This window comes from Pezoporus wallicus, unplaced genomic scaffold (assembly GCF_028554395.1).
Source record: "Pezoporus wallicus isolate ANWC-B61680 ecotype Strahan unplaced genomic scaffold, APGP_CSIRO_Pwel_v1 contig_360, whole genome shotgun sequence".
Lineage (NCBI taxonomy): Eukaryota > Metazoa > Chordata > Aves > Psittaciformes > Psittacidae > Pezoporus > Pezoporus wallicus.
The window spans coordinates 2,376,790-2,520,968 of NW_026640059.1; the positions used below are offsets into that span (position 1 = coordinate 2,376,790).

The 144,179-nt window shown below is 42.9% G+C and overlaps 3 protein-coding genes across 6 annotated transcripts; 2 read left to right on the plus strand and 1 right to left on the minus strand.

The window, feature by feature from the left end:
• The first annotated feature begins 2,227 nt into the window (after positions 1–2,227).
• SGPP2 (sphingosine-1-phosphate phosphatase 2) lies at positions 2,228–39,127 on the plus strand. 4 transcript variants are annotated; one of them, XM_057417187.1, is made up of 6 exons: positions 2,228–2,385; positions 2,419–2,462; positions 17,437–17,595; positions 28,905–29,084; positions 31,653–31,742; positions 38,247–39,127. In XM_057417187.1, exons 1-6 carry the CDS (start codon positions 2,250–2,252, stop codon positions 38,790–38,792), a joined length of 1,155 nt encoding a protein of 384 aa, XP_057273170.1. In that variant the 5' UTR covers positions 2,228–2,249; the 3' UTR covers positions 38,793–39,127. The 4 variants fall into 4 exon arrangements, with proteins under 4 accessions (XP_057273170.1, XP_057273168.1, XP_057273171.1 ...); XM_057417185.1 differs by having other exon boundaries at positions 2,228–2,462; XM_057417188.1 differs by lacking the exon at positions 31,653–31,742.
• Positions 39,128–46,667: 7,540 nt separating this feature from the next.
• Positions 46,668–95,467, minus strand: FARSB (phenylalanyl-tRNA synthetase subunit beta). The gene is made up of 17 exons (XM_057417086.1): positions 95,350–95,467; positions 94,199–94,254; positions 93,148–93,302; positions 92,543–92,615; positions 91,960–92,075; positions 91,361–91,511; positions 90,053–90,161; positions 87,637–87,707; positions 86,282–86,343; positions 86,144–86,195; positions 84,599–84,660; positions 84,019–84,226; positions 83,516–83,596; positions 80,293–80,385; positions 74,784–74,901; positions 68,111–68,263; positions 46,668–46,941 (listed from the first exon to the last, which is right to left on the minus strand). Exons 1-17 carry the CDS (start codon positions 95,405–95,407, stop codon positions 46,790–46,792), a joined length of 1,770 nt encoding a protein of 589 aa, XP_057273069.1. The 5' UTR covers positions 95,408–95,467; the 3' UTR covers positions 46,668–46,789.
• Positions 95,468–95,982: 515 nt separating this feature from the next.
• On the plus strand, positions 95,983–117,334 carry MOGAT1 (monoacylglycerol O-acyltransferase 1). The gene is made up of 6 exons (XM_057417172.1): positions 95,983–96,534; positions 106,597–106,775; positions 107,185–107,386; positions 109,976–110,150; positions 114,301–114,500; positions 117,125–117,334. Exons 1-6 carry the CDS (start codon positions 96,441–96,443, stop codon positions 117,277–117,279), a joined length of 1,005 nt encoding a protein of 334 aa, XP_057273155.1. The 5' UTR covers positions 95,983–96,440; the 3' UTR covers positions 117,280–117,334.
• The last annotated feature ends 26,845 nt before the right edge of the window (positions 117,335–144,179 follow it).

Genomic DNA, 144,179 nt, shown 5'->3' on the forward strand with positions numbered 1-144,179 from the left:
ATATTTTGCTTATATTTCAATTATTAAACTGTTCTTATCTCAACCCAAAGCTTTTACCTTTTTTTCAGTTCTCCTCCCCATCCCATTAGAGGGGAGGACACAGCAAGTGTCTGGTGGTACTTAGTTGCCGGCTGGGGTTAAATCATGACATTCACATGTCTGAGACAGAGGAAAAAGAATAGAAAAGCTTCCCAGATACTTAGGAGTGCACATAATTAAGTTATACAGGTATTAAAAAAAAAACAAACCAAAGGAAACAATGCATAATTCATTCAGGTAAACAACATAAACATACAACCAAGCTGGGACGGGCAGCCTCCCTCCTCAGCCCATGTGAACTGGTTCTGCCAAAAAGTGAGTGGCAACCCTATCATCACAGCCACTGATGAGTGTGTGTGTACACAAGCAATGAGGAAAGCACTTGAAACAAGATGTCACCTGGAGTTGTGGTTGGGCAAACCTCAGATGATATAAGATTGCAGAGAAGAGAAATGAATCACACAAAACAATTAAATGAGATATATGGAGTCTGCCCTGGAGTCTGTATAGGAGTGAAAAGAAAATGAGAAAGCCAACCATATGCTGGGCTGCATCAGAAGTGTGACCAGCAGGTCAGGGGAGGGGATTCTATCCCTCTACACTGCTCTCGTGAGACCTCACCTGCAGTACTGCATCCAGCTCTGGAGCCCCCAACACAAGAGGGACATGGATCTGCTTGAGCAAGTCCAGAGGAGACCATGAAAATGATCAGAGGGCTGGAGCACCTCTACTGTGAAGACAGACTGAGAGAGTTGTGGTTGTTCAGCCTGGAGAAGAGAAGGCTACAGGGAGACCTTAAAACAGTCTTGCAATACCTAAAGGGGTCCTACAAGAAATATGGAGAGGGACTTTTTACGAGAGTATGTAGGGACAGGAAAAGGAGGAATGGCTTTGAACTGAAAGAGAATAGATTTAGATTAGATATTAGGAAGAAGTTCTTTACTGTGAGGGTGGCAAGGCACTGGAACAGGTTGGCCAGAGAAGCTGTGGCTGCACCATCCCTGGAAATGTTCAAGGCCACGTTGGGCTTAGAGCAACCTGGTCTAGTGGAAGGTGTCCATGGGCAGGGGGTTGGAACTAGCTCTTTAAGGTCCTTTCCAACCCAAACCATTCTATGATATGATTCTATGAGTGAAGAAGATCCATCCTTGCAGATCCTCACAGAGGCTACAGAGCTGGTCCAGGCTGGGCTCTGGACAGGTGATGAGATGACCCTGCCATCGCGAGAGTGTCTGAGTAAGCATCTCCTGCAGTCAGACCAAGCAACAGCATGGGGACATGGAACTCGGCTTTGGTTTTCAAGGGCTCTGGAAAGAAAAGCTTTGATGCAATCCTGGATAATTTGGATTATTTGAGAGGGAAAAAATGTAACAAATTTGCAATGAGCCTACATTAAGCAAATGATGATTCTGCAATCCTTGCACAAAATATATTCCTGAGGGTAGAACTGGGCTGTTCTAAAAAACCCAAATGCACCAATAAAACTAAGGTCCTTAATGTTTCAAGAGCAGGAATCAGTAATCACCATCTGTGGCAAATTTCACAGCCCAAGGAGCTTGAGGGGTATCTTCGAAGTGAGAACATCGCTCTTCTTTGGGAAAGTCCATGGCTGTGTTTAAGAGAGATGCATGCATATCCATACTTGCATATGTGTACAAGACATACATATACATATTCAAGAGAAAAAATAAATGCTGACTCCAAGATGGGACAAACTGAAACCGGGGGCAGCCCAGGAAACACCTTACATCGGAGAGGGAGCTGATGGGAGAAAAGACCGAACAGCCCTTCCACCCAGTGGAGTGGTGACGAACGGCAGGCCCTGGGAGGGGAAGAGGCTCCCCGCTGCAGCCTCCTTGCCTGCCTGTTCTTTCTTAGAGAGTTTTCCAAGGGTTCCTGATGAGATCCAGGGCAGTTTATCTTTACGTTAAGAAGCCAGTGGCGTTTATCTCAAGGCAGATTACATCCAGGTTTTTACCAGGGTAGCAAACCGACAAAACCAGGTGGAACGGCTGAATTTCTCGGGGCGGTGGGGACCGCCGCGCTCCTCACACTCTCCCGCGGGGCTGGGGGCTGCCGCGGCCCGGCCGGCAGGGGGCGCTCCCGGGCGGGGCACCGCACCTGCTGGACGGGGCGGGGCGGGGCGCGGCGCGGCGCACCTGCCGCGGCCCCGCGGGGCGCAGCGCGGTCCGGGTCGTGGCTGCGGCAGGATGGCCCGCCTGCTGCGCGCTTTGCGCAGTTCACAGCCCGTGGCGCGCTTCCAGCGTTGCTGCGGGCTCTTCCCCGCCGCCGAGGAGGGCGGCAGCGGCGGCGACCCCGCGGAGGGGGCACGGGAACGCGGCGTCTGTAACGGCGCGGGCGCGCCGAGCCGCCCGGCAGCCGCTGGCCGCGGCCCTCCCAGCAGGGTGCGGAGCGGCCCGCAGGTGAGTGCCGCGGGGGGCGGCCGGGCTCGGCCGTGACTCAGCAGAGCCGCCTCCAGCGGATGTGCGCGCCGGGGCTCCCGGGGGGGGTCTCAAGCATACTGCCGTCTGCCCGGGCGGGAGCCGGGACGGAGGGGCCCCGTTGTGAGTGACAGCGCCCTGCGGTGCCGCACGCCGGCTTCATCTCGACCCCGCTGAGGAGGCAGTTCCGAGGTTGTCCGGTTGCTCCCCCGACACGAGATAACCGGTGCGAGTGGGTCTGCCTGCGGAGGTACCCGGGGCACCTCAGCAGCAGCGCAGCCTCACCCCGGCTGCAAGTTTTCCCGCGGGCACGGCTGCGGAGCCGGTTCCGTTCACCGCGGATCCCCCTGCAGTGGGGTGCACCTGCTGTGTGCTTCCCCGGGCCACGGCTCTGCCCCGCACTGCAAGGGGCTCGGCGCAGGAGAGGAGCGCAGCAGGCAGCCGTGCCCGCGCCTGCGGTGGGTCATGTCTGCGCCTTCACTGCAACTGAGTCCCGCTGGAGACGGGCTGAGCTCCCCCCGCTTCCCTGAGTCCGGGCAGGGCACGGCGTCCCCCACGGTGTGTAGTGCGGTTGTGTAACGGAAGGGAGCAGGGAAGAGCGTGACGCAACCGATGCGTGCAGGTTGGATGACCTGCTTTTTCTCTTACTGTAATGACATGAATTCGTTAGCAGGTCACATTGTGCTGTCTTTTGGAAAGGAAGTGTGATAATGGTCGTCCAAACAACCCGCAAAATAAACACGGGCCAGGCTCAGACACTGCAACTCTGCCAGTACAACCCTTTGTACTGTTTTACCCTTCTGTGTTCTACATCTCTGGACTCCCGTTTCAAGCATCTAAAATTCTTCATCAGCCACTTGACTCTTTCTCAATTAGAAGATAAGGGAAATTGGGGTAGTCCTTCAGTGTGGTTACTTATGAGCTACAGTAAACTCTAGTTTTGGTAAACTGTGCAGGTAATTCGCTTAAAAGACTTATTTTTATGATTTGCTTTTGAACAGCGATGCAGTTAATGTAACAAGGTTGATACTAAAATACTGTCCAAGCTAATGCTCCATGAACAGAGCTGTTCACCTTGAGCAATTGTTTTGTGATTCACAAAATAAGGCATGACTACCTTCGTGTGAAGGGTGAGTATGTCCTGGGTGAGGCTCCCTGAGACCTGGAGGTAAAAGCAGAAGAGTTTGTTTTCACATGATAGGGATGCTCACTTCTGAAACATGTGAAAGTTAGGTTTAAACCCAAAGAAGATGGAGATGGGAGTAACAGCTTGAATGGTGTTTCAATGGTGTGCTGGAATTGTAAAGACAAACTCTCTCTGCTCCTGTTAAAAATCCGTTTTTACAAAGAGGCTTTTCTGTAACCTGCAGGAGGTGCAAAAAGTGTATAAGGATCATCCTTATGCCAAAAACCGCACTTGCTCCTCTGTTGCTGAATGAGCCAGGTTGCCCTGATGTATCTGCAGAGAAGTGGGGTTAGGAGTCTGATATGAATAGCAGACTCCTCAGCCATAAACTTTCTATGTACAGTGGAATATCCTTTTGCTCTTAGCTACAGGTGTTTGCAGAAAGGGGCCTAAGCATTGCCCCTGCATCTCAGTCCTGGTGACCTTGGGCAGCTCTGTGCTCAGCTTAAACATCCCCTCCTGAAGCTTGGGAGTTTCAAGGTCTGTGTTATCAGGACAGAATCTTTCTATGAGGTAGTAACTTTAACAATACTTTGTCTTTATTGCCACAATGCAGTAGTCTTCAAGGGTTTTGGGTTCTCCTATGTAAGTTCTTGGACAATCCATAGGTTATACCTGTGAAAACAGTATATTGCATGCTTGAGTGAAGAAGCTGTGAATGTCTGGCCAGATGCTGGGGCTGCCACAGCTCCATTTCTCCAGGGTATTATCCCTTTTCTTCTGTACCAGCTCTTGGGCCCCTGCATCTGACATTGCTAGATTGTGTGCCAAGGTGGAGGGTCTCTGAGGAAAGGGCTGTGAGGGCTGGCAGCTGGTGGTGATTTGGGAGGGGATGAACACAGCTAGTAGGATGGATGCCATACTGCATGGAGAGGGGGGAGATCCTTGATGAGACAAGACAGCTCTTTCTCTGAGAGAAGGAACACTTTTAATTACCTGCATACATTTGTTTTGCGGTTGTCAGCAGTACTGCTTGTGAGGCATCAGTGTTGTTTTTCACATATAACCTGCAGATTATATGTGTTTAAACAAAAATAAACATCAAGACCTCATTTTTACAGTGGTCAGCAATGCAATGAGTGGCTGTATTCCTGAATCTTTGTAATTCAGTCCTGTCTTCCCAACAGGAACTGCCCCAACATGACAAGGCAAGGAGTGAAATGCTTAGATGTGACAGCAAGGGCTGCATGTGTTTCTTAAGTATTGAATCAATTGCCTAGCCTATGTTCTTGCTGTTCATTTGGTTATTACATCAGTTAGGAACACTGTATAATACCTCAAGTGAAAACTCGGGTATCTGAGGATTTTACAGAATGGCGCTAGTTCAATATGCTGACTGGGTTTATGCCCTGGCTTGGACTGAGTATTGAACCCATGAGCCTTTAGAGAAGGAACTGTTTCCTTAGCAGAAGGAAAGACAGTAACTTTTTGCAATTATCCTGTCTCTAGCTGATACTTGTTTTCTGTACTCCTTTCTGGTATTGGTTTGATTTGCAGGGAATTTATTTCTGAAACTGATTGAAAGATGTCTTTTCCTGAAGCTCTGTATGAAGTCCTCAAGTTGTACGCCTAGATACTGCCTGACTTTCTGAAGACTTTTCTGGTGATCAAGTGAGTGGCCAGATAAGCATTACATATATTTAAAAAGTGGAGCTCTGCTTATCTCTAACCTCCCAATGGACTTTTGCTCCTGAAATCGATAGCCTGAATTAAAAAGAGCAAAGATAAAAGAAAATAATCTCTTATTCAGAGTTCTGCATAGGGATTTGTTTTTCTCCACTTCCTTTTCCCAGATGCTTTATCATCTCTGGAGATCTCTCTTACTACCTTTGAGGGTGTACAGTTCATATTTACTTTGTAGTTATACCTTAACTGTCAGAACTGCTCTGAACTGGTGCAATGTTTACAAACATTTAGTGATTGTATAGTTCTTGCTTGTGCCTTAGGTGGGGAAGCTAATAACCGGGATAACAGCAAGGTGATGGTAACAAAAATGAATGAAAAAGGTAAAAACTGCACATCCATCTCAGATGTTGCAATCCCCCAGAATATAGTTGATTACTGGCAAGACATAGAAGACAGCACTACTTTTGCTGTGATGGGATGTCTGGAAATCTGAAGTAGACTTGCTTTGGAGCTTGAGTCAAGGTCTCTTTTCTGTGGCTCTTTCTTGCAACAGATTCTTTCATCAGCCCCACAGTCTTGCTTTTCCTTTTTCAGTCATACTACTGGCTTACTCAGTTTCATGGTGTTTCCCTTTCCATGCAGCACTAAGTTGGTAGTAGCTGACATAGGTTCAGCAGGCAAGGCAAACTCTTGTGAGGAAAGCCCTTGGGCACCATTAGGATAGCTGGCAGCAAGGCATTTCTGCTTCAACTGCTTTGTCCTCCTAGAGAATATACTTGAACTTTTGGAAGTTCCTTGGTTTGGGCTGCAGCTGGAGAGATGTGAAATCTAGTTTCTTATTTTGATGGGCTGAGCACAAGGCTTGCATCCCTCAGCATCACTTCTGCTGCTGTGGTACTTAGTGTTCATTTCTCCTGTACCAAGTGTGGCTGCTGAGGGAGCTTGCTTGCCTTGCACATGCCTGAGTTTTGGTTTAAGGTTCCCATGGAAAGTGACTGGTAAAGGATATATGAATGAGACTTCTGTCAGATGGATTTGGCCAGCCATATGAGTGCTAGTCCTTTGGTTTTCCAAAGGAAAGCATAGTTGCATCCAATATTCAAGCAGTGTGTGGCAACCCTATGTAGATCTGTTAGCAGTGGATTTGCTGCTCCTCAACAAGAAGACCAGTGTCCTCTCAGGACAACAGGCAGCAGCAAAGCTAGGTATGTGCTGCTTGTTACCAGTGACTAGTCATCTTCTAGATCTTGCTGCAGAACCACCTGATGCTAACAGAGGTTTGTGAAACTTCTCTCACTGATTGTAAGGGGTGTCCTGCTTGGCTGGGTGGTGGGTGGTGGTGTGGGGAGCATGTGAGGGGCTGTGCTGGGAGCCCAAGTTGGGATGTGCTGATGACGATGTGCTTTGTGACTCAGCACTTCCTGGCTCATCTTTTGGATCTGCTGGACCTCAGAATGAGGGGCCATCAGAATCCTAGGATTAATTCCACTGCTTGGAGGGGAGCCACTTACTGTTTTATAGTTCTGCTGAATATCTTATGCCATTAGTTCAGATATCAACCAGAAGAATAAAAGCTTGTCTGTGGTCATTTTTCTCCTTACTGTCTCTGGAGAACCAGAGTAGGTTTAATGGGTGAGAGCCAGAGAACATCTGTTCTTCCTGGAAAATTTCCTTAAACAGCCAGTTCTTTTATTTTACTTTGTGTGTATGCTCTGCAGGGAGTATTTATGGGTCATCTGGGCAATGTAAGGTGACTATTGACTGCTATGGCAAGTGAATCTACTGTCTAGAATGTACAGGTAGCGTTGTCTAAACCATGAGATTTTAATTTAAAATGGCCAGTCAAGCTCTTGCTTTATAGGGCTTCAGATCAGCTCAGTAGAGTTATCACTTGTAACTTAATTTTTTCCAAGGTAAACTGCTGTTGGTCTAGATTTAGAGGTATGTGAATAATATATAGTTACATTGCTGATTTATTACTATTTTATAGTATTGCTGTATTTGTGAGTATTTATTACTAGGTGTAAAAATAGAAAATGTGTTTAGTTCTTCCTTTTGGAGACAATTGGTTGTTGCAAGCTACTGCTAATAGAGTTCCCTGAACCTGCTGGATCTGGTATGCACACAGCTGAGTGGTAATTCTGTCACATCAGACCAGGTCAGCGTTATTCCCTTTGCAGCCAGACTGACTTCATGTAATTATAGCTGCTTACTTATGCTAACCAGTTTAATCAGGTGTATTGCCTTCAGTGTTCCCCATTGCCATTTCTCTGTGCAAAGGGAGAGTGTTGAGGTAGTTCATTTTGCAGGAGAAGATGGTGTCAGACACCTCAGTCATGCCACAAGAGCAAAGACCAAATGTTTGCATGGGAAAGGGCTCAGAGGTGTTGGTAGCGAGAAACCTGTCCCTTGACCAGTATAAGGCCCATAGATGTTAGGGGACAGAATAAGCAAAAGGCTGTAGCAGGGGTTTAGGGAGGAGAAGGGGGTATGTATGGCAGGGTGGCATGCACTAATTGCAACTACTAGTGAGGCAGTAGGTGAATTGAGAGCATCTTGTCTATGGCTCTTGTCCCCAGGGGCAGGCTGACTGCTGAGGTGTTCTCCAGCATGCCTCTCTACAGTCATGGCTGCAATTTAAATATCGGGTCCTTTCTTATTTACAGTGGTCTTTGCATGACTGTCTGGACTTGCATATTTACAATGATACTTATGCAGCACTACCTTGGAAACCTGCTGTTTGATTTGAATCCTGGAACTATCTGCTAAGGAAACAGTCACTTTCCCCCTGTGCTAGTGCCTGATTAGAACAGATTAATAATTAAGTTGTCTGAAAATGGTGTGGTGTTACTCTGCCCACTTATCTTCCAGAAGTCTTGCTGTTCTGTACCTCTCAGAATAGACCTCCACTGTGGAACTCATCTTTGTGCAAAAGCAAACTGACTGAATTCATGATGCTGCTACTGGATAGAAATATGTGACTAATCTGTGGTGCAGATTTTCAGGCTATAGTTAATTTCTAAAACCAAGTCTTAAGATGAGAACAAGCTTTTTGCTCTGAAAAGAAACAAAACAGTGAAGTTCTGGTTCTCCATGGTCATTTGGCCATTCCCACATGCTTCTGTTGAGAAGCTCCCAACAGCTGGGAGCTACTCAAACTTGGTGCACTGGAGAAAAAATGAGTTGAGGGGCTTCCCACTCCTCCTCCTCTGGACCTCTGGAGAGCAGCCTGGGTATCTATCAGCCATGCAGGTCCTAGTAATGCTCTGACTCATGTGTTTTGGCAGGAAGTCAAGATTAAGAGGTGGTGGTGCTTGCAGGGAGCTGCTGTGTGGGCAGGGTGGCTGTCTAATGCTGTGCAGTTTGAAAACTGTTATTGTGTGACGCATCCTTCTTCTATCAAAAAACACTTTCAGTAACACTCAACCTTTGGGGACATGTTGAGTTTCAGATAAATTTGATCTCTATTTCTAAGCTGGAGTTCCTGTCCCTCTGAACGGGCTGTAATTTATGTTTTCTGGTTCTTAACTCATGTATTTTCTTCCCTCTGTCCACAGACATTGCAGCTACCTAACTCTTAACGTGACTTCCTCGGACACTTTCAGGTGTAGGCTCCATGGTGCACCCTGCAAAATTGCAATCTAATTATCTCAAATTAAAATGCAATTAAACCTGTTCTTCCAGTGTAAAACTGGAAGAGCCCTTCCCTCTCCTGCCTCTCTCTTGCCCTGTTGTTTCCTTATTGTAATAATTGGCCGGTCCTTCCTGGAATGTAGGAGGATGCTGAAGCACACAGGAAGCTCACCCGTCGCTTCTGTCAGGGGACCTGAAACAGCAGTATCCAACCTACCTATCCTCTGGCTGGCAAAACAGGGCTGAGAGGATGAAGGAGGTGAACTGCCTTCACAGTGCTCATCAAGAAGGAGATGCACGCAGCCCTACTTATCATAGAATCGTAGAACAGGGTTGGAAAGGACCTCAAGATTATCTAGTTCCAACCCCCCTGCCATAGACAGGGACACCTCACACTAAACCATCTCACCCAAGGCTCTGTCCAACCTGGCCTTGAATACTGCCAGGGACGAAGCATTCACAACTTCCTTGGGCAGCCCATTCCAGTGCCTCTCCACCAAGAACTTCCTCCTTATATCCAATCTAAACTTCTCTTGTTTAAGATTTAGCCCGTTACCCCTTGTCTTTTCACAACAGTCCCTAATGAAGAGTCCCTCCCCAGCATCCCTATAGGCCCCCTTCAGATACTGGAAGGCTGCTATGAGGTCTCCATGCAGCCTTCTCTTCTCCAGACTGAACAGCCCCAACTTTCTCAGCCTGTCTTCATACGGGAGGTGCTCCAGTCCCCTGATCATCCTCGTGGTCCTCCTCTGGACTTGTTCCAACAGTTCCATGTCCTTTTTATGTTGAGGACACCAGAACTGCACACAATACTCCAGGTGAGGTCTCACAAGAGCAGAGTAGAGGGGCAGGATCACCTCCTTCAACCTGCGGGTCATGCTCCTTTTGATGCAGCCCAGGATACGGTTGGCTTTCTGGGCTGTGAGTGCATACTGCCGGCTCATGTTCATTTTCTCATCGACCAGCACCCCCAAGTCCTTCTCCACAGGGCTGCTCTGAATCTCTTCTCTCCCAACCTGTAGCTGTGCCTGGGATTGCTCCGACCCAGGTGTAGGACCTTGCACTTGGCATGGTTAAACTTCATGAGGTTGGCATCAGCCCACCTCACAAGCGTGTCAAGGTCCCTCTGGATGGCATTCCTTCCCTCCAGGATATCAACTGAACCACACAGCTTGGTGTCGTCGGCAAACTTGCTGAGGGCTCACTCAATCCCACTGTCCATGTCAGCGATGAAGATGTTGAACAAGACCGGTCCCAAGACCGGTCCCAACACCAGTCCCTGAGGGCTGCCACTCATTACTGGTCTCCAGCCGGACATTGAGCCATTGACCACAACTCTTTGTGTGTGGCCATGCAGCCAGTTTTTTATCCACTGAGTGGTCCATCCATCAAATTGATGTCGCTCCAATTTAGAGACAAGGATGTCGTGTGGGACAGTGTCGAACACTTTACACAAGTCCAGGTAGATGACATCAACTGCTCTGCCCCTGTCCATCAGTTCTGTAGCCCCATCATAGAAGGCCATCAGATTGGTCAGGCAGGATTTCCCCTTAGTGAAGCCATGCTGGCTGTCACCAAGCACCTTGTTTTTCATGTGCCTTAGCATGCCTTCCAGGAGAATCTGCTCCAAGTTTTTCCAGATTAGGAAGATTTTGCTCCAAGATTATGCAGGTTTTGTGTGGCTTTCTTGGTGGGAAAATGCTGTTGACACACATCAGTGGTTTAAAAACAAAGAAATGGATGTGTGAGGAGTTACTTGGGCAATTGGAATGGCCATGAGAGGGGCAACTTTCCATAAAGAGCATGCAAGAAAATAAAGATGAGGACATTACCTTCTGTCAGGGATGTGTGTATAGATTTTTTGCTTGCAAGTCTGAAGACCATGGTGGCAGGTAAATCTCTTTGTTCCTCCAAATTATATTGGAGAAAAAGGGCTGAAAGATAATTCTGATACCATGAGACCACTTTGTGGAGATGATCAGACAGTCTTGCCTCTTTACTGGCAACTTGCAAAAGCTCCAAAGTGTATGAGCTGATAGGTTGGGGGTTGGACTAGAAGACCTTTAAAGGTCCTTTCCAACCCAGACTATTCTGATTGTCTGAATCATGGATAGATTCCAGGCATCTGCTAAGAAAGGAGTATTCGAAATTGAGTGATGTGCAAGCTTGAGTGCCATGAAGAACACCTTCTGATGGGAAGCAATGAGTACAGAGGTTCTTCAGAATAGGTTTCGTAGCCATGTGGAAGTAACAAGCTGTAAATGCAGGTGAGATGAATTTAGGAGGAGCTGCAGGTAGCCTGGAGGATGAGAACAGAAATCAAAGAGTCTTGTGAAGCTGAAGGTGTGGTTGAAAATTGACTTCTACTCAGTAGGTACAGATACCTATTGGACAAGCAGGTGTAATAAATACTGAACTGCAGAATGAGAAACAATAGACTTGGTAGTGCTACCCATGGAGGTTAGAAGAGATCGCAGGTTGTGCATGGTTCACCGGTGGCATAGTATTCTAAAACCAGCCTGCAAAACAAATGAAATTGTGCAGGACTATTCCTTCAGCATTACTGTGTTGTGTCTGATCTTTGGGCACTGTTATTCAAGACAGGCATGTTGAGTGCTGTGTCTGGAAAATGCTAAATATTTCTGTAACAAATAGCAGGTGATTAAGCACGGGAAGAGAGGACAGTTATGTCCTTTCGGAATGCTTGTAACAAGCTTCTCCTGTGTCAGCCTTCAGAGGAAGGAAACAATTTGTCCCTCTGCAGTAGGTAAGAAAATAGTCATAAATTCCACTAAGAAAGTTCCAGGCTAGGTGGCAGGAAAGCAAAGCACTTGGAGATAGCCAGGAGCAAGCAGCGGAGCCTCCACCATTGATGTTGGCAATGACAGGTTAGACAAACTTCTGTCAGAGTGATGGGACTGTAAAGTGTCTGCCCTTGGTGGACAAGCTGGACTAGGGGACTAGGCTTTTGTTAGGCTGTCTTTCAGGAAACACTAAGCTGTCCTTCCAACTGGCTGCAGGCATAGTTCTTAAGAAGCAATCGCAGTCACTTTAGCAGCCATTTGCTATGTCTCTGAGATACATGTATGGCCTTTTCTTTTTTTAATTAAGATGACTTTTTATTTAGAAAGATGACATAATCAATTTTTTCTTCATTGATTCTTCTTATTAATTGCCTGAACAAGTGTTCTGTCTACTCTAGTCTTATTTTACCCCACTTTTATCCCATTTTATATTTAAACAACTTGACAGGTTCTGTTACATCTACCTGTGTTCTTCAACAGAAGGAAGGAGGGCTAATTATGTTACTTTCAGAGCAATATACAGAAACGCAACCTATAATTTAGCCTACTTCCCAAGTGCTAATCAGAGTGGAAGTGAAAATAATCTGAACATTAAAAAATGAAATCTTAAGGAACAAACTGAGGTGTCTTACCTGCATCCTGGACTTGTCTTAGCTGTGGCTTGCCAGGTGTGTGATGGTTGTGCAGGTGTGTGTATCTGCCTTGGCTGACCATCTTTTACAGCCTGAAGGGGAAAGTTTGAATAAAGACATGAATGGTGTGAGAGAGGTTAACTGGGTGAGTATTGCACCCGGTTTGGCACTGCTGGTGGGAGTTCTGGGCACACTTTTGTTTCCTACTTGAATGGTCTCAGGCTTTGGTACTGCAAAGGTTGGACCCCTTTCAGCCACCAGCCATCTGTGGTGCCTCTGGCTGTGTGGCACTGCTTTGCTGGAGTACCTTGCTGAAAGCGTTACATGATGGCCTTTTTTGGTGCTTTGAATGAACTGAGAAACTGCTGAAATGCTACTAGAAGTCTGACTGGTTTCTAGACTCCCCACTTATTCTTTGCCTGAGACAATTGAACTAAAAATACTATGGTTGTCTGGTTTGAAGCTCACATATTGTTACTTTTCATGCAGTGATTGTCTTGCTGCTTCATCAAGTGATGATTCAAGGCCATGTCCCTACTCGTTATGCCATTAGTGCAAGCCACTGTAAATACTTGTACAACAGCTGTGAGTTGCTGATTTGTATGCTAGTCAACAAGCACTTTCTGCTAATAGCAGAGCTGGCCAGAACTTTATGGTGTTTCAGGAGGGCTTTCTTGTGATGTGTTTGTCTCCATCCCCATGTTTCTCAGGTTTCAGTTAGCTCAGGGTGTCTGCAACAACAAAGACATTATGTAAACATGGACAACCCTTGTTAAGTGGCTGCATCACACTCTGGGGAGGGTGAAAAAGAATAAATTGATATTAAAAGTGCTTGAACAGAGTGGAAAAGCTGCACGCATATATGAGCTTGGTTCTCCATGATTTCTCCATACCTTGGGGTTCCTTGTGTGCATTTTGTGGGCTCCATGTGCTGCTGCCCTCCTCTCTGCTGTCTTAGGTATCTCTGCAATTTCTCCTATGTGTGTGTATCCCTCCTTTTCCTCCTCCCTCACCTCATCACCAGCCCTGTACCCGCCACCCCTCCCTGTGAGCAGTTCATGACCACACCAGCATCCGTCACTGGGGCACCCTGTTCTTTCCTCTTGGAGTGATGAGTTTCCAGTGTTGCTTCTTTCTGGAAAGGTGAACTCATAGGGGCTGGAGATGTTCCTGGCTGCTCTCAGCTGCCTGTTGGATCTTCAGAAACCTCTGTAATTGTCTGACATTCCACTGTGCAGATGGATGGAAGAGCTGAAGCCTTTGATATTGTGGTTTTTGCTTTTCTTTTTTTTGTTTTCCAAAATCTGATCACCTATCTCTAATTTTTTGTTGTGACCTGATGGATTCTTTTGTTGACTGGATACAGTTAATAAGCATAGAAGGTGGCATAAAACTGGTTGCTTATTCAGAATACTGCAGTACAGAAGGCTTTTTTCCCCCACTGGTAATACTCCACACAGCAGTGCCCTGCAGGAGTCAGTTGTCTGATTTATATTGTCTCTCTGCACAGCAGCATCTAGATGGGAATTTTTGGCTTTTTTCCTTGTGCCTGGTCCTTGGTGGCTTCTCTAAATGTTGTGCCTTTTTTTTCAGTGTTAAAATTCTTTACAGGAGTATTGCAGTGCATTAACCAGCAGCTTTGGGAGGGAAATGCCTGATCTTCTGCAAGGCAATTCTGTTGGTAGGGAAGCAAGGGACTTAAAGAACTTTAATTAAACATTCACGTCTTCCGTAAGATCTGAAGTAATTGAGAGCCGAGAACAAAAAGTTGGTTAATGTTATCTCTGGGTCAGGAGCTGAGCCTTAGAAGTCTGATGCTGCAAAGCTTGTCTCAAGAGACGGGGCAGGGAAAGCCGGTCCCTGTTTAGCTCTCTGACGAGAGATCCTACAGGAATTGGAAGGAGTGGTATCTTTACACAGCTTCTCGCCCACCTCTGTCTTTTAGGGGGTATACCTCTGCCTAAAGATGCATTTTTAAATCAATTATATTAGTGGTTCAGCTGCTGTTCCTTCACTTCAGCTACAGAATATTCCTCATGTAGGTACTTTCTAAGATTATGGATTGCTGCTGTGCTGTGTCATCGTGTGTTAGTGTGTCCCAAGAGTCACCATGGTGGTGGTTTGATCTGCTCTGCTTGCCCTGTCATTACTGCTCCATAGGGAGGTTTTGGGGATGCTCTTGCAGCACCTGCTGTGTGTGATCCATGCAGGACTAGTGTGCAGAGACTGTGAAATTAGGATGACCTGCACTGGCCATTTTCTGTGCCCGTACTTCAGGGGAGGAGTTAATTTATGGAGACTCACACATTCATATGAATCTGTTGTAACTGGAGTAGCTAAGGTTTTTCAAAAGAACTATTTTACAGTTGATGAGGAGGGCTGTTTTTGTGAAATTACCTCTCTTCTGTGTCTGCGAATGACGTGGGTCATTGCACCTTGCTTCTGAAATGTTCTGCAAATTCTCATTTTCTCTACAGCCCTAATTACTGACCATTAAAACCTCTCTGATCCAGACTGAGTAGTAATGGAGATGGATGGAGGGGCTAACTCTCACTGGAAGTGCTTCAGAGACTGTGGAAGGCATCAGGTTGCTTCAGTACATTAAGACTAACCAAGAATGAAGATCAGAGTTGTTTAAAAGAAAAGATTGAATAAACTTCTGAGTGTTAGAAGGAGCTAAACATAAACATAAGCAGAGGGGGCTTTCTGTGTTACAATGCTTTAGTATTGCAGTGATTGAAAACATTGGATTTTTATTACTGGACACTACCTAAAATTAAGTGGACAGATTCTGTGACACCTTGAGTGCCTAGCATGTGGCTGTCATCATCGCGTGTCACAGGTATGATCACTGCGTCCCCTGCCTCACATGCTGGGCTGTCCACAACTGCTGGTGTAGTGCTTAAAAAAAAGTTTTGAAACCAAAACAATCAACTAAAAAAAACCCCAAAACCGAACAAGTGAGGGGTGATTTCTGACACAAAGACAAAGAAAGGTTTTGAGAATGGTGTGGAAGGACTTGGCTCTGCCTTCCGCTGGCAGAATATTTGTGAACTCCAGGGTTTTTTAAAATCCTGAAAAATTATTTTTTTCCCCCACTGAAGAGATTACTGGAATTAGAAAGTTTTATCCCTCATCCCATGAGGTTCTAAGTATAAAAGCGTTACCTTAGGGATACGTGTGACCATCTGTGATCAAAAGCACCAGAGCACATAATTCCTAATACATTGGAGACTGATGCTTAATTGAGGAATTAGCGATGCTAGAAGAGGGCTTTCTCTGGGGCCATGTTAAGTGTGACCAAATACAGTTTCAGGATCTCAGACAGAAGCATCAGAGTTGCTAATTGCACTTAGGCTGATTGCTCTGTCATTCAGCCAGCCATAGCAAACTTCTGCATTATTTTAGAGGGATGCCAGTAACTCACTGGTGACCTTTATTATTAATACATGGGGGAACACTCCTATGACTCATCTTTTCTGTTTGTTGATGCAAAAGTCAATTTAAGTTGTGGTGTTTTTCCTACAACAGGTGAATGGATGCAGCTTCTTTCCATCTTGCTTTTGTTGTCTTCATGCAGTTTGCCTCATCTCCATATTGAAAACGGATTAAGAGACTGGAACTTCTAATGGCTTTTACAATGAGTCATAATTGCATGTCTAGACTCCTTAGACAGTTTTTACATTTTCTCACTAGCATGTAGGATGAGTTTCTCTCTGGTATACTAGTCAATCCAAGCATAATATTTTTTCTCTTAGAAGAGTTTTAGAAGCTTGTGTTAAAGCTACATCTTAACTTAATGTGTCTGTACTGAAACCTTCATGATCCTTTCTCAGGTCCCATCTTTAGAAAGCTCTTTCATCACATATTTACATAGCCAACTTCAATATTTATTTTTTACTTTATTTTGGGGGGGATGGAGAGAGACTAGATTATCTCCCTTGCCTCTGCCCCCCAAATCAAAAGTCTTATTCATATGTATATCAATATCTCCTTTTTCTTCTGAAGTGTACAGATATTTATATAAAATGCGATTGACTTGCATGTTGCTCTTGCTAACAGGCGGAAGGCTTCTTAGTGGTGTACTAGCAGCTACAAACCCTTCCACAAGTAACCAGCATCATGGACTTACTAATATAAACTGCTGTGTGGCTTCCCATCTCTGGTGGGCTGGCTACAGCTTTTTAGAAAAGAGAAAATGAGTGTGTTAGGTGGGGTACATCTAGTGAAATCATCTAGCTGCCAGATACAGAGAAAAGTGAAATCTCTAGCTTGATAAAGTCCTGAACAGTGCCACCTGATGCCACTTGCAATATATCTGCTGGTAATGTGTAGAGACACAACCTGGTGGTGGTTACTTCAAGTGCAAATTTGGTGGTGATGGGGGCAGCATTTCTCTCTGCCCACTCACAGCCTTGTTTACCCCCAGATCTGCTCATGAGCTGCAATTGCTCAGCCACCTCCCATGTAGCTTGCAGCTAAGGTATCTCTCTGCAGGGTGACCCTGTGAGCATCCCGCTGTGGGGAAGCATGAGGTCAGGACCGTGTTGAAGAGGCCTGTGTTGACAGCAGTGCAGGGGATGCTGTTGCAGCAGCACCTGACAGTGGATTTCGGGGACTATCAGGGTAAATTTGCCTGCTATAATGAGGCAAATTTTAAATGAAATGGTTCAGTAACTGCAGTTTATTATTTTTCATCTCAGAACTAATTTCCAGTGAATGCAATGGTAGCTCCCTTTAACTGCAGTTGTAGAAAAATCAAAATTGGTGCATTGTTGCCCTTTAGTGAAATATACTTGATTTCCCTGGAGGAAAAACTGATCCAGTCTCTTGAAAAATCTTTGTCAGTGTGACTGCTCCCCTTATTAGTTTGAGTAAATTTCTGATCTGCAGCAAATGTAGTTGAGCTATCATTATAGCTTTCATCTTAGTAAAAAAGTTAAACTTCATTTCTTGATACTTGTTCCAACAAATTGTTTGGTTTAAGGGCTGGGTACTGTAACAGTTAAAAAGTCTGAAATATTTGCTATGATTGGCTAATTCACAAAGACTTTCTAAAATCTTCTCATTTCCAGGCTTGCGGACAGAAGTATGTTGTGAAGAACTACTTCTACTACTACCTGTTCAAGTTTTCAGCTGCTTTGGGTGAAGAGATTTTTTATATCACTTTCCTTCCATTTACTTACTGGAACATAGATCACTCTGTGTCTAGAAGGATGATAATTATTTGGTCGGTAAGTATTTATATGGCTTATTTAAATGTACAGTTGTTAGTTCTGTTAACAGTAGCCAGTGACTATGTAAGAATAACAGCTCTTTAAACAACAAAAAACACAGCCCAACACTATTTATACGTGTAACTTGCATGTCCAGGAAGTGGAGGCATTGCAACACAGAGAGGAGGTGAGAGGCATTAGCTAGTAGAGGGTGTCTGTTTATCTCTGTTACATCTCAAACTGACTTACTTTTTCAGCCCAGCAACCGATTGAGATGCTTTTGCTAGGGCTTGCACGGAACACTTGAGAAAACACCTCCTTCCCAATGTGTCATGGTGTTTTAAAAAACATGTTTCATCACTTCAGGGAATCTTTCTTTTACACCAGTTCCTTCTGCATAACCTTTTCATATAGTTCTGGCTTTATTGAAATTAGTATAAAACGAATAGGAAGGCTGCAGTGGAATAAGGGGATGCATAGGCTGCAGTCACTAGAGGGGAAGAAAAGTATCAGATTCTCTGTTGAAGGCTAAGACTTAAAAGCATTGATTTTAGTTACTGTGAAAACATTCTCAAATTAACTGGCTTCAGCAGTGCTTCAGCCTTCAGAGATGTGGTTTGGGGTATCAGGAATAATGTATTTCCATTCTGCCACTGAAAACCGGTAGATAATCAGGCATTTCAGCCTGGGAATGGGTGTTGTTTTGTCACTGCCATTGCTCATCTTGGTATTGATCAGATCTTTGCTGCCCAAGTAAGGCAGTTTTGGAACAAAGACGGATGTATGGAGCATTTCTGGCAGATGGCAGACCCTGGAGGTTTAGCTGTCAATCTGCATTGATTTAAGAAATTGAAGCTTGGTAAAAACTTGGATGTGATACATAGCTTTGTTTCTTTACAGTGAAGCTTCTCCTTGACTTAGTCAATTCTGGTTAATAATATACTGTCTTTTGTCCAAATAATATGATGAGAAATAATAAAAGCAACTTGGTTTGGGTCATACATTTCAAATGCACCGGGTCTTGGACAGGAGGCATCAGTTGTTCTGTGCCAGTAACCCTAGTCAATACATTTTATAAAGAGAACATGAAAAATAACTTGCAGTTGAAATTCTGAAGTGGGTGGACACTGTATAATTAGAGCTGGGTTTTGGCCAGGAATACACCTACTGCTTCTGGAAATGTGCCACAGAAGATGATAATTGGTAGTCACTGCCTTCTGGATTTGCATATTGCTCAGATCCTGACTCTTTAGAGCTCCTTGCCATGCCTTTCTTCAGACTTGTCTTGCCTTTGCCTTGCAAGGAGTCCATCCGAGTACTGGTTAGATCTAGTCTGATTTAATTAGAGTATTCAGCCATGTGATATGACGATTATTAATTTTCCAGTTACTGAGGGAGTTGTGGAGTTGCATTTTATATTGAAAAGGAGGGAAAGGAGACGCTGATTTGAATACACAGACTTGTCACAATCTGTAGTTTTAAAAATGTTTTAATCATACGTAATTGCAAAATGGCTAAAAATGTCTATGCAGGCTATGTGTTAATGTTATGGCAAGCTCAGCTGGGTGGCTTATTTGCTGGCAAGAAGGCTGTGAACAGGAATCAGCCTTCATGGTGCTGTGAGTGGTGTCGGTCTGTCTTAGACACCTTGGTCATGTATGCAACAGCAGAATCGGCTTAGCTGCATGGGAAATGCCAGCAATTCAATGTGCAAGGTTGTGCTTTTATCTAACTGGAAGGTATTTGGCAGTAGCACTGTAAGGATGCCTGTCTGGTGACATGGTGGTGAGCAGAGGTCTGCCATTCGGAGAAGAAATGCTGCTGCTTCTGAATAGAAGATGATGTGGGGCTGTGTTAGCTAAAAGTAAAAATCCAGGTAGCCTGATAGTCTCCAAGAAAAAGCTGCCAGTAGAAGGCTGGAAAGAGCATTAAGGAGCAAGTGCAGTACCTAGGACTGGTCTGCAGAAGGCCCTTACCCAACTGGGGAAAGGAGTTGGTATCAAGTGGAGGACCTTAAGGAGAAGGTAGTAGTACTTCCCTTTTAGCACTGTTTGGGCTGAGGAGAGGTTGTTAGTGAAGCTTTTCAGGGAGAGAGATGGTGGACCAGCAATGGCCTTTTTGTGAGCCTGGCGCAAAGCACATGGGTACATCAGGAACGTGTGCTGGTAAAACGCAGTTGGCAGGGATGGTTGTGACAAAGGGGGTTAGACCATGGGAGAACTGGGATTAGCCTTGAGCAGTGGAGAAACAGAAGCGGTACTGAGTGTGGTACTTTGTGCCACTGGGGATTTAAACCTGTGAGTTTCTGCTGCAAGTTGGGAATGAAAGAGTCAGTGTTCCAGGATGAATCAGGAGAGTTTCTTCCCTTAAAAATTAAAGCAGTATTAATGCTGTTTACATCCTGCCATCTTATCTGTAATAGTTTATGCAGAGCCAGTCACCCACATTTGAGAAAGATAAACTTGAACTGGAGCAGGGCCAGGAATGATTAGGGAACAGGTTATTTTCTGAGCAGAGACTGAAAGCTTAAGTAAGTCCCTGGCAAAATGAAGTTGGAGAGAGAATGGGGCTGGCTGTAAACACCACGAGAAGGAAGGAGCTTCTTAAAATAAAAACACAGTCACAAGAAGAAACATGCAAGGCAGTCATAAATAAGCTAAGTTAAACCCAAAGGTTGTGAAATAGCTCCAGCATGGTGAAAGGCAGCAAGAAAGATTATGAGGAGAGTTTATTTCAGTGGCAGCAACAGAAGGGTGGACTTGGTGTCCTGGGATGTCTTGTTCAGTCCCAGGTTTCCAAAATCAGCTGCTCATGCATTTCTGTTTAGCTGCCTGGCTCTGGCAAATGCTGGCTGCGGTCACATCCAGGTGCTTCGGAAGTTTAAAGCACCATGCTGTGATTCCACAGCGCCTTTCCTCTGAGGGTTCACAGTTTATATGTAGGCTTTACTTTCCCTTTGTGGATAGATGAGGGAAATAACTGCCTGAAACCTCTGAGCAAGATGCTGGGTCAGTGCTGTAGGTACCCTGCTGTCTTTGCTTCCCTTCTCCAGCAATTTGAAGTAAACACTTGTGAATCTGTTCTGGCGAGGCTTTGATGCCTCTGACTCTTGTTGCTTCAACCAGGAAGTGCAGAGATGGAAATCATTTCACATGAACCAGCCCTCCGATATACTTTAAATGTGCTGCACATCTCTGCTTGAGAGGTGAAAGCTCAGTTTGTTTTTGATTCCTTAGGGTTGAAAGCTTTATTTTGGTGTGTAATTTCAGAGGTAATGCAGAGACCTGGAAAAAAACAGTTACAGTTTCTGCTTGCTTTTCAGCACGCTTGGAAATGTTTTTTCTGGTTGTATTTTTCAGGGTATGTGGATGTAAAATGTATCCACGCCTCTTTTGACTATAAAACTTTAATTTACACAACATAAGTAAGAGCTGGCCAGCACGGACTTTGTCAAGGCAGGTGTGGAAGCTGTCAGTGTTTGACTACTAAGTAAGCTGCTGACTGGGTTGAAGGAGGCGTCTCTGAAGGGAAACAGAGATTTGGTTGCTGGTGGTGCCAGGCAGGTACCCACTGGGCTGCGTGTGCCCCTGTGGGCACCTCAAGTGGCTCTGGATGCAGACATCTTCAAGTCCTGGGTCTAAATCCACGGTTATGATTCCCCTTCCTGCCTTTTAGAGGAATGGTTTTCCAAATGCTGCTGGCATTTAATTACTTGGGAATGTTGAGCTCTGAGCTCTTGCTTTCAGAATAACTGGGAGTTTACCAGCATGAATATATCTGTAATCATGATGCCACTGACAGTAGTGTGTGGTGATTGGATCCCTGGGTGCTGCTTTGGAAAGCACAAATCTACAGCAAACTTTCGGTTTAGTGATTCTTCAGAGTTTGTTAATTCTCATCTTTGTGTTAGTTTTTTGAGCTTTTGCAGCGTTTTACCAATGTGTTTTTGTGCTTTTCTTGGCAACATTTCACCAAAACAGGCTTGGAACAGCTGATAAACACAGTCACTCAAAAGCCCAGCTCTTTAAAGTGCCATATATCGCACTGTGTAAGAACAGGTAAGACTATATTCAGGCATGTAAGTAAGTATAAAATTGTCAGAATAGAAGAATAATTGGTCCATAAGAGAAAATGCTGATAAAGTGTTGATTGAAAGAGGATCTTGTATGTGCTGGTGGCTGTATTCTGCCCTTGAAGAAAAAGTGCCAGTGGGGCTTTCATAACTGAGTGGGGTGGGTTTTTATTTGTAAACCTTCGTGTTTCACTAGAACCACCAGGTGCAACAGTTTCCCGTTTTTAGGTGTTAAATGTGTAGTCTGGATGTGGGTCTGAGCAACCTGATCCAGCTGAAGATGTCCCTGCTCATTGCAGAGGGCTTGGACTAGATGAGCTTTGAAGGTCTCTTCCAACCCAAACTATTCTATGATAAATGAGACCAATGTGATGCTAGTTTTTCCTGCTACCAGGAGACTGGGCCCAACTTTCTCTTATTTAAAGACACATTTAAATACAGTTTTTGTTTGAAGTCTTCCTTTAAAGACAGAGTGAATATCCTAGGACATTGGTTGGCTGTATTTCTAGATGTTCTTTTGATCTTGTTGTAGTTTTGTGTTTCTGAAGTCTGACTTGAGAGAACCGAAGTCCTCTGTGCTGGTTTTGGTTGAGGTAGACTTTACTTTCTCCATAGTAGTTAGTATAGGAGTATGGTCTGGATCTGTGCTGGAAACTGTGTTGATAATACAGGGATGTTTTAGTTATTGCTGAGCAGCACTTACACGAAGCAAAGGCCTTTTCTGCTGCTCAAACCACCCCTCCAGTAAGAAGGCTGGGGGTGCACAAGGAGTTGGGAGGGGACACAACCAGGACAGCTGACCCCAGCTGACCAAAGGGGTATTCCATACCATATGATGTCTTAGTGTATAAAGCTGGAGGAAGAAGAAGGAAGGGGGATGCTGGAGTGATGGTGTTTGTCCTCCCAGGTCACTATTATGTGTGATGGAGCCCTGTTTTCCTGGAGATGGCTGAACAGCATGCACAAGATTGATGTATTTTCTGGAAAACAACAACTGCACTGCAGATGGCAGATCCCTGAGCCCTCCTAGCCAGCCACCCTCTCCCGTAAGGCCTGTGCGCCTCAAGGAGGTGCCCAGCCTCATGGCTGCCATTGGCATCCCTCCATGCAGGAAGGCAATGGGGAGCAGCTGGGGCTCTGCTGCTCTGCAGGGCTTGACTCTACTGCTGCTGGTGTGAAAGGCCTGCAGTGCTGCTCAGTGGCTTTCATGGTGTTTTTTCCTGAGACCAAACCTTAGTTCTTGGCATTGACTTGGAAGTGAGGCGTATCTCCATGAGAACATTCTCTTCCTTGTCCTGGTACTCTTTGTGAACCAGCTGATGCTCGAGGGACACAGTCACAGCTACTATCTGTTGCAGTGTGTATCTACTCATTTAAGACTTAGCTGGGGAATGCTGAGAATAGAAACTCTGAACAGTGCTGACTGGATGCTTGGCTTAATTTCTATATGGTGAATTAGTCACACCTGCCTTGGTAACCACGAATAGTCTTTGCTTCTTCTGGCCTAATTTCCTGCAAATGCCAGTTTATTAATAGTGTGTCTTTACTTTTTTCCCCTCTTGCCAGTGTTCCTGATATTCTCTGTCACTCCTATCAGCACACAGTGGTTATGATAAAAACAAAAGCGGCATCATTTTCAAACTGTAAATTTCCTCTCTGGGAAGATGACAAATGCAATTGCAGGTCAGGATTTCTAGAGCCAGGTTATAGAATTTCTATTTGAGAGCCAAACCAACAGAGTCAAAGTCAGGCTGCCACACCGTGTCTCAGGGAAGATGTCACCAATGCTGTTTGACCCTGTGTCTTCTCTAGAATTTCATCTTGTCCTTTTAATGGATCAATAGCACAAACGGGAGAGCTGTGAAATCAGAAGTTGAAAATAAATACGTTCTGGTTCACCTTTGTTAACCAAAATATTACAAAGTACAAAAAGAATTGCTTCTCCTGACCTTCGCATGCCTGTGGGATGGTCCAGTGTGTCCCTCCCTGTGTGGAGATTGTAGCAGAGAAGGACTTATGTGCGATGTGCCACACAGCACATTTGCAGCACTGGTCCTGTTTCCTAAATCCTGCCAGATGTGGGGTCCAGGCAGCTGTCATGGAAATGTTCCATGGGGAAAATTGTGCTTTGATGCACGGGTCCTGTGCCTCTGCATATGAAACTGGCTTGGCTGTGTTTATCTGTCCGCCTTCGTACATGCCCACACCATGGTGGCGCATCTGCATGCAGTGCTCTCGCTTCCTGCTGCAGAAGTGCTGCCCACAGTGACTGCAAGAGTGGTGAGGGGAAGCCACTGAAAAATGCTAGGCAACACCTGCAGGTGAGCAAACCCAGTTCTTCGGTCGTTGAAGCAATACCAGAGTTATACAAGTGTCAAGGAGCCAGGTCACTTGATGGGACTCTGATGCTCACAGGGAGGGGAAGAGCCGCTCACCCCACAACACTTTCATGGATAGGGCAGCCACACCTTGTCCAGGCAACCTGTTGGATGGGGCTTGGAGAAGCCTGGTCTAGTGGAAGGTGTCCCTGCCCATGGCAGGGGGTTTGGAACTGGATGAGCTTTAAGGTCCCTTCCAACCCAAACCATCCTATGAGTATATGATTTCCACATCTCCAGCTGGTGCTGCCATGTCACTGTCAAGTGACACTACAAATACTACGGAGCTGACATAACTTCCTGAGGGTACCCCTCGGGCAGCAGTATGTGAGCAACTTTTCCCTGTGTGTACATGCACACATGTCAGTACAGAAGGGAAAGCAGTATTTCCCTGCGTTATGCATGTGCATGGTTGTTGCCAGTGACTCCTACACCACACTCTGCTCCAATACCGTGGTCCACCTTACCTTTGCTATCATTTATTTAGTAAGGGCTCACACTGTGGCATTTATCCCAACTGTAGCTTGTAGGACTTGCTAATACAGAGGTAGAGCAGAGCCCTTTAACCTCCCCTAAGAGGAGAAAGAGTGGTGGGGGTCTTGGGACAGAGGCTCCCTGTATGGTCCTCTGTGATGCCAAAGAGCATCGCTTTGCTTCTACTCAGGTTTGGACCCCACTTGTGGGTGCCCAGTCATCTGAGATGGCTGCAGTGCTGGGCTGTGGCACTTTTCCCTTTCCCATCCTTGAACCCCAGCTTCCCTCCCTCCCTGCCAGCCCAAGCAACACCCCTTGTTCCCTAGCACATCTTCGTAATTCAGGTGTGAAATGGTAAAGTTTCATTTTGGAAAGTTTGAACAGTCTGAGCTACAGGGTAGTTAGAGCTGCTGCTGTCAGCTTCCAGGGGAAAGGGACATGCCCGTCCCATCCCATCCACTTTTGTGGAATCTGAACTAAATTCCCATGCATTTCTGTGTAGTTATCTTCTCCAGCTAATTGTGTTCTGCGCAGTCCATCACAGCTTCAACTTTGTTGCTTCAGTAATGGAAACAGGTTCAGAGAAATTTCCCCATGCAGAGACAGGTACTTATTAATGTGCAAATTGAAATTACTTACGCTGAAGATGCTTGCAAACAGTTTCCTATCAAACTGCAGAAAAGTTGGTTGATCTGCAGAGAGGAAGAGTTTCATTTGGAGTGGAGCACAGCCTTTGCTAGAAATAAATACAGGAGAAAACACTGAAAGCTGTAATACAGCACTCTAGGTAGGCAAAAGAAGTTTGCAACGTAGGGAAGAAACAATGAATTGATTTGCTCAAAGTTTCTCTTCTTTGCCGTGCCTTCCAGACAGCAAGTATTGTCTGCTCACTCAGTGTTCGAGGGCCTCTTCCTTCTTCTCTCCAATGATCAACTTTGGGCTTGGAAGACCCCCTGGGAGGAAATGTACATGGGCTTCTAAAGACTTTTGAAATGGGTTTAATTCAGCTCTTAAGTAAGCCTGGTTTGAACCTAGCTCCTCTTTCCATAAATCCTCTAGTCCTAGTGAAGAAAGGGGAGCTGGGTGAAGCCTTGTACTGCAAGCTTGAAGGATCACCCTGCTTTAGACTTCAAAGCACATAAAACTTGCTGCCAATCAGCTGCTACAAGGTGACATGATCCTGGGTCAGGCCTTAACCTCCCACCCCTGATTGTCCAAATCCATTGGGAATGCACTGTTTGGCTCATCTAGGGGGTAGGCTGGAAATAGCAGCAAAACTACCCAGTCCTCTGGACCTAAGCAATGCCAAGTTACCTGCTGGTCTGGACTTGGGGTAATTTCTGCCTGTGCTAAATTAAATCCATGGCCATCAAGGATTTTTGGCAGTGCACAAACAGATAATTCAAGTCAAGCATCTGTGTTGATCTTTAGTCTGTCATCCATTCTCAACTCTCCATCACCTTTCTCCCCTTCCAGTGCTTCAATGGTTACAGTTCACAATGTTTATTACAGTGTTTTTCTCATCTACTTGGTTGAAAAAAGCTGGTAACAGGCTAAAACTTTGAGGCAGCTTGCTTTCTTTCCCGGGCTGGTTAGAGGGTAAATCCAAAATGACAGAGAAATAAGGTCAGGAAATAATGAAATGTGGCTTAAGAGAGAATATGCCACTTAACCAAGGCAGTTACTTACCATCTTCATAAGATGAAAGCCACAGTAGAGTGCAATTCAGATCTATCCTACAATGAAATATAATGGTATAAGTGTGTTTCTGCAGAACACTTGTCATGTAATGAGTGTATCGTTGGTGGCCTCCTGCTTCTTTTATTTTTGTTGTTGTTTCCACTGTTTGTGGCTGAGCTCTAGATGTTTGGGCCTGGTACACTCACAGGGTTATTGCCTTCAGTTGCCAGCTGTTTGATGGTACCCAGCAGGACTGGCTGATGCTCTGGGCTGGGCACAGGTGTGTAGATTACAGCTGGTGCTCTGCCTGGCCTGCTCCATGCCATGGGGCCATCCCTCTGGCCACCACTGGCAGATGTGTCATGGGCTTTGCACTGTTTGCTTTGTTGTCCTGTGAGCCACAGGACATGGGCAGCCCTGTGCTCCTCCAGCCACCTGTGAGCAGCACCTTTGCTGGGTGGCTTTTAGCAATGGTGCACTTGCCATCCTTTGCCTTCTCGGGCAGCCTGCCAGTTCAGCTGATGGGGGATGTTCTACCACACCCACAACCGCTGCTCCTGCCAAATAACCCAGGACGTTGTGTGTAAAAACATGTGCACAGCACCCAGAGGAGCTAAAGACAAAGGTCTGGTGCTTCAGAGATCAGTGCTTAGTCTGAACGTGTTCTGGACTCCTCTTCATATTTTACGGAGCTTATCTCGCCTCCCATAACACTATGTGTCTATACAATATGTGGTTTGTGTGTTTGTTTTTTAATAGAAGGGTCAGAATTTAATCTGGAATGCCATAAGAAAGGTGTTGTGGGGATACCTGGTACTCTTGCTTATCCATACCTCCTCCAGCATCCAGCCTGTTTTTCAGCATTAGAGAAGTCCCAGCATAGCCTTCATTTCAAAGATGACTCATTTCCTTTTCTGTAACACTCTTACGTATTAGTGCTAATAATACTTCTACAGGTGGAAGTAATTGTTGCAAAGGACTGCTGATAAACTTGCTCATCCTACTTTGCCTCTCAGATGGAATCACAAACGGTAGCCTCCATGTTTTATGTTCTGTTGGAGAGAGTAATTTTGTTTTCAACCCTGGAATTTACGTAACTTCCAGAGGTGTGCTTGCATCCATTTGGAAACCAGTGGCATTAACCACATAAGCCCCCAAAGGTGTTTCTTTAAGATGCTTGTGCTTGAGCCCTTGTTGATTGTGAGCAGTCTGGGGCAGGGTATTTGCTGACTGCCCTGTGCCCCATGTATCAGGGTGAGGTAGGACCTGCTAGGTGTGTCACTGGTGCTGCTGATAATAAGGTGGTAATGTGATTCACGTGATGAGGGATAAAGGATGCAAAGGCACCAGCAGTCGCTTCTCAGGCTCTGCTGCTGGCTGTAAGCCTAGCACTTCCTGTGGCATGTGCTTTGCTGCAGAGAGGGGGGTGGAGGAACGTGATGTTTTGGCTTTTTCCTGATCCTGATTTGTGAATCCTGACGTCTTCATTTTAATTTGAAGCCATTTTTTTTAAATGGCTGGTGGGAGAGCCAGGGATGCCATGTGGCTGGTGACAAATGTGGCAACGGATGATCATGTTGCTGTTTTGGCATATGGCTAACACCAGCATAGGAAGGATGTTATTTTAAGACCCCCTCCTTTGCTAGCAGAAGCGTGAGAAGCAGAACAGCGAGCCGTCTCACACAGCAGCAGCTGAGCTCTCATGGCAGACATTATGGCAGACATCTAACCTGATTTTTGTATTAAAAAAAAAGAAAGTTTACTTTGTTTTGTGGAGCCTGTTTTGCATATGTCTGGCTGCACCATCCAAAGGGAGGGAGGGACAAATACATCCTCCGGAAACAGCCTGGGTGACTTTTGTTCACGTCTTTCTCACTGAGAAATGCTGAGACTCCATTGCCTTTGGGAAGAAGGTGCTGAGGAGCAGAGGATTTCAACCCGGGCACTTCTGAATAGGCTGCATCTCTCGGGCATGCTGCCCAGTTTTGCATCTTGCCTCTGCTTCCCATTGTTACTGCTTGCAGTGACCTGAAAATGCAGCATTTCCCCCCAAAATCACTACGTTGCAGTGCTTGTTGAGTTATTAATTAGTTAGCTATTAATTGGTAGCTAATTAAGTCCTTGCTTAAACCTCTGGTGTCCCAAGCAGTGCACAAAAGCTCTTTGTTGTTGGAGAGTTAGGCAGGAGAACTGGTACTTTCATGTTGCCCGTCCAGTTGTCTCTCTGCTGCCTCCCCGAGGACGCGAAGGCTGTTATTTAATACCCACGGTGGTGGCGCATCCCGGCTGGATTCCCGCAGCATCTGGTGCGGTGGGTGGAGTGGGAGCTGCCGGGACCAGGAGAGCTGGTGCTGCCCTCGAAGACCTGCTGCGTGGAGCTGGGCAAGGCAGTGATTTGAACGTGGTGGCGGAAAAACTTCTCTTATTTGCAAGAGAGGGGTTGTAAGGGAGGGGGTGTTGTGACCCAGCTGTGCATCTCATGCCCGTACTGCTGCATCTGGTCAGTGAACCCTCCTTTGGTCCCACTTCTGATCAGGCTACAACGTGGTGCAGTTGTACTGCTTCCTTCACTGACTGGGATAATGGAAACCCCTTTAATAATTCAGAGGATGAATTCTGCACTTGGGGTGGTGGATTTTGCAGGAAAAAGCGCATAAATAGAGGTGGGCTGAGTGGGCATTGCCCATGCTGACTGACAGCCATGTGGCCTTTCCTCTCCTCAGATTGTGATGTACATAGGCCAAGTCTCCAAGGACATCCTGAAGTGGCCTCGGCCCCTCTCGCCCCCTGTTGTCAAGCTGGAAATGAGGACGGACGCGGAGTATGGGATGCCTTCCACCCATGCCATGGCAGCTACCGCCATCTCCTTCTCCTTTCTTATTGCAACCATGAACCAGTACAAGGTAAGGGGTACAAAAGAAAAAAAAAGAGAAAAAAAATTTAGAAAAGCATGTGTCTGCTTCCAGCAAGCTACAGAAAGCCAGCCAAACCAAAGCTGTTGCTGCTTCCAGAGGAGCTATGTATTTATTCTCACAGACGTGTTTTTTGCTGTGGTTATCCATAGCTGGCTGATAATAGACACAAGAAGAGATTCAGCAGAAATCTCCTTTCTTTAGCATGAATCCCGTCACCGCTGTGGGTGGGCTGCACTGCACTGCCCTGCCCTGCCGAGGTTTGGGAGTTCACTGCATTTTGTACACAAGATGACCATGAAGGGAGCCATGGTTCTGCTGTGGAAGATGCCCAGTGTCAACATTTTGTGCTCACCGTGTGCCCATCAAGCCAATGCTGTACATTGGGAAATGCTGGCTCCTAGGGAAATCAAAGTAGCTTTAGGTAGCCTGGATCTTATATGGTGCAGAAAAAGTATCCTTGAAAATTCTCTGGCTCTAACTTGTTTTAGACTAATAGCATATGACATGATTGAAAGCTTGTTTGTCAAAGAATTAACAGCAGTTTCACTGTGCTGGCAGTACACTGCTTGAGGAGAGATCTCAATTATTTTCCCCAGACCTTCAGCCTTTAATCCTTCTAAAAGGTTTATTTCTCTTTTCTCCCCAGTGATTATTTTTGTTTTATTTTGTGAATCCAAACATGTATTTCCAGTACTCTAGCAATAATAACTTCCAGGCTGCATCATATTCAAGCATGTTTCTCAGTCCTCTGAGGGGTATTTCAAAGATAGACCAGTGTAACTAAGAGGGCTCACAATATGGCCAGGGGTCTTGCTGTCACAGTGTCTCTGGGTGTCATTCCTTCAGTGCCAGCGTGTACACAGGGACAAAAGTTGGCCACCATTTTAGTGCAAGGTGCTGTGTCCTGGGGCTGTAGCTCGTAGGAATCGAGATTTCTGAATTGCACCAATATCTCTGAATTAATTTAACTTGGAGACTCCTCTGGTCCCAGCCATGAAGCAGTGGGCTTTGCTTCTGCCCACAGTGCAAGCGTGAGTGAGCAGGTCAGTGGTGCCTAAAGCTGCACTTCCAGCCCTCTGTTCCCTGGTAATTGTATGGTAACTGGTCAGAGTAGCTTGACAGTGGGATGAGGATAGGCAGGAGGAGCCATAAGATGGGATATTTGTCAGCCCTGGAAAGCCAGATGCATGCCATGTGTAGAGCTGCCTGAAAGACTTGGTCAGCAGCCCTTCCTCCTCCTCCTCTATTGATAAGTTCTAGTGGGACACGCAGCTCTTCACAGGCTGTCTTGTACTTCTTGGAACCTGCCGTGAAACAACAAAGCTGCTGTAAAATAATTAAATGATTTGATTGCCTCTGTTAAGAAAGAAAAATCTAGGAGTCCATTATGCGGCAAGCCTCTGAAGCTGCCCAGGTCATCAGTTGCCATGTGAAGCAGCTCCCATGTGGCCTGCTGAGGGGGAAATAAAGTGGGTGTAAACCCTCCAAAGGCTTAGAGAATTGAGCAAAAAATAGTGTTTTATGAACCAGGAGTGACATCTTCAGCCAGGTCTGAGCTCTCTGTCCCAAAGGCTGGAGTACCCCAGGGAGGAAAGGGTCAGAAGTGAGTTGTTATGCTTAGAATTTCCACAGACACATTTTTTCACTGACCTGTGGCCACCCGTGTCAGTCATCAGCCTCTCGGCTGGCTGTACAGGCCCGATGTCAAATCGGGTGAATTGATTTCATTTATTTGTATTTTGGGTTGGTTTATTTTTATTTTTTTTTCATAAAACTCTCCTTTATAGACTGAAAGGAGCCCACCAGGATACTCAGTTGCAGAATTTGAATGAGTGGATTAAGGGCTCATATGTTAAGCTTATTCTTTACCAAATGTGTTTTGGTTTGAGGTTTTTTTTTCCTTTTTTTTTTTTTTCCCATTTGAATGTTGATTTATTTCAACACTTCTTCCCATGGTCATAGGTAATTCAGAGAGGGAGTTAAGCAAAGCTAGCTGTATAAGATGAATAAACCTTAAGTATCACAAGGAAGAGCAGTTCTGACTGCACTAATAGCTGAATTAGTTTCAGCCCAGTCATTGATTTTTTTCCCCTCCAAGCCCGCTGCTTGAGGGCTATTGATCACACACCTTCTTGTCAGTCCCTGAAGCTATAATGTTCCCTTTGGGTGATTCAAGGCTGCAGTTCAACCTCAGGCATTGCTTGTACAACATGCTGTGCCTTTTTTGCTTAAGGCTTTTAGCACTAACATGGATTTTGCAGGTAGCTATTGTGGGGAAAAAACCTCTGCAAATTTCCCAGGCTTTCCCACAGTAACACCTTCACAAAAGCAGGTACCACAGAAAGTGAAATGGCCTTCCAGCAGGATTGCATGTTGGCCAATATGAGGTCTCCTCTAGGGTCATGTTAATCTCATTGGGGAAGTAGATCCCAGGAGATGCTTCCCAATTGAAATCCTTATGTTAGTCTGGCTGTTTGGATGTTTTATTTCAGGTATGTACTGATGTTAAAGTGAATAACGGTGTAATCGGGTGTATTTATTTTTCCTTTTTTACAGTATCCATTCGAACTAGGTCTGGTAGCAGCGTTTGTGTTCTCGACGCTGGTGTGTCTCAGCAGGCTCTACACAGGGATGCACACAGTCCTGGTAAGGATGCCCTGTACTGCCCTGTGCCGGTCGTGCCTCCAGCTCTGCTTACCTTTAGTGATTCCCATCTCCCACTCTTCAAGCGATGTTCATCCTGCCTAGTCCATGTCACTGACGAATACAGGAGTCATGCCACTAAAGTTCAGGCTGCCTGTTCAAAAGCAGCTGTGAGGAAACCCTCAGGCTATTGCTATTTGTGTCTCCAGGGGTACTATTTATCCCATGAGGGAAGCAGCGGTGTGTGTGGGTTGAGGAGCCGGGTGAGTTTGATGTGGCATCTGAATTGTACTTTTATATTTTGAAATTGTAATTGTATGGAATGCACTTGGGCAACTGGTGCTGCTCTTGAGCTAAGCCTTTTGTGCAATAGTATCACTTCTTGTCAGCAAGAAGTATTCCAGGATGGTTTAGCCTGGGAGTGTCAGGGAAGGAATAGCATGTTGGTGAGTCACGCTGGTGACCAGTGGGGAGCAGAGGAGAGGCTAACACATGACAAGTGAGTTGCCCTCAGGGGACGGCGGGACAGCATGTCTCCTGTTAACATATAAGGCTATGGCACATAATATTATGTCAAGCTTCTCATTTCTAGTGGGAAGGAAATTCATTCTTAAAGGACTGAGATGCACAAATACTTCATCCAAAGAAAAAAAATCATAAAATATCCATGATTTTATATGACAGCCTTGATGGGCACAGTTGTTTAGAGACGTCAGTCCTACTTTAAGAACAGATTTCAGTGCAATTTTGATTATGCAGTAGCTGCTTTGTTCCTCATAAGAGGAAACATTATTGATCTGTTATATGCAGTGGTCAGAGGGGTTGTCCAGTTTTCTAAGTATAGATAAAAAATCCCAGCTACTTCCCTGCAGGAGTTTGATACGCATTGTTGGTTGTTTGCATATGCATAAATAATTGCATTTCTTTACCAAGTATGTTTGTAATAAGGAGACTCAATGACTGTAAGAATGGGAGCCCTTGTGAGATTAAGGTTATCTATAAAATAGAGCTTGACCTTCCCTTCCAGGCCCAGTGGATCAAAACTATATATAAAATCAAAGCTGGAGACACCCTTTCTTAGCTAGTGACCTTAAGTCAATCAGTTAAAAATTCTTGGCATACTTCCCTTGCTGGTCCATCATAATGAGGCTTCTCTAAATTTAGATGGATTTTAGGGTAAAGAAGAAAAAGTTCTTTGTGCCTTTGACATGATAAAAAAGGGCTTTAAAAGAAAAAGCAGCTCCTTACTTGAAGTGTGAGCGCTGCTGCCTTTCAAAAGGGTGAATGTACTTTGCTTTGCATGCCATGGTGGGGACAGAGCTGGGGAAATGCCTGGTGATGACAGCTGCCCAAATACAATCCCTCTCTCTGTGGCCACATTCCACCTGCAATGACAGGTTCCTTTGGGAAAGAAGTGCAGTTCAGAGATGTTTTCCACACTTGGAGGGATGGCTCCCACCCTGTGCTGCCCAACATGCAATGGGGCCAATGCGCAGGAGCTGCTCAGCCAAGCCAGCAGCTAAAATAACCTCTGTCTAATGGACTCTTAACTGAGTTAATAATAGAAAATGAATGCTGACAGGATATAATTATGTATTAAGTGATCATAATATTTTAGGAGAACAAATGAACGGGTAACATATTCACTGACTTAGTGTAACTGAATTTTTCCTGTTTGAGGAACCAGAGGAGTGGCAAGGAGGTTGCATCATGCTTTGCTGTAGCTGAAGGTCCACTGTGCAGGCTCATCTTCTGTAGTCTTGGCTCTACAAATCGGTCTGTGTTTCAGCATTGCGGGTGTTGTTTCTGGATCAAGAGCAGCCTCAAAAGAACCAGTCATGTCAGTAAAAGAGATGTTACCACTAAAGACCTTCTGGAGAGGCATTAAGCTGGTATGCAGGCTATCTGCACCATTATAACCAAATTGAAAGGAATACTATGTGTAGGGAAAAGGGAATAAACACCCGTTTTGTGGGCTGTTACCAGGAGAGCATCACCCAGCTAGAGGGTGGGGTAGAAGCGATGCAGTTGCACTGCTAAGAGATAATTACAACAACCCACCTGCACCATCTCAACGTGGGAATATCTCACGTGCATGGAGAAGCAGAGGAAAGGCAGGGTCCTTCTTTTTAGGTCTTAAATGAGGGAGTTGGAGAAGCTGACAGAAGAGGAATCTGGAATTACCTGGGAAGGGAAAAGTAAGAATTTGGATGCATTTTGAAACAACAAATCTGTAACTTTTTAGAGGTTATTTTTAAGGAGCAAAAAGCAATTTGAGACAATTGGACCGTTTTGATGGTGGTTTTTTTTCTCCCAGAGAATCATATTTTAGAAAATACCCATTTATTGTCCATCTTAAAACTTTGGCCCAATTTCTGGTTTGTGCCTCAGGGAGGTGAACAAGTTTTTCTGTCTCACCACTGCTGGAGCATGTTTGAGTCATCTTGTATTTGAAATGATGGGTGATGATGCTCATGTTAGTGCACAGTGTTTCAAGCTCATAGATTAGTTTAGGTTGGAAAGGACCTTTAAAGATCATCTAGTTCCAACCCCCCTGCCAGGGTTGATTTGAGCAAGATCATTGCAAATCCTATCAGGCAGAACTTTGAGGGCAGCCCCTAAAGGAGGGGGAGGAAGGGAGGCTTTTAGCCACCATTTAACCCTTCAGGGTCAGAAGTAGATGTTTCTTAATGCACCAAGGATTTGGGTTTAGTGTTTGCTGTAGCGGCAGAGCTAGGTCTCCTCCTGGCTGCCATGCATGCTGCCCTGTCTCCAGCCAGCAGCAGGGGCTTTGGGAGGCAGCGGCTCACTCCAGAGCCACAGCTGATGTTGTGACAACCTGAGTGGTACTGCAGCTTCCCCTCTCGCAGCCCTGAGTTAAAAGCAATAATGTCCTGTACTGGCCAGTGTGGGCAGGTTATGGGGAGAAGTGAAAAGGTCACTTTTTATGACCAAAAAGAAACCTGGAAGTTGTTTCTCTAAACAAAGTAAATTGTTTCTTTTTCCCCTGAGGTGCACTGACTCAGTGTTGGTGCACGTATTGGTGATCACACCTCTAGGAGAGGGTTCGCTGCAGCCCCCACGCTTAGCTCCTGTGTTGTATCTGTTTTATTCTTTTTTTTTAACACTACCATTAATCCTGAAATTAATTTAAATATTTTAAAGCTGATAAACAAGCAATGAACTGGCATCACTTTACACTCTGTGACAGTACAGTCCTTGTGAGATGAAACAGTAACCTCTAGGAGCGGAAAACATGAGATTTTTGTTTGGGAGAGTGAGTAGCATCTCGCACTAAATGAAAGCATGAAGAGGGTTCAGGCAATGAGTGACCATATACATGACAATAGAAAAAGTGTTACTTTGACTGGCAATATCGTGGAAGATGCTTGAGTACCACCATGTTCGGTGTGGTGATTGGATATTTTGGGAGCATTTTGCAAGTGTTTGCAATTCCAACCTTAGTTGCAATGGGAAGAGCATAGAAGGGTCTTGCCTTCAGAAAGCTTTTGCAGTCCTAAACCAAACTGTGCTGGGGCCTTGTGAAACAAAAACCCCGCCCAGTACAGGAAGGGCAGCAGTGGTGCTGGTCCCCATGGACCACGCTGCTACCATGCTCCCTCAGTGACAGGCAGTTTTGCTTCCCAGGCATCACATGCAACTGGATTACCTCATTTTTATTATTTATATATTTTTTAATGTACCTGTAGCACAGGAAAATATCTTGAATGACTTGCAGTGTGAGAAACCCAATAGTGGCCTGTTCTTTAGGCAGCAGACCAAAATGACAGGTCTAGTTAAAATCGATAGGAGTGAGGGCTGCCCTTATGTCAAACCCAGGCAGATGCTTGTCACTGCAGAGGAGGCAGGAGGTGCTGTATGGGAGCAGGGCAGAGATGCGCGGCAGAGGGGGAGCTTTCTGGGAGGGATGGAGCCTGTGGACGACTTGTCTGTGCTTTTGAAGCTGGACCATCCCAGCAGGGAAACTGGAGGGTTTAAGCTTTGCTGGTAGTGCAGCACCTTGAGCAAAATTCGTGCCTGCCCTCATTTAAAAATGCCTTTATAATTGTGGGTTTGGAAAGAGGCTAATGTATTTACACAGGCAGACAGGCAAGAATGGGCTTCCTGGGAGTGCTGACAGCAGCTGGGAAAAGCTAAGGTCCTGCTCCTGGGTGCACAGTAGGGAGAGTTCAGAAAAGCATTTTTTCTCACAGAAATCGGATCCATCCCTCCTCTTCCCACCTTCTCCATAGTTTAACGAATAAGGGGGGGTTAATCATTAATTCTGCACTGCTAAATGTCTTTGTCCAGTGTTGAACTCGCATGCTTCTTCTGGGTGTTCAGAAAATCAAACATCTGCCCATGCGTATCAGAACTAAAGAGAGTCACTACTGGTGTCTCTGTCTGGGTATATCTCGCACTCTCCAGAAGCTTCTAGTAAGGACTCTCCAAAATGAGAACCCCGTATATTAGTGGATGAGAGAGCAGGGAACAGAATAAACCACCAGTCTCGCAACGTTTTTGATCGGTAAAAAATTTTGAGCATGCACCCTTAATATATGTCTATTTATTTATGAATTACATACCTGTACTGATACATACAAAATATAAATTAAAAAGGATGAAATAAGCACTACTTTTAAAATATTTTTCATTTTTTTGTTACTCAGTAGTGGTGCAAAAGGTATTTTCTTCCCACAGCATGACGAGTTTCCTTATGCATGCAGTCTCGAGACTGCTGGTTAGGAGCAGAACTGGTTATCTGAGTCCTTCTTGAAAACTAGAGGAGCTGCGTTACCATATGGTGACACACTGTATGGACTGGGCTGACCAGGAGGGTAATGAAATCAGGCAACTTTAATCAGGTCTGTAAATAGAGGCTGTCTGTGTCCTGGCTGGGAACCGCTGGAGTCTGCTGCATAAATCTCAGCAAAGCCTTTGTTAGGGGAATATTAATGTTTGGTTAAATGTCTTCAATTGGAACTGAAAAGCACGTGAACAGCTTTTCAGTTTCACTCCTTGATTGCATATAGAGGGGGCATTGAGATGTCAGGACTTTCTCTTCTAATATGAGGTGGACAAATAGTGGGGTGAGAAATGGAAGTACAGGGTGGTGATGGGATTTCTGAGCATCAGTGCTGGGACCAACCCCTAGCTGTTTTGTGTTGATGCAGTTACTTGGTGTTGGGCCAAATACATGCCTTCTGGTGTATTAAAAGATGGTATTAAAAGATGGATTATCATGAAATATTGACACCTAACGGTATTTTATGTATCAGGCATCTGTGAACAACTTTGTGAATTTACGTGGCTATCCCCGTATCATAGATGAGGGAATACATGTAAGTGGAAATCTCTATTAAGAATACGCAGAATGGCTCTGGAAGTTGCTTAAAACCCAATGTACTGTGAATCTATTGCCTGGAAGTTATAAAGAGCTAAATTTCAGCCATACTGGTGTATTGCATTTAACAAAAAGTCATTAAATATTTCTGTTGTGGAAAAGTCCCCTCATTCCTGCCTAACTGTTAGTGAAGTTCTTATAAATAATTCATTTTAGCCTGTGACCAAGCATGGTAGGAGTCAACTGTTATGACTCAGTGAAAAAGATAGAGTCTTGAGAAGAGTATGTTTCTGTCCATGACTTTGCAGTGCATTTCATGGTCAGAGTACAAACTGCTGCTTCCTGAGTGATGCAAGGAGAGCAGCAAAGGAAAATTTATAATATTGCTTTTTGTCTGGCTGCTCTCATACAGAGGGATTTTGTTAGGGGTTACCTGCTTGTCTCCTTTCCCAGCCATGCAGTTGAAAACAATGAAGTTCTCAAAACACCTTATTTGCCTCTGTTAATAAATCAGGTTTTAACTATGCACTTGCCTCAGGCACTTTACTGTAAGCTAGATTTCAGAGGCTTGGGCAACCAATTTCTTCCTGATGAATTCCTACCCGGTGGTGCTTACCTCTCGCCATGGCTGGCAGAAATCATGGCACATCGCACAGCTCTGCACTTTTCTCCCCTGCAGCCTGTGTTCCCAGACTGAATGCTTGTCTCTGACAAAAGACAGCATCTTCCTATTTATGCAAAGCAAGCGATAATCTTACTGTTATGATGAAATTACCTGTAGAATTATGGGAGGGGTTTGTATGAAGGCAGCTTACCTGAGATGGAGCTGTGCATGTGCCTTTTCCATTGAGGTCATAGTTGGAGAGTGCCCTTAAAGCATGAAGGCAGATGAGGGGGATAATCTCACTTATTTAGAGGAAAAGTATAGGTCAACAGATACATTCACATGGGCAGGGCTAACTTTGGGTTTATGGATTGTTGCATTTTGCTTAGTATAGGCTTCAGGTTGTCACTGTGTGTGGACAGTGCCATTGCTGTGAATTCAGTGCATTCCTCCACTGCTACCCATCCATGAATGAGGATAGTGGTCTTTTATGATGACCCGAGAATATCTGTTTTACCTCCCAGGTCTCACAAAGCTTTTAAATGTGATCTCTTTGCAGGACGTGATTGGTGGAGCACTGATTTCGGCTGTGCTGCTTGTGCTTTTGTATCCTGCGTGGGACATGATAGATCACTTGCTATTAACTAGTCCCTTCTGTCCACTGCTTTGCATAGTTGTGCCTCTTGTCTTATGTTACAACTACCCCAAACTAGACTATTACAGCCCTACCAGGGGAGACACCACTACTATTTTAGGAGCTGGAGCTGGAGCAACAGTGGGATTTTGGTTAAACAACCAGTATGCTGCACCAGCCTACACCAGCAGGAATTTTCAGCTTGGATTTCCTCTGATCACTGGTAAAATAGTGATGGTCATGCTAGCCAGGTTCTTCGTAGGGATCTTTGTTGTTCTATTGACACGACAGCTCATGAAGAGCGTGGTTCTTGGCATGCTGGGTTATCGATACAAGTTTCCCATTGGCGACCTGGAAGCACGGAGGCGACTGGAAGTCGAAGTCCCCTATAAATTTATAACGTACTCCTCAGTTGGCTTCAGTGCGACTGTGATTGTGCCACTGCTGCACAAGCAGTTAGGATTGATGTGAGTGCAGCACCTTCCTTACCAAGTAATGTATGGCACCACCATTTCAGAGATGCGATGAGTCTGTTGAGGCTGGTAACTTGACCAAAAAGTGTTTTATTCCTTTCTGCACTGGTGTGGTGGTTGACCCTGGCCCACCAGAGCTGCAATATCACCCCCCTCCTCAGCTCAACAGGGGAGAAAAAACATAATGAAAGGCTTGTGGGCCAAAATAAGGACAGGGAGAGATCACTCAGCAGTTACCATCATGGGCAAAACAGACTCAACTTGAGAAAAAAATTAATTTATTACCAATCAAATCAGAGTAGGATAAGGAAAAATAAAACCAAGTCTTAAAAATGCCTTTCTCCAACCCCTCCGTTCTTCCTGGCTTGACTTTACTCCCAAATTATCTACCTCCTCCCTCCTAGCAGTGCAGGAAGACAGGGAATGGGGTTGTGTTCAGTTCATCACATGTTGTTTTTGCTGCTCCCTCCTCCTCAGGGGAGGACTCCTCACACTCTTACCCTGCTCTAGCCTGCGGTCCCACCCATGGGAAACAGTTCTGTACCCTCTTCTCCAATGAAAGTCCTCCCACAAACTGCAGCTCTTCACCAACTGCTCCATTGTAGGTCCCTTCCATGGGGTGCAGTCCTTCAGGAATAAACTGCTCCAGCGTGGGTCCCTGATTGGTCGCAAGTCCTGCAGCAAACCTGCTCCAGCACAGGCTCCTCTCTGCATGGGGTCACAGACTCCTTTGGATACCCACATGCTCTGATGTGGGGTCCTCCGTGGGCTGTAGGGAAGTTCTGCTCCAGTGCATGGGGCACCTCCTCTCTCTTCTTCCTCACTGATCTTGGTGTCTGCAGAGCTGTTTCTCACACATTGTCTCACATCTCTCTTCTCTATCTGCAATTGTTGCACAGGGTTTTTTTTCCCCTTCTTAAATATGTTATCCCAGAGGTGCTATCGGCATTGCTGATGGGCTTGGGCTTGGCCAGCAGCAGGTCCATATTGGAGCTGGATGGCATTGGCTTTATGGGACACAGGGGAAGCTTCTCACAGAAGTCACCCTTGTGGTCCCCACTGCTACCAAAACCTTGCCATGCAAACTCAAGGTCATGGGAACCACTGTACATAATTAACTTCAGGATAGAAATAGCTGACTCCACTGTGTCCCATAGTTAGAGAACAGTGGCCTAGATGATGAAAGATGACAAGAATCTTTGGTTATAAAGCCAAAATCCCTGCTGAAATGCATCAGTGGCTGGTTTCCTGTAGGGTTGGGGGTACTGGAAGTATGGCTGTGCTTATGGGACACTTGGCCCTGTGGGGTGTGGGGTTGCTCCTGCTGAAACAGGAGAGCAAGCCAAGGAAGAGCTCAAATTTGAGGCGGGGGGAGTGAGCGGCTGGTGGGGTGGGGGAAGAGGCAACCAGCCAAGAGCAAAGCGCTGTCCTTGGGGCATGCGAAGCTCTGTCAATGCCACGCTATCCCTTGGGGCCTAGGGATGAAGGAAGAATGGCTGAAGATGAGAAGGTGATGTAGAGATGGAGGCTTTTCAAGTGCTGACACTTTCTTGATGTTGGGCTTTGGAGCTTCCTGTTGGCCAGGATGGCAGGTTTTGTCAGCAAGCATCATTGGCACAGATTGGAGACATCCACATTTGGGTATGGCTGAGCATTTCACTAGAGAAATCTGGTGATTATTGTACTTGTCACAGTGTTGTCTGACACCACTGCCAGGCCTGGCTAGTTCCATGTGTATGGTTTTACTCACTACAATCCCGAATCGTGAAAAGGCCCCAGAAAGTAAAACAGAAGAAAGAAAACTCCAACACAAAACATTGTGATTTGTAACAGATTTATCTTGGATATTAATAAGAAAACCTCCACTAAAAGGTCCTTTCACTACATAGAACCAAGCAGAGTTGTTACGACAATGTTGAGGCTTGTGTTCAAACTGTTTAATTTAACTCCTCTGTCTAGGGGATGGGACAGAGTCCTTCCTATCATGCAGAGGGGTACAAGCAATGTCCTTAAACTGTGTTGTGGAAGGAGCTGAGTGGTGACCGGTGACTACAACATGTGGTGATGATACGATGCCATCATTTTCTGGTGCTGCACAGCATTGTGGTTGGTCTTCCATGCATCTTGCAATACTGTGTATACTTGTAGAGTAGCAGTTGACTGTTTGTAGGATGGTTGCCACTATAACTCAGGCTGCTTATTTAATATATATATATATATATATATCAGCTCTTGGACCAATGAGCTGCTGAGAAATACAGCAGTGAATGTGGTCTGCTTGGCTACTAAGATATAACATGCTCTGATCGCGGAGCTTCAAGCATGGCCCCAGTGCCTTTCCAGTAGAATGTACAGTGAAAACCAGCTTTTTAACCACATACACAAGCCAAGTGTCTTCCTGGCTGCAAGAAAAATTAACCTGAAGAATGTAAAGGGAGGTGCTTTGCCATCAGTTGACCCTATAAAAGAATCAAGTTCCAAAACATAGCTGCGAGTTTCGTTGAGAAGCAGGAGGCATGCACGTGAAAGAACTCTGTGAGTTTAAAACCAGGTCAGTGGTCTCCAGAAGAAACACAGGCAGCACCTTCAACCATTTTAGGTTTGTCCAGGCTGTGAATAACCTGTTTTAAGTCAGGCTGTGTGGACTTTACATGTGCATGCAAACAGCTTCAATGAGTCTTTCAGCAGGGCATGTGCCTTTGGTGAGTGCTGGACTTGAGGTCCCATCCTCAGTCTCCCTCCCTCCCTCCCACACACCACAGAAGCACTACTCACAGGCTTTAAGACACCTTCTGTCAGGAGTGCTTTACAGTGTGCAGCTGCATGGCAGAACAGAAGCACTGGGTAGGTGCCACATTGCAGTGGATGGGTCCAGAACTGGGAAAAACCTTGACAGCAAACTGAGTGTTTAACTGTGGGGTGGAATCAGTCCCAGGAAAGGCACGGATTGATGGGGACATTCATCCAGTTTTATGTGTAAAATTTCTGTTCTTAATCATACCTATTTTCTGCGATGATGATTTTATAAATTATATATAAATGCTTGGATTTATAAAATATGTGCATAGGTATTTTTATCTTTTATAGTATTCACCTGCATGTGATTCATGCAATACATGCAAACTGTATTTGGTTCAGATTTTAAAATACACTTATTTTGCAAAATCTGATGTTTCTCTTTTCATTTTGTACCTTCTATTGCTACTTGTAAATGATTCATGTAAAGGGAATGTCACAGTTCAAAAAGCTTCCCAAATGCAGTCACCCTCCCCTCTTCCAAAGCTGGCCCCTTGTCCCCTGCTCAGCCTAGCTGTGAACTTTGGCTCTTCAGGCTCAGGGGGAACATCCTGCTTTTTCTTAAATATAAAAAAAAACCCTACTCATCTACTTACTACTGTTTGTTATATCCTTTGCAAATGGAAATGTGAGTTGCCATGTTGTTAGTGATGTGGGATGGGTGCTTGGGCACTGGGAATCTCCTTCACCTGCACTATCTCTAATAGACTGAAGAGTTAATTGGAAGCCAAATCTGATTTGAAATTGATTTATGCCATTATGGCATGATATCCCATAAACTGCAGAATATTTCATGTTCACTGGGGAGTCAAAAAGGTTAGGTTATCAAGTATGTGTATTTGAAACCAGGTGGGGCCATATATTCCCCTCAGCACGTCCTGCCTGGAAGAGGCAGGCCATGGGCCTCCAAGTGCCTACAGTTGACTGGGGTGAACCCTGATTGCTGCAGCATCACTGGGCTGCCAGAAGCAGGTGCGGCTTTCAGCTGGGTTTTGTACTGAGGCTGTGCTTGTGGGATGCTCACAGGACTGTAGCCCTTCCTGCAAGGTCTGGCCTTAAGAGGCAAGTCCTCTTACAAGGTAAGACATATCACCCTTTCTGTATTTTATCAACCTGAAGCTCCAGGTCCTTGCTGCAAAATCGTGTGTCTTCACTGTCCCTACCTCTTCATACCTGCAATTTGGGTTCCTCTGCATCTCCAGTGATGGTAGAAAATGAGGGTTTGTGGCTGGTTTTCTTGTCATGGTCTGTACTTGGTAACACAAAGGCATCAGCTGAATCCTCTTGTGTAGGCATGCTTGGTTTCTAGAGTAAAATGCTGCCTTTGATGGGAATGGGAGATAACCTCTAGATATGGAGCATCAGCCTTGGAGCCGGGACTGTTGATTTCTCATCAGTATTGTCCTGTATGTCCTGATCCAGCACTGCAGTTCTCTATCCCATGGCCTTCCTCAGCTGGAGTGTGGTGCCATGACATGATTTTTCTTGATTTTGTTTGCTGTGCTGTCGAGAGGGATGTAGCAGGCATCTCACCTTTAGCTTAGTGCACTTTGTCGTGCCTTGAGGCTGCCTCCTTCATACATGCTTGCTCTGCAAACCACTTTCTGGGTACATGGTGCCCATCCAGGCTTTCTCCTGTCAGAGGTATCTCTGTGTGCTGGTCCCTCAGCGCAGAACGAGCTGCTCTGGCAGCAGCCAAATGTTATTGCAGCCCTTGGCAGGGATTAAAAACCAAACCAGCAGGCACTGAATTTGCCTGGTTCAATTTTCCAACAGTAACTTTGCATAACCCCTGCCTCTTAATCCATCCAAGCTTCTATGTGAAACTGCAAGTAAGCTTACACCTTGCTTTCCTGGATACGGGTGATCTAATTTAGGGGATGGAAGAAAATTATCTCTGTTTCAGTTTTAACCCTTCTAATACATGCTGCAAGTTAGGAAACGTGTGTACATCAATGAACAGGGTGGAAGCATGGCCCAGCAGCAGGTGGGATGTTGCACATTTGTTAAAACATATGTAAAGCATAACCCTGTTTCCTGCTATAGAGGTGTCAGAGCGCATCACTTCCCCACTGTCTGTGCAGGACCGTGCTTGCTGTTGGACTGGCAGCGATGGCCATCAGTCTGCTGCCCTGCTTGTCTTCCCTCATGCCAGCTCAGTTTCAAGGTCACTGGGCGGTCAGACATGTCGCATGTGCGTGAGGCCATGATCCTGGGGACAGCCTCCTGGCAGCAGCACTGCTTTTGCTTCATCTGTTCCACGCTCACCTGCCAAACCAAGAATGATTTAAATTGCAAGCAAGCTAGCCTGGAGATGGAAACGGTCCCAGGAGTTACCTTTACATAAATACTCTGGTACAGTAGCAACAGGGAGACCAGCGGCTGCGAGCTGGACACGGGCTGTTTGGAAAAGGACCTTTGCAGCACAGCAAGGACAAACCCAGAAGTCAGTACTCATGTCCAGCTGAGTGGAGCTCAGCAGTCACCCTGACAGCACGTTAAGACAGGCTTTTACCTCTCTGTCACCACCTCTTAAGCTTCTGCGCTTGTGTCCAGATCCCAAACAATGATCTATACCTGGAGCCAGCAGGAGCAGGCCAAAAGTAATTCATAATTGGGAATCAGTAGTGAAAAATCCAGCTTCCAACTCTACCTCAGAACAAAAATAAATCCAAGTTCAAAAATCGCTCCAAAGTCATCACCATGACCAGACAATGCTTCCTTTGTCAGAGACCATAGCTACAGCAAAGAGCAGATGCAAAATTGAAGTGCTCACAGTGGCCTTCTGTAGCACAAAGCTGTGTGTTAACATACCTTGATGAGCTATGAGCAAGCTGCAAGCATCAGATAATTGGTTTTGGGCTACAAAAGACAATGCCCTGCAATAAACATGCTAGATTTGTATGAAATGTCCCGCTTACTAGGATTCACAGGTAATCCTGAGCACAGCACTACAGTAAAGCTTGAACTGGAGAGCTACAGCAGGGTCTGCAAGGCTGCTGGCACTGCATCTAGCTGTGAGGGGCTGATGGCTCTGAAGACTCTTTTCAGCCTTCCTCTTGATTCTTTTCCTCTACTTTTATCAAGTAACTTCCCTGGGACACAGCTAATGTCCCACTTGTGGAGCATTTAGCTACCAGAACACAGGCAAATGGTATGAAAAAGGAGACGTGATAACTAAAAGCCTTGCAACACATGCCATGGCAGCTCAAGCCCTTAGTCCCAGCCTAATCTGGACTTCACACTCAAAAGACAGTAAATTCACAGGAGAATTGGGACACCCAGAGAGCCAGAAAATCTTGTGTAGAGAAATATATTTAGTGCACGTAAATATGCCTGTACTCTGCTGAAATGCAAATCTGCCATATTGTCTCCTAATCCCCATGCATGACACACTAATAAACGGGGGGGTTTAATACTTACCATCTGCGTTACAGATTGCTTCCCACACTGTGAGCTTGCTTGGTTACAGTTGTGTAGGCATCATGGAGAGATATATCCTGCAATCGACAAGCTGGCTAATCCCTCAGGGGACGTTAAAATGTGCGCTGCAGTTTTCTCACTCCGTGGGCACTGGAGTCAGTTGTGCAACTTACGGCCATAGCTATATTCTCATTTCATGTCTGTCATGCAGAGATAATTAAAATCTACACATCCACCTGAGGGGAATGGTAGGGTCTCCAGATGGGTAACTATAGTGCATTTTTCATACTGGATTAAGACTTGTGCCAAAAAGCCTTGCCTGTTGCCCTCCCACCTGTTAAGATTACCAACAGGGCCGTCACTGAAAAGCCACGGTGGGTCCAGTGACAGGGGATCTGTGCAGACTTGCAGCTCAAATGTATGAGCTTACCTCTCCTTTATCATTGCATGTCTCTTCTCAACGAGATAGTAACACCTTTCTCCAGCATCACCCAGATGTCCACACTTGGACAGTTCTCTCCCGGGATCAGGGCTATCTGGCTCTTGCAGTGGAAACAAGCCACAGCATACTGGCCTAATGCAAAATACATACTATCATTAGCCTGCAACATTAGCAATGGTTATAGTATTGCAAATGAGGGATAGCCAGCTTCATTAGCAAGCCAGGAAAGAGCCTGCTTCAGCATACTGAGCTGACCACCCACTCAGTGACCTTACACCAGAAAGGATGTATCTGGCATTGCTGTGCTGCATGGAGCTTCTCAATTTTCCAAATAGCAGAGACACAATGAGCCAGGCTGTAGCATAACTGTTGCCAGAAAGCCACCTAGAAGGAAAAGGCTGACCTGTGAGAGGTTCGCATATATTACTAGGGGCAGAACTGCAAGAAAGTAACTGTCTGAAAGCTGCGTGCTGTGCAGCTGGAATCCAGAAAGCCACTGGTGGGGTGGTGTGAGTGCTGTGGGAACATGCCAAATTCTGCAGACCAGTATTGCCAGCCTCAGTCTGATAGAGGCTTTGATATTTTTCAGCTTCTCATGCAAAAGGCCACTGGCATATGCTCTTAAATGCATTTTCCCAGTTTGGTTTGGAGCTTCGAAAACCACCAGGCTTATATCAACCATGGAAAAATTTAATTCCACACCATCCCTTTTCTGAATTTAGAATGATAAAGAATCAACAGTTATGTCTGGACCAGGGCAGCAGATATTACACACATCTTGCTTGCAAAATAGCTCTGGTTTTCATGAAATAAGTTTGTTTTCCTCCTCCAGCCACTGATGACCACATGACAACCGTACAGAATAAAAGCTCAACTCCTTAGTTCTGCTCACATTCACTCAACATTTGCTCTAATCAATTATCTTATTTCATGCAATAAGAAAAGAATGAAATTCCTGTTATGCAGCCATAATCAGTTACAGTATAAAGCTGTGTCTGTGGAACATTTCTGATTTTGAAAACTAATCATGTGCTCTGCCATTACATTTCTCTTGTAATACACTGGGCTTTTACCCAACTTGTTTCTCCCTCCTCCCCCTCCTTGCCCTTTAAAAACAGTGAGGGCACGGTCTAGACTGAGATGCCACATTCTTCCCCTGCAGAAGCTAGCCAAATTGCACTGTAAGGAACATATTTACCCAGGGAGCCAGACTCTGTTTTTCTAGTTTATTGGAACATAAAAGCACAAGCGGATGTCGCCCGCAGAGGAAGACAAAAGAGCAGAGGGTGCTGCATGTGACAGTGGATGGCTGTAGGAGGATAAAAGTCCTGTCTTCACACAAAGGGCTCAATATTGATCTCTACGGCAGAGCAAGGCATGGTGAGCTCAAACTTGGTGATAACATCGGGGTGTAGGACTCCAAGTTTCCCAATGCTTTGACCTTTGGCAAAGACCTCAGCACAGCGACCAGGAAAGAAAGCAGAGCCTGTGAAGAAAGTGAGAGAAAAATCAATATTTCTCCGCTCCAAAGAAGACAATAGGCATTTAACACAGAGAACAAAGCTCTCAGTATTAAACTGTTCTCTGTGCTGAGATGCTAAGAAGGAGCAATCACTTTCTTGCATTAACAGTTGTCATGATTGATAGAGAATGAGGAAACACTTTGAGTTAAAAATAAAATGTGCAGCCCAAAGCGTGGGCCTTTTTCACACTCCACTTGTTTTGACTAAGTTACTCTTGTAACAGAAATTAGCACGGATAAGTCGAGTCACAGGGCTACTGAAATGAAGAACTTTAGCAGGCTTCAGGGTATGTAACACCTGAATGTTTCCCACATTAGTCTGTTTAAAGAAATAAAGCTCACTGCCATCTAAAGGGTAAGTACGCAAGTCACGCTTGATTACATGTCACATAATTAGAAACAACCTACATTCCTCATCTGGAGAAGAGCTTTTAAGCAGTTTCATATACGCTGTAAAACTGTGGAACAATGAACAACTCAAAGGAAGTCAAAGATCGTCTTCCTTTTACCTCAAACCAAGCCCCAGGTTTTAAATGTTATTCGGGAGGGTTTTGTTTTGTTGGGTTTTCTTTAAATAAATATTGAATTTGCCATGAAGAACCTGGAAGAGCTATACAGACTTTTCCATGGAAAGACTTTCTTAGCTGGGAACTTACCTGTGTGTGGTGGCTATACCAGCAATACATTCATGCTGCCTCCACCATGCTTTTAATGCTACTGCCCTTGCAGACAGGGAACAGCTTTTTAACTTCTGGACAAGCTGGCAGGGACAACATCAGGGGCCAGTCAGCTTCCCTGCCCTCAACTCTTACTCTGCATCTTTATCTAAATAAGCCAATATCCAAAAAAACATCTTCTACAGGAAAAACTAATTATTGGGTATGTGTGCAGTTGCATTGCTGTGGAGGAGAAACATCCCTGCTCTACTTGTGTCTGTGCCATAATGAAAACAACAGCTGAGGAGATGCTTGCAGTCCTGCTCACTGCCTGCTCACAACTGTCATGGTACTCAGCCCTCCAGCATCCACTGCATCCTGCAAAAGGACCGTAAGCATTTCCTAATGCAACTTACTCTATGGTTGTTCCAGATGCTATTTCAGGTTCAGGATCTGCCGGGACATTCTACTGCATTTACAAAGAGCTATTTAAAAAGGCAATAAAGGACGAAATTAACCTCAAACCTCAGGAAGATTTGCATAACACTGATCACTAGTGGTCAAGCCCAGAGATACATTCCTTGTTAGCTCCCCAGTGGAAATAATTCACTTAAGAAGTGTCTCCTATGAAGTTTGTAGTTGTAACTTGGAGCTAAAAAAATAAGAACAGCAATTAGGTCTTTTTCTTGTCCGATTTGCTGCAAGTGCAAATTAACTTAAATGTGTACTTCAATTTTGGCTGCCTTGTGAAACCTGTAGGCAGCAGTAAATGATGATGGCAACATTACCTAAAGGCTGTTTTAAAAAATATCCAGAACCAGTATCTTTTAAACCATCCAGTTCCAGTCTCAACTACAAGCGCAAACTAGCTACTTACACTGGATGTACAAAAGTGACATTATCTAGCCCCTCGATGTTCCTGGCATGTGACTTTAGCCAAACAGACACTTGCCACTGCCAAGCCGCTCTATTCAAAACAAGTGTTAAAATAAAGCTTGACGAAACAAATTTAGACAGGAAACAAATGCCACACACAGAGATCACTCTTCAGATTGTGGGTGAAAACATAACCTAAAAATAAAGTACCCTTGTAGTTAGTGGTAAAGACTTTACTATTTGTGAATAAAGCTGGTATTGTACCAAGGATGTGAGCAACACACAGTGACGTTCTTTTAGAAACTTGACTGTAAGCTTAAGCTGGCACAAGAGCAAAAACCAAGCAGAAGTACTGGCCTGGTACTCCGCTATGAGATTATAGGGAAAAAGAGCTCTGACAATATGGTTAGTTATAAAGCTGTGATTCTGACTTATCTTTCTTCTGAGCTGTCTTATATGTAGCCTTGGGAAAGTTACTTTATCTTCTTGCACATCTAGAACCAATTAGATCATGAGACTTAACTGTTTTTAAACTTCTTGTAGACATCCATGGATGGGGTCTAAAATAATACTGCAGTATTAGGCAGTTTCCAAGATCTGTGCTGCTTCCCATTGTGTGAAACAACTTTATGTTTTGAGGCCCAAGAAATACTCTGCTACCCGAGCACCACTAGTTGTCGGTCTCCCAGTCAGAAGTTAGGTAGAAAATGGACAGGCAGCAGGGGACTTAAAAGCCTCACCTGACCCTCACATACACCACTACTGACCTTCCCTAGGAGGTTAACTTCAGTAGAAGTTCCCTTGCATTTAACTAAATAATACGCATTCATGAAAATTTTTGAAAACTGATGGAAATTTGTGACATTATATTGGAAACTATGAAATGGCTTAATGATTATGGCATAAAGTAAAGGGTTACATTACCTAGAATCTTAACATCCATAAAATCAATCCCTTCTTACTATGAGCCTACAGCCCAGCTTCATTAACACAAGTGAACTGAATCAGTGAATCACCACTGCCAAAAGGGAGGTGGTGGCTCTCCACCTGGAGAGGGGAGGAGAGTGGAAAGAAACCATACATTTAGTGTGCTCTGAATATACTGCCCCCAGCTACGCGTTAGGCATTGAGCCATATTTCTGTCTCATATGCAGCAACTGATGCTGGGCTGTGATGTTATTTTACTTTACACTTCCTTGCAGTGAAGAGGTCGATACATAATTAATATCAAGGGGGCCCATTTACCTCCCCAAAGTGCAGAAAGCAGGACCTTCAAATCACCCCTCCGTTTCTACTTAATCTAACTCTGAAATGCTGGTTACTTCACAGTGTGGTCATTAGTGTGCCTGGTGCATTGCAGGCATGGCGCTTGCAGGGTATAAGTCTGTGTCGTGGTTTAAACCCAGTCAGGTAACTTGTTCACTCACTCCCAGTGAGTGGTGCCGAGCTGACAACAATCAAGGTCCGTGTTCGTCTCCCCCCCTTCCCTGCACCGGGGCTCTCCCCTTCCCCGCTCCCGGAGGAACGGGGAGGAGGATCGAGAGAGTGCAACTCCTACGGGTTGAGACAAGAACAGTCCAGCAACAAATCACCACCGCTACTATCAGCTAAAACAATGATAAGGGAAAATAACAAGGGAAGAGAATACGATACCACGGCCAAGAAAACGAGTTCCACCCGGAAGCTCCTGTCCCTCCGGGCAACTCCCAGTCACCCCCCACCCCGGGCATGACGTGCTGTGGTATGGAATACCTCCCCGGCTAGCCCGGGTCAGGCGCCCCGCCTCTGCTTCCTCACAGCCTCCCCTCTTCCCTGGCAGAGCATGAGCCTCACAGAGTCCTTGGTCAGGGTAAACATCACTTAGCAACAACCGACAACATCGGCTTCACCAACGCTGTTCTCAAAACTAGAAGTCAAAACACAGCACTGCACCAGTTAACACAAAGGAAAAAACATGATTGCTACTGCTGAACCCAGGACATTATCCACCCCTTATTCCATACCATTCACGTCGTGCTCAGATCCCACATTTTCAATACACCATCGCTCTCCCACATATATACATCCATATACATACAGACCAAGAGGAAAAAAAATCATTTTCTTAGTGCATGGACCAATCCCTATAATGCTGCCGAGTCCATCCGGTCCATGATGTTCCAAGTTCATTCTCTGTTGGGATGATGGCTGGAGGGAAGTCAGGGCCAGTCGCTGGTGACCTGGAGACATCTAGTTGATGGGCTATAAAAGCATTACACAGCAGGCAACAGCATACAATTGAGTTCACTGGCTGTTTTCCCCTAAAATCAAATCCCCTTGAGGTATACATCGGACTTCCCCATCTTCCCGCATTACCCACCAAGTATATCCAGGTCCCTGAGCAAAAGCAATCCCACGAGTGGGTTTGCCTTTACCTGAAGCAGGAATAACCCAGACTGTCTTCCCCAGCAAATTCTTCATATGCACCACGGGAACTTTGTCCCCCTCTACAATATGTAAAAGTTCTGACTGGGCTGGGCCAGCCCTGTTGGCAGATCCTCTGGTGTTGACCAACCAGGTGGCCTTTGGTAAATGTGTATCCCAATGCTTGAAAGTTCCCCCACCCATCGCTCTCAGTGTAGTTTTTAACAGCCCATTGTACCGTTCGATTTTCCCAGAGGCTGGTGCATGGTAGGGGATGTGATATACCCACTCAATGCCATGCTCTTTGGCCCAAATATCTATAAGGTTATTCCGGAAATGAGTCCCATTGTCTGACTCAATTCTCTCTGGGGTGCCGTGTCGCCACAAAATCTGTTTCTCAAGGCCCAGGATGGTGTTCCGGGCAGTGGCATGGGGCACAGCGTATGTTTCCAGCCACCCGGTGGTTGCTTCCACCATGGTAAGCACATGGCGCTTGCCTTGGCGGGTTGGTGGCAGTGTGATATAGTCAATCTGCCAGGCCTCCCCATATTTATACTTCAACCATCGTCCTCCATACCAAAGAGGCTTTAACCGCTTGGCTTGTTTAATTGCAGCACATGTTTCACACTCATGAATAACCTGGGCAATAGTGTCCATTGTTAAGTCCACCCCTCGGTCACGGGCCCATCTATATGTTGCATCTCTGCCCTGATGGCCTGAAGTGTCATGGGCCCACCGGGCCAAAAATAATTCACCTTTATGTTGCCAATCTAAGTCCATCTGAGCCACTTCAATCTTAGCCGCTTTATCCACTTGTTGGTTGTTCTGGTGTTCCTCAGTGGCCCGACTCTTGGGTACATGGGCATCTACATGACGTACCTTCACCACCAGGTTCTGCACCCGGGCAGCAATATCTTTCCACAGTGCAGCAGCCCAGATGGGTTTACCTCTGCGTTGCCAGTTGCTCTGCTTCCATTGCTTCAACCACCCCCACAGGGCATTTGCCACCATCCATGAGTCAGTATAGAGATAAAGTACTGGCCACTTTTCTCGTTCAGCAATGTCCAGGGCCAGCTGGATGGCTTTCACCTCGGCAAATTGACTCGATTCACCCTCTCCTTCAGCAGTTTCTGCAACTTGTCGTCCAGGACTCCATACAGCTGCCTTCCATCTCTGATGCTTTCCCACAATACGGCAAGAGCCATCAGTAAACAAGGCATACTGCTTTTCACTTTCTGACAGTTTATTATATGGTGGGGCCTCTTCAGCACGCACCACCTCCTCCTCTGGTGACATTCCGAAATCTTTGCCCTCTGGCCAGTCCATGATGACTTCTAGAATGCCTGGACGACTGGGATTTCCTATTCGAGTTCGTTGTGTAATTAGTGCAGCCCATTTACTCCATGTAGCATCAGTTGCATGATGTGTAGAGGAGACCCTGCCTTTGAACATCCAGCCCAGCACGGGCAGCCGGGGTGCCAGGAGGAGCTGTGCTTCAGTGCCAATCACTTCCGAAGCAGCTCGAACCCCTTCATAGGCTGCCAGTATCTCTTTCTCAGTTGGGGTATAGCTGGCCTCAGATCCTTTGTATCCCGACTCCAAAAGCCGAGGGGTCGACCTCGAGTCTCCCCTGGAGCTTTCTGCCAGAGGCTCCAGGTAGGACCGTTCTCCCCAGCTGCAGTGTACAGCACATTTTTTACATCTGGCCCGGTCCGGACAGGTCCAAGGGCTACTGCATGAACTATCTCGCGTTTAATTTGCTCAAAGGCTTGTTGCTGCTCAGGGCCCCATTTAAAATCATTCTTCTTCCGGGTCACATGATAGAGAGGGCTTACAATCGAACTGTAATTTGGGATGTGCATTCTCCAGAACCCCACTGCACCCAAGAAAGCTTGCGTTTCTTTCTTATTAGTTGGTGGAGACATTGCTGTTATCTTGTTGATCACATCTGTGGGGATCTGTCTACGTCCATCTTGCCATTTTATTCCCAAAAATTGAATCTCCTGTGCAGGTCCCTTGACCTTACTCCGTTTTATGGCAAAACCGGCTTTCAGCAGGATTTGGATTATTTTCCTCCCTTTCTCAAAGACTTCTTCCGCTGTATCGCCCCACACAATAATGTCATCAATGTATTGCAGGTGTTCTGGAGCTTGCCCCTGTTCCAGTGCAGTCTGGATCAGTCCATGGCAAATGGTAGGGCTGTGTTTCCACCCCTGGGGCAGTCGGTTCCAAGTGAACTGGACACCCCTCCAAGTAAAAGCAAACTGTGGCCTGCACTCTGCTGCCAAAGGAATGGAGAAAAATGCATTGGCAATATCAATCGTGGCATACCACTTGGCTGCTTTTGACTCTAGTTCATACTGAAGTTCTAGCATGTCCGGTACGGCAGCACTCAATGGTGGTGTGACTTCATTCAGGCCACGATAGTCTACTGTTAGTCTCCATTCTCCATTAGACTTTCGCACTGGCCATATGGGGCTATTGAAGGGTGAGCGGGTCCTGCTGATCACCCCCTGACTCTCCAGTCTACGGATCAGCTGATGGATGGGAATCAGGGAGTCTCGGTTGGTGCGATATTGCCGCCGGTGCACTGTTGTGGTCGCAATTGGCACTTGTTGTTCTTCAACTTTCAGCAACCCCACAGCAGAGGGATCTTCTGAGAGACCAGGCAAGGTGGACAGCTGCTCAATTTCCTCAGTCTCCAAAGCAGCAATACCAAAAGCCCACCGGTACCCTTTTGGGTCTTTGAAGTACCCTCTCTTGAGGTAGTCTATGCCGAGGATGCATGGAGCCTCTGGACCAGTCACAATAGGGTGCTTTTGCCACTCCCTCCCAGTCAGGCTGATTTCAGCCTCCAGCACAGTCAACTCTTGGGATCCTCCTGTTACTCCAGAAATATAGATGGGTTCCACCCCTTGACAGCTTGATGGCATCAGGGTACACTGTGCACCGGTATCTACTAGAGCCTTATACTTCTGTGGGACTGATGTGCCAGGCCATCTGATCCACACAGTCCAGTAAATCCGATTGTCCCCTACCTCCACCTGGCTGGAGGCAGGGCCCCTCTAATGGTCGTCACAGCATTGGACACTTAAGTCGTGTTGAAAGGGATTATTCTTCGTTATCACAGGAGCTGGAGTAAAATCAGCTCTTCCACTCCATCTGGGAAACTGCTCACCAGAGACTGAAGCCGTAGCTCTCATGGGACGATCAGTCTTGGCCCTTGCTCCCCTCTTCAGTTCACTCACCCGTTCCTCCAAAGCTGAAGTAGGTTTTCCATCCCACTTTGTCATGTCTTCTCCGTGATCCAGCAGGTAAAACCATAGGGTACCCCGTGGCGTATACCTTCTGTATCTCCTCTCTTGAACAATAGGACGTCTTTTGTTAATAGCTGAGACGCGTGTTGGTACACGTGAGGAGCTGGATAAATCAGATACATCGTCCCTCAATTTGTCGAGGTCCTGGGACAGTTTTTTCACAGCTGAGATGATGGAAGGAGTGAGATTGTCTTCGAACTCTCGGAGTTTATGAACCATTTCATCCACTGTTAGTGGTACTATGTCATTCCAGGTCACTGTTGCCAATGAATGGGCATATGATGACGGTGCATTCCGTGTAAGTTTTCGCCACATGGGTCGTGTACATTCAACTTCATCTGGATCTATAGGTGTATCCCCGTTATTCGGCTTGATGTGATAGATCATCTCTACGATGGCCGATTCCCTCAGAGACTGGATGCCTTTGTCTATAGTAGTCCACTTGGCCGAACGACTCGTAACATCGTCCTTGTACGGAAACCTTTCTTTCACAGCTGCCAAGAGCCTCCTCCAAAGGCTGAGGGACTTTTTCTCTCTTGCAATTGCTTTGTCAATTCCCCCTTCTCTAGCAAGTGATCCCAGCTGCTTGGCTTCTGTACCTTCTAGTTCGTGACCATCGGCCCCATTGTCCCAGCATCGGAGTAACCAGGTGATGATGTGCTCCCCTGGTTGACGGGTAAAATCTTTTCGCATATTCCGCAGCTCGGTTGAGGTCCGAGGTCGAGAAGTTACCTCTTCTTCTTCTTCTTCGTCATGTGAGGATGACTCCTGATCAGATTCTGGACCGGGTGGTGAATTCATTGGTTCTTCATCTCGCTTCACCCTTTTTGCCTCCTTTTTGCTTGTTCTCTTGCGTACAGGGGCAACTGATATTGGTACGAATTGGTCCTCTGGTTTGGCTGCAGTGATTATCACTGTGGTTTGAGTGGCGACTGTACTTGTTGCTGGGGGTGGTGTAGCTACCGTGCTTGGAGCTGGGGTAACCGCGCTGTCTGTTGCAGTTGAAGTTTGAGCAGCTGCTGTACTTGCCACTGGGGTAGCTGCGCAGTTCATTGCAGCCAAAGTTTGAGTAGCGACTGTCACTTTGCCCTCAAATCCGCCGACATTCTTTTCCTTTTGAAGGTGCTGGATAGTGTTGAACAAGGCCCTGTAAGCATAGGCCAAGCCCCAGCACGTTGCCGTGATTTGTCCATCTCTGGTATGGCCAGAATGACCACACACCTCATTTAAGTGTTTTACTAATTCTTCTGGATTTTGCAGTTGTTCGGTAGTGAAATTCCAAAATACTGGAGGGGCCCACTGACCTAGATACTTGCCCATACTATCCCACACACCCTGCCACTCATGGCTGTCCAGCCTCTGGGAAAATCTCTCGGTCCTCCTACATCGTCGTTTGACCCCAGACAAGACCCAAACCTGAATCTGCTTAACTCTTGAAATCAGTAGTGGGCAAAACACACTCTGTATGTGTGTTAGCATGGTGATTCCCATCACCATCAGCAAACAAGTCTCAAGAGCATTAAAAGGCCATTTAAAAAATTCAAAACTCTCAAATGTAAATGGTCTGGGGGGACGACTAGGAGGGTAAAAGGATGTCTCCTTCACAGGTTGAGCACCTGAGAAGGAGAAAAAAGATGTGTAATTGCTAAGCACCTCCATCATATACCTCCCAAAGTATAAAGGTGGTGACCACACTGGGAACATAAACCAGATCAGTTTCATGATCAATGATTCTATTGTATTACAAGTCATTACCATAAAGTACAATGGGATAAAAACCTTAGCCCAAGCCCCACACTTGAAAAACACTAATACAGCCAATACCGGATGGACGTAAGATATGGTATACTGAAACTGTGAGATCAAGAGGAAAAACCTTGAGAGCCAATAAATCAGCATTGTGACGAGTGACTATCAATCCAGTCAGATCTGTTCTTATCTCAACCCCTCGAGCCCCACGTTGGGCGCCAAAAAAGAACTGTCGTGGTTTAAACCCAGTCAGGTAACTTGTTCACTCACTCCCAGTGAGTGGTGCCGAGCTGACAACAATCAAGGTCCGTGTTCGTCTCCCCCCCCTCCCTGCACCGGGGCTCTCCCCTTCCCCGCTCCCGGAGGAACGGGGAGGAGGATCGAGAGAGTGCAACTCCTGTGGGTTGAGACAAGAACAGTCCAGCAACAAATCACCACCGCTACTATCAGCTAAAACAATGATAAGGGAAAATAACAAGGGAAGAGAATACGATACCACCGGCCAAGAAAACGAGTTCCACCCGGAAGCTCCTGTCCCTCCGGGCAACTCCCAGTCACCCCCCACCCCGGGCATGACGTGCTGTGGTATGGAATACCTCCCCGGCTAGCCCGGGTCAGGCGCCCCACCTCTGCTTCCTCACAGCCTCCCCTCTTCCCTGGCAGAGCATGAGCCTCACAGAGTCCTTGGTCAGGGTAAACATCACTTAGCAACAACCGACAACATCAGCTTCACCAACGCTGTTCTCAAAACTAGAAGTCAAAACACAGCACTGCACCAGTTAACACAAAGGAAAAAACATGATTGCTACTGCTGAACCCAGGACAGTCTGTGACTGGAAGAGACCAGCCAATATGGAAATAAAAATGAAAGAACCTGTTAAAAGCTTTAGGGTTCCCATATGTCCAGTTAACATTTGGTTCTTGCACCAAAGAAACATGAGATAAGGTTTACAGACAGTTTATGAACTCTGGTTAATAATGAAACTATTATTATTATTACATGAATTACAGAATGCTTTAAAGCATATTCCTGCCTGCCAAAAGGGCCTCAAGACTACATCCAGCAGATAGGGATCTAAGGTTGTCTTTGTCTTAGTAACTTCTCTTTGACCATGCATGTAAGAGAAGGAGGTTGGCTTTCACCTGAGAATGGGTGTTGTTGACTCATGTACTCCTGGCCAGGGCACCAGAATTTGAATCAAATAAAATTTTCAGATCAAAAAATTCAGACATTGAAAGGGAAACATATAAAGGAAGAAAAAGTGCAGAAGAAACATGAAAAATCTGAGGAGAAAGTGGGAAAAAGAGAAACAAGTATTTGCAGCCAGGGGGAGTGTTCTGACTGAGGGACCAACCATGACTAGAAAAAGAAGTCTGAGCTAGAAGAAACTCCTTGTGCTGAGGACAACCTGCAGGCTGAGGAGGACCTGAGCAACCAACAGAGCAGGACAGAAAAAGAGGATTTGACAAAATAACCAGGAAACAAAGGTAAGGATTTTTTTTTTTTCCCTTGATTTGTGTGTTTCTTGTATTACAAGTAAAAGAAATGGTGTTTTAGACTTCTAGCAAGGCTTGGGTTATGGACTGGACTGTCATGTCAGCTCTTGAAGTAATGTATAAAACCTTAGAGTCAAGGTTGTTTGAAAGATACGTAGTTATGCTACTTGCACATATGGAAATAAGTGAAAAATGCACACACTATTTTATTGCTTGAATAAATCACACCATAAGCTGAGGCCCAGTGTTCTTAAGCTTCAATTAAGTCTTTATGCCAGGAGGAGTCCGAAGGGTGCTTTCCCAGAAAAGTTAGCAGCTGTGCCCAGCAGCTTTTGAGCAGGAGTTCAAAGCTGACAATAGAATTTGTTGCATCTGTGTATGTAATATCATCAAGAACAGTATGGTTGTGAACACCATTGTCCTCCTGAAGAAAGCAGTTGCCAAAGCAGTCCTGGAAGCACCATTATCAGCAGGTGTGCTAGGAAGGGGCTGTGTTTGCTGCTGGTGTAATTGTATTGAAAGGCTGCTCCTGCAGGTCTGGTTAGTTGCACCATCAAGTATGTCAAGAATCAAAATTCATTTAAATATTGTAACTTACTATATCATCCATTTTAAGGACAATGGATTTATCACTCTTGATATAGTTAATCCTTTCTGCTCTGCACAAAACCAGTACTTCATAAACTTCACCTTGAAGTGACCAGTGAGAATTCAAGGTCCTTCCTGATACAGACCTATGCAATGCCAGAGGAAGCAAGAAGGTCTAACAATGGAAATCCATCTCTTAATATGTCAACATTATAAATGGTAGTTATAAGAAGGGGTGGGGTGAAATATAATATGCATTCCTAAAGAAGAGATGCCAAAGCCAGCCATGTCCTATGACATACTACAGGCAAGTGAAAGAAAAAAGCTACTTCTTGTGGCTGCAAGTAAGAATTTAATTTCCAGTGTTCAGTGATGTAGAAATAATACCTTTAATTAAAGCTTCTGTAGCATGTCCTCAAAATCTGTAATTGCCTCTCTGTATTCAGGCAACAGGGCCACTTTGATTGCTTTGGGGTAATTCTTTGGCCACTAATCCAATAGAGCATGTAGTCTTTAGCACATTTTCTGGCTAATTGACCCTCAAAGAGCTCTGAGTTCCTTGCACTCTTTGTTGTCAAACACCTTGCACAGTTTCTTCTCTCCACCTTACTCTCCCTCCTTTTCAAAAAGAAATAGATTAAAGTAGTATTATAAGCCTACAGTTGCACTAAGCCTTCAAACCCACTTGCTTATTCCTGTAATTTGAAGGAACATCGGAAGCTGAAGCTTAAGAAGGTAATAAGCCCTCCTCTATCGGGCCTCCAAAGTCTTTCATCTTAATTCTCCATCCCCTTAGTCACTCCAGCTGCCCTTTCACTACCTCATCCTGACTCACCTGGTGAAGTATTTACCTGTGCTACATTGGATCAAATTTAGTTTTCCAAGGCTAGACGTTGGTTTTCTCTTTAGGATCAGGTTCTTCACATTTTCAGCTAATTCTTTCTTTTGGCAGATAGATAGGCTCAAATGCAAAGTCACAGGACACTACCAGATCAGTCAGTATTTTCAAAGGTAACTACCTTTTCCTGCCCATGTACGCAGTGAAGTCAGGCTCTCAGAAGCTCATACAAAGCAACAGCAACCTCAAAATCAGATCTTGTTATGGAGTGATTTACATTCACCTTATTTTTAAAATCACAGACATCTCAAATCTTGCATGATTTTTGAACGTGCTGAGAAACCAACTGTTCTTTTAAGTTGCACATCATCAGCAGTTCTTCTCTATATACCCTCATGCACAGACAACAAGACTTTGGGATCAGGAGGATATTTATTAGCTTTAGCATCCTGCTTTGTAATCCTGATTAAAGCTGTGCCAGAACAACCTCCACTCTCTTGATCACACCTAACTGTAATGAAACATCGAGAAATTCAAATCAGTACAATCAAGTTGAAGGTAAGCATCTTAGTTACTCCTTTTTTTTTTTTAATTTCCCAAAGAAAATAATTAACGCTTGATAAGCTGACAGAGGAAGTATCTGTATGATGTGAATGAATATGTCCTCTATTTAAAGGACATCTTTCCATCCGTTTTTTTCCTATGTTTTTTCTATGTTTTTTTTTTTAAAGCCTCCACACCTAAGTCACAGCAGAAGAGGGTAAAGGGACAACCAATTATTTACCTGGATTGGTACACTGGATATCCCAAAATAGAGTTGAATATTAGAGTCCTTGTACACACAATGAGGCTAGGGAACATGGAGAACCATCCACAAATTTGTAGTGGTCAGAAGGAATCATCTTCTTGTGTTACAAGTGAGATCTCAGAGAGGTTGTGAGAAAACCTAATTCTTCTATCTCATAAAAACTGTCATGCAACTCTACAATTGAACGTTTTTCTATTCTGTAGTTGACAATATTTAAAATTAGTAGGGATCAATGATACTGTTCTACAAATACACTGTGGAAATAATCCTAACACTGCTTGGGTCCAACAAGCAACTAACAACAGTTGTTTGTTGTGTGTTAAAGTGTCAATGATGAATTGGGGACTGGTGTAGCTACAAACCTCTTTCCTTCATTTGCCTTGAGAAAAAGAGACCAACACAGACTTTTAGACTAGATGTATTTTTCATTCTTGCTGTAGAATACCCCAGGAGCTTTAACAGAGGATGTCTGGTGTTGCTGGATGTCAGGTTCAAGGGTTTAATAGGTTTGGAGCTCCTCTTTTATTTGCTCAGGGATTATACCACGGTCAGATACTTAAGATTACTTGGGTAAAATCACGGTGTTCCTGCTTTCCTAACAAAAGGTAATATTTGGGTGGCAGACTTTTTGGGTCACTGATCTTGGTAACAGGTTTTCATGTATTTAGTGCTGGAGTACCAGGGTGGCTGCTTAAACAATGCATACAGAAAAACATAAGTAGGAAACCTAGAAAGAAATCTATCAAATTCCATGTATTTTTAGAGAAAACAGTATTTGTTTATAAAACTCAATAAATTTTGATTTGTGTGGCAGTTGTGAGAAACAGCAATTCTACACTGGAGGTTAGTGCTGTAATGGTACCTCTACAGTACAGCTAATCTTCGCTTTTAGGCTAGTTTTATCTGATTTATTCAGAGTTAGCTGAAATGTTATACTTTATCCTCTCTAAAAGTCACAAATCTAAGTGGATATTGTGTCAAGGCTATCTATAAAACTAGATAATTCCTAATCCCGAACAGAGTGCTCTTTTTTTTCTTTAAGATATCTTGCTATTTCACTTGAGTTAGAGAACATAGAGCGTTGAATATTAGAAAACTTAATTTCTTTCTGTTGCATGACTGTTTTTACCCCTCTTTAAATACCTAAAGAAATAATTCCTTCTTGCAAATATCAGAATCTGTCAGAAACTGGGAAACAGTAAACCCCATTCTTTATGATAAGGGGTATAAGATTATGTATGCACAGTAAGGCAGCAGATTTTAGCTTTTAGAATCTGCTTTCATACAAGTACTAGAGAATACCAAGAACCAGCACTAAGTCACTCTAAAAGTCTACTTCAGTATGTCATGTTTCGTTTCCACATTGTTTGTACACTTCATGTCCTAGATCAAACTGTCCTCCCCTCCCAATGACTTGACATTACTTGCTGAGATAAATAACAGCCACCTGATGTTAATGCTCTCACAGCTACCACATTTCATGCCTTTCAGAAAATGACTTGACAAACTAGCATGGAATAACACATAATTAAACAATTAATCTCAGCAGTCACTGGAACTGTTAATCATTTTGTTTTAGCAACTAAGATTTCTGTTGCAAACCAGCACCTTGTGGCTGAAGCACAAAGATGCACCACTAGGAACAGAAATGCTTGAACTGGTTAAGTGTGAGCCAGCCCAGGGCCAGAAGTAGTGCTGAGTCTACAACAAATCTTGTTCTGTTTCTGGACCCAAACAAGGAAGGTCTTTACCCAGCACATGTACATGAGTCTACACTACCTCAGCATTTCTTTGGTTATCTACTATTTTCTAATACATGCACCACAAGCAAAGGTAAAATCAATTCCTCCACCATGGTCAACAGAAACTAATCTTAGGATCTTGCATTCATGTTGATTCTAAAAGTTTGAGCAAAAATCTTGCAATTTTCTGTTTAAAATTTTATTGCATAAATGTTAGAAAAGACAAGTGAGATTAAATTTGAAGTGCTGCTCCTCTGTCTCCATATCACAGTTCAAAAATTGAACCAGATCAGAGAACTGCTTAACTATTTCTTTAAATTTGGCATGATCATGATTGCTAGCATTAGCATCACTATTGTAGTGACAACTGATACTCAGCCTCTAGCCATAGCAGGCTGTGCAGGAGGTGAAAATGGAATTGAAGGATGAAGCTGTGGCACTGGTCAAGTGTAGCACTTTACACTAGAAAAGCTAATGCAACCAGGCCTGTGCCCTGACCATCAGCACTTAAGACGCCTGCCCCTGTTCACTGAGAAAGGAGATGTGCAACTTGATGCTATTTCTGCTACTCACTTGGATGAGCAAGTTCGTTTTTAGAGAAGGCTTTGCAACACTGAAAATACAGTTTATGACTAAGAAGTAATTTTCTATTTCAAAATATAAGGAAACAGACAGAAAAAAATGGTAATTACCCAATTCTGTATTATATAATGTAAGCTCTGCCAGACATTTAAAACTCTTGATGCAAACAAGATTTTTATCTATTTGTTATCTTTTTTTAGTCGTACATCATAGCTACCTTTGGGGGTGGGAGGGGAAGAATTAAGCTCTGAAGAGGCCTCTCCATAAAGGAATAGCAGAAGAACAAAGACTTAATGTCAAGGAGAAGAAATTAACATCTTGAGCTCAGGAAAACAAATGCCAGTGATTTAGATGGTTCTGGAAGTTGATGAAAACTGGTAGAAAATGAAAAGCCTAACTGTCAGGAGAAATGCTGCTATTTCTTGGAGCATCCTTAACTGTCAGAATAAAATGCAATGCGAAGAGAAACACTGCAATCTTTATTAGTTAGTACGTGCAGAAAGATAGCTTGTGTCACTTTACAGGTTGACTTGACACTCCTCCCAGAATATTTCTGCAGTTCCCACAGATTTTTTTTCTCCCGCTAATATACTGCAGGAAGCATACTTCTAAATGAGTCTATTCAAAGGAGTTTCTGTTCTGAAATTCTCCAAATTTGAGGAAAAAAAAATTCTTTGTTCTCTTGTTCAACTTCTTTATTTCCTATGTGGGGAAAAAGTGTGTCGAATATGATTTGGTGATGAATGTGTAAAAGACAAAGAAGCCTAAGCCTGTCACACCTTTTATTATCCCATGCTGTGTTAAATTAGTATACTTTTCCTTTAACTGATGCACCTTTTTTTATGGATAAGGGTTGTGCAAGCAGATTATACTTGAAGGGTATCAGGAAGGAACATCCAAAAACTTCCAGAAGAGGAGCTGAAATTAGCATAGAAATTGAAAAGCCGTCCTTGAACTTGCTTTTGATAGGGTTTTTTTCCATAATAAAAATCAACTGTATAACACAAAACTAATGAAATTAGACTTATTTCCAGAACCATACTAAGGGTTTTGCAACAAACTTTGTGTTGTTTGGCCTATCTGCATCACTTGCAACAGCAAAGACACCTCTGAGATGTCTAGTGCTATAGTGTCCTGTCAAAGTTTGATAAACCATGTTTACCTGGGGAAACTCCAAACACTGTAGACTCCCGCTTCAGATGCTTAAATAATATAAGCAACCTTCCTGGTTCAGATCTTTGCCAGGTACCTCCCTGGGTGTTAATCCAGTTACAACCAAATCTGATGTATCAGCACTAGTGTGGAAAAGTACTTGTTAAGACAGAAATAAACTTGGCCTAAGTTTGTAGGGATTTAGTTCCTATAAATCTAAAATCCTGAATTTACTGGAAGGAAATAAAGTGCAGAGATAACAGACAACTAAGTGACACTAAGTGAGCAGCCACAGCCATTTTATTAAATAGTCTGAGTTGTTAGAACCTTAGTTTTTCACATAACTAAGCTCCCTTGATGCTGCAGGGAAAACTGCTCAAGAGAAAAGAATGAGAAATTAATTAATCTTAAAGTAGTGGCCAACAGTGCAAAAGCCATGGGAACTAGTGACAAACATCAAATTTTGTATGATGCCCTATAATTAAGCAATTGTAATGATCAGTGCTGGAACTCTTGAAACCTCTTGTAGAGCTAGGGTAATACATTTAAAAGTACTAAAATCAGTCAGATTTAAAAAAAAATTAAAAAATCAACAAACGTGTCCTTACCTTTTAGTGTTAATGAATGAAGCTGACTCTGAGGGAGAGTTAAAAAATAAACAGAAAAAAGGACTGGAAGACTGGGAGATCTTCAAGAACAATTTGATAAACAAGTAGAACCAGCAGATTTTTTTTTTTAATTGAAAACAGATGTTGTCAAACAATTCTGATTATCTGACAAATTTGTAATTTGAGACTGCAAATACAATTTCAAGGATGCAATAGCACCTGTAAAGTATCTATATTTGAACAACAATTAAATAGATTAAGTATTGACTGATATCTTCTACTATGGCACAAATGGTATTTGATGGCTTCATAGTAACATTGGCACATTTCCTTTAGTTATCTAGTAAATAGACAGTTATTGACATTTAGGAACAGTGTAACGGCTGCCAAGCCAGGCAACAGAAAGGCCAGGATTGCCATTAAGAGCAATCAAGCTACAGTTCCTTAAAATAAAACGGGTATTAATAATGCCAAGTTCAACAGGGTATTCAACATCAGTCTCCCAGTTTAAACTGATCCCAGAGATAGTCAATGCTATACGTGTAACTCTGAATTAGTGCCAGACTTTCTTCCTCTTGTCTTGCAAATTGAAGTTCACAAGTCTAAATCTTCTTTTAAAATTGTCTGTTGTATAATTATTATTATGAAAACAAATGTTTATTGATGTTCTTAGTTATGGAGGTAACTATTACACCTCTGATTTCACAGCTAAACCTTACTAAATGAAAACCTATTACTGTGATTTACTGTGGAATTAAAATTTTCTACACTTTACCACACCTTTCATTTAATTAAACAAGGGCAGTAAAAAGAAGGGAGTGCAATTTCTCTTTTTTTCAACAACTGTCAATTACTGAACGAAGCAAGACTTAATATGCATTTATTAAGGTGTTGCTAAAAACATACTCATTCCTGCTTGAAATTAAAATTACCTTCCAAGACAGTTATCAGAATGCCTCTAGTTTTCAATTCAAGGGAATTGAAATCAATGAAAGTGAACTCAAAAATACATGATTTTATTAAATTACCTGACAATATATGACCAAATTTGTTGGCTCTTCCTACCCATTTTTTTATTGTTTAATAAGTTTGATTTTGTTTGCCTTGTAAATGTACACATCCATACAGATCTTTACGTTCCGTTAATGGTATAGAGCTAGCTTAAATTTCAAGAGTTTTAAGCAAAAATTTTTGTTATGGAGCACATATAAATTTGAGGATTGATGCAATAATTATACTCTCTTCAACCTATGTTCGATTATGGATGCCTATGCTATAAAACAAACAAAAAAACCACTACCAAACCAAAATCCTTTTCTAAGTCAGTTACTGTAGGATTCACTAATGTATAAAAAAGTCCGTGCATTTTGAAACAACGGGTAGCATTTCACAGTTCTGTCTTTAAGAATCTGTCATTTTGTATATTTAGTGGTAATAAGAAACAAACAAAAGGTTCCATTGGTAGCTTTAAGAAACTGAAAAGCACCGAGTGCCAAATGTACACTGAAATCTGTGAATTCAGTTAGAACCCTCTCTTCCTTGAGGCTGCTCTACACAGCTCTTCATTTATTAGCTAGCTCAGATTACACCAAAGTGTAGTGCAAAGGCCAGGGGAACATCACAATTTCACCCATATTTTCTAGCAGCTGTACTTTTTTTCACAGGTGTTGCTATAAAGGCAAAAAGATTCTGACCTTAAGGTCAAATCACAGGGCACTCAGGTGTTAGTGGAACAGAAGGAGCTTAAATAACCATGATTTGCACATATGGACCAAACAGGACTATAGTGCAGGCATTTCATTTTTCAAAGTGAATTTGGAAAAGAGGCAAATACGTGCCCAATGCATCTCTATCAGTTCTTTGTTGCTTATTTAAAACATTTTTTTTTTTTCTGCCTATATTGTTTTCCAGTGATGACTGGAACTATGTTAATCAATTACACAAGGAAAAAAAACAGCTGGACTAAAACCCTACCTTTACACTGTGTCACTTACTAGTCAAAAGTTTTGCTTAAGATCACATACAGAAAAAATATCTAAGCTCTTTCTAAATCAGAGTCATAGGATAAACCCACTTCTCAGTGTACAAATTTGTAATTTGGCACAGGCAATAAAAAAGCATGCTCCATAAAGATGCATCTAAAAATCCATGCCACGTGTCAAGTTCTGATTTAAAATCTCTGAAGTAACTTGCACTGTTCTGAATTATTTCAGTGTCCTGCAGTCATGTAAGATGTTACAGGGTATCTTTTTTGTTTTTCCCACTCAGCAACTGACCTTGCTCTGATAGCTGCTGACATCTTCTCTCTCACAAATGCTCAACTGACAGACTGCAAATGAAGTTTTAAAAACCCCCAAACATTTCAAATCAACAAAAACCTAAAACCAAACAGAATCCCTCAAACTACTTCGATTTCCAACCATCTCTGCAGTAAAGGTCTTTTAAGTAAGTTGGTGCAGTGACACTTCATTCACTGTGACATCAGAGTACCAGCCATCTGCATTGTTACCAAGGTTAAATTCTGATGTCAGTAGAACTGAAAATCTACATGCCACCCCAGGAGATTTTCCATATCACTGGTGAAACAGAAAGTAGTAGGCACTTTTTTCTCTCTTTTTTTGGTCTATAGCCAAAAGCCACAAACTGCTTGTAATATATTGCATATGACAAGGCATAATCCATCCTTTACACTAAATGTATCGTAGAGTAATGTCATGGGAATGCAGGGACTTCGAATGGGCACTATAAATCCCTGCATTCCCAGGAATACTGAATAGCACTAACATCTAGAAACAGCTTCTCTGCTGTTAGGATTATTTTTTGAGGTCTTTTTTCCAGTTTCTCAAAGCCAGCCACACATCATTGAAATGCTACAGTACAGAATACAAACCACTTGCAAATATTTTCAGTACTAAAGCAAACTCTTCATATGTCTGGAACCAGAACACTATTAAAAAATGAGCTACAGGAGGGTTATGAAAAAGAATCTAACAGTTTGGTTTGACTTCAGTAACAGCTGAGTACAGAACTCCCAGAGGCACATCTAACCCTCTCACAGCACTCCCTTTCCAAGTAAGAAGCTTTGGTATTATCTGTTCTGTGCTTGGCAGAATTAGAACAAGAAGTACAATTGCTTAAACACTCCTTTGGTCAATCTGGGAATCCTGTCAACAATATTCTAATAAACCCTTTGAAAGTCTGCCTAAGTAACACTGAGCAAAACAGTACTTTGTCAAAAAACAGGATGAAAAAAAGTATGTCAGCATTATGACACAAATGTGCATTAAAGTGCTAGGAGACCACTTAGTTGAAGTGTGATGTTTGGCGCCTTGGCAGTGCACTGCAAAACAGGGAGACATCTAACAATTTTTCATTAAAGTTCTATGAATAGGCAGGCTCAGTCAGGCTGTCAGGGACTTTCTGTCAGTGCCAATTTTCTAGTAAGTGCAGAATGCAGGGACTACTTCAAGCTGATTCGAGTCATGATGTGTAAGCAAAATCATAGCTGCTATCCCTGCTTTTCTTGCCTTTCTATATTGTATTGACTACACTGTTGTTAGAGAATATATAGAATAATTAGTTGCTGATGCTTGCTGTCTTGCATCAACCTATGCACTCTCAATGAAGTAATGGGGTCAACCTGCTTGCTTTCTCTCTAATGTGCATATGCACGTACACAGAGGAGATTTTGCACTTAAGGATGTCATTTTTAATTCATGTGTAACTGTATGGAGAAGGAAGTGGGCTGTTATACAACTATTTGTCTATGTAGCAGGTTCAGGCTCAAAGACAGCAGGTCTATGAAAAAAAGACACACAAAGTATATATGTTCATATGAATATATAAATAAAAGTACACATGAATAAAAGCTATAGATAAAGCTGTAAATTAAAAGATCAGGTATAAGAAGTAGTCTTTTCCAGGCACTGTTAACCAAAGAGAAAACAGTGAGTACCTGCCATATTCATTAGTTCAATGAACTCCTACCTACCCTTGCAATCAGGTGATTAATTCATTATAAACAGCCCATGAAGCTCATGGCATATGCTTTACTATGTTTCCTTTAACTGTCAACTCGCTATTTACATAAAACTACTCAGAATAGCTCACAGAAAGACAATACTATTTTACAATCAATGAATGCAGTTAATGCCTTTTCATTATCATTTCATCATACTGCAGTATGATACCATACATAATAATATTAATCCTTAGTTGCCTGATGCTGAGAACAACCGAAAGTTCACTTCAGATGGTAGAGGAACATTTGATCTCCAGAACAACCTCTGCTGTACACTGCAGCTCTGTCTTCCTTACCTTCAGCTGCCTTGATGGTGTAGCCATTCTCTTCATTTGGTGGAACTTCGAGGAGCTGCATGACCCTGTCCAGCAAACCGTGGATAATTTCAAAGCCCGGGCTCTTGTTGTAATAAACAGCACAGAAATGCCTGTAGTTTCTTGCACCTACATCTGAAGAAGAAGAAAAAATTATGTTGTCTGGGAATCTTTACCACACTTTCAATGATTATTTTTTTTTTTTTTATGCATCAGTTTCCTTGTGCTGTAGTTTGAGGCACTGGCGGCTGAAAAGAGAAATGAATATGTAAAGTGACTTCTCTGACACACCTGTCATGATCTGAGGAAACAGTGGGATTTCTTTAACCTACTGGATTCTCGCAGTCAGAAATGCAAATAAAGACGCAAGGTTTCCTGTGCCTTGGACAGGAAACAGTGTGGTTACAAGCATCTTCTTCACAGTGGCAGGTACCAAGTATATAGTTAAGAGTTAAAGAAGTTAAGAACAGAATAGCCAAAATGCAAATACTCAATAAGCATCAAGGAACTTGCAATGCTGGTGGGAAAGCTAAATATTTATAGAACTGAGCTGCAGAATAAATATCAGTACAAAACAACTAGCCCACAACTTGAAATAAGTAATAACATTAGCATGGTGATTGATGAAAAGATCTGAATTCTTACAGGTTTCCAAATCATAACTGATGTTTTTTGTGATTGTCTTGGACATTCCCATAACCAAGTGACTATGAAAAATGTACTACATTGCACAAACTTAAGACACAAGTGACTCCAACTTTGGAAAGTTCCTTAAGTCAAAACCCTAAAAACCACAGTAAGCTTTCTTAGGTAATTGATTTCACCAAAATAGGTTTTTCTTTTCTAAACTTCAAAAATTAGTATGTAGTAGTATGCTGTTATACTAGTACCTTTAAGCTACATGATCTCTCTAACAATACACACTCTCTAGCACTACTGTGCCCCACTTTGAAGCTTTAGTCACTGTGGGCTTCAACATTTTCACTTTCTGAGAGGAAAAGATCTCTGAATAGAGTAACAAATCTATTGTCACAGCTCCCAGTTAGTAGCAGTGTAATTCAAAATAACGGTTAATTTCGTGAAGTCGTTTATTGCCTTCAGCTCTTTACCTTCTCAAGGTTAAAGTACGTGTTCAGCAAGTTTGGTGTATACAAGAGCAAAGTTGCTGAAACTAGGGAAGGACTCTATGCGGCTGTCTTCTTCTAGACATTCACATGCTTTGAAAGCCCTGTAAGTGTATATACATTGCACTTCAGTTTGCAGCAGAGCTGCACTTCTGAAGGAAATCTCCTGATCTCTCCCACTTACCGTGCTTCTGTTCACACTGTAAAGCAACCCTGCAGCTCATAAACCAGAGTTTTTTCAACTGCAGTTCAGCCAGGACAGATGTACCAGAAGGGCACCTGAATAACTTCAACCACTCAAGAGTCATTCAGCACACATGATCAGGCTGGAGCTAGGACAGCCTGCATGCATATAGCATGTCATCAGCTAATCTCCCTTCTGTACTCCACTGCTTTGTAATACTGACATAGAGTGCAACAAGTTACAGCCAGATTTTCATGCATAGATTTCTCCTTTAGAGTCCTCTGGCTTCTGTAGTCTCCTAGTTGCTCATGTCTAGATGGATGTTCTTTCTCTTCCACTTAACAGTGATTAGATATAGGGAGGAAATGTTTTTACTGACAGTGATTTCATTCCTTTAAAAAAACCACAACAAACAAAACCCACAAAAATCCTTCTGATCTATAAATATCTGTAATGTTTGAGGGTAAAGAGGGAATAAGAACTTCTTCAGTAGTGAAGGAATGAAGAATGAATGAGTAGGGCAGCACCATGTGACATGGTTGCAGGCCTAGGGCTTTCATATTTCTTCAAATTACCCAAAAGAAAGCCACATAAAAACTGGTATACGCCAGGGTGAATTATGTTTTTTACAGAGGCTACTCTGCATGCCTGGAACTCTGGTCATGAAACAGCTGAACTTAGTGTTTCCAGGAAAAAAAGCACTGTACAGCATACCGCTCATAGAAAGAGTGTGGTTAAAGATCCCTATACAGATAGTGACTTCTGAATTGTACTTCCGCATAGTTCTGGACATATCAGAACTGAGCACTTCAGACCTCAAGAGACAGCTCTTTTCTACGGGCATCACTTATTTGCTGCTGCGTTCAACACAAGAAATAAGGGACATCAAAATCAACAGGAGCCAAGCTCAAAACAAAAGGAAAAGTGGGTTCTTCAGGCTGTACAGAGTTAAGTAGTGAAACTTCTTCCCCACAAGATTTTGTGGCTATTAGAAGCTGACACAGCTCTGAGGAGACATAAGAAGTTCATAGGATTTAAATCTATTACTTCTTACTCCAGAAAAAGAACCATGTTTGAGTTGAGAAGCCCCTGAGTTACCTGTGGCCAGAGAAGAGATGAACACTCTGGAAGTACTGTGTATGTGCAGCTGCTCTCATGTCTTTCCCTTGACAACCACTTTTCACTAGTGTTAGACAGGTTATTGGGCCAAACAAGCCTTTGGTCTTTGTGTCTGCTTAAATACATGTAGAAATCTTAGCACTCAATTGAACTGTTAATATCTACCACATGAGAAATTAGAGATGATATTTAAATTAAATTTACATCTTGTTTATTTACCCTAACTAACCATTTAGTAACAACAAATCTGTCAAAAACTAAATAGGAAAGCATTTATCAAGTGACTAGAAATATATGGATTAAAAAGGACTGCAAAACCAGGAGCAAGAGCCTACACAAAAGATGAAAGCACAGCCTTTTTGAGCCAGAAGTAATTCAAAACTTCTAGTGCAGCAACTTGGCAATACAGCTGCAAGTTCTCTCATCAGTCACTGAAAGCTGAACTCACTGTTGCAGTAAGTCTGCATTTTGTCACTCAGGAGCTTTATTCTGTCATTATAACAATCACAGAATCACAGAATAGTTAGAGTTGGAAAGGACCTTAAGATCATCTAGTTCCAAACCCCCCTGCCATGGACACAGATTGCAGCGTCAAATAATGCTGAAGAATCCAATCCTGAAGTTAAAGTGGCAACACAGAGAAGCAGAGAAAATATCACTAACTGCAACACCTGATTTCTCGTCTGAGCACGCAGTCCCATCATATGCATCTCTATTTCCCAGCCCTACTAAGATACCAATCAGTAATACAGTCATGAGTGGTGGATAACTTATTTTCACGTTGTACTGAGCAGCAGAAAGGAAGAATATTTTTTTCTTCATGAAGACAGCATAGAGCTGCCTTTGGGAAGAGAAACTGGGCTAGACATTCAGTAGAATGTTTGGTTTTTTGGTTTTCTTTTTTTTAGCAGTACTTGTGACAACTATCTAAATTTAAATTTCATTATTATTCAGTTGGTCAGTGGTGTCTTCAGATCCCTATTCTTAACTGAAGCATCAGAAATAAATATGCACAACATGTCAACTATAAAAATCATTAGTAAAGGGAAAGATGCATTTTTGAGCATTCAAAGAAGCTGTGTTATAAAGCTTACTCCTCTACAGAGTTATATTACAAGACAAGAAGCTCATGCACTACAGGCAATAGAAAAAATGAAAGTATTAGGAACTGTAGGCAAAAGCTGGCAGATGTTAGAAATGCTTCAGTTCTTTATAACTCACTTAAGAGATCTCTTGTGTCATGCCATGCAGCATTTCTATTTTTTAAATGAGCCTGCCGAGTATGTCAACCTGAATTATATATACATATATATTTCTGAGACTTCAAAGCACTTCCTGGGGATGCTGCTGAAAAACAATCCAAAAGATGGGCAGCTGGTCAGGAATATGTGAGCCAAAAGAGTACAGAAGAAGACAGAGTCATGTATGCTGCCCACTTCCAAATTAGAGATGCTTTGGAAAAAATGACTTGGTGATCTGAAAGGGGGCACCTGCTCATTTAAACTTGTCTCTTAGTCTCACAAAAATCTTCAACTATTATCTGCATATAACGCTTCCAGACAGTTTGGAAAAATGCTTCAAAATATGGCAGCAGCTGTACTCGGAAATGATGCAAGTTGTGCTAAATGTGCGCTACCGTAAGATTGCCAGATTCTCCAAGATCACTGGTCAGAGGTGACTTTCTAATGGATTGATTTCTTTTGTTGTTGTAAGGGAGAGAAAGGGTATTCTCACTTAGGACTGGTGGTATAAAGTGATGACTTACATGCTGAACTAGTCTAACTATCCTAGAAATGACTATCTAGTGTTACCAGTCAACCACACAAATGCTGTGTAACATAGTCAAATTGGCACATTTCCTCCTGCCTTGAGAAGACATGCTTCTGCTCAGATTTGGTTCCATTTAGTTATATTAAATCTGGTGCACATTTTGCTAATTTAGTATGTCAAACCTTTCTGCCAGATATGTCTGAAGGGAAGTATGTTCAGTTCACCTTGGTTATACTCTGGGTAAGAAGGTATTTTATCAAAAACAGTGTGTTTAAAAGAGCTAGGTTCATTCACACATGAATGACTACAGGATGCCATTTCAAATACAGTTAATGTCAGTACTCTTTTGACCTATACTTTTGAAATTTTTAATTGGAAATTCTGCATGCCAAAATCATGAAATAATAAAATTAAATTAGTCAGTCTGATGACATAAGCCTTCTGCAGGAAATCTCATTCCATATGTGAGAGGACAGCACCACAATTTTCAGGGTTTGCAGAGTTACCAGTCGTTCTCCCCTCCCCTTTCAAACTGTTTATTAGACAAGCATAATTTTCAAAGTAAATTTGGGAAAGACAGCAGTTATTCTAAACACAGCATTAAAAACAATTTCAGATACTGTTCACAGTCTGCAAGTGCTCAACGCATGAGAGCTGCCCAAGAGCATAGGGTACAAAGCTGCTACCTCAGAAGTCTTCATCTTTCATCTGTTGCAATGATCCCCATCAAAATGAAGTACACTACAAAATCAGTCTTTATAAAACTGTTAAGCTGCCACCTACGTAAATGAAAGCTTCCAAAAACTACAATTAACACATATGAAATACAAGTAACAATTTAACTTTCAAATTTTATAAAGCCAGAACAAATACACTTTTGGTTCTGAAGAATGCTGATGTTATTCTGTACCAGTTTGTTATGCACTACAGCAAACTGCATGCCCAACAAGGAGTAAGCTGCACCACCAAACTGTCTGTATTTAATAAAAAAAAAACAATCTGCATGGTTTGCTAAAATTGCTTATTTTGCTTGGCAAGCCTCTTTTTTTTCTTTAAATAAAAAAGAGCAATCTACAAATTAAATTCATCACCAAAGCAATTTACTTGCTGTTTTGTTTATGCCTTATGTAAACCTTTGTTTTGCAGATCCCAGATACCTTAAATACAACCACTAAACTCTGAAACCAGATAATGAAACATCAGAACCATTCCTGCTGCTGAATTTAAAGTAATATCAGCTTTTTTCACTGAGGCAAAACTTCATTCAGAGTTGTAACTCAGTGTACAAGCACTTCTTCCCAAAGGCTGGAGCTTGTGCACTCCTTTTCCCTTAACATACCATATAGAAAGAAATTAATCAGTAAATTTTAGTTAACTTTTTTCACATTTAAAAATCCATTTTTCAGTTCATTTTACTTCAATACATTTTCCAGAATAAAATAAGTTAATTTGAAATTTTGATCCTGTACAGTGGAAGCAGTGCAAAGAGGCCCCAAAAGACAAGAAGGATTTCACTGAAGCTTTTGAAAAGTGAACTAGCTGCTTTGTTTCACATAAAACAATTAAGGTTAGGGAACAATTCAAAGGCAGCCATGCCTTCTTAGCATAGTTGGATGAAGTGGAAAGATAAGGAAAACTTTTTGCAAATGAGAGGGGAAATTTCAAACTTGAAATGTTGAGCTTTTTATTTACGCATTTTTATACACAGACACGCTCTATTCTTTACCCTGTATCTGTGCTATGTTGTCAGTTTTCCAGAATTTTGGAGAAGAAATTCAAGCAATGCTGTTTAAAGATGGTGGAGAAGGGATTCATATGGAGACACAACGACCCCGAAGTCTTTCTCTGAATTACAGCTCTCCAGAACCTGCTGTTCCCAGACTTGAGACCTACTGGTTTTCAATTGGTATAGCATTGCACACCTTTGAGACTGCAGCAATTTAATCAAGCTCCAGTACTGTAATAGCAGCATGGCTTTGATATTTACTACTTTCCAAGGTTTGTGCTGCTTGAAAAGGCTACCAGCAGGTAGCTTCTTTCATGAGTTATATCCCTGATAGGAATACAAAGGAGCACTAGATTAAGAGCAAGTAAAAAAGGGTGCATCAATATAAGCAATTTAGAGCAAGTTATTTTTGGTGCAAAACTGTCTTGCATTTATCCTTACAGTATTCTTGAGATATTTTTAAAGGATACTCAGATGCGTAAAAATATTTGCAACTTAACCTACTTGCACATTTGAGAGACCATCTAAAATGAAGCTGTATCTCTAGCAACTCTAAACTCTAGCCTGTTACCACAATCTCTTAGCTCTTGCACTGTGCACATAAATTAAACCCAAACAATGTAGTATGTAATGCCTATTACATTTTTAAAGAAATACAGATTTACTTACTATTACCATCTGTTATTGTAAACATATTTCCATTAACAAAAATTTTGAGGAAACTTCTCTTACCTGTATTAGGATCTTTCGCTACAACGTCAGAAATCTCAAAGAGCTTGAGAGGCAACGGCATCTTTCGGTTAGCAGCAATAGTTTTCAGCAGCCCAGGAAGAAGGGTTGTACGTGCCACCTGCAGGACAAATATGGGTGCTGCAAGTGAAATGGCTTCCAAAATAGTTCAGGTGAGCTTCTTCTTTTGCTCATTTGTAATAAGAGTTTAAAAGTAGTCAGGCGCAAATACTGCATTTCTCTCCTATGTTTAAGCATCTTTGATTTAGAATTATTAAACTTGAAAATGTACATACGCTGCATGTTCTTTAGACTGAATTTTCTGACACGGCATATATGTGAGCATAGGTATTTCATAGATGCTTCAGCTGCAGTGCATAGTAGAAAAAAAATACAGAAAGAAATGCAAAAAATTCCCATAAATTTAATCTAATTTATGCAAAAGAGAAACACCATATGTTATTTTTGAAATATTTAGCGCTATCTGAACTATTGCTACTGCAGGATAACAATGAAATAGGCAAAACCTAAGTAACAGGTTACTTCGGTAATGAGGGGAGATCATGAGGGGAGAGCAGGAAGGGCGGTGAGGGAGATCGTGAGGGGAGAGCAGTGATGGTCACGAGGGGTGAATTGAGATCGTGAGGGGAGAGCAGTGGTGGCCATGAGGGGCAAGGGGAGATCATGAAGGGCTAGAAGGGACAGCCATGAGGGATGAAGGGACATCATGAGTGGAGAGCAAGGGCAGCCATGGAGGGCAAGGGGAGATCTTGAGGGCAGAGCAGGGGCATCCAAAAGGGGTGAAGGAAAATCTTGAGGGGAGAGCAGGGGCAGTGATGAGGGAAGATCATGAGGTGAGAGCAGGCGCAGACATGAAGGGCGAAGGGAGATCATGAAGGGATAGAAGGGGCGGCCACAGGGAATGAAGGGACATCGTGAACAGAGAGCAGGGGTGGCCACGAGGGGTGAGGGGAGATCATGAGGGAAGAGCAGGGGCAGCCATGAGGGGTAAGGAGAGATTGTGAAGGGATAGCATGGGCGGCCATGAGGGATGAAGGGACATCGTGAGTGGAGAGCAGGGGCAGCCATGAGGGAAGCTCATGAGGGGAAAGCAGAGGCAGCCATGAGGGGCAAGGGGAGAGCAGGGGCGGCCATGAGGGAAGCTCATGAGGAGAAAGCAGCGGCAGCCATGAGGGGTGAGGGGAGATTGTGAAGAGAGAGCAGGGCGGCCATGAGCGATGAGGGAAGCTCATAAGGGGAAAGCAGGGGCGGCCATGAGGGCTGAGGGGAAATAGTGAAGAGAGAGCAGGGCGGCTATGAGCAATCAAGGAAGCTTGTAAGGGGAAAGCAGAGGCAGCCACGAGTGGTGAGGAGAGAGCAAGTGCAGCCATGAAGGGTGAGGGGAGAGCAGGGGTGGCTATGAGGGATGAAGGGCCATCATGAGTGGAGAGCAGGGGTGGCCATGAGTGGAGATTGTGAAAGGAGAGCAAGGGCAGCCACAAAGGGCAAGGGGAGAGCAGGGGCAGCCATGAAAGGCGAGGGAAGCTCATGAGTGGAGAGCAGGGGCAGCCATGAGGGGAGCTCATGAGGGGAAAGGAGAGGTGGCCATGAGTGGAGAAGGGAGAGCAGGGGCAGCCACAAGAGGCAAGGGGAGATTGTGAAGGAAGAGCAGGGGCGGCCATGAAATATGAGAGGAGATCTTGAGGGGAGAGCAGAGATGGCCATGAGGGGTGAGGGGAGAGTAGCGGTGGCCATGAGGATGCAAGGGGAGAGCAGGAGTGGCCAGGAGGGGTGAGGAAAGATTGTGAGGTGAGAGCAAGGGCAACCATGAGGGGTGAGGGAAGATCATGAGGTGAAAGCAAGGGCAACCATGAGGGGTGAGGGGAGTTCTTGAGGGGAGAGCAGGGGCAGCCATGAAGGAAGCTCATGAGGGGAGAGCAGGGGCGGCCATGAGGGAAGCTCATGATGGGAAAGCAGAGGTGGCCATTGAGGGGCAAGGGGAGAGTAGGGGCAGCTGTGAAGGGAGAGCAGGGGTGGCCATGAGGGATGAAGGGACATTGTGAGTGGAGAGCAGGGGTGGCCATGAGGGGCAAGGGGAGAGCAGGGGCAGCCATGAGAGGCGAGGAGAGATCGTGAAGAGAGAGCAGGGAGGCCATGAGGGATGAGGGAAGCTCAAGGGGAGAGCAGGGGCAGCCATGAGGGGTGAGGGGAGCGCAGGTGCAGCCATGAAGGGTGAGGGGAGAGCAGGGGTGGCCATAAGGGATGAAGGGACATCATGAGTGGAGAGCAGGGGCAGCCATGACAGGCGAAGGGAGAGCTGGGGTGGCCATGAGTGGCGAGTGGAGATTGTGAAGGGAGAGTGGGGGCAGCCATGAAGGGCAAGGGGACAGCAAGGGCAGCCAAGAGAGGCAAGGGGAGATCATGAAGGGAGAGCAGGGGCAGCCAGGAGGGAAGCTCATGAGGGGAAAGGAGAGGCAGCCATGAGTGGCGATGGGAGAGCAGGGGCTGCCACAAGAGGTGTGTGGAGATTGTGAGGGGAGAGAAGGGTCGGCCATGAGGGGTGAGGGGAGATCGTGAAGAGAGAGCAGGGGTGGCCATGAGGGGCAAGGGGAGAGCAGGGGCGGCCCTGAGGGGTGAGGGGAGAGTAGGGGTGGCCATGAGGGTACAAGGCGAGAGCAGGGACAGCCATGAAGGGTGAGGGGAGATCATGAGGTGAGAGCAGGGGCGGCCATGAGGGCTGAGGGAAGATCGTGAGGTGAGAGCAAGGGCAGCCATGGGGGGTGAGGGGAGTTCTTGAGGGGAGAGCAGGGGCAGTCATGAGGGAAGATTGTGAGTGGAGAGCAGGGGCGGCCATAAGGGGCAAGGGGAGATCATGAGGGGAGAGCAGTGGTGGCTATGAGGGATGATCGTGAGGAGAGCAGGGACTGACATGAGGGGCAACGGGAGATCATGAGGGGAGAGCAGGGGCACCCATCAGGGGTCAGGGGAGATCATGATGGGAGAGCAGGGGCGGCCACGAGGGGCAAGGGGAGATCATGAGGGGAGAGCAGGGGTGGCCACGAGGGGTGAGGGAAGAGCAGGGGCGGCCATGAGGGAGGAGGCAAGATCATGAAGGGAGAGCAGGGGTGGACATGACTGGTGAGGGGAGATTGAGAGGGGAGAGCAGTGGTGGCCATGGGGGAAGATCATGAGAGGAGAGGTGGGGCAGTCATGAAGGGAGATGGTGAGTGGACAGGAGGGGTGGCCATTAGGAAGGAAGGGAGATCGTGAGGGGAGAGCAGGGGCAGCCATGAGGGGTGAGGGAAGACTGTGAGGAGAGCAGGGGTGGCCATGAGGGGCAAGGGGAGAGCAGGGGCAGCCATTAGTTGCAAGGGGAGATTGTGAGGGGAGAGCAGGGGCGGCCATGATGGGCGAGGGGAGATCATGAGTGGAGAGCAGGGGTGGCCATGATGGGCGAGGGGAGATCGTGAGTGGAGAGCAGGGGTGGCCATGATGGGCAAGCGGAGAGCAGGCGCAGCCGTGAGGGGAGACAGTGAGGGGAGAGCAGGAGTGGCCACGAGCTGTGACAGGTGGCCATGAGGGGAGATATTGAGGGGAGATAAGGTGTGGCTGTGAGGGGTAGGGGCGGCAGCTATATAGTGTGGGGCACTATGAGGAGACATATGAGGGTGGCTGTGACTGGAGATCATGATGGGCAGCCATTAGGCGAGAACAGTTTGCCCTTAGTGATATGGTTTTGTGGTGGGCTTAGCAGTCCTGGGCTAACATGGGTAACGATTGGGCTCAATGATCTTAAAGATCTTTTCCAACCTAGTCGATTCTAAGATTCTATGAAGTATGCACTTACAAAACAGAATCAGGCATATTCAGATTGCAGTTGTGTACAACCAGAAATACATAGAAAATGCATGCAAACAGCCAAGCAAGAGGCAATCATATTACTGTTCTTAACAGATCCATTCCCATGTGTTTCCTGTGTTCTCCATTCAAATACTTCTTTGTAAGGGCATCTTTCATGCCCGCCCTGTCCTCCAAACTGGAAGAGTCTGATTCAGTAAATTTAATGGAAAATGGATGGGAGTGACTGCTGCTTGACTGCAGGTAAAAAGTTACCATATGCTCAGTCACATCTTATCATTGCTAGTGCAGCATTTCTGTTGATTTATCCTACTTCTAACAAATGAAGTGTTCCAGCTGCAAACTCAGCTGGAAGAGTATCCCTGGCATCAGCCTTCCCTTGTGGTGCTGACAGAAACAGGGGTGGGGGAAAAGCCATCCCGAGAATCTCTTTACAGTTAACATCTAAAGTTGAAAATTTATAATGCATCAGAGAGTAACCTTTCCCAACTTTCAGGGGGGCCAACAGATTTTAAAGACTGAGGCTATTTTTGACACAAATAATATTTAGCCAATTATATGACTGCCTAGCAGCACAGCCACTGCAAAGGCCTGGTCTTTGAAGAACAGGAATCTGAAACTGTAGCTGGCTAAAAGGGCTGCTACTTCTCTTTTTATAATACTCAGTAATTTGTTTGTGGTACATTCTATATTACTGAGTTGAAATCACCATGCCAAACTATGTATGTGAACGGGTGATAACAGTCTAAACAGGTTACAACAGTGTCTTGCATGACTGCTGATTTGTGAACAAAAAAATACATGAAAGCACCCCAAAATTCTGTTCTTGAATCTCAAAGCAGCAGGAGACTGCTTTTAGTATTAGAGGCAAGATCTAGAAAGGTAACTTAGATACTTGGAGAAATTAGACTTACTGAAGAAGATCTTGAGGGGGAAAACAAACAAATAACAAAATATTAACACTCACAGACTGCTGAAACTTTTCTAAACCTTTCTAAAGAGTTTACCTTTGTATTTCTTAGGTTAGAAACAAAAGACTCAAATTTATCTTTCCCGTAAACTAAAGAAAGCAACTTTAAAAAAAAAACACTTTCTAAAACCAATACAAAAATTATGGGTACGCTTTTAGGTATTTTCAGAATTGTTGACAATACTGTACTTGAGCTCTCACACTGCTCTAGCAAAGATCAAATTACCTAGAAATGGGTATTAATTCTGTACTGTCCTTTAAGTATTTAAAAAGAAAAAAAGGAATAACAATTGTTAACAGTTAAAAAACCCAACATTTCATATTCACAGCTCATGAATTTTAGAGATTGCCAGACCTAATAATTCCATTTATATTGAATGGCTTTTCCAAATGCAGTAGTTGATCAATTATCTGGGATTTTCTGTAGTAAGATGGCTCAATTTTGCCACATGCTGTCATACAGAGCACGGGAGTTTACTGCTAATAGTATTTCACATCAAATAAGGTATTTCTCAGTGAAGGAGTAACAGAAGATGACTGCTAGCAAGTTTAGCACAAAAGTATGCACATCCTCTTTAATGCATGGAAAATAGCAGTATGGTTTATAAATTTTATTTCCTATTAGTTTCTTTTTCTCCTCTTTAGATACAGACAACGTTGCTCCCAAAACCCGAATTATCTCACCTGAAATTCTGCAGTTTTGGGGTTTGCTATGCGCACAGCTTTTGTTTCAGAGATATCCATGCCAAGTTTATCTGCAACGTCCTCTTGGGAACACTGAGAGGAAAAGACAAAATACACCAAAGTCAAGTAAGTGAAAATAGACAGTAAGCCAGTGATGAAATCTGATATTAAGAATGAACAATGCAGTTGTAGCACTTGCTCTGAGGCCCCATGATGTATGCTCTCTTGTGCAACACGAAGTTTTTCATAACAAAAATTAAGCCCCAGTCTTAAGACTAAGTAAGCAAACTGGTTTATCTACAAAATGTTAAATACTAACCAAAATTAAGCTAATTTAATGAAAAAAAGGCAAGTGTTTACTTTGGTTTCTATCACGGATAGTTGTAATCTGTTTTATAAAAAGAGGCTCAGATTCTGCCTCCTGACTTCCAATGACTGAAGTATTTTATTTTGAAAATAGTATCTGTAAAGGGACTGTTACCCCAGCTTTCTCACAAAGAAAATCCCTTGTGGGCTACTTACAGAAAATAAAGTACTGTCTATGAAAAATAGTTCGTATGGTCAAGCCTTCAATTTTAATAGCTGCATAGGATTCTCATAGTTAGAATCATAGAATCGTAGAATAGCTAGGGTTGGAAAGGACCTTAAGATTATCTAGTTCCAACACCCCTGCCATGGGCAGAGACACTTTCCACTAAACCATGTCACCCAACAAGTGACATCATTCATTGTTGGTTTCATAGTTCATTGTTGGTTTCAATTTTTTGAACTGGAATATTTTTAAAGCCCTTATTCTCTGGGTGTATTTTTAAACTGGTCAGTAAAGCAATACGCATGCACTTTATCAGGCTCAGACTATGTCTGTGCATGTAAACAACAGATGCTACTGATAAGATCCACATCACAGATTTTCAGAATTTATAGCTTTATTAATGTATTAAAGAAACCATTAGCAGACTAGGCATATAATTGAGGATTTGCTGGTATACTGCAGTCTCCCAGAAGTGTTCCCTTTGCACTGGCAGCACTTCGAAAAGCATGCTGATAGACCAAATGTGAGGAAAATGAGCAGATGATTTAAAAAAAGTGGATTACTAAATTAAAAAAAAAGAAATCAAATGAATGCTGACCTTAGGAGGAGAAAACTGTGTTAAACAGTTTTCAGATGTGTATCTAAACTACAGTATGTTACTGCGATTTAAACTAAATGCATTTTGGCTAAATTGGAGCTCCTCAAAAAAAGCCATGTTGCTGACTAGAAGTATAATTTTGGGCTCAAACCAAGAAACAGACTGTCTATACAAATACACAAGCAGTGTTTGTCACATAATGGTGGGCTACAGAATGTAGCAGCATAAATGATATTTGTCATAGTCAGGGGCCTCACACTGGTTTCTAATAGAGTGTTGGTGACACAGCAGACTGTGGGTTTCATTTCCACAGCAGAAATACAAACATGTAATGTGATAACATGATATACTGCATGATCTTACAGAATTTTGCTGTTGCAGTTCATAAAGGTCTTTGGTTGTAGTGATACAGGTGTGATATATTCAACATTTTAAAGTGTACCACCTATTCAGTGCTGAAAAAAAAAATTATATTTACTAATGAATAAGGAAAATATAGAAAAGTTTGACCATGTTGTATGTATGATTTCCCCAACATCCCCCTGGTACTACTGCAGGTAGTCTGAACAACTTTGTCAAATATTAGCACTGCAGGAAGAAATACTAATCATTTTTCTGGTTACTTAAATGAGTTAATAACAAAATATTAAAATTTAAATATATTTATCAGATGTTAGAATTAGTTCAAATTTTTCTTTTGAAGCTCAATGAAATCTGGAGGTTTTAACATTTCATTTGGTCCATTTGTATTACCAATTCTGGTTGCAATCCCTGAACTTTTTAAATGCATGTAAGTGTTTTGGGACTCTGCATCACTGGATATTAGAAACTTTTAGTAACTTATCAAAAAATAATCTGTGATCAGACAACTATCTCTTAAAAGGTTGTGTACTTTCAGGAACATGTATTTCTGGCCTCTAATAATTAAGTTCAGGAAAAGGCTGGGAAATTTCAGAGAGGTTTTAATAGAATATATGATGGTAGCTCCCCATTTGCTAAAATGCACACAAATTGCACTTTAAGGCAAAGGCTTTGAGTGGATTTTGAACAGAAAGGATTCTCTAAAACTTGTAGCGTATTTTCAGTAGCTGACTTTATCAGTCTCAGTGTGTGGACAGTTAATACCATGTACATTTGGAGGGCATGGGTGCATGTACTTGTTTTTATTTTTTTATTATTATTTTTGAATAGTAGATCAGATTCTCTGATCCAGTTTAAAGCTATTGCAAAGAGGTATGGACAAGTGGCCATAACAAAGACGGTGTTTCCTACTGACCAATCTTATTGCAAAATTTCAGTATTAGAAATCATGCCAGCTGTTGGTACTGCAGTGGCACATGCTGCTGCAGAGTAAATTACCTAATTCTTGGTAAAAGACCACTGGCATGGTTGTAACAAACAATATGAATAGTACCAGTGCAAACAACAATTTATATTTTTATTTGTTCCTCCATGAAAAAAAAAAACAACCAAAAAAACAACAAAAAAACCCAAACCCAAAACCAAAAAACCTTGGTGAAATTTATAGAGGTATTTGTGTCCCCTTAGTGTGCAATATAACTTTTTTACAAGTATTTTTAAAATAAACTCTTTGAGTAACTATGTATCAGCTTATCATCTAATGCAAGGAATCATGAGCAAATGAATACTAAAAAGAGACGAGAAACAGGGTAATCTCTAAACTGTTGTAATATCCATCAGAAAGTATTAAATTTTCATGTTTGTTTTCCAGATTATCAAACTATAATGCATTTCACATCTGGTGATCAAAGTCTCAAGAGAGATTTGCTGTCTTATAACTTCATCCTATCAAGTTAAACTAAAACCAGTACTTCAGCAGCTAATTTTGCCTCTATGTTTAGAAGCACATGCCACATTAACAGTGGCATTCAATTTCTCTGACTTACAAACTCACAAAATAGCATACTGTAAATCCAAAGGACTAGCAAACAATTGCCTGCCAAAATGGTAACAAATACTGATATATCTACACAACAACATATTCTCAGACCCTCTGACCATTCTCTGCAAGTTTTGGTTGCATCACTCTTCCAACATGCAAGTAAGAAAAATATGAAATCAATATAATATACCAGGGCAAAAGTGAGCGCTTCAGTGAATCCAGCAGCTGCCAAGTCCAGTCTCAGAAGTTCAGTGAGCTTATTGAGGGGGAGCTAAAACGAAACAAAAAAGTTTTCAACTTCCACCTAAAAACATTTTCTATTCTTTCCCGAGGTGATTTTGCCTGTTACACTATGGTGAGTTCACCAGGGAGGTACTATGCTTGTGTGCTTGAAATTTATGAAAGCGTCAGCCAGCTGCCTTTAGGCTTGACTGAGGAAATGAATCTCCCAATTAGAGATTTAATACGGGCTCCCTATTTAAACCCTGTCTTTTTTCAAGTACCAGCAACCACTGGTCTTGGGCTTATTCAAATCAGTGAGGCATCTGTTTTGTATCCTACCCATGGTAAATACTTCTCAAGGCAAAGCATGTCAAAATATTTAATTCCTAGGTTCTGTTTTCCCCAAAGCCCTTCTGGCATGCACTAGTCATTTACTGACAACAGAGCGTTTATTTGAAGGGGCAATCTTACTTGATTAGCTATGGTGTACGTTTTCGGAATAGCCATCTGAATGTTGTTATAACCATAAGCTATTGCTGCATCTTCTACGATATCACATGCATGGATAATGTCCGCTCTGGTAGGAGGGATTTCAATCTCTATATTGTTCCCATTCCCTATGACGTGTGACTTCAAACACATCCTAGTCAGCAGCTTTGCAAGGCTTGATGGAGTTTCACTGAAACAAAACAAGAGAGTAGTAATTTTTGAATCTTGCACTGCATTGATGTTTCTGCTGCACTGTCTGAAAAACTCCAAGTGCTGTGTGGACTGTACACACACTTGGCATTTGATCAGAACCACTCAGATTCTGACTCTTGAAACAATCATTTTCTTTACTTCGTAACAGTTCTGTAAGGCCATAAAGAATCACTCACTTTCCTTGAAAAAAGGGGGAACAAATCTTACAGAGTTGATCTAATTACCCAGAATAACCTTTGAATTTTTCATAAAAAATAATCACACAATGTAAATAACTTTAAAACAAAGCAGTGTTTTCTAGTACCTTTTCCATGATTAATGAAAACTGTTTTCATTTGCAATAACACACCTGATTCCTATTTTCTTGTTAATGAGTTCAGGTTTCACCTTCTCTTTTCGGTAAGCCAGTTCCTAAAAAGAAAGACAAAGCTTTCCAGCATACACAATGTCTGTCATTCCTACCTAAGAGGATTCAATTTTGGCATTTTAGTAATCTAGGTTCTTCTAATTATGCTAATAAAATGACATCCACAGCAGACAAGTGTGGAATACAAGGCTAAACAGATCATTTTAAGGTAACAGGATTCTTGAAAATATTATAGTATACAATGCAAAAGCTGTTCTCGGTTAAGCTAAGAAATTGAATGTGGCATGAAATCCCTGTTATTGAAATATTCTAATAATTTCTGATATAAGCAAGTAACAGTTGCTGAAAGTTTCTAGTGACCAGTGGATCCTGAGTCAAAGCCCTAAAGCAGTGGTGAATGGTCATGGTCTACTACAGATCAAATGACTTATAGGAGGAAAAGGAAAGAAAACTTTCTGTTTCCATACTGGGCACAGAAATATCTATTGGTATTTTACACAGAAAGTTTGCAATATATTTAAGGAAGTTATTTTGTATATATTTACTTAGGTGTTTCTAAATGTCTAGATACACAAATGCTGAAAAACTTTAGCAACTAAAACTTTGGGGATTTTTTTTTCTTTTAGCTAAAGCAGCTACTTTGTTCATGGCAGAATTCTATGTCTTGCTTCTATTGATTAAAGCTGACATTGATAAAAGAAAAGCTGAAATATCACTAGAAGAACTCTCAGTAAAAATAAGTTTCTTTCCCTTTAAAGCAGAACTCTGTCATCAGCTACTTTCAGGAAACAGGATGAATTGTTTTCTTTGTTCTTGTTAAGAGAACAAAAAAGTAAGACTCCACTAAAGCGAAGCGGCCTGCCTGGGACTGCATGCAAGCAAACCTGCACTTGAAGTCAACATCCTCCCTTATAGACCTTTCACTTTATAGACTCCAAATATATAATGACTGAAAACTCCAGTATTACAAGGTTATTTTAAATGAAGGGCATTAAAGCTTTCAGATCTGATAAGTAAGTTATGGTGAGGCTGATTTCAGTTGTCCACTGGCTTAAGGCTAAAGGACCTCTTACTGCATTAATTTTTCCTGATTTGGAACACATAGGTTTTAAAGGCTTTAGACACAGATTATGACCTTTGATTGTAATCTTTATTTGCTCCTGAAAAAGTTCCTATAACATGAACTCTACACCACAACAGTGGTTGCCACTTGTAACTTTAAACCCTACGCTTCTTTTTGGAGTATCAGATTATGTCAGTGATACTGTATTTTTAGCGTTATCATAAACTAGTGGAGCTTCAGAATGAGTTTTCTAGATAATGGAAAGCTGCAATTGGAGTTATTTTTCATGGGGCTAGAGAAGGCTCTGACTCACTAACATAAAGATAGCGCCAAGCTGAGCTTCCACACTATACATCAGAACCAGTATATACTTCCTCTGCAGAAAAAGAAGACAATGCCACTCTTACCAGACTTTGTATAAATAAAAAAAGAAAGGATACTGAGATACATATCCCTATGCTTACCGGACAGATGTAGGTCTTCCCATTAGGATAAATGACTTCTACTGCTTCAACACTATGAGAGACAGAGAAACAGAAGTAAAAATGTTTTTAACACATGGCCTAAATGTAATGTCTCTCTGACTGGAGATTCATACTCACCTGAATGGGTTCTCACAATATTCACTAAACATCGTGACTATAATATCAAGAACAATTTTTGCCTACAAAATAATCACATAGAAATCTGTCATCTACTTGTGTTAGAATAGACAAAATATCTTAATAAAAAACATGGGGGGGGGGGGGAAGTCTTGTCTTATACTCTCTCATTTCATTCTATTTAGCAACTAAAAACCAAAATCCTAGCAGTCTAGAATACTAGATAATGCTTTTCTTTTGCTGCAGAGACAGTTACGCAAAAACTTTGTATCTTTGGTTTTCAAGGTGCTGCAGCATTTATGTGTCTTTCCTAAACTCTGTTCTGAATATACATAGGGTCTTTCATAGCAGATGGAACTACGTCTTCCCAACCTTCAGTCTAATTAGACATTTCACTGATGCTCAAGCGAGAATGTAGAGGCTGAAGGACTCTGTGTTGTTTAATACACTATCAAATAACCTGCACTATCTTTTGTCTCACAGTTAATATTTTAAGATTTTTAGTGTAACAGAACATAATAATGCAATTCAAACCAACTTCTCAATCTACAAAGGTTGTTTTTTTGATGCCTCGCAGTATAATTTCCTTCATGTAAGCAGAACAGCACCATTTTTACTATCAAGGCAAGCAGTAGCAAGAAGCAATTCTTTATTAGTTTGCTTAGAAGTCACTCTCCAACATGCTAATTTATTTATGTCATTAACATACGGTGTTGTACGGTAAGTTAAAAGTGGTTTTGCTCTTAAGTGTCAAGATACATGTTTTAGGGAAACTACCAATGAATGCACAACCTGTATTCAAGAATAGGCAATTATAACTGCTTAGGCTTTCATGCTTCAGATCTGAGTTACAGAATTTGCATATAGAAAGACTTCCATTTGACAATTATTTGCACAGCATCCCTGCTTGAAAAAGATAACTATGAAGAGAAAGTGATGTCTTCCTTCCCGCAGCCCAAATTTTCAGGAGACAAAGTGATTCTTTACAAAGAGTATTCTGGCAAAACAGGCAGTCTTAAGTGAATTTTACTCTTTTTGAAGCCTTTCAGATTTAGAAAAAGTGCTCAACAGCAAAAAAAGCCCTGAATTTACTTGAGTTACTCTCTCATACAGACTGAAAAGTTAATGTTTTCAGTAAAAAGAAAATGCAATGAAAATAGAACACTGTCTACAGAGCAAACCTCAAACTGTGTTGAGGGAACTCCACACAGGTCTACAACTTATCCTGCCTGCCCTTTTGAAATGGGAGGCTGGCTCTATAAACACCTGGCTATCATAGCTCCTTGTATTGGAGCCCTACCATCCAGAGGGAAAACAATATTAAAGCATATCAAAAGCAAGAAAGATTAATTTACCTTTGTGATATCTGTGCCTGTACATTCAATAAACACATTTTTTGTGTTTACGGTTATTTTTGTATGATCTCCTAAAACATGTAAAGAAGACAAAATGTTAAAAAATGTTACTGCTTTTCTTGCAACAACACTGATACTGACTCTTTTTGTGATTCAGAAAGATGACTGTCATCTTCTGCAGCTTAAAAAGGCACTGTCTACTGCACCAACATTCACAATTCTTACCAGAATAGCAGCTCTTCTTATTTTTAAATTTATGAAACAGAAAGAGGAAAGAGACAGACCAGACTCATATCTGGTTATGCTTTACACTGAAAAACACACAAATCTACAGGTATTCCAGTATCCTGTCGAAAAAGGAAACCATCAGACTAGTGGCCATCTGCTGGTTGCAAGCTGGTTCTGCACTTCCAGCGCATCTTTAAGTAACACGTTTGCATTCGATGTGTGATGTGCATACAAAAGCAGCCTTGGACAGGAATTAAATGCTTTCTAAAAAGTGATTTAGGCTGATCAATACCCATAGATACATCTCTGAATAACCTACATCTCTTGACATTACCTCCTGATACATTATGGGTTTTTCTACATTAGTGATTCAGGTCCTAGTATGGGTTCCTATTAGGCATGAATTCGTTTTGTGTCTGTACTGGAAGTCATTAGGATTAATGGGAGTCATGAGTCACTGAAGCACATCACTGATGCAGTCAAAACTGTTTCTTGTCTGGAAGAAGCAAGATAGAACATACAACTTAGGGGCATCACCTAAAGTATCTCTCTTGCAAACTCGATGCAAAGTCCCACAAGTAGTTGGCTCCCTACAAAAGTGGGGTCCAGTTAGTAAGCCACAACCAATCTAGAGCACCTGTAGAGCACCTGTAGGGAAATCTGTCTCGTATTGCCTGTTGGGTACGGATGTGCAGTGCATACCTTGAATGGATTTCACTGCTGGTGAGCATACAGCTCGGACATACAGATTCCTAGAACTGTGCGGGATCATGACAAATCTAACCTTGTCCTTCTCACCTTTCATTGAACCCCACAGGAGGCAAAGGGAAGCACGCTGTTGGATATACATGGACACTCCTGTTTCCTTTGTTTGACCCTGAGAAAGTCATTCAGCTTCTGTTTTCATTTCCTACCTGAGAAACTAGGTCACAGTTAGACTGAAAGTTAAGTGCACTGGAGATCTTAAGACTGAGACATCTTGTATGCCTCTCTGATGCTGCGCTGTACCTCTCCGCAGATGAAATATATTCAGCATTTCTGGACTTACTTCAAAACAAATATAACCTTTCACTTAAGTGCTTGTAGATAATCCAAAAAGCCAGCAGAGGTGTTTACATTTCCTTAACTGTTTAAAAAGTACCTTTAAACTGGAAGCCTCTCTCAAATGCTTAGAGCCTTAAACTTAGAGACAGGTATTAAATTTAGCTCAACCTTTTAAATTGATAAAATGTAAGTATGCAATCCTAAACATGGAACACTCCAAAACTGGAATAAGCCTAAAAAACAAGAATGAGACACAGTGGTTGATACAATTTTCCATTCAGAATAGCTATTCTTACCACTCCCTGGCATAGAGTTTGAGCTGCCTTTTAAGAAGACTTCAGTTAGCTATTTAAGATATGGGTAAGACTGATTAGCAAAAATACATCCAAAAGGGATTATCACTGCAGAGTTTATGTGTCAGTGTACAGGAAAGTTACTGATTGTTGATTTAAATATACAAGGATACTGAAATATCTTTGTTAAAGGAGTAATTCTAGCCATATCATTAAGTGGCTTTAGTTACCATGGTTCTCAAAAATCATCCAGTTTCTTCTGCATTCAGAAGAAAACTATGTTTAGAAACAGTAAAGAAGTATAGACTAATTTATTCTTTTTAAGCCATTAAAGTCTTCTGGAATCACTTCTGTGATAGCAGAAGAAGCTAAGAAGTGGTTCACACTGCTGTTACATAAGCTGGGCTTAAGACTTGGGTGAAAAGTTCTCTACTGTAACCATATAACATGGAGTACAGACTATTACAGTTACCAGTTTACAAAATAATTTCTTACACGCTTCTTTTAGCTAAATGTCTGATGAACAATGTTTATACATGCAAAGAAAATGCTTTCCTAACAAAGGCTCCTGTCACAAGGAAACTTCTTGAGTTCTAGAAGGGTATGAAGAGCTAAACACAGGGGTTTGCAGAGGGACTCTTGATGAGGATGAGAAAAAAGGAATACCAGCAGCCTAGGGAGGGAGCAAAAAAATTGGCTGCATTTAAACTGAAATAAGACTCTGTGAAATTATAAGTGAAACAATTTTAAGAGGCCAGAATAACCCTTATTACACATCAATATTTCTGTAAGATACTCTAACTCATACATTACCAGCAGCTATAGTATAAACTAGTCTTAAGTAATCTTACCGTTGATGATTGGTGGCATGGACAGAACAACACCGCTGCTGTCATAAATGACAGGATAAAGTGGCTTGTTTTCAATTAGGTGTAAATAGTGCCGAAGGTGGCTGTCAGTCTGGAGAAACAAAGCACAACCTAAGTTTCATGTTAGCTCACTTGTGCTACAGTCCTTTGCTGAGAGATTAACAGGAATTTTGAAAGAGTAAAGGATTGGCCTCAGAGCTAGGTACTTGACTAGCAAAAGCTGTTTGCTCTCAGAAGCAAGAAAACCTTGAAAAGAGAGAACTGGATTTTTTGTTTTCTTCAGAAGTGTTAAAAATTATTCTTGAAGGATTCTCTCAAAGATGCATAGGCTGTACTGTCCAAACCACAGCAGACTTTTAATTGCAAATCCATGGGCACACATCCTTACTTTAGAGCAACTTTCTTTAGAAATGACAAAAATTAGCATTACAATACTTTTAATTATGAGCTGCTGAATACTGACACATTTATGCTTAAATTTGATTAAAAATTCACATCTGTTCCAATGACATAGGTATATACTGTTCCAAAAGCATCGTTTACTTTACGTCTTTCTGATACTCCTTGTTTCCTAGCAGTCTTACTCATCTTCAGTCAGACATCTTTTGAGAATTTATCTCTAGGACCAGTATATGTGCTCCAGAACAGCTGTATATTGTAATGATGGTGATAACAGTATTGTTTTCAATGCTGACATTTAGTGACACATGTAAACATTGTAAAATTAGACCTGATAGAACCTTTTCCTAGCATTTACCAGGTCTCCTCAGATGCTGGGCCAAGAGCAGGGCCAGCAGACTTAACTTGAGCCTTTTACACAGCTACCCTTGCCTAACATATAGTTGTGTAAATAATTCAACATCTTCCCCAAGTAAACTGTCCAAATTAACATAACATTAAAAAACCCTGGTATTTTTTACCCCAAACTTTTGTCACTTTGTAGACTGAGTATCTTACCAGGGTAGACAGATAAATATACAACTCTTTTACAGTATTAAGAGCATCATGAAGAATAAACAGTCTTTGTGATGATAAATCAGTGGGTTAATGTAACTATTCTAATATTTGTGCTTAGCCACAAAACACCGTAGTGTATCTTCCATGAACAGTAAAGTATTACATGCATTTCTCATGAATAAGCAAAATGTCGAATGTCCACTGGCTGAAGCTACATAAAGTAACTGTTTTATTTGTAAGAACAACTCTTAACAACAAGGAAATGAGAGACGTTAAGCCTTGGAAATGTATCTTCCTGCATTTAGTGCAACAAGTCTAAAAAATTCCACTTACCCGATAGAGATCCATAATCTGTGAAGCTGTGTACTCCTGAGATTGATTCAAGGGCTTGAATTTAATTTCAGAAGGTGCTTTAGCTGTATAAGTAAATGGACCAGAGACAGTGTCCAAGTCATGGGTACCTATTGCTACTAATGCTCTTCTCCTACAAAGACGGAAGACAAAATAATGATTTTGTTAGTAATATCAGGGGTTCCTTTGAGACAGTATCTCATGAGTCTATATACTCCAATGCACTCATAGGATTTACTGAAAAAGTAAAAGGGCAATTGTGAAAAGCCTTGAAAATGATTTTCAGGAATAACATTTTAATGAATGGCAACAACACAACAGTCAAAGACAAATCCAATGGGACTGTGGCAAACACTTTTTTCAGCTGTTGTAGGAACTGTAACAGCTATTTATGTTGACAAATATTGAGAGCAGGTGGAAACAGGCAGGGAAATTAGGAAGGATTAAGAGAGCTGTTATAAAATATTTTCCTTAGCACAAATAAAAACACAAACATAATCCTCTCTGCAATAGCAATGTGTAGTCTTAACATATGATAAAATCATACACATGGACACTATACACTAATTTTAAGCACTAACCTGCAAATATTTTGGTGTAGTTTTTCTTGGAGGTCAATGAAACTATCATAACGTTCCTTGGTAAAAGTTATGTCACGAAGGACTGCAGCTACAGCATGAGGACGGACTTGGACAGTCTGCAGTTTACAACAGCAACACATTATAAAGTTCAAGCGCACAGAATATACAAAACTAAAACTGATTAAATGTGCACTTTTCATCTGAAATCTTCTTTTGTAAAGTAGTACTCAAAAAGAAAATTAATGGAAAGACATTAGAATCCCAAAGGGAAAAACAAACCAACCAACCCACTCCAGGTCTTGAGGGAAGCTTCCAGTATACTATGTAATGGCCCAGAAGGTTGATGCACTGTGAGCATATGAAACTTTGATTTGATCTGCTACTAGGTTCACTCAAAATAATTTGTCTATTGTTCCATCCCCTCAGCTTCCTGAAATATAAATCCAAATAAGTAGATACATTTCTTTAACTCTCTGCAAATACAATTTCCAGCCTCACTGCCCTCATTAAATTGGTACTAGTACCTATCTTGCTGGTTCAGAAACTCTCAATAAATTTACAAAGGTGCAGTAAACACTTTTACCTTTTCAGTGATAATCAGCTTCTGACCTTCACCTTCAGCTGGTATTATCTTTTCATATCTAGGGAGACTTATCCTAGAATAAAACCAGAAATAAGTCTGTAACTGAAAGAATGAATATTCCCCAAATGCAGGAAAATTCACAGTAATCTAGCAACAACTTTATGTTAAAACTTTCCTAGTAACATTTCTTAGTATGTGAATTAGCTAACTGTTTAAAACTTATTTTCTATGGGATGGTAAGCAGATTACTGAACTTGAGGGACTCAAGAAGATAAAGTCATAGCAGGAAAGTGAAATAAATGATTTGTTTTGGTATTTATTACAGAGGATCACAAGGAAGTTCCTTTGCAGCTCTTTACAGAGGGTGAGTCTCAAATGGAACAGCAGTAGAAAAATTTTTAGAACAGATCCAAACCTCAGTAACATTCTAGTCTACTTTTTCAAAAATATACAACAGAGTTTCTCCAAAGAAAAAACTGACAAATCTGATCTACACGAGATCGTACTCAAAATCCAACCAAGTGGCAAATTTGCTTATTGACCAGAAATGGAATCATATTTAAACAAATACCAAAACACAGAAAAATCTCAGAACTCTGCATTACCTTTCTTTAAAGACCTGCAGTCCTCGGACCAACCCTTCGAGGCAAAGAAGATCATAACGGTTGGCAGGAACATCAATTTTATAGAGAACAGCATCAGATGCACCCTTTGCCCTGTCTTCACCTTTTTCTTTACTTATAATGTCTTTCTCAGATGTCTGAAATTAAGCAGAGATGTCTTTTTAACCTGAAATATCTTAACCTTGACAGGAGTGTTATAGTGAAATAATATAATAGGAAATTGTAGAAATTGAAAGTTTAACAGTGTCATTTGGATTTATAAAGCGAATGGACACACCGAATACAATACCAGAAATGATGTAAAATCTAAAAATTTCTCAGATTCAGAGACTGTAATGCAGTATACTAAAAGACAAATTTACTATTAGAATTTGTATTTTAACAAAAGGGATTATAGAAGCACCTGTCTCCAGGCTAGCAGACCCCAGTAGAGAACTGAGACATTTTTAGCAACAGATCAGCAAATGACTTGTCATATCAAGTCTATTCTGAAATAAAGCATAACACATGATGTTCAGATGCCTTTTGATAAACATCATTAAGAGATCAATGAATTAAAATTAAAAAGAAAAATCAAAACAGGTTTACTTGAACAAGATTTACATGGATACAGTTCACAGGGCTAGCAAGCTTTCACAAGTACAGAATCCAAATCAAAACTTTAAATATAATCTAGTTATAACTTAGGTAACAATGTCCAGGACAAATATGCTTTTGTGGATATTGTACAGAAGAGTGCATACAAAACAAAGCCTAACAGATCTTGTAAAATACGTTCAATACATTGTCTGTGGCCATAATTATGCTGCTAAATAAAATGGGGCCAGAGACTGAAGACCGAGAGGCACTGACTCCTGACCTCCATTAAGTACAGCAATATGCCTGCAATCTTTTTGTACATGCTAGAAGGCTTCAACCAACACTGTGCCAGGGAATATGTTGGAAATAATGCAGTAAAAACTCTTAGCAAATATACAAGCTGTCAGTACACTACATCTACTGAAAAAAAGTAATAAATAAAAATGTTACTCACAATTTCATCAAGCTCCAAACCAAACTCAAAGCAAAGCTCATTAAATTCTTCATCAGCTACAAAGAAGGTGAATTGGGGTTAATAAGCAGACTTCAGACATGTATTTTTTTTCTTTGTTTTTAATGTTTTTAAACAATAGAAGCTATTTTGGAAGAAAAATAGTTGTTTTAATGTGAAGATTTTTGCTTACATTTTCATCTGAGTAGCAGCTTCTTTAGTACATATTACATTTATTAACAAATTATTCTTATAGTCACAGCAAGGGCTTCTGAACCTCAGAGGCTAGCTTCACTACTAGCTCCACAGCCAAGTTTGTCAGAGCAACTCTGGCCTGCAGAGATAATGAAAACAAGTGGGAGGAGCAGGCCAGCTTCTGCCAGCAACTACTTTTTTAATTGATCAGCTTGTCATACAGAGGTTGCATCAAATGCATCACAGCATGTAACATAACCCTAATCTGAAAGTGGAGGTTTGCACCTATATGTTTTAAGAGCCTACCAACTCCAGAATGGGCCAGACAAACTGCTGCATGTCCCTAAACAGTCTTTCAGCCAAATAGTTAAGTCATGTTTCTAAAGAGCTAGGAAAGAAGGACTGAATGAAAGCATGGTATTAACTGTTTGCTTTGCCTGCTCCCACCTCTTCCCTCTGCTTTTTGGTTTAACCAGCTCCTAAAAGAGACAGTGAAACTTAAACCAGAAGCCGCGATTCGGAAACACGCATTTCTGCTCTCCTAAGCGCTCTGGACTCATTCATGTGTCTAGACAGCGTTCATGTGGGAAGACGACTGAAGGGCGCAGGGAGAACACGTGGCTCTGACTGGCCGTGGCCTAGGGAACAGCAGACGGCTAAGGAGCACACCGGTACGGACCCCACCGTGTGTCTTAACTCCAGGCTTCCGCTGGGGGTTAGTTCAGCCCCGTGGACACCGGGTAAGCACCGAACAAAGCGGTGCTGTCTGGGGGAGGCTGCAATGCCCCATCATCGCCGCCCGTCAAAGGAATGCCCGGCCCGGGCAGCCGGCGAAAGGCTGATCAGCGGACCGCAGCCTAGCAGCCGCGGTGACCAAAAATAACAGCCCGACAGGCCCATGGCCACCTCCTAAAGCGCAAGTGGAGGATCCCCGGGGTGAGGCGGCCCGCACCACTCACTGTAAGTCCTGCCCAGCGCCTGAAACAGCAGGTCCCGCTTCACGCTGACAGTCGGCATGGTGGCACGCCGCTCGCCCTCACCGCGCCTGCGCCAAAGCACGCCAGGCCCCCGCCACACGGCGCCTCCGCCGCGCTGCCTGAAGGTCGCCCGCCGTTCCTCCAGCCAACGCCCGCCGGACCCACCGCTTCCTAGCTTGACGGTGCGTAGGCAGCCTGGCCGGGCTCCCATGGAACCGGTGCGCCCGTCTCCGTCAATCCAGGAGGAGGCGGACATGGCGCCGAGCACCGGCAGCATTGCGGGCAGCTACTGAGGTGACATTGCCCCGTTGCTAGGGAACCGCCTCCCCCTGTTAGAGGCGTCCGCTGGCGTGGGTGTCCAGGTGCCAGCAGCGTGAGGGGCCGTCCGCGTTGGGCGGGAGCCGACGGGGAGATGCACACAACCGGGACGGCGCCTTGGTGCGTTTTGGGGTGGGTTCTCATCATAGTGAAGCTTTGTTTTTGTCACCTCGGTTACAGGCCGGGAGGCGGCTGTGCGTGTGCAGGGTCAGTTAGAAGCGGCAGGGTTAATCCCCAGCGCCAAGAGATGTAAGCTCTTGGTCAGCCTCCTTAAGCTCTTGGTCAGCCTCCTTAAGCTCTTTAATTCTTAAGAGCCTTAAGCGCGAACGTATGCTGCGGGGGGACGCAAGGCAGGAAGCGGCGCTGGCCGCCCTGAGAAGAGCAACTACCACAGCTTGTCACCGGTGTCCGCACTAATAGAGCCGCGGAGCCTTCGCCCCTGTTGCCTGGTGCCGTGTATTTGAATCGGGGACAGGTGCCGCGGCTCGTTGCTCAGAGCTGCCGCTGTAGAAGCTGTGTCGGACGGCTTTGGGCGGGCTGCGCTGGGGCGGCCGCCTTCTCGTCCCCGCCTGCTGGGGCCGGGCCCGGACCCGGACCCTGCTGCAGCGGCCGTGGGCAGCGCCGGCGGTAGAAGGGGGGGCGCGTTCTGCCCTACAAACAGAGGCCGTAGCTGCCGGTGGCGGAGCGGCGCGGCGGCGGGCTGGAGCCGGAGTCGGCAGTTCCCTGCTTCTCCGCGCTGCTCTCCCGCAGTCAGCATGAAGGTCGAGTTTGCCCCCATCAACGTCCCCCTAAAGAGGAGGATCCAGACAGTCGCCGTGCTGCAGTGGATCTTCTCCTTCCTTCTGCTGGGTAATAGTCTTCCTCCTTCTTGCCCTAGAGAGAAAAGGGAAAGAATCGCCTTTTTCCTTAACCAGCGTCACCTGTGGGCATCAGTTTGTGTCACCGTGTGGTCCTACGCGAGAGCCATCCCTGGGCAGGCAGGAGCATCACACTTCGGGACCTGGGTTTCCTCCCCTTGAAAGCTCTGGATGGCTTTTTCTCTCTTTTGGGGGTCTGTTTCTTTCTATGGGTTTTCTTTCAAATATGATCTTAAAAAACTATTGACCACGTCTTCTCAGTGCGATTCCCACTAAGGTTTTTGACAACTAATGACTCTTTATTGAATGTGAGCATAGAGGTTGGTACGTGACTAATGCTGTTTCCATTACTGATTTTGTAAAATAACTTTACATACTGTAGTTCAATAAAATTCTCATTTAACTAGGTGATGAAAACTCATAAGGATCAATAGTGAATTGGCTTAAATGCAGCCACTTCCCTAGATTTATGAAAAATATCCTTGCTTGCTTTAAGAAACTGTTCATTACAATTTTACTTGGTAGACCTTTTCCATGGATTATTTCTCTCTAGGGAATTTTCTGAATATCTTAATAGACATATCACTAAGTACCCATTCTCAGCAGCAAATCTTGTTTGCATTGGTGGTTAGTTATATTTGACTTGATAAAATGAGTCGCATGATAAGGTAAACTAAGCCTTAACTCTCTGGGACCATATCCATGGACTGTGTTAATTGGCAAATAGTTATTGAACAGTCTCCGTGCACAAAACTGTTCTGAGGTATAGAGTAACTGACTACCTGTGCATTACTGGAAATGCTGGAACACTTCACGATCGTCTGTGCTTTAGGACTTAAAATGAATATCTTCCTTGTGTATCTTGAAAATAGAGTATTGTTCACATAATGCTCTGATATCTTTCAGAATACTTTTTTTTTTTTTTAGGTTGTTAGCACCACATAAAAGATTTGGGTACGTGGGGGAAGTATGGAGAGTACGAAGCACCTTCACAGATTTATCCTTAGCACTTGGCTGTTTTGTTACCTCTAAATTATATGTGCTTGGACTCTAAACAGTTTGTGGCAACACTGTAAATAGCTGGTGCATGTAATTTTCTGTTATTGAATTATATCCTGGCATATACCATTATTCCAGTCTAATGATAATACAGTGGCAGTTCACTGGCAGTGGAAAGAAATAATTTTTTATCCTGGCCTGGTTGCTAACAACAGTGCTGCAGAAAATCATGCCCTTCTGCTCTTGCTAGAAGGAATTGGGCTGCAGTAAGTCCACTCTTGCTGTGGTTAAGAGGGAGAAGGCAGCTGTCTTCAGCAGCTGGTGCTGCCTTGGTATAAGTGTCAAGGAAAATCAATATGGAAGTGTCTTATGGCTGGTTACATTCACTATAGTTTAGTGCACATGATCATGAAAAAATCTTTTGCAAGAATGCTTGAACTTTGGTGGACAAGTTGATTCTAATCATAATCATCTGCTTGTGCTTTTATGGGGATGTTTATTTTCAGAGCTATCCAAGGTGACCTTGGTATTTTGTAGGTGTATCCTTTCAGTCATAGGACAGTCAGGGTGATCTGGCCAGAAAGTTTCACATAGCTCCAGGAAAATTCAGATGCTGAATCCTAAATGACTTGAAGTAGAAAATGGGTTGTTTTCTGATGTCTGGATTGCTAGCGAGTCTTTGTTTTTCAGCCTTTTTGTGCTCTGCTAATAGACAAAATACAGAAACATTGTTTATTTGTAAGCTCTTGAAGTCAAAAGCGACACTTTCAAATCATGCAGGGGAGTGCCTCAGTACAAGTGAAATACTGTGTGAATTCATCACAGGATAGGTTGGAGGGGTAGGTATTGTTTGGGGGTTGATACATGGCTGAAACTCATTTATGCAAAGCAAGATCTTATGTAAATTCAGTCTTATGTAAAAATATCTGCATGTGAAAACATCCACAGATAACACCATATGATAAGTAATGATTCATATTACAGATGCAAGGATTCTGTTTAGAGCAGTGGAAAAAAATAGGGTACTGGCTTAGTTCTTAAAGTTTTACATCTAAGTATGTGATGAGGTACCATAACTTAATAAAATGGACAGATAGGACTAACAGATAAAATAAGATAACTCTAAAAATTTGTGCCCTGAAAGACAAGGGCTGGATTGGTTAATGGTGCCCTTTAAGTCTGGGAAGTGACATGTGAAAACGTGATTTGGCACATAAACTCAGCTGTAAGGGGAATGTGAGTCTGTTGCAGCTTAGAATTGATAATGTGACTTGAATAGACTGAAAATCAAGTGCTGATTTCATCTTCCTGGCGAAGACCTTGAAGAGTGGCTGAGTTTGATGTAAAAAGCACATTGTGTTGGTGTTTGTCCCTTGCTCTCGAGGTTTGTTTGTTGTAATGCTGCTTGGCTTTCTGAGATCACAGAATTGAAGACTGACAATGCCCTCTTGCTTTTTTGACTAAAGTCTGCTCACAGGTTGGCCTGAAATGCATCTATGCAGTGGTTGTTGAAGGCTGTGAGTATCATCATCACTTGTAGAAAGAGCAAACTGGTCAAAAATACTGAAAAAATAGCTGCAGCAGCACAGCACAAGCAAGAAAGTTCTGCTTCTTCCTGCAGCATGCTGTTGTAGGCTGGGTCTGCACCACAGATATATTGCTTCTGCTGTAGAGCACAAGCAGAAAAGACATGTCTGTCTCCAAAAAGATGTACAGATGTGCACAGAATTTCATTACATACAAAAGAACCTCTTTAAAATTCTGTGTGTAAGCTCCTGTGCTTCCCTGCTCTGTACTGCAAGCTGCCAAAATTTGCCCCCGAGCAGAAAAGACAAGTTTTCACTGTAGCAGTGTTATCCACTTCTATTATGTAGGGGCATGACACCAGAAGCACAAATAAGTTCTGAAATACTGTGATCTGTCTCCAAGAGCTTCTGGAGTAGATGAGGGAAAATTCCCACCCAGCAGTTTCCCACCGTGTGCCAGCTGAAACTGCCATCTGGTTTTCTATCTTATGTGCTCCAAGTGCAGCAGGCTGAAATAGTTCCATGAAAAAGAAGAGTGTTTTAAGTAGGGTACCTTCTTTTAAAAGATGACTGGTATCAGCTTGGAGTCTAGAAAATTAAAGCTATGAAAAATGGGAAATGCTAAAGAGATGCTGTTTCTTGCTATGTTAAGCAGAAATACAGAACATCTTCAGGCTGAAGCATAATTTCAAGTCATTAGTGTTTCACTGTTGAAATGGGAAATATATGAAGCTTTGCAGTTTCAGAGTATCTGCTTTAGAAAACAAGCTGAAACAGACAATTTTGATAGATGTAGTTTTATGCCTGTAATTGCTGCTGTTAGAGATTCCCCATTTGGCCAGGGGCTGGCAGTCCTAGGGCAGGTTTGTCTCTGTTCCAAGCTGGTGCAACACTCACGTCATGTGTGCTTGTGAAGCTGTGTGCTAACACCTGCTTGTGATCAATCTGTGCTGTTTTACAGCCCAACCCCAGGCAGAAAGTAACCTGAAGAAATGAAATCTCCAAGTGCTTCTGAACCGACTGGGGGTGAGAGTACAGAGGTTGCATCACTCCCATGTTTTTACTGTAGGTTTCATGATACATATACATAAAATAAGTTGTCCACATCAGTGAATGAAGTGGATGTACCTGGTGTTTAGCATGAAATCTTTGCTTTTAAGCTTGGAAATATTTTCCTTAAGAACTTTGACTGAGTTAATTTTGCTGTAGTTAATAGTAGGTTTGATACCTTCCTGTTACAAAACTGCATAGGTTTCTCTTGCAGTAACTGAGCAGCAATTTCCCCTTGGTGTATAGGTGTGCTGCAGGGGTGAGCTGTGCATCTCAGTACTACACATCTGTGAGTGAGGTTTATTTGTGTCAGTAGGTGACAGTGCCTAGGCAGGAGGCATGAGATTTGGTTTAAGTGCGGCTTTGCAGGTGCTTTAGTCTTTTGTTTGTCTTCCTCTCTAATATATATAAATCAAACCACAGCATTTTAGAGAAAACAAAGCTAGAAGGTGAATCTGTGAGCTTCTCACCTGCTTACTTCTGTGCATGTCATGTGAAAAGAGACAGTGGAATTTGAGTGTGTACAAAATTAAATGCGGGACTAGGTAACTTGGGTAGAATGGAAGTGTCTTGGTCCAGACAATGAGAGATGGAAATGAGAGTGAGTTTAACAATCTGAGAAGGACACCAGGATTTAGTTTTGGGACAAAGTGTTAAGGGAGAATGGTGCATCTTCCTGTGGCTTACTTTTTAGGTCCAGCAGTGACACGCTGGTCTTCTCCTTACTAGACACCTAGGAAGTGACTGTTGTGCATACACCTCTGTGTTTATTTGCAAAATACCTAATGATACAAAAGCAGTACATAATAAAAGGTGTACTTGAATATGCATGAAGCCACAAAATAATATGCTAAAGACAGTGGTGTATATTAAAGTACATCCTGTTCTCTAGTGATTAAACTTATATGTATGTAGTGTGTAGGATGAAGCACTTTGTTAATTGATCTTGACTGGGGATGGGGACAGTTTTGAGTTGTGGATCTGGCTTCCCCAATAGAATAGAAATGATGAAACATTTGCCACAGAATGAGACATTGCTGCTGGAATAATAAATGACTTGTGTGTTGAGAAAGCAGTTGTCAGTGTAATGAGATAACAAAACATCATTGCATGTTTGGGGAAAGGGTTATCTTGTGCTGGTTTAGTTTATCAGCTGTGGCTGGCTAATTTAAATTGTCTCATGCCTCCTTTTTTAAAAAAAAAACCTTCTTGATACCCAAGGAAACTCAGTGAAGCTGTATGAGCCTTTCCTAGCAAGCTGGCTGGTATTGCTACTTGTTTTGCTAGTCTGTATTTGTCTATCCTTGAAGCTTCTTGCTGGCCTATGGGTAGGGACTGGTGTGTGATCACAGAGAATAATAAGGTACTTAGTGATGCTTGACTGACTAGTAACTCTAGGAATGCTACCTCTGTTGCCTGCATCTTATGGAGGGAATTTAACCATGTCTCTATGTTTATTTTTTGTATCTCTTGAGAATAAGAGAAAAATAGCTGTGCTGTATCAGGACAGAGGCCCTGGCTCGTCAACCTGTGTGTGAACATAACTGATAGCGAATGCCTAAGGAAAAATAAAAGAAACAGGAAGTGCATAGACTAAATTTGGCATGCTGTCCTGGGATTTGGTAATCACTAACTTGGGGATTTACTCTTCCCAGACCACACTATCTACAAGTCAATAGTGCCTAATGCTCTTGCCAATGGAAGCTCTTGCTTGGGAATTGGAACCAAATTCCAGAATAAACAAGCCTCCAAACCAAGGGTTTGTATTTGTTATCACAGTAATGTTGAAATGCATCTTCCTTGGTAGAAATGTTCAAATATCCTTGTTCAAATATCACTTGTGACCAATAAATTGACAAAGGCCTTTTGCTACAGGAGACTGATACTTGTTCAGCAGATGCTGACCTCCTTACGACCCTGATCAGTCCTGGAGATAGCTACCAAATTCCTGTGGACTTTAACAATTCTCCAGTTAGTTTAAGTAAATTCTCAGCTTGCTTTTTGTGGAGAGTGCATATCTGCCATGGGTAAAATGTGATAGCAAGTTCCAGTGGTCCTGGTGGAAATCTGTATATTGACAGAATTGCACAGACTAGTTGGCTCTAAACAGGATAGTGCTAACATTGACTCTTTTCTTTTTAAAGAGGCTTTGTGTGTAAAAGCTGGAGAGTACTACTCTGCAGAAGCATGAACTTGCTTACTGTTGTTTTGGCAGGTTGCCTCCTCTCAGGTGTTGCCTGTTGCCTCAGGTCTTCCTTTGGTGGGACTGTTGGAGTCCATTTGCCATATGTGTTATTTCATTAATATTTCTATCCCTTTCTTTACTATTTATAAATATTTCCAAAAATTAAGGCTGATTTTTTTTTTCTTTCTTTCCATGATTAAAGACTCCACTGAGCAGGGAAAATATTTTAATAGCAAAATCAACTTATCAATGGTACCTTAATGGATAATAGAGAGGAGCAGATGTTCAGTAGGGATGAAAACATCACTGTGTTCTCCTAGTGTGTTCCCTCCAATGTTCTCTTCCTCAGGCACCCAGCTCAGAGGCATTGCTCTGAAGACTAATGGCAATGAAAGGGCAGTTCTGTTGTAGATACATCAGTGTGGTTGTTGCAGAATATGTCATGTTTCATTCCTGTCCCTACCCCCATGGCTGTGGGTATAAGAAATCAGCTTTTCACCTTGCTTTGTGTATTGGTATGGGCATGTTCTCATAAAGCCCAGAGAAGTACAGCATTAAAAATCACATCTCCACCTGTGTATTTCCTGTAATGCCAGTGGGATAAGGATGTCCTGTTTATCATGTCCTCTATGGCATGAGGTTCACATTGCGGAACTTTGAAATTCTCTAGCTCATTTGAGACATGGAGCACAGTGTGTTTAGAGAAAGCATTGTGGAGGGCATGTAGTAAACAGCAGGAGCTGGCTTGTTCAGACCTGTCATGAGCTGTTGAGCAGTCTGGAGGCTTTGGTGTGAGGTGCTTTGCATGGCTTTATGGGGTACTATGGCCTGTAGTGCTGGTTGGATTGAGACAAGCACCCTGCCCACTTGGATACACCTGCACTGACTGGACATGGTTTGCAACTGCCCTGAGAGTAATGGGAGGCTTTTCTTCCAGTGAACAGTCTTAGCTTTGGTGAGCTTCACAATAAATATTACTCAAACATTTATGACTCCTTACTAATTGCAGATACATTTGCTAGGATTGCCTGTATTTCCTCACTCAGTGTGGTGGTTTTCTATTTCCTGTCTCTGTGGTATTTAACTATTTTGTGAATTTGGTGCCCACAGCTGTGAACTCGGGGCCTATTTAATGAGTGAAACATCAGATGTTCAAACATCATTGGGCAGGATGGCTGCCAGTGCTTCTAGCTAACACTGTATATAATATTTTTCATTGACTTCTTGCAACAGATGAGTATCTGCATATTGTAGATGGGAAAATGGAGGAAAAGGGACTTGCCAATGTTGGCTGGCAAACTGGATGTTCAGAGTCCCATGGCAGTGATTTGTCTTTTAATTGTCATTTCCTTCCTCCCTCACCCCCATCCCCTTCCAATACACCATAGAAATATTTTCAGAGCTCAAGAAAAGTTCAAGCAAAGAAGTTATGCTTACAGCGTACACTACATTCAAGGAAGCAATGATGAAATGATGAATTCCAAGTTGTTTGCCTTTTGCCTGGAATTTGCTTATGAATTTAGGAAAAGTAGCTGCCATTTATTATTCACTGTGTTCTTTGAAGGAGAAAACACTGGTTTTGTGTTTAATAGGCTCATTGGTTTTGAGTCACCAGTGTTGAACTCACCTTTCAGGCTCTTAATGCATTGAAATAATGAGGTATGGTGAAAGGAATTTGCTTTGCATGTCTCATTGCGAATGCAGTAATAAATCAGCTTTGTCCTACAAGATGCTGAACTCCCCTTAGGAAGTGCTGACAGCACACTTATTTCCCCATACCTTACATGCATGCAGGAACGTGTTCTAGCTGAAGCAAAGCAGCAAGCTTGTTGATCTTGTGTATGTTTGTCTGCATAGTATTAAGTACTGCTATCTGGCATTTCTCACTGGTTTAATTAGCTCTCACAGCAAGGATGCTTTGATCCAAACCATTTTTCAGCTATTTGGCTAGGAAGCAGATAGTAAAAAGCCATTTGATTCTGAGCCCCCCCCCCCAAAAAAAAAAAAAGGAAGGGTAGGGAATATAAGTGTTTACCATTTTTTTTTCTTGCATAACAACTTGAAATTAATTTATGGCAATTAAAAAAAATTCTCATACTTATTCAAACTTGGACCATGAACCTTGATAGCCTGTCCAGATCAGCAGTTCCTAGAAATTGCTGTAGTTTCAGCATCTCTTCTTCAAAGAACAGGTAATGACTTTCTCTCAAAATATTTGTGCCCTGCTTTGAAGTGTTGCTGGTATGGAATTCCCAGTGGCTTTTCCCTCTGGAGCAATGAAATTGAGTGTCGTCTTTCACCTATGCAACTTGTCTTCATTAACAATGTTCCCTAGAACTTATTGCAGCTTTGGGAGATTTCCACATTGCCTTTGGAGGTCTGTGAGCCTCAGCTGTGGTGTTTTTCTAAAGCTCTTACTGATGTGCTTCTCTGGAAGACCAGGTTGCCTATTTAAGCAGGAAGCGATGAGGTTCTGTACTGATGGTACTGAAGAATGGAGTATCCCTCAGAACAGTAGATTTTATTTCAATTCTGGTTTTGATTATGGCTGTTGCATTCTCCTTCCTTGGAGCAAATGCAATTCCTGATTTTTTTTCCTGCTCATTTCAAGCTGGAAATAGGAATGTTTACTCCTTTGTTTCCTGCTCACTCTAACCAGAAGCTTTGCTTGCTCTGTCTACTCCTGGTTTCTGCAGTAGTTCTCACTTCACCCTATGACAATATATCCATCTCTACTCTGAAGGCACAGTCAAACTAGGCACAAGGGCAAGTTGGCTGGAGTTCAGAAAAAGTTAAGCATTCAGGGTGGAGGAAACAAGAGTGCCTACAGGCCAAGTTAAGCTCTGAATTTTAGCAGCTTGACACCTGCTTGGTACAGGAAATCTGCTGTGAGTTTTCCCCAAGTAATCTCTGTTGAATGAAGCTGATCTTCATGAGGATGAGTGGGTTTTACTGTTTGTTTGTCTGCTTATTTTAAAGTTTTCAGTTTGGGTAATATTTACAGTGTGTTAACCAAATTATTGCCTGAAGTACTGCTGTTGATTTTCTACTGTACTCTTTACTTATGTATTAGCTCAGTATGTTTCACTGGTGCAACTCTTTTTAGGACATAACAGGATATTGCCCTCAAGAAAGAAGCGAGTCAGTTGTGGGACACACAAAGTACTATTTCTGCTTTGTAAAATACCACAGAAAAATGCCTGTTTCTGAAAACTCTGCCCATTGAGACGTTCCTGTTTTGCTTGCCATTGTATAAATACATGGTGCTAAAGCCGTGGCTCCCTTGCAGAACTGGAATTTGGCATCTGCTGAATTACTCTGATCTGTGAGCCTGATGTGTTTTGTTCACAAGACAAGAGCAGGCTGCTGTAGGGTGTACTGCAGAATGGAGAACAGCAGGTACTGCTTTATTGTGCTTCAGCCAACTCCATTCATAGCTGCATGAGTTGCTGCAAAAGCGCAGAATTCTGCAAGTCCTACAAAGATAAAGTTTCCATAGGGAGTTTCCCTGAGTTTTGGGTTTGAGCTCCAGCTTCTTCTGGCTCTTTGAATTGTACGCTTCCTATGTATTGTTTTTGTAGTAGGATGTTACAGTTAACCTGAGTCTGAAAGTATCAGGACTTATAAAACTGCCGGTGTGTTCCACAGCAGTGGTGAGCTTCCACTTACATGGTGTGTTTAGAGGCTGAAGTGGAATCTCCAATGTTTCTGTCTTGTCTAGTGCATTTCCTTGGCCAGTCACAGCACAGTTTTCACAGGGGGTAGAACTGTCATCCCTATTTTACAGATGGAGAAGTTAAGAAACACAAAAGGAAAATGATTGCACAACACCACTCTTTAGAAAAGAGAGCTTGCTGTGGCCCCCTTTCTCCTCTTTCCTTCCCCAGCTCTCCTCCTTTCTCCTTCCCTCCTTGCTGGCTGGAGCATTGCATCTTTGCTGGCTTTCTACTTTTATTCTGCCTTAGTTAAAACAGATGCTCTCTACCAAACATTAGTGTTCACTCTTACCATGGGGAGAAGATAAGCATTGGCCTTCAGCTCATGCTTTTGTTAAAGTAAGCCATCATCTTGGGCTTATATGTCCAGTTGTGCAGTAGAGTAAGCAATACACACTTGTAGGTGTTTCACCCTCAGTGCAACAAGATTCACGCAGTGTGGAATAAGCTAACTTAAATTTGTATGCATCTCAAGTAGCATTCATAATAAAAATATCGGGACTGGGAATTCAAGGTCTTAAAAGGAGGCAGGTATGATTAATGCTTGTTGTGGTTTCCTTTTATTTTTGTCTCTTTAGCAGAGTTTTGCTGTGGATTCTTTGTGATCCTGATCCTGGGCAACTTCTGGTTCCTTGCTGTTCTGTACCTGCTGTGGCTGTACCTTGACTGGGAAACGCCATGCACAGGGGGCCGACGGTCACAGTGGGTGAGAAGTTGGACTGTTTGGAAGTACTTTAGGGAATACTTTCCCATTCAAGTGAGTAAAAGGTTCCTCACAGAACTGTATGCATTGTAACAGAAACAGCTTGAACAGCTGTGAGTGTGAATAAACATTTAAGACTCATCTTTGGTAATATTCTAATACTTATGCCAGGGTGAACTTAACTTGTGTTTAAAACATGGGAAGTCTGAGATTTAGTGACAAGAAGAGGCAAGGGCTGATTTTCTACTTTGTGATAGTAGTACCTCAGCACAGTAAATGCTAAACATGATATCTTGAAGACACATCTATTTAAACTTATATCCCCCTGTAATACAGGACAGTGCTCAGAGGGAAATGAATTGTCATCGGTTCTGTCTCCTGTCAATGTACAATCTCCATATTTGTTGTTTTTGAGAATCCTTCTGAGGTAAGTATTATGTCCTCCACTGTCTCTATTTTGCAGCTTATAAAAACTTCAGATCTGAATCCAAATCACAACTACTTATTTGGCTTTCACCCTCATGGAGTCCTGGTAGCTGGAGCATTTGGTAATTTTTGCACCAGTTCAAGTTTCAGCAGTTTATTTCCTGGCATTACTCCATATCTTCATATCATGCCCATCTGGTTTGGCTGTCCCTTCTTCAGAGAATACATAATGAGTGCTGGTAGGTAATAGCAGAATGTTTCGGTTGTTGTTCTGTATTATAGCCTCTGCTTCAAAGGTAGGGTCTATGACTGTACCTATAAATGGTAAGTAATTTAACTTCAGAAGGATCAGCACTGGTGCTAAATTAAGTATCTGCATTATGATAAACTTGCTGCAAAACAATTAAAGGCTTTATGAATAGTTTAACAAAATTATATCACTGAGCTTTTTTTTTTCCTTTTTTCTGAAAAAAACCTAAACCCAACCCCTGCTGTTTTTTCCTTCAACAGCAGTACTACATACTAGGAGAAAAGGTCATATTGATTTACAACATTACTTAATCATTGCACTGACACTTGTAAAACAAATTGAGAAGTCTCTTACCTGGAGGGAGGTCTTAAATCCTACTCATTACAAGTATTAATTACCTACTTCTGACTGAGATCCCATATTGCATGTTTGTATAATTTTAATGGAGATGTAAACTCTAAAGACAGGAACCTTATGTCTTCTCTGTTTTGAGTAGTATTTGTCATAAACCGGTGATATTCATGACTGGTACTGCAGTAATGAAAGATAAAAATAACAATCAATAACATTTGGGGAACAGAAGAATGTATAATGAAATTAAGACTAGTGTTACCCCCTAGTGACCTTTAACACAGGTGTTATTTTACTTAAGTTCATTAGACTAGAGCATTTTAGTAAATATGGTCTAGTGCACAAGACTAGGTCTGGGAAACAGAGATCTAGCTCTTATTCCTGACTGCAACACAGATAAGCTATTCAGTGATTTAATTTGTAGAAACATGCCTAGGATGATGTTCAGAGTAATACCAGAACTGCATATCTATGTATACTTCAAAATACCAGAGAATGCCATTCCATGCAAATGTGTTTCTGAGGGGATTCTTTCAGGCTTGCAAAATTAAGGGATTGCCTAACCTGGAAGTCTGCTTTACACTTTGGCATCCTACCCATAGGAACACATATTTATCTGCTAGATGAGAAATAACATGAGTAAGAAGCATGCTAAAAAGTAGTCAGTATTGTAGCTTGTTTTTCACAGGTATGTAGCTGATAAACCAGGGGGGACCTTTGGTATAGCACAGGTTATCTGTCAAAACATAAAACACTTGCAAAATCTTCTGTGTAGTAAAAGCCATGCTCCTAGCACGTTGTTTTTTTTTCTCCCAGTTCTTTGCTCCCTGTCTCCAAAGGCTGACAGGCTGCAGTTGTTCTCATCAGGAAAGGCTGTTGCAGCACTACTGAACTCCAGTGGGGTGGGGGAATAGTGCCCAGCATGTGGGTTGACATCTCTGCTTCAGCAAGGGAGGTAAATTTGTCCTGGGGAAGGACAGTGTCTCTTTCTTTCTCTTCCAGAGAAAATGCATGCCGATGGATGAATGAGTACGACTCTCATTATTTGTGACTGTCGGGTCAACTGCATGTTTCAGTCACAGTGGTGACTGAAGACATATATGGCAAGTGGAAGTAGCTTTTTACTGAGGTCTGAACTTGCTCCAGTAGCAAGCTATTCCTCTTGATGGCCAGCTGTCAAAACTAAATCACAGTCATCTTCCCTTTCTTGTGAGATTTTCATAATACACACTAATGTCCTTCACAGGAGAAAAAGCAAGCATGTAACAGGATATGAAGTCTTTGCTTAACATCCAGAAGAACACGCTTTGATACTAGCACTGTAAAAACCAGCAACAATGCAAACTAGACTTGATCTCTGAATTGTCATTTCAAGTATAGTAATTCAACACAATGTAATTAAACATGGCTTCTGGGTAAATGGTGCTACTCTGAATATTTGAAGTAAAACTTAGGGCACAGAGGAACTCTGGAGGGGTTAAACACATTTCTGTTAGAAGGAGGATCTTTCAAAACACTAAGTTCAGAGCAAGGTCTAAGTCAACAGGTCTGTACAGAAATGTGCCTCTGATTAGAAAAGTACCAGGATCAGCAGGAGTACTAGGAAAGCTTCATTTATTCTGCTGTTTTAGCCTAAATAGATTAATGAGTGCAGGTACTGGTTGCTAGAGCGTGGTACAGTCAGTGGGAATAGTATAAGTGAACATTTTCTGCTGCTTCTGATACTATTGTGCCATTGCCTTAGATGGAGCTGCTGCTTTATTGCTTTGGAAAGAAAGAAGGGGATCAGCCTGGCACTGTAGAGCCATGTTTGAGTCAACAAGTCCTCTATTAATTCTGTTAAACCCTCTGTGCTTGTGTTTATATGCACCTGCTGTATGGCTTTAGCTGCTGCCTCTTGATAGTATCTGCTGCCATTCAACTCTTCTGTTCTTGGGACAGAACCTCTCTGAGGGGCAGCTAAGCTGGTAGAAGAGCACACTCTTCCCTGAAGATCTTAAAACTCCTCTGATAGGCAAACAACATTTAGCTCATCAGTGTGAAATCAAAGGACTTGGGTAAGACCAAATATGTTGCAAATTAAGGGGGTTGAACGCAAATCTTTGAAACCTGTCCTGTGTTGTAATAATTTTGAAATATCATTTAGATAGTTAAAAATATTTCTTAAATTCCACTCTACTTGTACATGAAGATCCAGTGGTCACTCTTATAATGTTTGCTCCTGAAGGCATGGTTTCTGCATCCAAGGAGAGTGTCTCATATGTGCTCAGTAACAAAGAAGGTGGCCATGCATCCATCATTGTGATTGGAGGAGCAGAGGAATCTCTGAATGCACATCCTGGAAGTTTAACATTGAGCATCCTCAAGAGGAAGGGCTTTATTAAAATGGCCTTGAAACATGGGTAAGTTTCCCATCTGGGCTGGTATAGCAAGCGTGCTTTGAATAAAGATTGATTCTTAAATATACTTCATAGAACAGAACAGAATCGTAGAATAACTTAGGCTGGAAAAGACCTTTCAGATCATCAAGTCCAACCCTCAACCCAGCACTGCCAAGTCGGCCACTAAACCACATCTCTTAAGTGCCACATCTAAATATCTCCTGAGATGGCAACACAACCACATTCCTGAGCAGCCTGTTCCAATGCTTGACAACCCTTTCAGTGAAGAAATTTTTCCTGGTATCCAATCTAAACCTCCTCTGGAGCTACTTGAGGCCATTTCTTCTTGTTCTATTGCTTGTTACTTGGGATAAGAGCCTGACCCCCACCTCACTACAACCTCCTTTCAAGTGGTTGTAGAGTGATAAGGTCTCCACTCAGCCTCCTTTTTCCAGGCTAAGCAACTTTCACCAGCTTCATTGCCCTTCTCTGCACCCGCTCCAGCACCTCAATGTCTCTCTTGCAGTGAGGGGCCCAGAACTGAACACAGGATTAGAGGTGCAACCTCACCAGTGCCAAGTACAAAGGGATGATCACTGCCCTAGTCCTGATGCCCACACTGTTACTGATACAGGCCAAGATGCTCATGGCCTCCTTGGCTGCCTGTGCACAGCCTGGCTCATGTTCAGCCAGCATCTCATTTACTGTGAAAGAAAAAACATGGTTGACTCTATAAATAGAGATGCAAGGAAAATGAATGCTCAGTTTAAAATGACTTACTTATGTACATTCTCAAACTCATATAATTAGATTTTTAAAAAGATACTTGTCTAAGAACTTGCAGATGTCTGACATAGGAGCCAGTCTGTCCACCTAGATCTAGGCTGGGAGTGTTGCAAACTCCCTTTGACTTATCATAATTTGTAAGCTGTAGGTGTTATTAGCATATCTTGTTTTGTTTCAGCATATCTTGTTTTGTTTCAGTTGCTTTATGCACTAGCAAAGAGTAAGAATTATGAAACTGTATTAGTAAACCTTGGCTGTTACTGCTGAGTGGAGCAGTCAGTCTGTTATCTGTTTTGTAAATTAAGAATTTATTATATTAAAATTGTTATATTAACATAGAATTTTATTATAATTTTGAGCAAATAAAAATATAGAAAGTTAAGTCCTCTTTTATTAAATCGCTGAAAACTGTAATCTAGGAAGATTTGTTTTCACCTTTAGTTTAAAGATTTCTTTTGAAGGTAGTTATTTGCAGAAGTAAGTTTCTGGGAATTTTTGGTGAAAATCTCAATTTACACTTTACACAGTATAAGCTATTGTGTTTGTTCTGGACTGGTCTAGATGTCTTGTATACTAGAAACATTGGAACCAATGGCTTGTTCTTGCTAAGATCTCTGAACAGCTCCCAGGATTGTATATTGGCATGTGAAGCAATGAGGGGAAAAAAATAGTTTTGAGAAATATGTAACAGATTTTTTTAGGCTATTAGCTAGAAAAAAGATGGGCGCTGAGAAGAGGAGCACTCTGTCCTCACACAGAATGCTAAGGTCTGTTTTTTCCTAGAAACTGCTCTGTCCAAGATTCCAAGGAAGTTTCTTATACATATCACTAGAAGTCTCATAAAGGATCTGTTCTCTGATAGAAAGTAACATTTTTGTCTAATCTGTAGCCAGAAACAACACTTGTGTCTTTAAATTAGGGCTTCAGTGCCTGAGTCTTTCCTCGATTTCTGCTCAACTGTTCATTAATCTAGTGGGATCCTAAAAACTACCAGTAGCTTTCATTTTTTAACCTTAAAGGTTAGAAGAATATTTAGGTGTCTTTTTCTATATAGTGTGCACATAAGTATCTGATCTGTCAGATTACAAAGGTTGGTGTTTATCTCTCATCTAAACTGATTGGAATTGAGAAACTAGATACACCTGTACCTCTCATGGCCTTGATTTCAAAAGCATCCCCTACACACAAGAAGATCAGGAGACTTATAAAACACAGGAATGGCCCACTTTTTTCTGTATGAATTCTTTTTGTTTCAAATAATTGTTCTCTTCTTTCTTAAAGAGGCTTAGTTGTGTAGAGCCTTCCACCAGGGTGATAATGCCTGTCTCTGCCTGACTTCAAACATACACCTCACACATGGTCACCTTAACCACCAGGCTACAAGTCATTCTGGATCTGAACATTGGCAAGAAAAACTGCTCCTACATGAAGTGTAGAAATCCTGACTTTGTTTCTATACAGTGGGGCTAAGGGACAGTATGACTAACAGATTTGCAGCATTGTTGGCAGTCCTGAGCTCTTGCCAAAGACTCTGCATCCAGTAATTGCTTCTGACTTTAACATTTTGTTTCTAACAATTAAGAAAATCTGAAAAAACCTTCCAACTCACACAGAAATGGAAGGGTAAGGGAGGTTTTCAGGATACAGATGAGAAGAACCACCTGCCATCAGTGCTTGCATGTTTCTGGTGCTTGTGATCTGCAGCATCAAATACCAAGATAGGAAGGGGCAGTGGAGAGACCTGTGCTCTGGCTCCTGTGCTGCCAGCACAGAGAAGCTGTGGTTCCTCAGCTAGGAACTCATCAAGTGTGGTCTGAATATGTTAGCAGAAGTCCTCTGCACTTGTTGAAAAGACACTTTGATCCGAGGTAATAAAGGTATCTGATATGTAGAAATCCTAAAGACATGAAGCAAATGATGAATCAGCTAACTTGCTTTTAGTTTCACAATCATAAGTTACTTATTTCTCCGTCTCAACCTCCTACATAGCATCTTGCAAAAGCCTTCACCAGATTAAAACAAATCCCACAGTCTCAGGGTGCTATTGCACCACAAGATATTCCTGTTTGTCTTTAGTGTTGTAGTAAAAAGTGGAGTATTTACACAGCCATAGTAGGTACCAGGCTTTCCGATATTTCCTTCATAGGTGGCTGGGTGGTATGTGCCCTAATTGAGACAGAACCTTTGAGCAGATACTAGTCAGAATAGTGAGTGGAAATGATAGTCTTTGGGAGTCCTCAGGCTTGAGAAGCTGTAGAAGTGGTGGGTTTTTCTTTTCCTGATACAGGTGAGGTTTGATTGTCCACAGTACTTTCCAGCCAGCTCTGACCTCAGTGCATCCTCCTCAGGTGTTCAGAGTGCTGCAGTAATTCATCCTGACAGTATTATAGCAATGCTGATAGTTTACAGTAAGGTTTTTCTCAAAGCTAGTGTGGGCTGAATGGAGCTCAAATACAGAAGCTAAGACTTAATTAAAGCAAATAAACAACCTCTGTATATTTCAGAGATTGCTTAGGAATACCCTGCTCTATTTTCTTTAAACTCTGTAGAATAATATTTGATGAAACTAAGCATTAATCAAAAAGCCTACTGCTGTCATGTTTTTAAATGTAGCAGTAGTTTTTCCTAATGGAGAAAACTGCACTGATTCCATCGGCCTAAGTAATTTTTTCCAGGAGCTAGTCGGTGCCTTTCCTCCCAAGCCAGTTCATGAGCTGAATGAGAATTCATTAGGCTATGCAGGAGCTAAAGTGAGTTATAATTTCTGTGGGCAGGATCTGACCTCTGTTAATAATGGATTAAGGCTGGTGTTTTCGAAGAAGCCTGGCGGAAGCAGGATTTCACTAGGAATTGGACAGCACAGGAATTTGGCATTGCACCCATGCCTGTGAGGATGTCTGGGTTTTATCATGGTTTTTGTGCTGAAATCAAGTGCATTCATTGCTCCAGTCAAAAGGCAGAGGAAAGCCAAGATCTGGTTTTGATGCCACCCAGCTGGGAGCATTATAAGGTTAGCAGTGAGACTAAGTGGAACAAGGGTGGACTTGCTGAAATAGTGGTGGATAAGATCATACTTATGATATATACAGTTATTAATTTTCATGATTATGAGCAGTCATAAAAAGTTGTGATGGGTACCAACCAGATAAATACTGCCCACAAGCTAGTTGTATGCCAATCACTTCTTATTTTTATAAACCCCAAAACAGCCAAGGCAGCCAAAAAGCAAGTGCATATCGGAGTCCTGAGTTGAATGCTTGATGAAGTCTGGAGCTGCCAAAGCTTTCTGTGCTGGTTATTGTGAAACCATTTCCATGCTGCTGATGTGAAGCATAGTGCAAGTGCAGGCTGAAGTTGGGTTCTCAGTGTGTTCTTTGTCTTATAGGGCTCATCTGGTCCCGGTGTTTTCCTTTGGTGAAAATGAACTATTCAAGCAAGTTGCAAACCCCAAAGGGTCATGGCTGAGAAATGTACAGGAGAAGTTGCAAAAGATAATGGGCTTTGCTTTACCCCTATTTCATGCTAGGGGAATATTTCAGTACAGTTTTGGCTTAATACCTTACAGACAACCTATTAATACTGTTGGTAAGTTTCCTGTGCCTTTTCTAATGCTTTTCCAAATGTTTAGAAATGCATAAGTGTGCTACTAATATCTGTGTAAACTTATAAATCTAAGGGAAGCAACTGGTTGTTGTGCATCTTAAGTATGTGAGTTTTAAAATAATTTTTTCTTTTTAATTCCTATTCTTCACCAATTAAAAGGGGGATTCTTTTCTCCCTTTCCCCTTTAAGTCCCAGGCTAAATCTTATTAATCATTCAGTTATTCACAGGCTTGTACCCTCAGCAGTTCTCAGAGAAACCCAAGGGTTGTCCAGTCTGTACCAGAGGGCTGCCACAGCTCTGAAGAATCTGTCACTGCAGATTCTGGATGTTGCAGTTGTTTTCATAAGATGCCCAGCACCTTCATTTCTTAGCCCTGCAGAGAAACAGCAGTTGGGTATCTCAGCTGATGCAAGGCTACTGGAAGGAGCTGGTACAACCCTGACCTGCTGCTCACTGGGACAAGGGAACAGAAAGAGGAGGGAAGGGAGAGGGCACCTTGCGGCAGCTCTGTCACAGCCCTTCAGCAGGCTGCTGCTTACTTGGCATTGCAGCTCCCTAGGGTGTTTCCTTCCCTTTTGGTTTATCCTAGTGGAAGGATCCATTCCTATTTAATTGAGAGCATGCATGCCATGTCAACACACAGTTCGGAAGAGGTTTGTATGTTCTACAACATTTCCTTGAGCTGATGACATCAAGGCTGTTCTGTAGCTTAAAATGTCTCTTGAGGCCAATCTTCATCATTGTAATATTTACGCCAAGGGCTCCACCTCCAGTGAGGAGGTAGCCTGTGGCCAGAGCACTGGAGTGCTACAAATCGGCAAGACCACAGTCTCGCAGCAGAACTTGTTGTATGATCTCATGAAATGTTTTACATTTGGTGTTTCTGTTCCCTCATGTTTGAAAGCTATCACTGTGTCCCTGCATTCCTTGAGGTGGGGTGGAGGGTCTTGATGTGGATCAACATGGCTTTGAAAGTGTTAACTCAGCTCCTGAAAGCTGCAGGGTCACGTTGAGCTCTACTCAAGCCAGTTAGCCATGCTGATCACATGGCCAGGTATTAGTGAGCTTCCTCCTGGTTCAGAAGCCCTGAATTGCATCTCCTAAAGCAAGGAAATGCAATTCAGCAAAAGCAAGGTTTGTGAAGTCTGAATGTTTTGGGCTTGATGAGTGAAGTATTCTTGTTTTTCCAGAAATTATTACTGCTTTTCAGAAACAGAATCAACTCTAAAATAGCAAATTAAGGAGGTTGCTTAAAGCTGCACAGAAAATTTGAGAGATGAGTGTTGTTTTCAATTCCACAAGAAATCTCCACTCTCAGGAAAAGAGACTTGCAGAAGGGCTTTGGGGGGGTTTGGTGTTTCCAGTCATCCTTCTGTATTGAATGCCTCATTGTATTGAATGCACATTGATATCACACCCCCTAAGATATTGCTCAATCCAGGGCTGGGTTCCCACCCCTCGCCACGTAAAGTCTGAATCTCAGCACCGTGTAGGGCCCGAGAACTGTTGGCAGCGGAAGCTGCAGCAGGAAAGTGCAGAATCAGCCCCTTTGTGGTTCTGGCTAGACTTCCCTTTAGTCAACACCATCCAATCTGAAATGGCAACATCTGTTGAAAGGGATTTTCAGATGCCTTTGTAAAAGCTCCTGCAGGGAGGGTGCTTTTGACTCTCTGCTTTTCTACAGACTTCCTCTGTAATCTCAGTTGGGTCTGTTAAGCTCTCGGTGTCTCCAGTGCAAGAACAGCTGTCAAAATCTGTAGTGACTGAACAACATAAGGAAGACTGAGATCATGGGAAGCTTCTCTCAGGATATCACAGGCTTTTTAGCTAGAGCTTTTTGTGAAGGAGGAGGCTGCCCTTTGGACTTCTATGGCATTACCTCCTATGCTGCCTCTTGCTCTCACACCAACAGAGGAGGTAGCAGGCTTTGTGCAGTGCCTGGAGAATGTTTTGGTTGGAATTGTATTTGTGGGCAACGGATGGTTCAGGGGCATCTTACAGGGTCTGGGGATTTTCACGTGCTCCTGCTCCCAAGGCTGAGGTAACCAACAACACTTCTGGCACTGGTGCAGCAATACCCATTTTGAATAAATTGGAAGATAATCTGTATTTCCTTCAGTCCTGTTGGTGTCGCTGTGTGGTTGAGGGTACCACTGTCCTCTTGGGTATGTCCTTCACATTGGATACCTTTCTGTTCTGATCTGAACAGTAAGATGGTGACAAGGTACATTTTTTAAGTACTATTCTAAACTTGTGGAGTACTACCCTGATTGAAAGACAGCAAGCAAACAGCTCATGGGATTGCATGTTGAAGTGTAAACTGCTCCTTCAAGTTAGCTATTAACCCTCTTCTTGTTTATTTTTCTGCTGCCAACCTGAAATGATGGGGTTTTAAAATGAATTTTATCTGAACTTGAACAAAAGGAAGTGGAGAACCAGACCCAGGACTCAGGTTTGTGAAAGGCAGGATCAGGCCCTGGGGTAAGAGAATTGTGATTCTGCCACCTCACTGGGAGCTGTGGTGGAGCTGTTATAGGAGGAAAAGCAGTTCTACTTGAAAAGAGACGTCACTGGAGCTAATGCTGCTGTTGTGTTTGATTTGCAGTGGGAAGTCCCATCCCTGTAAAACAGAACTTGAACCCTACCACTGAAGAGATTGAACAGCTACATGCATTGTATCTACAGAAACTAAGAAAGTTGTTTGAAGAACACAAAGGAACCTATGGGATCCCTGAGCATAAATCTCTCATCTTCGAGTAGTTCGTTACAATTTGTGATTCCAAATCCCATGGAAAAAACAGTGTATGCTGAAAGATGTCTTTCTTGCAATCTGTATTTTGCAATCTGTAATTATTCTTGTGTAAGGAATAATTTTAAGAAGGGATTATTAGATGATTTATTGATTTTTATCTTAATCTTGGGGGGGGGGGATGGAAAAATCCTTAGGGTGTGAGCCTTGAATCCAGTACTGTTTTGAGTTGTCCTTTTAGGCTCATCTGTACCAGAAATGCTAGCGAGAGTCTCAACACAGATGTTCTTGCCACCATGGTACCTAACCATTGCTTGAGCAGAGGAAATTGCCCCAGTGTGGCAGAAGTATAAACCCGACAAGTCTTTGATTAGACGTTGAGAGACTTTACCAGCATGTATCAAACATAACATCAGGTTGTTCTCGGAACATCAGAAAATGCTGCTGCTCTTCCATAGAAATGAAGACGTATGTTTTCAGCAGATGGCTATTACAAGCCATTTACATGTGAATTCAATAATAAATAGGAGCTTTGGCCCTAAGTGGGGTATAGACAAAAGTGGTTTGTCTAGGTTATGGAGCAGAGCAAACCTATTTGGAGAACAGTGTGTTGAGTTTTCTGTATGCATGTATATGCTGGGTGGTGGGAAGCCCTGAATGATGTGACTTTTTTGGACAAGCTGTGCTTTGGATTGTCAGTTTGGAAGATGAAGCAGCATTGTTTGGTAGTTCCAGCCTCAGAGGAGATGACAGGCACAGGACAGAAGTGTACCAAGGAGCCTAGTGGGGGAATCATATAAACTTTAGATCTTGTGCACATTAGAAAGGATCATATCCCAAGCCCTGCCACAGAAGGAAGTGGAGCCCAGCTTGTTCAGTCTAGTTCTGCAGCTTCACCACGGAAGGGGTGTACTTGATATATGCCTCTTTCTTCCCCACTGATAGATGTAGAAAGTTGTGTTGCACCGTGACCGTGCATGTTTAACCTGAGCTAAAGATAAGGATTGTTTCAGCTCTTGGAAGGGCATGTGTCTAGGGAGGTCAAATACAGTAGGTTTGATACCTGGGAAGAGGTGTCTAGGGTCCTGAGGACTGTAGTACGTGATGAGCCCTCAGCCAGCTGTGTGAAATGTTCTTTGGATTTGTTTTTGTGTTGCCTGCCCCAGGAGTAGTAGTGCTGATTATTTATGAAAGAAGAATTTGGAGTCTGTGTCACTGTTCTAGATCATCTGCTCTAATGAGATATTTCCTCTCATTCTCAGTCTGCTCTTTTCCCACTACCTTGATGATACAGAGGCTCAGGATGTAAATTTTAATGCATTAGTGGAGGGTTCAGTATGGGAAGTAACAATGGATTGTTGTTGATCAGATTAGCCAAAACTTCTAGGGAACTATGTCAATTCTGATTTTGGGGCAGTATCTGGTCCAGAGGTTACCCTACAAACAGGCTTACCTCTGAATTCAGTGAGCAAATTATCTTTGGGTTCTGAGTACCTTCTGTAACTGGCATAGGTGGAACAAGTAGGGATTGTGTTACTGTGACTACTGATACTTTCATTCCTTTGTAACACAGGAAGATGGAGAGAAAAAAAGAAACCAAAATCTTTAAGCTACTTAAATGCATCTTGTTGCTTGGTAACTGCTTCATATTGCTTATGGGGGCCCTTCCAAACTATGTTTTATTAACAAATTTTCTAGTGTACCTAGGACTGTTGTAGCATAGAGTATCAGTCTCTTAACCTGATGGGCAAGGTGTCATCAAAAATACTTACCTCTGTGTTAGCATGTGGATTTGTGAAACAGCCCTGCAATACTGAGCCCAAAGGCCAGACCCCTGGAAGCCATAGACCCATTATGGCTAGTGCAGGCATCAGTCCTGCCACTGCTGCAGCCATGAGGAGGCTTCCCGTGTTTGTTAGAGTAAGCATCAGCACAGTCTTCAGCTGCAGCTCATGCTTGAGAAAGCATGCTTGACCAAGCAGCTAGTAGGAATGGTGATGCCCTCTCCCCCACGGTGATGAAAAGAATCAGGTAGTGCTCAGATTTCTGGTGGTATGTCCACACTCACTGGGGCCTGCTTTGTCCTGTGTTTCTCTTTGTGCCTTCTGGTGACACAGACAATCCCAGGGAAGCCAGTCATCTACAAGCAAGCTAGGTGCTCTGTCTCCGTACCATGCACACACTGCCTCCCCAATGTGCTCAAGGTGACACTGCCTGTTCCCTTGAGGGTGAACATTTCTCTGCCAAATTTTGTTTACAGACTCAATTCTCAGTAATTTTACTTTTGAACTACAAAGCATATTTTCCACTTTGTAACTTTTTATGGTACCTGTAAAATATGAATGTCTGTTGTTTCAGTGATGGCTGTGGCAAGGAGATGAGAGATAATAAAAGTTTGTATCGAAGTGCGCTTGTGTTGACTGCTATGCAAATATGTATCACTGCTGTTGGGTAAGGGCTTCATCCCTTCGACCTTAGGAGCCTGACTAAGCACAAGAGGTCATGTTAGTCCAGCTATAAGGCTGCAGCCATAGCATGCTGAGGAGCTGGATGGGGGAAGATGGATTGATTGCTTGCTGCAGGCTCCTTAGGCATCACCTGCAGCCAGGCTCCTGCTGGAAGTCCCAAAAGGTCTGAGGAAGAAGTGGCCTGTGTCAGGAAAGGCAGAGCTGTGGGACACAGAGAGGACCTGGAGCGTGGGAGGGTGGTCACTCCTCTGAGGAGCTGGTGAAGTAACAGCTTGTGGAGTTGAATTCAGCTTGAGGGTAAGTTTGAATATTGAGTAAAACTTACATCAAGTCTTAGTATCTGTACCCTGGAAAGAGGAACAAACCCTGTGGAGGCTCTGGTTAACTCCAGGAGCTGGGAAACTGAAGAGCTGCTTGGAGTAGAAAAGTGCCTTCGTTTGCAGGGAAGAGGAGAAAGAGCCACCTTAAAATAGTAATATGTGTTTGGGTTTTTCAAAAGTGACAATGACAGTTGTCGATGTTTATAGTAACAGCGGCAGTGACAAGTGAATTCCCAAGCCTGGGAAAGGCTAAATGTGGTCTGTTACTGCTTTAATACCTTCTTTACAGAACAATTCTACCTTGCATCTCCATATACTATAAAGGGGAAAATGAATAAAAAGGGCCTTGGATTGCTTTGAAGTAGTCTCATTAAACTCATTATACACACACATACATAATGAGTGCCTCCATGCACTCGTGTAAATGGGAGGGGTGTCATGGTCTACCAATGGATTATCATCACATCCTGATTTTGCTGAGATGCTGAAAAGCACCAAGTTACACCTGAAAAACAAGAAAAGGATAAAAATGAGGAATGGAGAGCAACTGAATCTTCATGCTTCCCAAACTGCTGGGGCAACGCTAGTCCTTATCAGGGGTGGCTGCTTGTGGCAGGTAAGGGGTGGTGTGTCCATACCCAAGAGGTTGACTCTGAAGGGGATTGGGTGGCCTGGTGGGTGTAGGCAATTTTTCAGCTGATGTTTCTTAAGGTTGGTATTAATTTTGTGTCAGATGAAGTGCTGGAGCAGTGCCTGCATTGCGTATTTCAACAGTCCCTGATCTCTTTAACAGAGCTGTAGAAATTGTTAGCAGAATAGAGCTGTAGATAGGGAAGAGGAAAAAAAGGGAAGTTTTTTTACTTCATTTAGTCATGTGCTGGAGACTTACATCCATCTATAACAAGTAACTAAGAGAAGGTGAGGAACTGTATCTTTTATGGTTGCCTCTGTACCCTAACAGTAAGCTTCACAAACAACACGAGCTTCGGAAGAGGCTTTTGTAGTGCAAAGAGGAAGAGGTTCCCTTGCAGTGTGCTGGGATCAAGGAATACTGTTGCCTTTGTATGTTCAGTTTGGCAGGCATCTAACCTGGTCTCCTTTCAGTCTTGAGCAGTAGTAAGAATCACAACTGGTGGCCAAATGACACCACCTGTTCGTGCTATTTATCTTCAGTTAAATTTCCTACTGACATGAATGGAGCCCTGCTGCTTTTTGAATGGCTATGATGAAATTTGATAAACGGGCCAAGAAAGGGCCCAGCACGTTGGCCGTGAGCTTTTCTTAGCTAACGTGAACTAACAGTGACCTCCTTTTTCCTTCTGCAGTCAGCAAAGCAGTATTTAAATATAGAGAATAGGTCTGTTGACTGGAAAACTGGCATTCTCTCTATTTGTTGGAGCAGAGACTGTCCTGTAGAGACATGAATTATAGTGTTCTCCTGGGAAAATTACTTAGGACTAATTCTTAGACATAATATGGCCATATAAGTGCTTTAGGATGCATTGAAGTGAAAGTCTACATTAAACCAGAACCTAGGGGTTTTATTTATTGCTAACACTTGTGCTGTTTCTTTAAATTTGTTACTGTACATATGCAGCAAAAACTATTTTTTTTCTATTTAAACAAGCATATTTTCATTATTTTCCCCCAAATTACCCCTGCCCAGCAGAGGCCTATTTAAAGGCAGAGTGCAGCTAAACCAGGGCAGCCTGCATGCTCTTGTGCCACTGCAGTTCTTGCAGAGGTGGCCTAGGCTGAACCCTGCCTGTTTGCTCGTAGGCGCCTCACGCCCTGCGCAGAGCATGGCTCACCACTGGTAGTTACTTACGGGGGACCGCCGTGCAGAGCTCCGCCGGCGCCGCCAGGTGGCGCCACCGGACAGCGTCCTGTCCCGCTGCGGTGCGATGGGATGCGGGCCGCCCTATGTCAGCGCCGAGCGAGGCCGCTCGGAGCCACGAGTGCAGCGCCGGCCCCGGCCACCGGCGGCAGCTTGCAGCGAGGAGCCGGGGTCATGGCTCTCCTGGCACGATGCGCCGCAGGAAAGGTTAACGTGCTGCCAGCAGCTTGCACCAGAGGCACGGGTTCCACGTGAGGTGCTCAGCATCTTTCCGCTATTGACTGCAGGTGCAGAGCCCTTTTCGGGTGCCCAGCAGCTCGAGTATAAAGTGAGCCCTCAGAATCTGTGCAAGTGAAGACCTGGTGGTCAGGAACATCTCTGTGACTCCACACAGGGGGGTGCTGGCAGGCAGATGTTAAGGGAGCCGGATTTAGCTTGAGGTAGACGGTTGCATGTTTGTGCATCCTCAGGCATTGGGACTAACAGCTGAAGCATGCAGAGTGCAAGGTTAAACATCTCTAGATGCTTGCTTCATCTCATGTCTCTCTTGCTTGCAAAATCTTATGGTTTAGAATGCAAAAGATTTCTAATGTAAAAAGATTTCTAATGTAAAAAAGTATTGATGTGACATGTATTTTATTACCCTTTTTTAAAACAATGAGTCAATTTTACTTCTTATATAAGCCATGTGGAATAAGAAAGGCTTTGAAAACAGTGGAAGTTTAGTATTCCATGCCTTGACTCTCAGCCAGTGGCAGGCAGTGTTATCACATATTCTGTCTTTATTACCTCCATCAAACAAAGTTTCATCAGCTGTGAACCAGAGAAAGAAAAGTCTTTAATTGGACCATAAAGACTTTAGAGGTGGAAAATATTTGCTTTACTGTTGTATAATGCATGGGTGGAGGAAATGGGTGCTATTGCTGCAGCTTGGTTACAAGTGGGGGTGTATGAAATGCTGTAGACATGGCTACCCCTTATAAACCAAGATAACCAGTGTTATTTATGGCTCCAGAACAGGAAAACCATTGTTGGAAATCCTGAAATGTTGCATACCGTTGATTTCTGGAACGAGCCATTTGAACACATTGTCTTGGCACTCTTTCGGGGAATGAGCAGGCCCTATGTAAACACATTGCTGCCAGTGGGCATTTTACCTGAGTAACGATTCTACGTTAGTCCAATTAGACTGGACTCAGGCTGTGAGAAGTGGAGCTCCCAGGAAGCCTTCCACCTTCTCACCTTCTCCTGCCTGTAGGGGTGGCTGGCTGTTCAAACTGCATGGCTTGCTTTGGCTTGTCAGTCCTCACTTTGATGGAAACATGTATTAGGTTTTTAGTTTGGTATGAAAACAGTGGCTTGTGGCTTGACTTTGCTGTGGCTCATGTCTTGATGTAAGGATGTCTTTTGTGGGACTGCTCTTAGAAACTTGTGAGTTTGTCATCAGAAGTGGGGCATGGGGTCAAAGCTGACGATTTTCTCTTGGAAGGAAAGGTGTGAGACCTTTTTTAAACCTGCCTGTGTGTCCTGTCTAGCTTTTGTGTCTGGCTCCTGAATCTGACACTAACAGGGGAACAGTGTGAGAGATTTCTGTTCCCAGAGCTGGTCAGCATCCCCTCACTGTAAGTGACTGCTGCTCTTGAAGAGAGAGGTTTCCCTGCTGATGGGCTAGCCTGTTACATCAACTGCTCCCTGACAGCACTAATCTGCATTACATGGGATTAAACAGTAATTAACTTGCATAAGCGCTTTAGCAACTTTTGCCCTTTGAATTGCAATGTGTCCTGTATATAGAGGTGCACAGCCTCTGTAAGGTGGGGACAGTACAATGGTAAGATGGGGAGAAGAAAACAAAGCTGATGTTTCAGCCACAGACAGTGAGGAGGAGAGAGAAAGCACACACAGACAAGCTGAAATAGGCACTGTCATTTTTTTTGAGGAGTCAAGATCTGCTGAATATCTTACACGTATTACACTATAGGGACTGGTATCAGCAGCTCTCTGTGGATCCAAACAAGCATAGAAGAATGGCTCCATTTCCTGTCCTATGTTAAGTATTATTCCCAGGTGAGAATTTACCTAAGAATTTACTATGTCAGCTTTATAGTGTTTCCTCATCAAAAGTCATACCTTTAACTGATTCTTACTGCTATGCTTGTGAGATTCAGTTCAAATGTGCATCCCTAAGCTGAACTAAAATGTAGCTATGTCAATAGTTTTCCTCAGCTTCTATCCTCAGGTTCTGGATTCTGCTCAGTGACCAAGCAACTGTAGTTTTTAGGGCATCCATCCTGAAAAACACTACAGAAATATGTCCAAAGCAACGTGTCTTTTCACTAGTGTATGGCAACCTTTAAATATATCTGATGCAGCTAATTCAGATCTGCTTTGAACCAGACAAACAGCAGGGAAGGCTGAAATGCATTTGCCTGTAGCATCTTCTCTTTCTTTGAAAACATACAGTACTAGGGGAAAGGTCTTGAAGTCAAAACCTTTCTTGACTCCCCTGGTAGACAGCATGTTTTCCTGGGCCTTATGCGTGAAATTGGTTTCAGTTTCACACAAGGCAAAAGTGAGGAGTCATCAGCAGGGCAGCTGAAATCTGCATGGCTCAAGGAAAAAGGGCTGATCCAGTCTGCCTCGTGGTCCACGTGGGTTGCTTGTTTGTTTGATTTTCAGGCTCAGGGTCCTCTTGCAAGGCTCACAGGAATGTGTTCTCAAGACCTTTCTGCCTTTCAGGAAGTGTCATCTTCAGAGACTGGACATTTCAGAGTAAAGCCCCTGAAGTTTTCTCATTGATAATCCCATGCCACTGCAGATGTCTTAGGAACCACTGAGAAAATGCATACCCCTGAAGTAAACAGAAACCTTAGATATTATGGACTTCAGCGCTATGCCACAAACCCTATGGGAATGAAGCACTTCAGAGAGTCTTGATTCAATCTTAACTTGTAGCAACCTTGGGAGAAGTTGCTTGTGCCGATGGATAATGAACTCCAGATGATTCCACTTATAGGTACTGATAGCTCAACAACTTCCCTCGCGTTTAAAACCAAATTCAAATGTGAAAACCAATCTTCTGCTGGCTTCTCAGTCCTTTTAACCAGGTAAAAATGAGTCTGATTCAGCAGCCTGAATGAGGTCCAGAGTTCAGGCTGGTGGGGCAGCAAACAGGGAAAGAGTTCACAAAGGGCTGACCTTTTTGTAATAAACAAATAGGAGTTCATTAATTGATTGCCTTGGGATTCAGGCTGGGCCCTCATCCTCTGCACCTCTTTGTCCACAGCATCATTACTGCTTCCCAGGCGTCTACTGCTGCAGTAAAAACTGACTGCCAAAAGCATAGCTAGATACCAAAGCCTGCTGATGCTCACTGGAGGGTATGGCTGTGTCACAGGCTGCTGTGGCACCTGGGAGCCCCACTTCTGTTCTGTACAAACACTGGTGTAAAAAGTAGAAGAGAATAAGTTATTCTAGTGGCATGATCCCAGAGAATGCTAAATTTCCTTGTCTCTCAAAATGCAGTGCTGTAAACCTGATGCTCACTGCAAGGTGGGTAGCTCTACCAAGGGTATCTTGAGAAGCTCATCGCCCTCTGAAGAAAACCACTGCAGGGTGTGAAAAGCTCTTATTCTTATTTCAGTCTGGGCATGATGAGATGCATGCAACTGAGGTAAAACTAGTAAGTGATATTGCCACCAGCCTGGGTCTTCTTTTTTAAGCACTGAAGTTTACCTTCACAGAATAGACAGTTCCTGGATTCCTGCTTTAGACAATACTTCTTGTTTTAAAAGCTGCCATATATTCTATTTTTCCTATAGAAGATGGGAAAATGGAACAGACACATTATTTGTAATGAAACCGTTAGTAAAAAACAAAGCATGCAAGAAAATGATCCCCACTTGAAAGAACAAAACCGAAAGTATGAATGTAACAACATAAAATGACTTTGAAGTTCAACTAATTGTTTTATGAACTGGAATCCTAAACCCCATGTCTTGTTTCTACAAGAATCTCCTCACCTGATTTTGTATGATGATAGCCTGGCACTCTAAACCTTGGAAAAAGGTTACTGGTTTGGATACTTGCATGGAAATCCCCAGTTTAAAAATGTTTGTTACACTATTTGTCTACAGTTCTTCACAGCAGCAGCTGGATATTGCTGTTGACATGCTTACTATTTTTATGCCATTACTACCGATTTTGGTAACATATGGGATGAATCCTTTACAGTATTGGAAAGGTATTCTTCTAATATTACTTGCTTATATTGCTATGTTTGCTGTGTAGGATTTCACAGAGAAAGATGGTAAGAGCTATTAAAAATAGAGAAGAGCATGAAATCGGCTGTTTCCATGTAAAATCCCTAATCACATGCCATTTCACTTTTTGCACAGTTGCATCAAAAAAGCCCCGATTCTGCTTTCTTCATTGAAAGGGCCCTTGGGACACCTTGTGATATATAAATGCAACTTCTTTGCCTAAGGCAGAGTGGTATTTGTAAAAGGGCGTAATTTCAGCTGTGTGCTGAGGTTTAAGATGTTCCACAAAGGTGAGGCTCTTGGGTACGATGTTTTCCACTTTGTTCACAATTCCCGTTCAGCTTGGTGCCACTTCTGACCCCGTCTATGCAACGGGAAGGTTGCTCTGCCTCATGGTGGTCAAGAAGCAGTCAGGCACTGCCTCTCCAGCTTGGCCTATCTACTAAAGAATCTAGATTGCACTTGCCATGGTGGTGTCACCTGCTGCTTACAGTCAATGTGGAGTGAAAACAGGGCTGAACCAGGCATTGACATCAATGGGCAAAGGTTGCAACGGGTTATGAAGACTGATTTGCTTTACTTAAATCTGTGAGAAGGCAAAACCAGCTGTTATTGGGGAGTGCAGGTGGACAGATGAGTTTTTAATCACTTTCATTAAAAAAATATACGAGAATTAATTGGAGTGTGATGTACAACTGTCCCCAGTCACGGGCCATGTGAGTCCTTCTCTGTTTTAAGCTGTAGCCTTGATTCTACGTGAGAAGTGCACCCCTGGCCACTGTCCAGAGTTGTAACCCAGGTGCCAGAACTTATTAAAAACCCTGCAGCCTCTCCTCTGTACAGTTTAATCTTTCCTCTGATCACAAACCACACAGAGGTGCATTTTTAATGCGCCAGGACTGGAGGCTGATGTAAGCCAATGCTGCTGTGGTTTCTCATTATTACTCGGGATAACTTTCAATTACATTTTCAACGGAAAAATAGCTTTCCATTGTGTGTTCACTAGCAGTGCGTTTGAATTTATCTGATATTGAAACAAAAGGTATGGTTAAAAAGCAGGCTGAGCTTAGGTAAAACATGGTTTCTCTACAGCACAGTTAGCTAGATCTCCTATTTTAATAATTGATAAACACTTAAAATAAAAGGAATTAGAACATAATATCCAGGACTTGTTAATGTTTGAAAAGGGCTTTGCAGACACAACAGATGGGAGCAGCTACAATAGATGTGAGATGTAAAAAGCTAATTAATGAGTAAATAAGCAGTTCCACATTCATTTCTGTGCATATATGTAATAAAATGTTAGAACTTTCTTTAGCTAATTTTCACTCCTAATAGGTCTTAGAAATTTTGAATGAGGGTTTTTCTTTTAATGAACTTTCTTAGTTCTCTCATAAAGCATTTGAAGTGTAATTCACTGTTGTATAAAGCAGTCTGAAGGTTGTCATCACTCTACTATACCTCAGGCCAAATTAAGACTGATGAGAAAATGTTTTTATGTTTTTATGTTTTAGATGTGCATTAGCTCCATCAGCACTCTTCCATCAGTCCTAAGCTTGTTCCACCTTTCCATATGAAGTGCATACCTGCATTCTCAAAAGTATTATGCTTGCTACAGTAATATTGTTGAAATTAACTGAATCTTTCAGAACATATATATACATATATATACACACAAAATTTACCTGGATTTCTGTTCTGGTTGGATTCTTCAAAAGTTTTCTGATTCATCATCCATTTCAAACAAATCTTTGCAACTAAAGAAACAGGCACAAAGAGCTAGAGAGGAGTCGGGATGGGAGTTTTCTCGATTTAAGTTTGGAGAGTGCAAATCTGGAACTTGATTCCATATGTAGAAACCTGTGTGTAGTTGAATGCTATGATTTCAGCTGCTTTCAGATCATTCCCCTCCAATACAAGCACGTGAATGAGGACTGAACAAATGAACTCAGCAAGGCTAAATTGCAGCCTTAATTACATGGGATGTGAGGTAATGACGGTCTCAGTCTGTGATGGCAGGCTGCAGGTATTCTCGCTGCTCACGGGTTGCTCACACCTCTCCCCAGGGAGGAAGCTCCATTTGGTCTATTTCGTAAACTGAATCATTTCAGAAATCTGGCCGAGAGGATGGACATACCCAGAGTGAGCTGAGGGGTTAACCAGGGCTGAGGGCACAGCAGCTGGGAAGGGGGCTCCAGCTGAGCACCCCTTGCCAAAGGAGAAGCTTGGTGCAGCCACAGCCTTAGATGTGGGCCAGCAGAGCTGCAAGGAAGCTGAAGAGCAACATCATGGATGTCAATAAGACATGAGCGTTACACCTGGATCTGCACTCGCCGGAGCTCCAGAGGTATTTGGGTATAGAGTGAAGTCTTCCTGCAACTGATGTCAATAGAAATGTTCTCACTTGCGGGGGAAGGGGATTTACCCATGTTTTTTTAAATTTGGAGGTGAGAAAGAGAAGGCCTGGCTTCACTTTGGAGCCAGCAGTCGCTGTCTGGTGGTATCTCCAACATTAATGTCTGCTGGTTGGTGCTTAGCTGTTCATCCCAGCAAGAGGTTTCCTCAGCTGGGCTGGCAAAAATAAAGTTGTTGGGATCTGGTTGGTGACAAATACAGTATGTCTTTTTGTTTTGGTATGTAAATCTTTTTATTTAGTGGGAAATAATACTGTATAGGTGACAGTGATGGATTAAAAAAAATCCATAAAAGAGCTTCATACAAGAAAAAGACAAGCACACACATATGTTAAGAGCAGGTTTGTTTTGTTTTCCTTATTGCAAGCCTCTTCATGTTTCTAAGGTCTTGTCTGCAATGTTTTTTTAGCCTCTGCTTGGATTACAGCAGTGTACCTGATGCAAACTGCTGGTGCAGATAGGCTGCTACTAAATACATGATGGCTGGAGCAGCAAATGCCCACTGAAAATGCAGGGTATGGACAGTAAGGAAGAAAATGAGCATGGATGGGACACGGTGGTAGTTTTTGTTTGTGTGTTTATTTTTGCTCAAGGGTTGAGCTAGAGAGAAGGCGAATAACTACCAACAGAAAGAGAGGAGGTGCCAGGCAGGTGGTATAAGAAATGGTGTGGAGTCACCTACTCTGCTGGTGGCAAAGATGCCAGCAATTAGCATGCTGAGTAGTGTCTGCAATAAGGCTGCTGTGCCTCCATGGATGGTATCCAGCTATGCAAACAGGCTCATGGGGCACGTCATCCTCCCAGGTATTTACCCACATACCTAAGGTCAGGCTGTGAATTCCTCAGTTCAGCAGAAGCAAACACCCACCAAAGCCAACAGGAGTCTGGCTCAAGCAAGAAGCATGTAATTCTGCATTTTAGTTACCAAGTATTGCATCTAAGTGATCCTGCTGCAGGAGAGAAAGGCTGATCTTAAGCTGATAATTCCTTGTTTAGATGTGATTTAAAATAACTGGCTTTGAGGAGCATCAGTGCCTCCACTGATCTCAGTGAGAATCGTTCTCCCATCAACATGGCTGCAGGTCCCCGAATTACCACTGAGAATGACATCAAAGGCTCACTAGCCTGTCTTTTCCACTATCCGTTGAAGGACTGAATGAATACCAGCAGCAAGAGCTGCTCTGAGGCACCAAGATCTCGAGAACTGGGCTTGGTTTTATGTCCTCTCCTTATCTCATTTCAGTGCAAATGCCCAATGGGTAGCCAAGCTTAGGGGCAGGGAGTGCAGATAAACCTGCCATGAACAGGAGCTATTCCTACAGTTAGTGCTACCGCATGGGGCACAGATTCATGAACTTCCAAATACCTGTCTTTCTGTAGCTAAGCACTTGTTTGTCAGCTCAGGACATCCATAACTAGCTCTTACTGTCACAGTTTGAAATTTTATCTCATAATGGAAAAATAAAAGCACATGGGGGAGGTGTCACTAAAAGCCAGTGGTGAATCCTGGCACCATCAGCATTGTGGATGGTGTGAACACATCTCCATGAGCCCAAGAGCTAGTAATCTGTACCCTTGTTACTCACCATCATGTGCCTAAACATAACTATGTTTTTAGTTACATGGAAGCAGAAGCACGCATGCTGTTCTTCAAGTATGAAACGGCCTTTTCCTTGTGGCTGGAGTCTCCCATGCTAATTTGCCAGCCTCTCAACTTTGATCCTAGTCTAGTGCATCTGCTGTAAGATCAAGGGCTGCATTCCATGTACCACAACAAGCTAAAGACAAAGGGCAAAGGTGATGGAGAGCAGGGGTTACAGCAGCTGAGTTGCAGCATGTGAATTATGTCCTGGCAACAGCCTGCTCCAGATAAAGTTGTACATGAGGGCTGCACTTCTTGCAGGAAGGGGAAAAGTCAGAATTTTGAGGGGACCCAAAAGTTTAGCTCAAGAGGAGGATTACAGGTGTGTTGGCCTCTCCTTCCCCAGCACCAGCAATGTTGTGCCCTTTGAAAAGAGATGTCATTGAAACATAACATCTTCTTCTTGAAATGTCAGTGGCAGTTCTCTTGCCTGTGTTTCCAGCTGGACACAGCTGGGCTGCTCCACAGCTTCAAACGTGACTTCTTTAGGATGTGTGTTAGCCAGTTCCCATGATATCAGAGCATATATATTTCCTGAATTGAGGACTGGGTTGTGAAGGCAGTAAGGTTGTGAAGGCTCAAAGACAGCATCCTTTGCATTCTGGATTCAGAACCTGTCAGGCTTTGTTCATAAAAGAACAGATGTCTTTATTTGCTGGGTTGTCCTTATTGTTTGGTTTTTTTTTTTGATGAAGACTAATTCTTCTTTAGTACTTGACTCTTGTAAATTAAATGTAGGAAAATGAGAGGTTCCCCAAGGTTGACTGCAAGGGCTAGAAGTGCTTTGAGAGAGATGCTTTCCAGCAGATAGTGAGATCATTTAATGCCTTAGAATTAAGAGCACGGCTATTTAGTATTCCTCCAGGCAAAAGATATTACTAAATATAATATCAAACTATTAAATAAGGGCGACAGGGTGTAATCTGTTCCACAGGGCATGGCTCTCTGTATATTTGCACAATAGTACTAATGAATTTCTAAAATGAAACTGCAAGCTGGATTGTTTTCTCACTTAAAAAAATAACTGCTCTTTTCATGACATAATGACTGTGATGTTGATCATTACTTTCTGTGCTGTTTATTGAGGAGCACATGGATGGAGTAAGGCAGAAGTATAAGGGATTTCTTCAATTGGTGTTGAAAACTGCTAAAGATAGAAATAAAGATGGATCAGTTTAGTATTGTTTTTCCAGGAGTTTTGTTCTTTGAGATAACAGAGGAAAATTAATATTGCTATAAAATCTGGTATCCCTTGCACAAGAAAAATAATGAGGTAATAAGGAGAGTTTAAAGCTTCTAAAATTTAGTTTCTTAATAAACATTAGTTCTCAACAGAACTAATACAAACTTTTAGTTCTCAGCAGTTTGTATCATGCTTTCTTCGCCCCTGTAGGAGCAAGCAAATGACACCTAATGGCAGTTCTAGCTGATCATATCCTAAAGGCATCCAGATTTCACACATTGATTAGATATTCCACTATATACTTTCAGTAACTACATTCATTATTCATTAGTATATTTACATCATTGTAATTACAGTATCACCAGAGTAGTCTAGTTATCTATTACCGACAACAAATCCTGAGAAAATAGTGCTCTACTTTTCTCTAATACCATGCACTAAACCAGCCCTCTAGCTTTCAGACATTTCTAACATCAGCATGCTACAAAACTATTGCTGTTATTACTTTAACATAAGAATTGAAATAGAAATTGAAGCGTATTATGATTCAATATTTATTAGGTTCAAGATTTTACATTCATGTATATTTTCAAGACATTAACAAGATTTTAATTTAGGCCTCCAGAAAACATCCTGCATTTCTACTTGTTTACATAAGAAGCAATTATTGACAAACCCTCCCATGGCAAACAGCAATAATTTGTTACAAGCAAAATAATGCTGTTGCTGTGTTAACATCCTATTCTGGAAGAAAATGGAGCTGACTCAGCACATGCAATTGAGCTCTCAGAACTGAGAGCAAAACAGGTTATGTGAGAACACGACCTTGGTGAGCTGTGCTAATGACTGTGATTTAAAATGCCAGGCTTTTGTCTCAACTAGAGAAACAAATGAGACAAAATGCCTTTAAAAGCAACCCAAACAACACTAAGCAAAGTGCAGACACAATTTACTACTAGTGAGTAACTGGGTGATGACTAGCTAAAGTATGTTCAGTTTTTCCCAAACTGGGTAAGTATGAAAGATTAATGCATTAAAAACATGGTTTCTTGTTTAGACAGGGTCCCTGTGAATGCCTGTACTATGGTGCTGTTGGCTGGCAGCTGGCTGCACAGAATGCAATGGTCCTTGTCTGCACTGAGTACTGAGCATATTGGCATAGTAATTTAACTGGCTAGCAAAGACCAGCTCCAAAGATGTTTTGCGAGTCTATAGTTTCAGAGGATAAATTCATGATCTTCTTGCCAAAGGTAATGGATATTTGGTTAACATAATGGGGTTAGAACTTCTTGGTGTGGATTGTCTCTAGAAAAGTCCAGCATACAATATTCAGGAGGAAATACTGCTCACATTTAAGCTGGACCACACTTTCAGGACTTTAGACTTCTTTGAATTATTGTGTTATGCAAATGTAATAGAGTTTTGGTCTCCCAAGGGAAAGATTTAGGGGAACAATCCCTTAAAACACATTTACTGCACATACAAAGTACTTGTTGTTTCTAACTTTTATGCACATTTGCATATATTCTACTTTCATTTCCTAGAAGTGCTCATGTCTTTGAAATATCAGAGGAGTGAAGAGGTACAGAATGCAGTATTTGAAGAACGCACATATGATCCATTAACGAATGAAGCAAACATTTTGCAGTGATGCAGATCATGACATGCAGATGTCCTCTTTGTGTGTTGTTAAGCAAGTGTTGGTTGTAGTTTTCCTCACACATAACTGTCTTCCTTAATCTTAATCCTTCTAATCCTTAGACCTTTCCTGTGTCAGATGAGGATGAATGCTCTATGTGCTCCCAGATATCACTGCCCTATTTTCTCTAAACCCAGACAACCCTGTATCTGAACTCAGGGTGTTGTACTCATCACAAAGTGTTCAGTTAGTTATGCTTTCACAGATTTACTTCATAATAATGTACTTCATAATAATGTAGAAGAATTTATAAAATCATACCTCAGTTACTGCACCTTTAGCTATGAATTCTCGAATGAGACCTTTATCTTAAATCCTCCTACCTTTACTATCTGCATGTTTTTAGTTCCCTGTATATTTTCTGATTTTACTTGTTACTGTGAGTGCTCAGTTGTACATGCTTTCTACTAAACTTTCATAGTATAGAATGGAATGTTAGTATATATAAGTATATTAATATTTGATGTAGCATTTATTCTTCTTTGGTTTATAAAGAATGATTCCTTTCTCTAGTATTGTAGTGGGAGAGTCTTAAAAAGTATTGAAGTTTGCAATTACTATTATTAAATTACTGAATTCTGCAAATACCTTATATAGCATATAATTAATTTATTAAGCATATAAAACCTAGCTGCTAGAAAAAAAATCTATTTTCATGCTGTTTTCAGGTACCAGATTTTTAATCGCTAAGTAACTGTCACCCAGCAAAGTATGTCCATCAGTCACTCAGAATTAAATAAAGCTCCTCTTAGCATTACTGAGGAGTAACTTGAAGAGCAAAGGTTCCCTTCAGCAGTAGGTTGCATGGATTGTCTGATGCAATCAGTAAGGAAAACCTAAATGTGTAATTGAGCAGATCTGACATTCTGCTCAGCATTGCCCAAAAGAACCCATGGATATATAAGCCCCTGAATAACCCCTGGTTTCACGCATATACAATTGTCATAAATGAGGCTTTAAGGAAACAGGTAACTTTTTGCCCCTCCCATCTGCTACCAGCACGTCTCAGGTCTATTATTCCTCTGCTGCATCACTGCAGCGTCTCCAAAGTGCTCTGCAGAAGGGTGATGGACAAACTGCACTAAATATAACAAACCATTGCCTTGTAGGCATCAAGCAGCAGACAGACTGCCAGGGATCAGCACAGCCTGCAAAACTGGACACCTCTGCGATGTCCCTAACTTTTTGAAGGATTCCCCAGTTGAGCTTAGTGAAATCAGTAGGATGGCTTCCTTTCCAAATCTCTGGCAGGGAGAAAGGAGTAGTTCCCTTCCATACAAAGCAAGCACACTGAAAGCCATTCTTTTGAAGTTTCACATTATTGAAGCATTGTTGTACTGCATTACAAAGGAAATCCAGGTGTGTGCAATGAATTTAAGTTATACGGACCAAATTTCATGGGTATTAAAATGATCATTTTCCTATGCCAAAATGAAATCGGATGCAGGTATTAGGATTCAAACAACCCCAGATTCAAAATCAATTTAATGTAGTTTGAATAGTCAGTCTCTGAGTATATTGATCAACAGCACCTTGGTGTCTGTATGTCACAAAACACTGGATTTTACACCCCAGACCTGGGGCTTACTGCAATAGATTTCTTTTTCAAAATGTATACTACAGTTTTTGCTCTTACACATCCTGACTGCCTGTTCCTATACAGAATTCACCTTTGTTTTTCTAGGAATAACTTGTCTATAGTTAAAGGTTCATCTTCTGATGAACCTGCAGTGTATACACCCATAGCTCAAAGGATTTCACAGCTTTCTTCATGGTTCAGGCAGGACTCTAAATGCTTTCATTCCTACCATTATAATTTTGTATTAATGTCCAGTACAACCAAGGTCAGTATGAATTAATTCAGTGCTGTTACATCTAGTCACATCTTTGTGTCTGAAATTTGGTCTGCTCTGAAGCGTCTTTGTTATTTATCTCCACCTAACATCCCAGATGAAGCAAATGCATTCATTCGAACTCTTTCTGCTTCCCAGCTTGGAAATTTTCTGGCTGGTTAGGATTCTCAGATTGAAATATTGGAGACAATGTTGTACAAATACGATGGGGTAGTAGTGATTTGTTCAATGAAATTGTTGAACAGACTTAGACCCTCTCAAAACAACAAAGCACACTGCAAATATAAGGTAGTAGTTCTCTCATGAATGCAGTTTGCACAGGAGACAGGATAAATGAGGGATGTTTTTCTAGAGTTTTTGGTGCATTCAGCCACCTAATGAAGTCATGGTGTTTCCCAAACTGCCAAACACTTGGTAGTTTACCTCAGTTTTCTCAGATAACCCCAAACATCTGACTTGCACAAGAGTCCGAATTTGGGCTTGTTTTGGAAACCCTTGGCCATGTTTGTTTCCTGTTTGAGGCCAGTAAAATGGTTTTGGTTTATGAAAACATTGCACAGTAGTTGTCTAAACAAAACCCATTAAATAAAAGCAAACTATCAGAAGCCTTTACAGTCTTCACCTGCTACAGCAGGAAAGCAGGAAAGGATTGTTTTAGCCACTCACTGTTGCATTATAGGGTTTATAACTACCAGCTCTATCTGTAACAGTACTTCCTTACAGTGTTTGTTTATTCAGGATTGCAAGAAAAGCAAGCCTGTCCTGAGAAGTGGCCTTTTTCCTTCTCAAATACCAGGCAGACACACAGCTATCCAGACAAACCTGGTGGGTCTTACTACGGTGGTCTACAAAAGCAAAAGGGCTGTGCAACTAGTGCTGCTTTAATGAAGAAGCAATCTGAAATCTGTGCTGTGTCTAGGAGTGCCAAGGCTGGTGTTGTTAACTGGGTTGGTAACTGGGCTGCAGCATGCCCAAAACCTCAGACATGGACTTGGACCTTGGCTTGGATACTTTTATGATCTATTTGGTGACTGCAGTTACAGAGACATGATGGGATAGCTCACATAACTGGACTGCTGTCATGGATGGCTGTGTACCTTTTAGGAAAGACAGGTCAGCAAGGCAAGATGGTGGAATTGCTCTTTATGCAAGAGAACAACTGGAATGTACTGATCTCTGCCTAGGGATGGATGAAGAATGAGTTGAGAACTTATGGGTGAGAATTAGGGGACAGGCTAACATGGGTGATGCTGTTGTCAGTGTTTACTACAGGAAGATCACGAAGAGGAAGTCAATTATGGCCTTCTACAGACATCTGTAAGAAACCCCATGATTACAGGGCCTGGTTCTCATGAGGGACTTCAATCACTTTGATATCTGCTGGAAAAACAACACAGGTAAGCACACACAGTCCAGGAGCTTCCTGCAAAGCACTGATGGTAACTTCTTGACACAGGTGGTGGAAGTGCCAACCAGGAGAGGTGCGCTGCTGGATCTTGTATTAACAGAGAAGGACTGGTTAGGAATGTGAAGGGTGGGGGCAGCCTTGGTTTTAGTTACCATCAAATGGTGGGGTTCCAGATCCTTCATGGAGGAAACAGGGCAATAAGTAGGACTAAAACCCTGGATTTCAGGAGAGCGAGCTTTGGCCTCTTCAAGGACAATTAGGAGAAAATCCCATAGGTTAGGGGTCAAGAATGTAGCAGGGTCCAAGAGAGCTAGTTAATATTCAATCATCACTTCCTCCAAGCTCAAGACTGGGGCTTGACCTGCTGGAAAGCACCTCTGTGGAGAGGAACCTGGGAGTCCTGGTGGACAAGAAGCTGTCCATGAGCCAGCAGTGTGCCGTTGTGGCCAAGAAGGCCAACAGTATCCTGGGGTGCATCAGGAGGACTGTGGCCAGCAGGCAGAGAGAGGTGATCCTCCACCTCTACTCTGCCTTTGTGAGGCCACATCTGGAGTACTGGGCTGACCAGTTCAAGAAAGACAAGGCGCTACTGGAGAGAGTCCAGTGAAGGGCTTCAAAGGTGTTTAGGGGACTGGAGTATCTCTCCTATGGGGAAGGCTGGGAGAGCTGGGCCTGTTTAGCCTGGAGAAGAGACAACTGAGAGGGGATCTTATCAATGTACACAAATATCTTAAGGGTGGGTGTCAAGAGGATGGGGACAGACTTTTCAGTGTTTCCCAGTTCCCAGTGACATGATAAGGGGCAATGGGCACAAACTGAAATACCAGAAGTTCCATCTGAATATGAGAAAGAACTTCAGTTTGAGGGTGACACGGGAACAGGCTCCCCAGAGAGGTGCTGGCACCTTCTTCTCTGGAGGTACTCAAAACCTGGCTGGACATGACTCTGCAACCTGTTTCAGGTGAACCTGCTTTGTTGGTGGGGTGGACTAGATGATATCCAGAGGTCCCTTCCAGACCCAACCATTCTGTGATTCAGTTGTGCTGTAAGGTAGTGGTTGCTCAGGACATCACTATTTTTGGAGTGCAGAGGGATCACCTTTTTTCCACAGACTCGTCACTGTTCATTGTTTGATGCTTTTGATTCCTCTTGGCTACCTTTGATGCTGTCAGCTTCACTGTACCATTTCACTGGCCTAGAAAATGACAGGCAGCTTTTGAGCAAGAAAGTTCAAGTGCAGAAACAAGTTCTATTTTTAATCCTTTCTCTGATTTTTCCATGGGTTACACGATTCCTCACAGTGTGGATGTACCAGAGTGCAGCAGTTTTGCAGTGTGCCTTGCAGCTTGTTTTGCAGATCCTAACCCATTCACATGCTTTCCCCTAGTTGGAAATTTCAGTTTTGTGAGGTATCATACTATTAATATCTGAATGGCACTCTGATTTATTGCAGAAGGTTAGCAACATATCTGTGGTATGGTAAAATACAAGAGAGGAATTTAAAGTACTCCTCAAGCATTAACAAAGCTGAACTGTGTAAAGTGGTGATAAATTTTGCACTATATTCTTGATTACCTTATTATTGATGTCATCAATCTTTCCCTGTGAAATGTGGCTCTGGGCATGCCCATATTACCAAATGTTCTACTAAATAATTAATCATTTGGGTCATGTTGCCAGTTTGTTGTTTTCCAATTTAACCTTATTCATTTGTTCCTTTATTTGGAAAGAAAAAGCTTCACAGATAAATATGAATCAAATGCACTGATATGTACAAGGAGACTATTTAGCATTGAAACCTCATGCTGCTTGCTCTAGAAATGGTTTTTCATCTTTTAAAACAACACCCCACAATTAACAGTTCTGACAATGATCAGTTCAGGGACACAAGCTGTTTCTGCTGCCAGAGCTCGCATCCCAGCTGGCTCTCCCTGCCCCTTTGGTGTATAGTTCAGACCTCTCAATGTTTTAAGAGGGCATTCAAAATGCCACACTACCAGGATATCTTTAGAAACATAACATTACAATGCCAATTTGTTTAATTAAAAATGTACAGGGATATGAGTCCCTTTGCTGAGCTGGTTGTTTGTAGCTAATGCACAGTAAGTTCTAAGCAAGCAGTTTTAAAATGTTACTTTCTTTTTAGTTAAGATTCATTTAATTTAGAATAATATTCAGTTATTTAATGAGTCATGAAGAAAGTTTGCTAATTTATTTTTCATGAGTTTGAAGACATACAACAAAATATATTCTATCCAGACCACAAGATTTGTTCTTCCCAAGCCCTTCTTTAATTGTCTCTGCTATTTCACATAAGAAGTCAATTTGGTTTTAGTTTAACCATATGTACCTTCCTGAAGTACTTAATTTTGTTTGTGTCCCTCCAGGGATTTTTAGCTAAAAGCTCTCACATCTGTTATATCTGTGACACTGGGCTTTTTGCCTCCCCCCAGCTTCTCCCCAAATATTGGTAGGCAGCAGCCTGCTCATCAAAGATTAATGCCAACTTTCCACACACATTTACCCATTCATAGACTCTCTTCTTTCAGTGCAGCTTGTGGTTTTGTTTTTATTAATCCTCCCTGGATATTTGTTAGAATTGGCCAAGTATAACATTGGCTTACTGCTCTCTTTCCTGATGAGTCAGTTGACTGTACTTTCAAATCAGTATTTTCATAGGATCACTTGCAATCTTCCCTGCTATTTACTACTTGCTATTCATTCTTCATTGTTGATCAAAACATATGGCAGTGTTTTTTTACCCTTGAGTGGATGGATGCCTGAGACATTTTTAAAAGGGAAAGTGAGAACAGTTAATGAGCTTTTCCTTCTGGAAATAAAAAAACAAAACAACCCAAACCCCAGCATTTGTGAATACATGATTGTGCTTAGTAGGAGCCGTGAATGTTTTCACAGATACTCCTTCCCTGCCTGAATGCTCTAGGGTGCTACAACAACTTGTTCCCGCCTTTAATTGTGCTATTGTGCCTTTTTATTTAAAATATAAATCAGCTACTATTTTAACTTGTCACTTCCTATCATTGTGCTTAGCTTGTACAAGAAAGGTCACTGTCTCCCACAGCCACTAATGTATGTGTGTACGTGTCTTGTGCTGTTTGAATTTCCAATTATAAATGTAGGTTATCAATCACTTTATAGGTGACTATTGTGCCTATTATAAATCCTCAAATTCTTTGCTTTCCTTATGGGATGCCCAGCATAGACTCATACAAGAGAAGTGTTAGAGTGTAAATGTCACATTACACCAGTATCTTCTAAAGTAAGTATTTCAGCAAAAAGGTGTTTTTAAATCCCTGATACCATGAAACCAACACCCCCAAGTCCATCTCCGCAGGGCTGCTCTGAATCTCTTCTCTGCCCAACCTGCAGCTGTGCCCCTGTACTTTGAGCACAGGTTGAATGGAGCCCTGGATGACATGGTTTAGTGTGAGGTGTCCCTGCCCATGACAGGGGCACTGGAACTAGATGATCTTAAGGCCCTTTCCAACCCTAACTATTCTATGATTCTATTCTATGATTCTAAGTGTTTTTATCCTTTGAGCAGCTTACTCCTATCTAAATTATCTTCAGATGTGGAATGCAGTGGACAGCTCTCTGGGACATAACAAATACAAATGAATATCTGACCTGCACACATGAAGATCTTGGTGGGCTTGGGCAGTTGGTATTTGCAGGGAAATGGAAGTACTTGAACTGCTTTGGTGTCTATAACAAGCTTTCACATTCCTTAGTTACAGGCAAGGAGTACTAGTTTGGATGACGTGGCTGCTATCTCACTCCATGCAAAGTCTGTAACAACTGGGAGACATCAGCACCAAAGGCCTTACAAGTTTTCAACAACCATCTTGCTGGGGTGGTATGTCATCATTCACCCTGAAGACTATTCAGGATACAGCCAATAGCCATGGGTATTTGGAATCAACATAGCTAGTTACACAGTTAACTTTTGGACTGCAAATAACTTAAAGGTTCAGGCAAACTCAAAACATGCACCCTGTAATAAAGGTAAGGCTGAAATACAAAGTTCACAACAAATCCATATTTGGAGTTAAATTTTCTTTGGAATCTCCTGCTCATAAAGCTAGACAGAATTCAGATCTAGCAGTTTAATAAGGGTCACATTTAATTTCAAGTTGTGGATTCCAGGCATTTCTCAAAGTGAGGCTTTTGCCAAAGTGTTTTACTGTTCAGTTGCTGGTGATTAACCCAGGAGCAAACAAGAATAGGGAGTTCAACATGATATCTGATGCTGAGCAGATGAGCCCTGTGCTGTCGTGTGCTTTATCTCCCATCTTCCTTTATGTAAAATCACTTTTGTAGTTTTATCCTGAACCTTGCTTGGCTTGAATGAAACATGAAAGATTTTCTTGGAACTCCTCACAAATCTAGGACTCCTTTCTTTGCACTAATATTCATAGGGTATCTATTAAATTTACTTTGCCTCTGCAGATGTAAGCAAGCCCTTTGGCAGAAAGCCGCCCGAGTTCCCTCCTGTAGCAGAAATGCCTACATTTTCCAGCTTTTAAAAACAAGCTTCTTCTCCTTAGAAGTCTGCTTATCCTCGTTAACTTGTCCCAGTGAGTGTGAAACTTTTTTCAATATAACATCTCCATACTCCTACCCCTATTTCAGGCAACACCCCTTTTGCTTGGGTAGCTCGTGACCTTTTAGCTCAGACAACTCCTGTGGGTAATGTTTTCCTGCTTTCATGTCTGTGGCCATGTCTTCTGCTCCAGTTCTCCACATTTGGAAGCAATTTTAGCAGTAACTGAGATGGCTGACTTAGTTGGTCTTTGAAGTATGTGCCCTGTTAATTTGCTTTAGCAAAAGTGAGTATATTCTCTGCAGATAAAGTATCACTGCAGATGATCATAGATGAAAATAGTGTGTCTTCCCCTCAAACATGGTATCTGTAAGGGGAAAGGAGACAGGACTATCTGTGAGATGTATGCCAAGCGTGGTGGTCAGCTCCATAAATGGTACAAAGTAGCTCGCAGCCCGATGATGTGTAGGCAAGGTTGTGTTCAGACTACTGTCCTTAGTGTTGCAATCCTACTCTCCCCTTCCTTGTGCTGTGCCGCTCCAATCGCTGGGCTGTTCAGCCCCAAGGGCTGTGTGACAGAAGCACTTATGTGCATGAACAGAGGAAAACAAACCTCACCCTTGTGTCAATGGTGGCTGTCACCACTGTGGTCGCAACCACACAACCCGCTGTAATTAAATCTTTCGGGCTTGGAAACTTTCTTCCTATTTGTTGTTTTTATATTGCTTATCTTTGGCAGGTGCTTATTTATTTTGCCTTTCAGTATTGTATTACACTGGTAAATTAAACCATTTAATTCTGAAGCGACATTTGCAGGATCTGGTTGAGTCAATACTGATAAAAGGGGTCCTCGGTAATTGTTAAATAGGGATCTATCCTCGAGCAGTACTGACCAAAATGTGCTCCAAGTGACGCCAGCTTTGATGACAGTCGATGTGAAATGACTGTCAGCACTGAACATGTGCAGCTTTCGGGCACAGCGCCACGTCACAAACCTTGGCAGCAACTGCCACTAATGACACCTTCATTTAAAACCTCAAACCGTGTATAATTTTAACGTCAATCTCAAACCCTGAAGTTCTTGCAGCAGCTCTGGGTTTTAGTGCACTAACTCCAGCAGGCAGGCGGGGATGCAGGGGCACTTAGGAGCGGGGGCTGGCTCTGGTGCCTTCCCTCATGGCAGCCAGTGTCCTCCGGGCTCCCTGGGGCCCCCAGGCAAGTCGGCTGGCTCCTCAGGGGGAGCTCAGCAAGTCCTGTGCTCAACCGAAGTCACTTTGACCAGGATACTTGTCAAAAAAATACCTATTAGGATGCATCAGGGCTCCAGCCGGAATCGGGTAACTGTATCCTGCAGCCAGGGCAAAATCAACAGTCAGGATTGAGTCCGTTTGCCCTGTGGAAAGAGATTTGGGGGTCTGGATTGATGGCAAGTGGAATATGAATGAAGTGTGCCCTGGCAGCTGGAACAGCCAACCATGTCCTGGAGTGCATCAAACACAGCATTGCTAGCTGGTCAAGGGAGGTCATTGCCTCACTCTACACTGCACTGGGTGCAGTTTTGGGCACCTCGATACAAGAAGGACATCAAACTATTAGAGTGTGTCTAGAAAACAGCAAGAGATCTGCCTTGAGATCTACCTCAAGGGTGGCAGCAGGGAGGAAGGTACTGATCTCTCTCTCATGACCGGTGATAGGACGCAAGGAAATGGATATAAGCTTTATCAGGGGAAGTTCAGACTAGACATTAGGAAAATGTTCTTCACCTGTGTGAAGGGTGGTGCACTGCTGAATCGGGCTCCTCATGGAGCCTGTGGTCCTTGGCCATCATGGCACTAAGCCTGTCAAGAGTTCAGCAAGCATCTGGACGATGTTCTTAGTCACATAGTTTAGTGTTAGATAGCTCTGTGAAGAGCAGGGTGTTGGACTCGATGATCCTTGCGGGTCTTTTCCAGCTTGAGGTGTTCTGTGATTCTATGATTCTTACACTGTTGACACATGCATCACTGCGGGGCCTCCTCACAAAGTAATGAAATTAACAGCGTACTACAGGTAATTAACAGGCGTTTTAATAGAGACAAGACACCGAGGTGCAGGTGGGAGGAGGCGGGGTAATGTCTTACTGCTGTGTCCCCAGGACTCGCCGTACGCCGCCCCCGACGGCTGCAGCTACCCCCTTAACTCAGAGCGGCTGGAGCGCATGTACTGCGTGGCACGGCACAGGGGGCGGGGCCTGCTGCGCCACGCCCCTCCCTCAGTTCGTCCCGCTCCTTGGCCCCGCCCACTGCCGTGAGTGACCTGTAGTAACCCCGGTGAGCGCTAGCACTCCTCTGCTGCTCCTCGTGAGCCCAGCCGCGCGCGCCACCCCGCTCCGGCCAATGAGGAGGCGCCGTGCCGCATACGGAACGAGGGTGCGCGGCGGCGGGCTGCCCAGCCGCGGCGCGGTACAGACCGTGGGGTGGCGCGGTGGGGCGGGCGCGCTCGGCCCGCAGCGTGGCGGCCTCGGGTCCGGGCACCGGTGAGTGCGGGGCTTTCGGGCACTGAGAGCGCACTCAACCCCCACTGTGGCGGCACCGCGCCGGGCCTCCAGGGCCGCAGTGGTACTGGAGCGGCCCGGTGTGAGGGTCGCGGTGGCAGCTGCCCTCGGACTGGCGTGCGGTGAGGGGCGGCGTGCCTGCGCGTCGCCTGGTCCCCGTGGGGTGCGTGTCCGGGCGGCCTCCCGCCTCAGCTAGGCTGTTGCCGCGTTCGCAGGAGCTAATGAGCGGAGTAATCGGCGGCACCAGGCGTTTTGTTCTCCTGCGCTCCTTTGTGTTTCGGCTTTTGCGTCCGAGGAGGTGGAGAAAGCTCGGCGTGAGTCACGGAGCGGGCCGGGGCTGGGGGAGCGGGCTGGCGGCCCGGCAGGTATCCGGGGTTGAGGGGGTACTGAACACGCCGTGTGCCGCCGCCGCCGCATTAGAGTGTCCCAGATCTTGGGGGTTGGTTCCGAAAGTGCGTTTGCATGTAGTCTGCGGTCTCGCCGCGTAGCTTGTGGTGTGTGAGTGCGTGTAACGTGAAACCGGCGGAGCTGAAGGAGGTGCTATCGGGGTTGCCTGTCGTGTGTTACTTTTTTCATTACGATTTCCAGGGGTTTTAGTGCTGGATTTAGTGCCGAGGTACGTTCCCTTAGTGGGCGCGCTCGGGAAGGAGATTGGAGGGACATTCTTCAGCCGAAGTGCATGGGAAAGCAGCAAGAATTAAAAGATTGTTTCAGATAGTTCTGTAAGC

Coding starts and splice junctions, on each gene's coding strand:
- SGPP2 (XM_057417185.1), top strand. CDS start 2,250: ATGGCCCGCCTGCTGCGCGCTTTGCGCAGTTCACAGCCCGTGGCGCGC. Junction 2,463..17,436: donor GGGTGCGGAGCGGCCCGCAG/GTGAGTGCCGCG, acceptor TCTCATTTCCAG/GCTTGCGGACAGAAGTATGT. Junction 29,085..31,652: donor CAACCATGAACCAGTACAAG/GTAAGGGGTACA, acceptor CCTTTTTTACAG/TATCCATTCGAACTAGGTCT.
- MOGAT1 (XM_057417172.1), top strand. CDS start 96,441: ATGAAGGTCGAGTTTGCCCCCATCAACGTCCCCCTAAAGAGGAGGATC. Junction 96,535..106,596: donor CTTCTCCTTCCTTCTGCTGG/GTAATAGTCTTC, acceptor TTGTCTCTTTAG/CAGAGTTTTGCTGTGGATTC. Junction 107,387..109,975: donor AGAATACATAATGAGTGCTG/GTAGGTAATAGC, acceptor TTGCTCCTGAAG/GCATGGTTTCTGCATCCAAG.
- FARSB (XM_057417086.1), bottom strand. CDS start 95,407: ATGCCGACTGTCAGCGTGAAGCGGGACCTGCTGTTTCAGGCGCTGGGC. Junction 86,196..86,281: donor TATTGTGAGAACCCATTCAG/GTGAGTATGAAT, acceptor TGTCTCTCATAG/TGTTGAAGCAGTAGAAGTCA. Junction 84,661..86,143: donor GGAAGACCTACATCTGTCCG/GTAAGCATAGGG, acceptor CTTTCTTTTTAG/GAACTGGCTTACCGAAAAGA.